Source organism: Saccostrea cucullata, unplaced genomic scaffold, assembly GCF_032062105.1.
Source record: "Saccostrea cucullata isolate Sc308-1 unplaced genomic scaffold, CSIRO_AGI_Scuc_v1 ctg57, whole genome shotgun sequence".
Taxonomy (NCBI): Eukaryota; Metazoa; Mollusca; class Bivalvia; order Ostreida; family Ostreidae; genus Saccostrea; species Saccostrea cuccullata.
The window spans coordinates 429665-551560 of record NW_026938498.1 but is presented as its reverse complement, the minus strand read 5'-3'; the positions used below and the strand labels follow the sequence as shown (position 1 = coordinate 551560).

The window sequence follows — 121896 nt, the reverse complement described above, 5'->3', positions numbered from 1 at the left end:
GACGCAACCTCAGGTTTTTGGCAGATTCAACTGGACGAAGACAGTTCCAGATTATGTACGTTTAACTCGCCACTGGGAAGATTCAGATTCTTAAGGATGCCCTTCGGTCTCAACTGTGCATCAGAAATATACCAAAGTGTGATGTCACGAATGGTGGAAGACATAGAAGGTGCTGAAGTCATTGTTGACGATATTCTTGTGTGGGGTGAAACTCTCAAAGAACATGATGAAAGATTGAAGAAAGTCTTGGAACGGGCAAGAGACTATAATTTGAAATTAAGTTCCGAGAAATGTGAATTCCGTAAACAGGAAGTGACTTATGTTGGACATGTTCTCAGTAGTGAAGGACTCAAAGCAGATCCAGAGAAGATCCGTGCCGTGACAGAAATGACACCTCCAACCAACAAGAAGGACCTAAGAAGGTTCAAGGGATTCATTCAGTATTTAGCCAAGTTCCTTCCGAATTTGTCTAAGGAATCAGCACCCTTACGACAGTTACTATCTAAGGAAATCGCATGGCACTGAAAACAAACAGAAAAATTTCCAAAAACTAAAGGAGATGGTTACAAATACTCCAGTTTTGACGTATTTTGACCCTGAGAAACCAGTATTACTTACCGTGGACAGCAGTTCAACAGGTCTTGGAGCAGCATTAATTCAGGATGGAAAACCAATAGCATTTGGATCCAGAGCATTGACTACGACTCAGCAGAAATACTCGCAGTTGGAAAAGGAAACCTTAGCTATAGTTTACGGTTGTCAGAAATTTAATCAGTACGTCTATGGCAGAAGATTTCAAGTTGAAACTGACCACAAACATCTGCAATCTATATTCCGTAAACTCTTACATGACATTCCTGCTCGTCTGCAGAAAATGGTTTTTACATTACAATGTTACGACTTGGATGTAACATACAAACCAGGAAGAACTCTTGTCGTAGCTGACCACTTGTCCAGACACTATCTGAACGAGACAACAGAGAAGTTAGTGGATGAATTTTCTGTCAACGCTTTGTCATACTTACCTTTATCACCTGGGAAATATGCAGAATTACAGAAATCAGCTTCTGCAGATCTTGAGATGATGCTACTCAGCAAAGCTATTCTAGAAGGATGGCCATAAAGTCGTGATCAACTTCCAGTGGAAATACGCACTTACTGGAATTACAGAGATGAACTTGCATGCATAGATGGCTTGATCTACAAAGGTCTAAGACTAGTGATACCACAAGCTTGTCGCAAAGAAATGTTAGAGAGGATACACGAATCTCATTTAGGCATTGTAAAATGCAAAGCGATGGCTCGTGAAGTAATGTTTTGGCCGTCTATGGGAAGTCACATTGAAGATGTCATTTCCAAATGCAGCATTTGTGCCACTCATCAGCGTCAAAACCCAAGAGAAAGTCTTATTCCTCAGAAAATACCAGACAGACCTTGGTCTAAAATAGCCATGGATTTGTTTGAATTCAATGGACACCAGTATCTCATATCAGTGGACTTTTATTCTAAATGGCCAGAGATAGCAAAACTGGATCAGCCGAACTCAAGCTGTGTGATTCATCATCTGAAGAGCCAATTCTCTAGATACGGCATACCAGACGAAGCCATCTCAGATAATGGACCCCAAAAATTTGCTAGTGCAGAGTTTAGAAAATTTGCACAGGATTATGAATTTCGTCATGTGACATCAAGTCCCCATTATCCACAATCTAACGGACAAGTGGAGCGGATGGTTCAAACAATTAAACACCTGCTCGAAAAAGCGAAGGATCCGTACATGGCAGTATTAGACTATAGGAACACACCTATGGAAGAAATAGGATTATCACCAGCTCAATTATTCCTAGCCAGACGACTCAGAACAAAGTTACCTGTATCAGCAACTCTTTTGAAACCACAGTACGCTGAATTTGTCAAGGAGAGCCTAAAGACTCGTCAAGCCAAACAGAAAAGACAATTTGATAAACATGTTCCAAAATCTGACTTGAAACCCTTGATTCCTGGAGAGAAGATAATGATAAAGCACAATGATCAATGGATACATGGATCCGTGGCAGAGAAACATGATTCACCACGTTCGTATATCGTGCAAGCAACCAACGGTAGGAAATACAGAAGAAACAGACGTGGCTTGAAGCCGACAAACTCGACTCCTGCAGAAGTGAGAGAGGATGAGGATCTGGAAATTCAGCCGTTTCTCGATCTCAAACGTACAGTACAGCATGGATGTTTAGATGATGGTAAAGTGGAACCAGAGCAGAAATCACCTATTCCGAAAACAGAGAAGATCCAGAAAACGGACGCGCATCAGAAAACTTCTACTCAGAGTCCAATGAAGACCAGATCCGGACGTGAAATAAAGCTTCCATCGAGATTCCATGTTATCAGTGAAAATGTGTTCAAAATTTGTTTTGTGAAAGTTGTAGTGGCTCAGATAGAGCAATAGTGCAACTTGTGTTTTCATTTCTAAGGATATTGATTCAGCGATGGAACCGTGATTGAACTATATGATCTGCATAACTATTTACACATAAGCAAAATTTCATTTATTAGACATTTTCATCAATATTCAAAATTCATTATCATGTACTTGTAATCAGGCTAATTTAAAAGTTAAATTCTTGAAAGAAAGGGAGATGTGACATATCTAAAGTACAACTTATCTAATATTGTTTAATCATTGTCAATCAATTGTTTGATTACCTCATTGTCTTTATCTATTATGTTAAGCATTTGATTGAAGCTGAATAAATCATAGTACCAAGACACATGCGTTGTATATGATATTACCTGTGAGAAGACCTTTCTAAATACAATATAATATTTGACCCCGTGACCTTGACCTTGAAGTTTGACCAACTTTTAAAAAATTAGAGACTTAAAATTGGCCATTACTTTTGAATGAGAAGAGATAGAGCTGTTATGTTTAAAATGTGTATTATCTGAGTTAAGATCATTCTAAATACACTATAATTTTGACTTCGTGACCTTGAGCTTGAAGTTTGACCTACTTTTCAAAAAATTTAACCTTGTAATAACTTTTGAATGAGAAACATAGGGCTTTCATATTAAACTTGTGTATTGCTTTTGACAAGCCCTTTTTTAATACACTAAGATTTTTAATATTGTTTCCTTATCCTTGAAGGTTGACCTATTTTTCAAAAATATTAAATTTCCTTATAATTTTGATTGAGAAGAGATAGGGCTTTCATATTTGACATGTGCATTTGCTGTGACAAGATATTTTTGAATTTTCGACCTAATTTGCAAAAACAAAAAAAAAATCAACTTCGGTGATAACTTCTGAATGGCATATGAAAGGGAGTTAGTTTTTGACAAAAATGACAAAAATGATAAAAATGACATCTCACCCACAAAGACACCGAAAGCGGGGCACCGCCATTCTTTGAATTTGCGTGTTATATGTAAAATATTTAAAAATCTAAGAATCAGCTTAAAATGCTTTTTTTTTCTTTTTGGATTTTTTTTTTTTTGGAAGGGGGTCCTTTGGATGAGACCTTCAAAACCGAGGCCCCGTGTCGGCGGCAGGCGTTGGCACGATAAAGATCCCTCACTGCTCAATGGCCCTGAGTGCCGAGTAAAGGTCAAAATTTGAAGCCCTTCACCGGCATACGGTGACGTCTCCATATGAGTGAAAAATTCTCGAGAGGGACGTTAAACAATATACAATCAATCAATCAATCAATCTTTTTTGAAGGCCTGATTCCCTTCACAGTAAATTCTCCCATTTTTTGTATGTTTTGTTTTTTCGATTTTAAAGTCTTTTATTGAATTAACTTGGTTGAGATTAATATAAATTGTACATGATAAAATTATCATATTTTAAACTTTTGTATTTATCTGCCCCAATACATTCAAAATTACCAAACAAAAAAAAAATAAGGGAAATAATAAGAAAACAAACTACAATAAAACACGCTTATAATGAATTGATGCTTATAGACAAGTGATTTTCATTCCCCGTGGGTTTTTTAAAAATATATTGTAACGTTTATGGATATATAACGAACTACATGTACGTTTGTAACGAAGCAAAATCTCTCGTCCCTTGCACTTCATTATAAGCGTGTTTACGTATTCGCCCAAATCGCCCGCGCCACGCAGTTTTGGAGTGTCTTGCTCTAGAGTCGCAAAGCAAGAAGTTGATCCTAACATTGCGGATTCTAATCTTACTGTTTGACGTGGAGAAGTTAGTTTTTTTTTCGGATGAGACCGTATAAACCGACGTCCTGTATCGCAGTAAGTGCTGGCAAGAAAAAAAGATACCTCACTGCTCAATGGCTGTAAGTGCCGAGGATAGGACAAAATTTGGAGCTCTCCATAGGCAAGTGTTGGCGTCTTCACATGAGTGCAAAATTCTCTAATGGGACTTAAAACGACATAAAAAGCAACAGACGTATGATTCTATTTCTTTTTTTTTTTAGGAAACCCTGATGCAAACTCATTTAAAGATGGGTCTTTCTTTAAATTTCACTATCTGTTTAATGCGATACTTACAGTTATTTTGTCTACATGTAATATCTAATGATTTCCTCTCAGTACTTGTTCCATGCATTCATAAAAGTAGTATATCCTTTACTTTAAGATGAACTGTGAAAAGATAATTATATATACTGGCTCAAAAAACGCTTTAAATGTAAACCATCACTTTCGGGATTCTCTTGCATATATACACGGAGGATGCTGACAAGGAACAGTCAGTCAACGTTTATTTAAAATTCTACTACGATTATTTATAGCTACTTCAAAGAAAAGCCGCAGATATTATTCTCCAATAAATCACGAACGTCATCAAAAAATTATCAGATCAGAAACACGTATAAAACCTGTGCAGCTAAAATGTACATTTGACTTTAGAATGAAATACGTATTTAAAACACATTGATGTGTCGTCTTTTGCAAATTAAACATTGTATATTGCAGAAAGTAGCTGATGAATGTAGGTTTCTAAAGCCAAAGCGGGGCTGTTTCCCGAACCTCCCTCCGCCTTATATAAACTCCGTGATCTTGGTAATTAAGTGATAAAATAAGAAACTGATTTTATATTGTTATTGTATATTCAAAAAGATTAATCTTTTTAAGCTACAAACAATAAAAGGTAATTTTAATGCAGCTAAAGCTCAAATTGTTTGCACTCTATTCACATGTAAACAAACAAATTTACACTCTGCTGTTAAATGGAACAGCGTTAACGCAGCATGGTGACCTAATTCGTTTCTCTATAGAGAAACGATCAGTCGTATTTTAGGGCTGCTAGTACATGTAGCAGAATAGAAATAAAGTCCTTGTTTTCGTGAATGATGCAGAATAACCTCCGCTTTTATCTTTCGAACAACATGTTGACCTCGGAAGATTCTGAAAGCCTCAAGCTTTATTTCTTTCAAAAAAAGATGACGACGACACGAGATGTTTAGAGACAAAGGTCTTTTCATTTAAGAGGTGTAAATATCTTTTCATACCTCGAAAACAACGAAAATTGAACTCCGAAGAAAATTTGTGATTCCACAGTAATTTATCTCAATCAAAAGAATGACGACGACACAAGATGTTTTGAAATGAACACAAGGTCTTTTCATTTAAGACTGTGACAAAGCTTTTATGCTTTTTAGATACGAGTAATTTTACGAAAATGATCATGATTTGAACAATTTCTTAACATTTCATTGTACGTGTAGAGGTGTGTTCTTGTTTATCTCCCTAAGAGACTTATGCAAAAGAATTCCACTTAAAGTAGCATACAAAAAATAGCTTGACTTTTAAGTCTATTTTCTCTCTTTCATTTTAGAAAACAAGTTTGCACTGTTTTAAGACAGAAAGGTGAAGAACTCTGATGTGTTAAATAAACCCTCAGATAAACAATAAGAAACATAACTAGGGTTAAAACATGGATCTTTGGAAACACAAGTGATTGGATCAGGCCTAAAATGAGGCATTTTGAGGCCTTTTTCTGTTTAATACCTAGACATATACCATGTTAATGACGTCATATTTCCAGACTGGTCCTCCTTCATGCCATATTCTTTCATGAATTATCACATCCAACTCATAATTAAATCAAATTCTTAACTTTTTAAAAACTTTTAAAAATTTTAAGGACACAATAGGACACAAACTGTACCTCCATCTTTCATGCCAATATTTATCAATAAAGCCAGCTTTGACCTTGAAAGAGAATGAAGAAAAATTTTATCATGAAAGTAAGTACTTTTGTACCTATCATCTGAGGTGGTCAGTCATGAATGGCGCCACCTGCGGAGCTGGACAACCTTATCGGTGATCCCTGAGTGATTCTTCAATGCTCGTATGATCGTGATGAGAACTTTCCCAGATGTACATATTTGATATTTAAACTCCGAAGTTATCGGAATTTTTGTAGATTCGTCTCATATCTCAGGATTTACAGTAATGTAAGTTTAGTTTCATGTACGCTTAAAGATATAGTGCAACAATTTCACGGATGATGGGTACTGGATAAACTTAGTTTGATTAATAATTTAACCATTTTAAAAAAGGATAAAGGTTTCTGGAAAAAAAAAGAATTCATAAATGTATTTTCAAAACAATTGATATATCTTCAAACAAACTTCATGTAACCCCCGATAAAAATCTCTTACCTAGCATTCCACAGGTTCGAACAGCTATGTTTGTCTCAAACGTTTAGTATCACAGCATATACATGGATATAATATAACCTTCAGAAGGATTTCATATACACGAATTTACAAGTTGAAGGATAAGCAACAAAGACAAAGTGTTGCAAAGTACAGAAAATATGTTATTCGTGAAGATATTCGACTGTTCTTTAGAACAGTAAGGACAGTTTTTGTCCTCTTGTTGAGGAAGCAGACGTTGATGATCTGAGGAGTGCATTAAAAATGCTGAAATGACTCTAAAAACACTTTAAATACTTCTGTAAATCGGGATAAAGCCGAAGTACAGAATCTTCTACGTGTTGCCATGGAACAGAGGAAACGACTTGCTGCTCAAGTTTTTCAAAGTGAGCACATCTTGAATATATTAGATGCTGCTTTTTGTGGGGCTTTTTAGTGATCTCCTTCGTTGTAACCATGGGAGTCAAACAATCCCTCGCTTCCTGAAATGCACTTAACGTACATCCAGCTTTGCAAAGAAGCTTTGCTTGATATGGGTGCTCTTATAAAGATTTTATCAGTCATGTTTGAATAGCACTATTTATAACATGGAGATTACTAGAAATTTATTAGATTGCTTTTGTTTTTACAGAAAGATGAAGGTTGCTTTCGTTTTACTGTTGTGCTTAGCGGCTGGTAGTCAGGCCAGCTTTTTAGATGATTTGAAGAATGCTTTCTCAAACGTTGGCTCCGCCCTAACAACCACAGTCCACGCTGTTGGAGATCAAGCCAAAGTAGTTGGACAGAACCTTCTCTCTGCAGCAAAAGAACAAGGATCACAGCTGGCCTCACAAGCTCTTCAAAGTGAGCATTTAAAAATAATTCTTGTCTTTGCTGTAATTTCATTGAGCACAGAATATCATAGAATATTTCTCTCACCATTGAAAAGGTTTTCTACAGATAATTATCAAAAATTAAAAAAAAAGATTATTTCAGTTTTTTTAGGTTTGGAGGTAATTTATTTATACAAAACAATAAAAATACAAATTTTCAGTTTTGCATTTCTATAGTCAAGAACATATGATTAATCTTTTTTTTTTTTTGATGCTGTAAAATTAATGCCAAAAGAGTTGAATATCATTTATCCAATTTGATAAAGAATCATGAATCCTAATATTTTATTTTCCATTCTTTGAAATTCCATAAACTTTTCACTATCAACTGTCCCTAAAAAGACCTTTTGATAAATCCAATGTTTTGTAAAATTAAAAAAAAATTTGAATTACCAATATTGATTCGCAAAGAATTATACATTCACTGCCTTCATCATTACATAATTTTATGTGAGAGAGAGAATGAGAGAGAGAGAGAGAGATTGTATTTCCTCTCTGATTTCTTTTACTTCAAAATATCTTCAAAAACACATGGGGAAAATAACTAAAACTTAAGTCATTAAGTCATTCAATAACTACTTGTTATTTGTTTTAAAAAGTAACTGGACCTTAAAATTCTTATTACCTGTCATTGAAGGTTTTAAAAATAATGCATTTAGCAACACTGTAGCCCACTGATCTATATCGCTTGTAAAACAAAACATATTTCAACTAGATAAACACCTTGTTTGGTTTTTCCTTTTAGTTGTTTTTCTAATATACACATCGAACACAATGACGATCTGAAATGGGATTATACATTTTTATTTTTAAATGAAGGAAGCTATTATTCAAAATATTCAGAAACTGTGTAATGTGTAAAATGTAACAAATGAAATTTTGTAACATTTCTAAAATTAAAGGTTTGTTGATGGGAACAATGAACGCCCTCAGCAGCAGTGGTACCGACACCTCTGGAACCAAACGCTCCCTGTCGTATGTATTATCAACAATTTATAGCAAATAAGATTTAGTTATACAAATTAACCTTAGTATAAACAAATATGGTACCTCATCAGTAATTCTGCAAAAAAAAGAGATTGTTTCATACATTTCAAGATCAAAGAATAAGTCGATTGATATCAAGTTTTAAGGAATGAAGTTATCATCTGCTTGAACAATAAAAATAAAGAAATTTATAGTTCACCTATTAGAAAAACCAATGACTGTTTCTAGCTCCATGTTTGTATTTCACAGTGAACTTCTCCAGCAGGCCAAACCCTTGACTGACGCCGCTAAACAGCTCGTGCAGCAGAAGATGGACAACATGAACGGAGTTTACACTGAGGCTCTGAACCAAATCAAAGCTCTGGCCTCTCAGCTCACACACATGCCCGCCTCCGAAATTACCCAGAAGGTCGATCAGATCGTTGGTAGGTATTTGGATGTTTAGTACATCTATACAAACATTTATTAACCATTAATTAAAACAATTAATGCAAAAATATAGCCTAATTTATATCGCATTATTTGAATGGCTTGAAACATCATCAAAATTATTTGAGTTTCATTGTTACAGAGAAAGTGAATATAGATATCTTTAGTATTTGATTATTTGAAATCTTGATTAGATCTCCTCCTAATAACGTGTACATTTATGAATTTTGTCGGAAATCAAATGTTTATGTCTTTACATAGCTGCCCATACCGCTGTCAGTGACAAACTCCAATCTGAGCTCGTCTCCGATCTGACCCAGATGTTCGGAAATGTCCTTTCTCTCCACCCTGGAAACAAGAGAAGCACCTTCACTGATGCTCTCAGTTCAGTCGGACAGGGTCTTGCCAGCTTCTTCCAGCCACATGTTCAGGCTCTTCAACAGGTAAACCAACCTGATACAAAACACGTCTTTCTGAATAAATGAAATCCTTGCTCTGAGTTTTGTGGCATTTTTGTTTTATTTTTCAGTTGGTCGGTGGAGTTGGTGAATCTCTGAAGCAAACCGCCAATGCTTTCCAGACCAGCTTGTCTACTGGTGCTCATGGAGATGCTATTTCTCAATCATCAGCTCAAATCGCTCAACATGGACAAAATGCTCTTAGTGCTCTCAAGGATGCCGTAACAGATATCCTCCGTAAGTCTTTATCTATTTGATTAATTCATACATGAAGGGCTCCCGGTGGATATGACTGGCCAACAGGGGATGCTTATCTCTTCGAGTCTCCTGATCCCACTTCTGGAATTTCCAGGGGCCCATGAATTATGTCAATTTCGCATATTTGTATTATCTATGGGGGTTTTTTTGAGATTGCTAACTTTTTCTTACCTTTACTTTCTTTTCATTCAAATAAATCCAAATATATATTTTCACTATTTTAAAATGATGTTTAGTCTGATTGTTCTATTGACTATTTTCAGAACAAACTCTTACCAACATGCAGCCACACATTGCTAACGTTCTTTCAAATGGCGCCCAGGCTCTTCAGGAAACCCTTTCTAACACTAATCCACAGTGAAGTGTAACAAATTGAATATATTTTATTGTACACTTATACGCATTTTTATAAACCATATTTAAAAACAATAAAAGGATGGTGGAAAACAATTTTTAATTTTTTTATCAATATGTACAATTTTGCCATAAATGAATGTGTCTGAAATAGAGGATTACAGGTTGCAAGGTTACGTCTTTCCTAACACAAAAATATGTTACTGACGTCTTTATAACCTTAATTTTGAAACACACTTTTCGCTCGTCATAATTTCTGTACATGTCAATAATCTTTATTGCTATGGTGCAAAGAAGACTCTTATTCTCATTTGAATTTCTTTGTGCGTCGACCTTACTTTCTTGCGTTATTTTACAATTACAAAACCAGAGCGTCAAATTCAAGAGTAAATTATTTTTAAGCTTTTCTGCTCGTCTCTTACTTTTTTCTCCCGTTAAATGTTGAAAAGGGTTGATACCTGATCAAAGACGAAGATTTAACTCCGACACTTTTTTTAACAAATTAGGGGGGGGGGGGAATTGTATAGATAAAAACGTAACAAATAAATTTTACAAATGGAATTTAAAAGATAGATAATTGCCAGGAAGATTGGACGAATATGCAGTCAATTTTCACTGAATGCATCGCGATATACACACTTGGGACCCTAATAGTTGAATTTGTTTCCATGTTTTTGATAATTCTCACTTGCTCCAAGACATGGATTGGTCTGTTAAAAAGGTTAAAAAGTGGTGAAACGTGCCAATCAAAGATATTTGGTGGAAAGTTGACAGTGAGGATTATCAAAAAGGATGGAAATAAAATTTTCATAGATTTGTGAATAAACTAAAATTGATTTCAATACTGTATCGTCATGACAATACTGATAACTCTATTTTGATGAGAGGACATAATCTTTCTTCTTGTGGATCTTTGTGTCTTATAAACATTGATACGTATATTATCAATAAATATGTGAATGAAATTTTTAGGCAACAAACAAGATTATTGGAGATGTTAGTATTTCTTAATAAAATAATTTAAAATTTAATGAGATTGAGCCTAGACTTATTTATATAACTTGTTACATTTTAGTATCGTCAATGATGGGTGCCTTTGGCACTGCCATAATTAAAACATGAAATGAAAAATGGTTTATGCTTTGAAAGAATCGCCATCGTATTGACCATCCTTAATTTCAGTATTTCATCATGGCAATGCAAAGACGTCCATCGTTTACTGTACTTGAATATAATATAACTTTATAAAGATAAATCTAGACCAAATCTCATTGCCATATAACTACTTACGGTGCAGTAAGTCAGGACTGTTTTCTTCCTTTTTTTATCCTTTATGAAATAAAGCACCCTAATCAAAATCCGCTGTGAAGGTATCTGAATGACTTAACACGGTGCCGTTTTATATGCACCTAAGGATACACTATTCTTATCTTTGCGTGATATAATTCAGATGACTTTTGCACACAGTATATATAACAGCAGACTTTTTCCAGTCTTGTTAACAGTAACGTGTCGTTGGATATTAGTCGACGTAAGTATAATATTTTTCCACGTTTTTACTTTATCCTTTTGCTCTATGTGGAAGAAAGCATTTAAAGGTAAACAACCCCGATATGGCCGAACTCTAAGAAAAAGTTTTTTTCTTCCATATGTTGGCGTTCTCACCCGAGAGAGAAAATCATAGAAAATACTTTGTTTTATTTTTTTATAGAAAATATATTGTTTTATTTTTTAAAACATTTTTCTACACTAAAAGCCCATTGTAGATATCAAAATTCTACATGTACATGTATAAGGTTCTTCTTTTACTAATCCTCGGTATAAGAGCATGTAATAAGTACTAGAGACCAAATTACAACCAAACTCCCGACAAACATAAAGGAAGCACTTACATATGCTCACTGCACCATCATACAATAGCTTTTATCAAATTGAATCATTTCATATATAGAAATAAAATGAATACGATTTAGAAAAAATATGATTCAGAATCAGAATCTTGTTTTAAAGACAGACGTTCATACTTGTAGCATATTCATATGAAAGTAATGAGCCTTGAGTTTTGTTATTGTAAAACAAAACTCATCACACAAAATTGTTACTGACGGTAAAAGGAATTTAAAATATTTTTACATGTAACATACTAATGTTTATTTTTTGCTCCAGGTGGTGATGATGTAAAAAAAACATTGTTTCTTCGAGTTTCTTTTTTACTTGCAGTTAAATCATGAAGGTGGCCTGTCTTCTCCTCTTGTGTCTGGCTGCTGGAAGTCAAGCCAATTTTCTTGATGACCTGAAGAATGCCTTTACAAACGTTGGACATGCGCTAACAACTACAGTCCACGCTGTTGGAGATCAAGCCAAAGTAGTTGGACAGAATCTTCTCACTGCGGCGAAAGAACAAGGCACACAGCTGGCCTCACAAGCTCTTCAAAGTTGGTTTCTTTTCACGACTTCCTCGTTTTTTATTTCAGTCTGGTATATTTTTTGCCCTTTATTGTTCATCGTCGCAAACCAAGGCCAAAATATACGATCCTCTTCAACTCTGTAGGAGAGATAATTATATAAGCGGACTGGGGACTGGGGTTCGAGAGGATAATTGTTCGGATTTAACAAATATGGATATATTATTTTCTTCGTCAATAATTTTACCTTATCTTGGACTCCATAAACTATGCACATAAACCGAAGATGCCGAAAGCGAGAGTGATTTTGATTTCATATAACTGTGAGCTTTCATTTTCCAGGTCTGTTGATGGGAACCATGAATGCTCTCAGTACGCCTACCGGAACAGACACAACTGGTACCAAGAGATCTCTGTCGTACGTATCATGTCCTTTCTACCTAGCCTATATATATTAAAAACATATAAGACAAGTATAAGGGAAGAAATATTTTCAGTTGATGCAGAACATATATTTACACCAGAAGATCTCGAGATAAACCTTTACTAGTGGCAAAGCAATATTTTCTTATTTAACAAACGCGGAGCATTCAGATCAACAGTTTTCTCACATTGTCGATACATTTTCCCTACACATACGGTTAAAACCGAGAAATTTAATCAGACAAGTATTAAGAATTGACAAAAAAATAAAAAATGCCAGTACATGTGTGCAATTTTGATCATTTTCAACAGTGAACTTCTTCAGCAGTCCAAGCCTTTGACTGATGCCGCTGAGAAGATCGTTCAGCAGAAGATGGACAAACTGAAGGGAGTCTATACAGAGGCTGTGGACAAACTTAAAAATCTCGCCTCTCAGCTGACCGACCTCCCAGCTCCTGAACTCATTAACAAAGTTGACCAGGTCGTTGGTAAGCAACTGGATTAAGTTTCAAAAATTGTTTTGATGCAAACGATACTAAGCAATGTGTGATTAGATTGTTTGCAAGTTTATCATTAAAAACTGTTTTAGTTGCCCACCACGTTGTTGCTGATAATATCCAAACCGAACTCGTCACTGAACTGACCGCACTTTTCGGAAAGGTCCTAGCTTTACACCCAGGACACAAGAGAAGCACCTTCACGGATGCTCTTGCTACAGTTGGACAAGGCCTTGCCAGCTTCTTCCAGCCCCATGTTCAAGCTGTTCAGCAGGTTCTTTTGATAAACTTAATACTAAGAACATGGATATAATATTAAATACAACGTTCAGAGCATATCAAATATCAAAAATGCAATATCAAAAATGTTGCCATGTATGTTTTTATAGATGGTGAGTGGTGTAGGTGAATCTCTAAAGCAGACAGCCACTGCATTCCACACAAGTTTGACCACTGGCGCTCACGGAGATGCTGTCCACCAGTCTGTATCAGCTCTGGCACAACATGGACAAAACGCTCTCTCTGCTCTTAAAGACGCTGTTTCAGACATCCTCCGTAAATTTTACTTTACATTAAACCAAACTGATTCACAACAAAGTCAGAGAAATATAAATGTTGTTATTAAACATCTTAAAAAAGGAAAGGCGTTAGTTAATTTATTGTTCTCAATATTTCAGAACAAACTTTGACCAACATGCAGCCACACCTTGTTAACCTCCTCAATCACGGTTCTCAGGCTCTTCAAGAAACCCTCGCCAAACAAAACACAGGCACACCATCCGAGTAGATTACATATATAGACTGTAGAAAATAAAATTGTATAATGAAATGTGCCTTCTTTTCTCTTTTTTTCTTTCTATCAGACGTCAAATCGTTCGGAATGTGTGTTGTTTCAAAATTCCATAAACTGTATCCATAGAAACTATACCATTGCGAAAATAGGTCCAAAAGAATACATAGATTGTGATTGTACGAATACTCAATTTTGCTTTAGGGGAAAAAGAACACTTTAAAAATGGATATTTTCACATGGTATGAAAAGCATACATAAATGTGACGTTACGTATCGGGAATGGTTTTCTTCGCAATATATATAATTGAAAGTGCATGAGATCGCTCGAGTATGTGGTAACTTCTGATTGGACAGTATTTAAAAGGTCAAACTTTTATATCCTTCTAGATGTCCCTGTACAAATGAAAAGATATCAAGGTTGTTTTTCATGGATACGAGGAAAAAAGCGATGTTAGGTCATGTGAGAACAAAATACTCAAACATTGAATAAAGACTTTCAGTCTTAATCAATTTTTAGACTAAGGTTTATATAATTCAAAAACTTTTAGTATTGGAAATGTTCAGTGAAAGGCTGAAAACAATTTAGACGCCGTAATAGGATCATGATAATTATTCAAAACGAAAATTCTGATGAATGAAATAACCTAGAAAGGTTTTCAAAGGAATTCAATTTTATCTCTCAATATACCAGTGTGGACATACGTGTATTTTGTTCTTTTTTTTTCTTTTAAAGTGTAACATATTATAAGTTCATTTTGCTTATGTGGACTTTGCTTCTATAGCACAAGAAATTTGGATTCTAGACTTAAACTGATACCCAGTGCTTTACAGTGTCTTTTTATCTTTAAGATTGAAATGGCCTCATCCAAAATTTCCGAGCAAGGAATTGAAATATAGAATGACGTAACATGGTGCCATTTTATGCACCTTAACATACTTTTCTTATCTTTGCGTGATAGTATTCAAGAGACTATTGCAAACAGTATATAACAGCAGATCTTTGTTAGTCTTTCTAACAGTTACGTGGATTACAGTCTATGTAAGTACACCAAAACACAGTTTAACCATGCTAAATTTATTAGATATACTGGATTTCATTAGTGTGGTTAATAGAATGTTGTTTTATAATACAACAGCTTCATATAGTAATCATATGAAGTTTGCTTCGAGATGAGTCAGCTTGAAGTGTTGTTTCTGAGGAAAATTCAAAAAAATAATAAAAACAAAATAATTAATTTATCGGGCTTTATCTAATAATCTAGAGTCATTCTTTTTCTTCTTTTTAGGACTTTATAAAACTTTATAAAATTGCTCTTTTTTGCTTTACTTTCTTTTAATCTTATTTAGCTTGTATTATTTCCATATTAGATCATTAACTTGCATAATAATTAAGACAAAAGAAATTTGTACATTGTTAAATCTTGCTCGCCAATACGAGATGTCTGGTTTTCTGTTTTTGGTAATTTTCTGATTAAGGAAATTATTTATTATAGATATCAATGCCAAAAATATATATTTCTCTCTATCAATATACCTTTGACATTGATTTTTGCCAAGTATTAAAAATGTCATTAACCCTCTTGTTCGCTCATAGATACATGTTTCTTTACACTAATGTTTTAATCTTATTTTGACTGAAATGAACATATTTTCGGCAGGCATTGCAATCAACACTTTCATTTGATAAAAACGGGTGAACTCTCTATTCCAACAGGTGTTGAATCTGCTTCACTTTGAATACCGACTTTTTTAAATTCACAATTTATAACTTGCTTTAGTGGCTTATCTTACGTTATTCGATACTCTGTCTATTTCAGACCAAAAGTCATTTCTTGCTTAGTGAAATGAACAAAATTAAGGAGTTAAATTGTAAACATTCGTCGATAAAAGATCTTCTGTTGAATGCTTATATCTTATCTACGTGCAGTTAAATCATGAAGGTGGCCTGTCTTCTCCTTTTGTGTCTGGCTGCTGGAAGTCAAGCCAATTTTCTTGATGACCTGAAGAATGCCTTTACAAACGTTGGACATGCGCTAACAACTACAGTCCACGCTGTTGGAGATCAAGCCAAAGTAGTTGGACAGAATCTTCTAAATACAGCTGCCGAGCAAGGAAAACAGCTCGCCTCTCAAGCTCTTCAGAGTAAGTATCTTCCACAAACTGCTCCTTTTACATTAGTTTGGTCTGATAACTAACATTCTTCGTATCAAAAATGGAACATGGAAAACTTGCAAGAAAATACAAGAAGTACTTACTCCCCAATGGCACCTGATCCAAGCTCTGATTGTTTTGTTTTTTTTATATCCCTGTGTTTACTGTGCTCCAAATTTGTCTTGTGTCAATGAACGCTTGAGCTTGATTTATCTTCCTTTTCTTCATATAACATAAAATGAACTAAATCATGTCAAACGTTTATCAAAAAAAAAGAAAAAAAAACAGAAAAAAGAAAGAATCCACTTTTAGCATAATCAAATTCTCTGAACACAAAGGACATTCCCTGAAAGCAAGTATGCAAATAAAAAAAAGAAAATACGTGTTTTCATTGTCCAGGTCTGTTGATGGGAACCATGAATGCCCTCAGTACGCCTACCGGAACAGACACAACTGGTACCAAAAGATCTCTGTCGTACGTAGCATGTATCTAACAAATTATTATTATCATAATTATGAAAAGGAAATTCTTTAGTATTATCAAAATGTGAATGAATATCCAGTTTGTCATCAACACAGCTTTATCCAAATACATGTATCAATACAGGAAAACAAATGGTTAAGATCGCTACGCAGCAATATCACTGTATTCCATTTAGTGTATCTAGTTTTCCAGAAATTCATTCACATTGTGAAGCATTAGTCAATACTTGGAAACGAAACATAACATGTTTTGATAACCTGAAGAATCGGTTACTGTTATCCATGTGTTGACGTTTATCAGTACTGCAATATGTATTTATCAATCTTTCTCCTGACAGTGAACTCCTTCAGCAATCTAAGCCTTTGACTGATGCCGCTGAGAAGATCGTGCAGGAGAAGATGGACAAAATGAAGGGTGCCTACACAGAGGCTGTAGACAAGCTTAAAAATCTCGCCTCTCAGCTCACCGTTCTCCCTACATCTGAACTTGTCCGCAAAGTAGACCAGGTCGTAGGTCAGTATTTAAATTCAATTCATCAAAATCTGTTGCACTAGCTGTCAAGCGGTTTCCAAGAGGTCTGAGAATATCGTACGGTTTGACTGAGTTTCAAATGTTGTTTCTGATCTGGTATATACACATGTGCAAAACTTTCTTTAGCTGCCCACCACATTGTTGCTGATGATATCCAAACCGAACTCGTCTCTGAACTTACTGGACTCTTCGGAAAGGTCCTAGCTTTACACCCAGGAAACAAGAGAAGCACCTTCACAGACGCTCTGGCTACTGTTGGACAAGGTCTTGCTAACTTCTTCCAGCCCCATGTCCAAGCTGTCCAACAGGTAGCTATTAAAACTTCCAACATGTTAATCTGTTTATCCTGTGTCTCATTCCAAGAGAACCTTTTGCAGTTTCTATTTGCAATGTTTTTCTAGATGGTCAGTGGAGTTGGTGATACCTTGAAGCAGACAGCCACTTCTTTCCACACAAGTTTGACAACAGGTGCTCACGGAGATGCTGTTCACCAGTCTGTATCAGCTCTGGCACAACACGGACAAAACGCTCTCTCTGCTCTAAAGGACGCCGTCTCCGATATCCTCCGTAAGTTCAAACCAAATTCATAATACTGATTCCATAACTGCAAATTTTTACTCTCACTTTTTCTCAATAAACATTTTATTGCAGAACAAACTCTGACCAACATGCAGCCACATATTGTTAACCTTCTCAATCATGGCGCCCAAGCTCTTCAGGAAACCCTTGCCAAACAAAACACAGGCACAACATCCGAGTAGATTATAGGGGACTATATATTTCATGTATTAAGGGTCTAGAGTAATAAATTATTGATGTAAATAGATTTAAATTTATTTTACAATACACAAGTTTTCTTTTTTTGTCTTTAAAAAACTATATGCATTGTGCTTGTGAATTCAATGCTTTATACATATTCTTGTCTTCCAATATTTTTCTCACTCTCAATCTCCCTGTTTAAAAATAGCAATTTCTAAAATCTAATCAACACCTTTTAAGTAAAACAATTTACTTACTAGTGCCACTCGTTAAACAAGAATAGATATGGGTTACCCCATATCCAAAGATATTCGACTTTTAGATTTGATATGTTTAACAGTGTTTATAATGACGTTAATTAAAAAAAACTGCACTGTCTAATTATGGAACTGGTGTAAATTTCGTGAGTCCATAGCATTACGGTCACCCAGTCTCCTAACAAACAGTACACATAGGCCTACATGTACCTGTGTCCGCAAGACCAACATTAGCCTTGGTCTACACACGTGTGATGGAGCTGTCAAACGCATCCAGCGAGCTCGGAGAAACACGTTTTGTTTTGCCGAGAAGTTACGATGGCAGACAAAACTTTTCTTTTCTTAATTAGATCATATGAATACGAATTCTGATTAATAAAAATTATACAATCCCTGTTGAACTATATATAGTTTGTTCTAACATTTGCATCTGCAACAACATGAACAACTTGTGTTTAAAATGGCCGGGTTAGGAGAATTAGGACCGGGTCGGAAAATTCTAAACTGAAAACCTTTTTTGTTTTGAAAATTACTGAAATATACTAATGTATTCGTCGCAGAAATTACTTACATTATTCAAGTTCTATATAAAATGGCATGCTGAACTTCAACACGAACCCGAATCTCCGACCCAGTTCTCGTTTTGCTACACATACCCTACAGTTTACAAAGTGTACACACGAGCAGAATCCGGCCAGGGATTGAAAATTCCGTCATTTAATAATACACACACACAGAATGATTAATTTTTTCTTTAAGAAGAAATTGTATGATAATTAACGGACTATAAACATGTACTTAATACAATTGTTGATATAGTATTATCAATTCATCGGTGAAAAGATATGAATCGAAGAATGACCTAAATATTCTCTGTTATCAAACATGTAAAAAAAAAAAGGCTGAGGAGGGAGCGAGCGTAGGAATATTGATATTTTTTATTTGCATTTCGGGGGGAAAGTGACTTTCTAATAATATTTTGACGTTATTTTTGATTTCTTTAACGTATGACATACACAACTTTACTCATCATGAACAATAATGTTGTATCTACTTATCATGATGGAACTATTTTGGTCGGACCAATTTGTGTGAGCTGCCGCTGACTACAGTAATATATCTTGCATTAATAGTATGCACTGATCGAATATATTAAAAAAAAACTTGTCGCTTTCGAAATTCAAAATGTGGAAAACATAATGGTTTTTTTGAGCATAGAAAGGGAAACATTATTTGAACTTTATAAATAAAACAAAAAGTTAAATGATTTTCTTTATAAATTCCTAAACTTAACATTAATACAAGGAATTGTCAAATATTGCATGTATTCACTGTCCTTGTGAGATAGATAAGAGGTCGACCGTCTCTATTTTAAGCCATCGTTGGAACACGTTTGTATAAGAGATAAAGCAGGAGAATTTCAATAAACGGAATAATATTTGCCAATCCCAGCCAACTCTTACGTTTTATCAATAACAATGAATTTTTCGGTGTATCTTGTATATTTAGATAAACAGATGCGGACATAGTCATTCCTGAAGAGATTCACCCAATTTTAATTAAAATTATTTAATGATAATGTATTTCGTAAGTTGTAATTTTGTGTGCAAATTACATGTATTTTTTGAGAAACAAAAGATAATTATGTTTTTAAAAAATTGTCAAGGACATATTTTTTAAAAAAATGCCTAATAATTGTTAACTTTAAATTAACTTGATTTATGAAAATGTACAAGTCTCCTATGAAACTAATACGAGGGGTGATCAAAAAGTTCGCAAACTATCTCTATATCTACAAAACCACAATTCAGATTAAAATGAAATTCAGTACACACATAGCCATACACAAGGTCTATAAATAGCATATGCTGAATAAAGTTTCTCTCCTTGTTTGTGACGTCACAATGTGAAAATGACGTCACTATTTAGGACACTTGTGACGAAAAATGGTTGTCTCAGTCGAACTCGTTCAACAAACGACTGTACAATTTATTGTAATATCTTAGAAATCCCTCTACAGTATCATATAATAATTTGTACACAGTTTATTGAGATAAATGAGTTCCTATAAATTCAATTAATGATTGGATTAATCGTTTTAGTGAAGGAATGCTGATGGTTAAAAATGATACTTGTCATCTTGCCCAGTGAAAGCAAGTTTGAAAAGATATGTATTTTTAATTAAGCAATTTGCTATCAAAGACCTCCAATTAGCACTTTGAAAAATAGTTGAATATTTGAACAATGATATAAGTATTAAATACCTAAGATATCGTTTACTTTAGATTTTAAACATATCAGATATGATAAAAAAGATGCACCCATTCTCTATCCACCTTGAATAAAGGTCTCTCCTGAGACAGAAGATTTGTATTTTAATGGTCCCCATGCTTATTTTTGGAAAGGATGTTATTATCCACCCATTCTTTTACCGAGATATGACCATTTCTGACAAATTAACTGTTCTTGTCATAAAAATTAACTCACACGGTAAGAAATATAAAACTCGGAAAAATCTTTTAACTTTTGTGACCGCCAATATCACGTGATTCGCGCATGCGCAGAACGATGGTTGATGTGCATTAAAATCGGGGAGGATTAATTTAAAATATAATCAACATTAAAACCAAATATTGTTTCTTGTATGGAAGTTATTCAATTAGTTTACGAACTTTTTGATCACCCCTCGTAATTTTAGGCATACATGTACATGTATTATCAAACTCCATATTTTACATTCACGTAATATACTTCCACTACATTCAAAATTTAAACAATTTGATTCATTACGATGTCGTTCAATGTCCAGATACAAAACTATTTAAATATTCGGACGAATTTCTTCTAAACAATTATCCGATTCGTAAGATTCATCCAAAAAAATTTCGAATTCTTTCGAAAGGAACTAACTTGTCAGAAGGAATATCTCATTCGCGTGAGCGAAGAACTCATTCATGCAACCTCCCAATTATACTCTCCAAAAATAAAGCCCGCATGCAAAATATCTTTAATAGTGAATATTTTAGATGCTTAATAAACTAAAGATTACAATTTGAATAGGAAAGGTTAAGCACACGTGACTTAAAGTTAATCAATTGATCGCCAGATGTCGCTCGTTCGATGAGCGGTACACACGATGCTGAAACCAACCAAAAGGAAATACAGCTACGTATTATACATGGTCAATACCCCACATAAACACAAAACAAATCAGGTATTCGTCACTAAAACACTAAAGTACACGTCAGTTTTGCAGAAATATGAAGTTATTTGAGTTATGGATAGTAGTAGGTAGTCTTCATTTCACCATTTCCAAACCAACAAAAGGTAAGTATATACATGTATATTGTAAATGTTACATACACGTACAATGTATTAGATTTTCTTGAAATTATTAAAGATCAACCTTTCTTAATAAATTATAATAAGTAGTTTATTAACAAGAACAGTCACCCGTTATAATATATATATTCGTTTTAAAGGGTCATGGACACAGTTTCAACTGGATTAAAACAAGTTTTAATTTTTACAATGTCTACCTAACATGCCTAAGGCATCATCTAATGTTTAGCAAAAAATTGAACATCATTAAATTTTGTTATCTAAAGAGATACAGAGCTTAAAGTTCTTCATAATGTAAACAAGGCTCGTGCCTTGTTTTTGTTTACATATAGAAAATATATTTATAACAAAATGAAAGTCAGCACATCAATACAAACTGTCGAATTGTATTTAAAATTAACTTCTTTATTGAAAGTATCTACTTTGAACGAACATATTTTAGTACATTAATCTATGTAAACAAAAACATGACATGGACCTTGTTTACATAACGAAGGTTTGGAGCTCTAAATCTGTCTTGTATCTCAACAACTGACGTTCAATTTATTATGATCATTAAAAAGACCCTAGTTAAATATTTGTAAAAATGGAAATATAAATTTTGAAATTTTAGCTGAAACTGTGACCATGCCCCTTTAAGGCAATGTCTTATTCTTGTGTTCTAAATGTTTATCTTCACTTGGAAACGGATTTAGAAAAGTTTGCAAAATAAGAACAGATAAGGGTTCATAACAACGTCGAGGATTTACAAAATAAGATTGATTTTTTCTCCATTTGTGAAAGGTGCGTTAAGTGAATGATTTTTTCTCCATTTGTGAAAGGTGCGTTAAGTGAACATGTCAATGTAAATATTCCAAACACACTATACTTAGACCTCTATACATGTATTACTTTGTTCTTCTCCTCTTCTTGCCATTTCTATTGAAATTGAATAATGTGACAAAACTGGTGTTTTAGAGAAGGCCGGGCCTTGCGCAAACGCAGAAGATCCTATGGCATGTCTTCACGGGATGTTAATGCACGGTGATGACCACCAGGGGGACACACACAAAGCTGAGGACCAATACCTCCGCTTCCAGCCAGTACTAAAAACCGGAAGTCCCGAAAAAGCGGGTCCCCAGGATGCTGAGCAGACGTTTCATGCGTCCATGATGCATAATGGTGAAGACCCTGCGCATGCTCATCAAGCAGGTATTGCAAAACCACAGATAAAAGGGAAGTTAGGACCGCAAGATGCAGAGGCTGCTCTTCATGGAGTGATGATGCATGGGGACGATCAGCAAGGACACAACCATGCTAGCGAACACAAGAATTCTAAAACGACCACAAGATCAGAGGGACCAAAAAGCGGCTCCTTTGGACGCTGAACATTTAATGCATGGGGTTCTAATGCACGGGGATTCAAACGTTGAAAATCATCATGTACACGACAATCCAAATAATAAACAGGCAAAAGAAGTCCCTGGGCCCGTTGATCTTGAACAAAAAATGCATAAGATGATGCATAAGGATGGCAATGTACACCATGAAGAGAAAAACGAGGATACGAAGAAAACAATACCTGGTCCACATGACCAAGAGGACATCATTCACAGACTGATGCACAATGGTGAAAACCTCATTCACGAGATTCTCGGCGAAAATAAACCATTCAAATTCAACATCGCTGAGATTATGAAACTAGGAATAGATCCGGACATTCTGAAATCGGTAGGATTGGACAAAATCAAAAAGGAGGATGAAGCAGATTATCGGAATTGGCGGGAAGAACAAAAAACAGACGATTCTCTGGGCGAGACGATTGCTTACATATCTGACTCGATTGTGTCCGACATTGAACTCATGAAACGACGGTATATGAACCTTGGAGAAGAAGCTGAGAGAGAAATACAGCAATTTGCAGATAACAGGAACATCGAGATCTCCCCAGAAGAGTTACTAGATAACCTCAAGTTGGAGGATAGCGCTGGAGATCACGTGGGCGATGACATTCCACATGACCTTGAACTCATTGGCAGTACCGAACCAATTAATGCCCGCCATAAAGTATTTATAGACAAACGGAAGTGATGTCATGATAACGCTTCAAGTGTATCACCTAAAGAGTGGCAGTTTTTCATGTGGATATTATTAACGAGTTTATTGATTCATTGAAGATAAAAAAAAAACAAAAATATACATGGATATTAATATTTATTTATAAAATCATTTATATTTAATTACAATCCCATTCAAAGTATTTAAGATTTTTCAGAATTTTCAAAGTAACAATTAAATTTACTGTACATGCTATGGATGACAAACTACAATAAAAGAATAAGACACTTGTACAAATGTCAAAGTAATTTCTAATGGCCAATATCAAATTCTATTTATGTCTTGCAAATAAATTACAGCACTTATACTACGGGTTAATAAGTTATTTCATATATACATATAACACATTAATAAAAGTGCAAAAATAAAATTACAACAATTAATCTCTTTTAAACACAACCAAGTTTTACAATTCTAAAAATTTTTTAATAGGACGGCAAGTCAAAAAATATATATCTAAGAATTGAATATTATGATCAAAACTTGTCATTTCTTAGCTCTGAAAAATGACACATATAAAATTTCACCTATTGTCAACAATGATAAAGCAATTTTTTTCATACTTGAAAAAACATAGCTGTAAGTTGATGAATTCATGGAATTCATTTTTATAGGGTTTTTTTCTAAATCAGAACATTTTTCACTTCTGTTTGCTTATCATACATGGTTTAAGTTTTCAAAAAAAAAAAAAACAAAAAAAAAACATTTCCAATAACGATCTACTTTGTATACCTAAGGGATAAAAAAATATAGTCATGCATGACTACTTAAAATTCTGTACATACTTTAAAAAATTGAAAAAAAAAAAAAACTTGCTGGAGCACATTTTTGATGTCTGGACGGATCAGTTTATGCACTTCAGTGTAAGGGAAAAAATCTCATGGAATTATTAATATATTTCACCTTTTACAGTCATGTTTTGCAACAAAATTACATCAGGCACTTTCATTAAATCAAGTAAGTTCATCAGTTTATCAACAGTCTCTATATCAATAAATAAATTCATAAAACTGTATCTAAAAAAATGCATGAACATTCAATCTTTTCAGGTTAAAAAAAAAAGTTTTAAAAGTGTAAAGATATGAATGCAATTGGAGGGAATTGAAATGAATCTCAAAACAGTTAAGTATTTTGCATAAAATATATGATATGTACAGTAGATCAGATTAGATCAAATAAATAAACTTCACATTTTGCAAATACTTTGAACTAATTTACTACAGTATTTAGCCAGAGTGATTGAAAATGAGTTACTACATTGGCAAAAATCTAACATCAAAAGTATTGTAGCAAACCTATAGCTCATTTAATATTATTTAGTACCATATTTCCAGACTAAGTTGGAATGAGCACCAAACCAGTTGCATGTACATTCGTTCCTTGAGATGGATAACCATCCATTATCCATCTTATGGACTGTTTCAATATCAGCCAGTAGTTTGTTTCAGTAGTAAACAAGAACGCTATTAAATGTTGTCAAGATCCAGTTCCTCATCTGAGCTGACGTCCGTGACGCTGACAAAGGATCCCCTGGATGCCCGACCCCCCTGTGTCCCTGCTGCTGGGACCGTACTGGCTCCTGTGATAAAGGATACGAATACATAATTATTTTTCTTTCAATAATACAGTCAAGTCATTTTAAATGATTTTTCATTGTGAATTATACTCAATATTCTAAGTTCAAATTTTCTGAAAGCAACTTTAAGATACTCTTTCTATCATATTGAAATTTCTTATGATTGCCTGCTTTGATAACTTGTATGTTAAAAAATGAGTAAATGAGCAGAAAGTCGAGAAATAAAATGTTACCTTTAGAAGATGACCCCCAGACACTAGTGCCGTACGTATTAGTGGTGTCGGAAGCGTGGCTACCTCTGACTTGAACTGTAGCCTTCCTGTTAATCAAAAAAGGATGCATGAGAAATTACAAGTACATGTATACAGCCCTAATCATAAATATGTGTACTCCAACAAACAAAATATCTATGCATAGTACAGTATTTGAATGCCAACAAGGACTGAGACATTGACACGTACTTTGGAGCTGTGGCAGCAGGGGCCTCTTCCTCCACTGGAGAAACATCCCAGTCACTATCAGAGAAGTCATCCTGTCAACACAAAATATTGTAAGAATGTTTAAAATGAAAGACATTTCACAATCTCAAACTACAGTCTGTAGGAATTCTACATGATTAATTTACCAGGACATCTTTTTCTTTCTTGCCTCCCATTGTATCAACTGCCCCTGCCATTTTCTTCTCTTTGCGACCCTGATAAACAACAAAGTGGACATTATCATGCTGACATTTACTTCTGGAAAGATGCATATCTTTTATTGTCTTACTTTCAATACATGCAGGGTTTGAAAACATGGATAAAATCTTTTTTATGAATTCTAAAAAGAAAACTGAGGAAGAGATTTTTCAAGAGAAACGAAAGAAATAACCCTACTCCAACAACTGTTGGTTAAAAAAAAATCAAATGCAAATACTCTCAGATTCCAAAAGTATTTCAACTCTAATCACTGTGCTGCTTTCAAATCATAAATTCTAGACTCTGAGTCTGTATACAAAAACTTACAGCCAGCTGCATTTCAATGGTGCGTGAGAGTTCTGCCACCTTTTGACCCTTGGGTTGTACAACGACAGGTCCACCTCTGGCGGGTGAGGTGGCCAGTCCAGGATTTCTGGCTGGTGAAGACTGGATTCTGATTGGGGTGGGGGCTGTACTGGACTTCCCAGGTAATATCTCCTCCTCTAGGTCACTATAAAGTCATGAAAACAATGAAAACTTGTCAACAAATGTCAGCAACAGTTATGTTTGTTGTATATTCAAAATTTTTCCAAAACACTTAATGTAGGGCATACTCATAGGGAAAATAGCTAAACCGACAATTTTATTTGTATTTAATAAATTGTCGTTAAAGTCAACTGGACTCATTGCAATTTTTATTTGTATTTAATAAAATTGTCATTAAAGTCAGAGAATCACTAAAAATTGACTCAAATTACAGCATTTTAATGACTAATTATAAATAACAAGGAGAACAAATTTTGTACTTGTATGTTTAACTTTCACTTTCAGAAATACATGATTAGGTCATTCTAAAAATCTTTTACTTTCAAGGATATTTTATGTATGAGTTACCTAAAAACAAAGTTTCATTTTCACTGATTTTGATACAATTCTGTGATGTCACTGTACAGAGAAATAACATAATGATGATAACTTTTCATAAATTTTTTTGTGTGTTACAGAGAAATGACATGCACATATTAAAATACTTTCAGATCAACACTAAAAATAATCTTTACCTTATATCTGAGTCCCATTCATCATCATCCTCATCCTGAGCTTTCCCATGTACCTGTACGGGCTGTCTGGCTACTGGTGTGGGCTGTGTCCGGGGGGCAGGGATTCCCCTCCCCCTCCCCGCGGGCCCAGACTTTATCACCCTGACATGTTCAAATGCTGGGGGCTCATCCTCCTCTTCTGTTTCCTCTTCTTCGTCCCCGGACCACTGTGTGCTGGTCCACTCTAGACTAGAACTGCAAGAGATTCAAAAGTGGTGGATCTAATTATTCAAAAATATCCTGGGACTGTATGTAAAAATTAGTTTCTCAGGCAAATACCATTGCTGCATTGAACTGACTTATTAAAAAGGGGAATAACTCTGTCTAAGTATTTTGTGATGAATGAACTTGGTGATGAGTTTCATTATTTATTCAAGTGTCCTTTTTTAAGAATGAAAGACAGAGATTTATACCTAAAAATATTTACATGAACCCAAATACAATATCTTTTTATGATTTGATGAATACCTCTGACATATATGAAGTAACAGGTTTAGCTAAGTTTTGTAAAACTGTTCTTAAAACATTTAGTGCCTGAACTTCCTACGATGTAAACTTTATTTTTATATTTTTTTTTTACATCCATCAGTACTGTCCATATCAAAGATCTTTTTCTTGTTCATTATGTTAACTGTTCACATGTTTACTTGTTCAATTGTTAAATTCTTGTTGTACTAACATACCCCATGTGAGGGCTTTAGTGAAATAAAAAGTTTCAAAAGCAACATTTTTTTAAAAATTCTATTAGAAGGTTTGGAATTGTTATAGGATTATAATATGTACAAGCAGCACATACATATACCATTTTGAAAAAAAATTTATTTTTTATTTTAGAAGTTGTGGTGTCCTCTGAGGAGCTGGCTTTGGTTGCTGCTGGGGGGCTGCTGCTCTAGGTGGCTGTGCCTGTGGCTGGGGATGAGAGGCTGAATTTTATCATTTTTGCTGGGCAGCATCTAGAGGTTCCTGAGGCCATCATACTGGTGTTAGTTACAGCACGCGGAGGCATTCCTGCTCTACTGCCTATAACAATAAAAAACTAATGAGAAAAGTAGAAAGTAGGTTTTTCCATAAAAAGATATGTATCAAACAGGAATTATGAAATTTTTCTTCCAGTGACCTTGAACTTCCCCAAATGACCTTGGGTCAAGGTCAAACACACCCTTGCATGGGCATCTTTGTGTGAAATATACCACTTTATCCATAGTTATCATTTATTTTTCACCAGTGACCTTGAAACAAATGACCTTGGGTCAAATCTTACACACCCTGTGGGCAATCTTAGTGTGAAATGAAAACCTACCAAGTTTATCCATAAGAAAGATATGGAGGGGCTGGCTTTTTCTTCGTGACCTTGCTTCTCCAAATGACCTTGGGGGGTCTGCACACCCTGCTCATGGGCAATCTTTGTGTGAAATGCTGTTTATCCATAAGTATGGCTGGGGGAAATTTTTCTTCCAGTGACCTTGAACTTCCTCAAATGACCTGGAAGGTCATGACACACCCTTGGGTCATGGGCTTTGTGTGAAATGAGAACCTACCAAGTTTATCCATAAGAAAGATATGTATCAAACATGAATTATGAAATTTTTCTTCCTGACCTTGTAAATGACCTTGGGTCAAGGTCATGACACACCCTTGGGTCATGGGCAATCTTTGTGTGAAATGAGAACCTACCAAGTTTATCCATAAGAAAGATATGGACCAGACACGAATTATGAAATTTTTCTTCCAGTGACCTTGAACTTCCCCAAATGACCTTGGGTCAAGGTCATGACACACCCTTAGGTCATGAGTCTTAGTGTGGAGTAGTACATTATAATGTTTCTCGTGGAGGCATTCCTCAGACGGACAGCTGGACAGACGGACAGCTACTGCCTATATACAAACTTTGTTTGCGGGGGGTAAAAAAAGTAATGTTGCATTGAAATATATCAAAATTGGTTGTTCTGAACATACTTTATTGACAATATATGTCAATATATTATGTGGGTTAGACACAAGTTATAAAACTTAGTCCTCTGTAAGACATGCAAATACAAGTATTAAACTGCATGTAACACTACAAATCATAAGTCAAAATTTGTTGTACATGTATATTTCAATCAGGATTACTTATACCATCTTTATGCATACCTGATGAGGGAGGGGGTGACCTTTTCTGTTCCCTGAGTCTCTCTCTTGCCAACTGATCAGCATGGGCATTACACTGCTTTCTAAACTCCGTGAAGATGGGGTATTTCTACAAAATAGAATTCATGTGATAAATGTATGTACAGCTGTATAGAACTCAGCATGTCACACTATGAAACTGGTTCTGATAAATCAACCATAATGGAACTGATTTAGAAAGTCAATTTCAAAATTCATTACAGGTCAGGACAACTGTCAAAAACAAATTAAGATGATGTAGCTCAATTTCATGTAATTTATCAAACCCGGGCCTAACCTGCACTGTTGTCTGTCTCCTCTGTTTCAGTAAGGCTAGCTTACTGATCAACAAATCATCAGGGATGCCTCTGGTTTCCTTAAAAAAAATAATCAAAATGTTTTATAATGCCAGTATGTCACAAAGAATCCATAAAAAAACTAAAGGAATCAAGCATTACTTAAACTCAATATATCATAATTAGACTAGTTTAGTTTATATTTTAATTAGCCTTGTTCAGTATTTCATACCGGGGGGATTCCGATTTTATCCAGACTGTCCTGTAACAGGGAGATGAGCTCGTCCCTCATCAGTTTCAGGGTGGGGTTCTTCCTCAGCTCCTCCAGGAACTGTGTGGTCCTCAAGGTTAGTTCTCCACTCCTGAAAGAACTGTCACAAAGGGTGGGATATTAGCAATAGACAGATTAAGAACAGAAGGGGTATGGAATGAAGAATGTTAAAATGTAATGGTTACACTGAGGCTTATCTTGTCCAGTCTTGTACAGCAGTTTTTGGACATGCTTACTAAGGTTTGAATAAGCAATTTTATACTTGGGTATTTAAATTTAGAGTAGAAACACGGAACAAATTTTTTTATCACATTTTTTTTTTCAGTCAAACATGTGTATTTTGTAAGTATGTTATAACATTCCGAATGTCTATGATTTAATTAAAACCTAACTAACACTTGTATCAGTCATTACCAAAAACATTTGAAAACTTTGTGAATTAAATAATCCATCATTAACAACATAATTAGTTGATCAATTAATAAGAATCTTTATTAATCTTCTGAAAGCTATTCTACAATTTGTGAAATCTACACACTCCAGTCCCACGCTAACAACAACTACTTCCTGCCCCTTTTCTCAGACACAATCAATTTCAAATGAGGGTTTACAGAGTTAACTAAGCTTATCATGCCTCATCCTTTGTGAACCCTCACACAACACGACACCCCAATAAGACTGAAAACACCCACCCTCCCATAGTAAGAAACCTCATAGTGGGTGACAACCCATTACTTTCCTCAAACTCTTCCGTTTCTGGTATCTGTCTGGAATTAGTCATAAATATGTTTATAATGTTCAAATGGTTATATAGGCAATTTCAAGTTTTAATTGTGCCAATACAGTACAATATTGAGAGGTGCAATAGCCACTAAACCTAAAAATTTCATTCCCACAAACATCAACCGTGAAAAATAAGTCTTGAAAATACTTAAAATGTTTCCACAAAGATGATTCAATACATGTACTCTGACATTTCAGTCTGTATATGTACTGATGTCTATCCAATGATTACTTGTTCTGTGTATGGTTGACTTATGAGAGAATCATTCATATGACATTGATGTGTTACACATATTTTTTTGCAGTGTGTTCAGAAATACATTTCTACATGTACATGTACCGAAAATGTGAGAAACAAGCATACAAGTGCAACCCCATCAAGAAATGTGGCAATAAAACAACAAATATATAAACTGTTACTTGGAGATAAACAATTACAATTCATAAATCTGGCCATTACATTTATTGTTAAAAATTCTTTATACACGTTAAAATAGTCTTGACTGTGTATAAAACTTACTCCATGGTACTATGCATAGATTCCCGACCAAAGCTCCCAGTGCCTGTTCCTCGTGCTGATTTCAGCTCTGTGAATGTAAACAACATATTAAAGTACAAACATTGAGGTGTCTATAAAGATCAGTGAAATACAAAGTCTAGCATACAGATGAAAATCTGGTACCAAAAAACATGGACATATTTTTTTCCCTACTTCAACTTATATACAGGTAATTGAACTCATCTGGCAAATCATTCTTGAACCTTTTCTTCATAAGAACTGAATTATGTTTTTTTAACACATTATGAATTGGAATTTATAACTTGTTGACCAGATTACTTAAATAAATGCCGTTTATTTGCCCATACCTGTATCTTCATCATCATCATCGCTGGGTTCCATCTGTAACTTGGTGGGGACCTCCACTCCGCTGGGCTGACCACCGCGTGGTGTGGTTCTCTCAGGGGACGCTGCAGCACCCTGTAAAGTGTAAACAATCCCTTACAATATACTGCACTTCACATAATATAGTATATTCATTTAATACAAGAGTTAATACAAAGCATTTGTTTACACAGATCTCAAACATTTCATAAAGATGAAATTCAAGCTTTGATGTTATGTATATTTTCAACACAAAATTAATATTAACACACTCACAGCAAAACAGTACTGAGAAAATCATGGCTAATTGCTAGCAATGTTTTAGTTTCATGAATATCAGGTTTACCTTTGAACATAAAGCATCAAAAATGTATAAATACCATGTACCTAATACCATGTTTCCCAAATCTGAAAGTACTTACGGCATCAGCCAGCATTTCCTCGATTTCATCCTCGACAGGTTTTTGTACGAGCACTTCTTGCCTTGTGCGTGCTGGAGCTGGTTTTCGCTGTGAGGATTAGCATGAGATTAGAGAGGTCAAACAGCTGTTATATCTGAGAACTGAGCCACACTAGCCAATGCAGAATGATTTGTGTGGTAATGTTTTTTTTTTTATTTTCTGATGAGCGGTGATTTCAATATTTTTTTATGAACATGATGAATGATAATGGTGTGTCAACTTTTTCATATCGATACACACACGATATTTGAGCCACGATACGATATGTATCACGATATGTTTACTTGCTTTTAAAATCTTTTTTTTTTAAACAAACAAATTATTTCTTTGCAAATGAAAAATAATTTATTAAAATAGCTGTTTATATGTTGTAAAACACAAAATATTTTACTGAGCGGTGTTAATTATTATTTATTTCATATCTATATTTATATTTAACTTATTTATTTTATATATTAAACCCCAAATGTTAAATAAACAAAGAAAAACAGAAGTCAGATTTTTGGGGGGTGATATTTCAATATTTTTTTCAAATATATTGATATTTGTATCGTCCTCACATATATCACGATATATCATCCCAGTCCTAATGAATAAATATGAAAAATGGGGTGAAAATGGTGTGTCATATTAGCAACCACACAGCAGTTTCAAACCATAGAAAGTAAAGATTATTTCTTCATTAATTTTCTTAAAAACTCTGATTGCAAGTGTAATGTTTAAATAAAATGTGCTTGGCTAGTAGCTCTTATAAACACACATGAAAATTGAATGATTTATTGGGAATCATGTATTAATTTTGCTGGAAATCTTGCATTTATCTTATGTCATTAAGTAACCAAATGTTGTGCCTTTTGTGTTTTTAACATTTCCTTACTTTCTCAATTTCTTTCCTGGAAATGGAGGAAAATATTCTTAATAATTCTCCAACTGCTCCTTCATCATGACTTTTCCTTCTCTTGCAATAAACCTACATTTGCTTACATTGCACATGTAAGTAATTTTCATTTTCTTTATGATAACGATTTTACAAAATGAAAGCTCCCAATTGATGATTCAGAGCACAAAAATCCATTTTAAATGACAAAAGAAATGATTGTCATCTATATTTTAAAACATGATGTACTGTAGATCACTAAATTCTCTCATGAACATTTCCTTGACTTTCTCAATTTCTTTCTAAAAATGAATAAACAATTTTTTGAAATATTTTTTTTACAATCAGAAAACCATCTTGGTTATTGCTCTAAATAATCCTAAGCAGTTAATAATATGTGGTGTTTACATTGTGCATGTATGTAATTTTCACTTTCTTTATGATAACAACTTCACAAAAAGAAAAGCTCTGAGTGCAGCAATCCATTTTATATGACTAATAAAATGAAAAATGCAATTTATATTCTATAACTGTCACAATATGTACAACATTGCATGATATAGCCAGGTTTTGAGAAAGTATTCTATACTAATAACAGTACCTTATCTTCTTCTTGAACTCTAATGATCTCCATCTTTGCAGTGGTGCCAGGTGATTTGGGAGCTGAAACTTCATGAACCTATGAGGGATGCATTGTTGTTTGGTTAAAGCATGGTGATATGAATGGTTTTATTAAAAATCATGACCAAGTGCAGGTACATGACATATGAGACTTTTCTTCCCTTATTTTTGCATACGATAAAAATTCATGTAAATTAAAGTGAAGAAGTAAATTTATCACAAGTCATAATTAAATTATGATACAAGATTTCACAAACACATGATCTGGGTGCAATTTAGTGGATCCATATATAAAGTTGACTTTGAACTTACTGTCTTGGCTTGATCCTGTTGAACTTGGACTTGCTGGAACTGCTGGAATATTTCTTTGGTTTCCTTGGCAACCATTGGGACCTGCCCCGTGCTCTGCTCTGCTCCCACGGCAACAGATGCTGCTTTCCCAGAGAAATCGTTATGGCGACGGTTTATGTGCGACTGGAGAAATGAGGAGTTGAGGAAAGCTTTTGGACAAAATGGGCACTGAAACGAAAAATGCATTTTACCTATAATTGAGGATCTTCTTTGCAAAACTTTCTGGACATTAAAATTTTTTGTTTAAAGGGGTAATAATTGACTTTATTATAAAAGGTACTTTCCATTTACCTCTAAAAGAATTGATGAACAGAAATCATTCTTGCTTCTTTAGCAAAATGTACAAGCAAAATAATGTGTACTTTATAGAAGTCTTCTTAAATGTTAGAATGCTCAATTACAAATTAAGCTATACATTCATAATATTTTTAAGATGGAAGGGCAGATCAATCAAACTACATAAAAATACAAGCCTATAGCATGCAGTGTATAGAGAATTCAGAATATGAAGCAAGATCACCATACAGAATGTTTGTTTTGTTGCCAAGCATTATACAAGACAAATCTGAACATTCAAACACATACATGTAAATTATTTTTTTTTTGTGTTCTTTACCTTGTTGTAACTACCAGATCCTGCGTGGATGAGTTGTTGTTGAGCCATAAGTAGCTTCTTTCTCTTGTGACTTTCTTTCTTAGTGTCTGCCAATTCCTTCTTAACCTTCTCCAGCTGCGCTTTAGTTTCTGCATGATCCTTAATAAGAGAAAAAGTATTCTCTTAAGTCACATTCACATCAATAAATGTATACAGTTTTTCCTTGAAAATACATGTAGTGTCTTTTAATCTGTCATCAATTATGAAGTGTAATTGAAGAATATAGCAAATGAATATTGTCCCTTTTATCTTCAGATCTTGCAGAGATTATTAGTTAGTGACAAATGCAGTTTGAACTGCAAGTGGTATTTGCGGTCTTATTATAGACATAATATTTATATTGTAAGTAATACCTCTTCTTCTTTCTTGATTTTCTCCTCCATGTTGGAGACAACTCCTGTCATATATTCCTGGGAGTGCTGAAAACAGAAAGGGAAAATTAGTACCAATGCAGAAATGAACACAATGATATATAAAGAATTGCAATATTACCTCCGTAAATCAAAATCTCAGTATCAGTATGCGTAATAAATCATTTACTACATGCATATTTGAAAATAAAGTTAGACAAACTTCTTAATTTCAATGCTATTTCTGAAAACTTAAGCTATATCGTATAAAATAAAAAAAATCACTTGTGTTGCTAATTTATATTTAACATGAAAGTATGTATTACTGATAGTTTGTTTCATATCATGCATATTTGAAAACAAAGTTATACAAACTTCTTAATTTTAATGCTTTTTAATATATAATTATACTTTTTAATATATAATTACACACTACACCAAACCAGAGATACTTACCAGTAAATATTCAATTGTTAACTGGGCCAATTTGAAGAGCTTGATGAAATTTGGGTCTACCATTCTCACATCCTATGTACAAATGCAACCATTTGATTAAGAATAAACAAAATAATGCATTGCATATTGTTTATTCCATCTTACCATTAATAAAATTGCATTATCTTTATGTAAAGAGGAACAATCATGTCAACACTAATTTATAAAATCATGTATAAAACTAATTATTCAATGCAAATTTGAATTGTAGAGATGTTTAATTTATTTCTGACATGGAAAAGAATAGTAGTTGATAGTAGTTGATCAACATTTGCATTTATAAAATTTTACAATTAAAGAAAAATCATTTATTAAGACTAATCAATACCAGTTCAGCTTCTATGTTGCAAAATGTTAAATTCATAATGTTGTCTTGAAGAGCATTAAAATCCAGTGTTCTCGCGACTTGGTCCACATCGACTGATGCTATCCTCCTCCAGTCTATCCTCTCGTATCTCTTACGAAATGCAAAACTGCGGCCATTTGTATTTCTTTGAGAGAAAGCCGCTTGATGACCCATTTTGTAGCCGGACTGCGGTCCTGCAGCAGCGTGGGCATCATAGTGAGGCATGAACTGTGTAGCCATCTAAAAAATCATAAAAATCATGTAAATAGTGTGACAACAACATCTACATGTACATGTATACTCCCCAAGGTTATATCTTATAACTATGCATTATTTATGTTGTTGTTTAAGGTTTTAAATATTTCATAATTTGAAAAGAATGAAAAAAAGAATAGCAAAATATTTCAATTTCAATATTTCAATCTATGCCAGAATGAATGGATAACGAATCACATTATCATGATTTGCAGTTCAAAATTTTTAGTGATTAAAAGTAAAGAGCATAATTTTAAACTAAAAAATTATCAATGCTTCTCATTTGTTAAGAATAGTCACTAAAATATTGTAAAACAAGGTTTTTAAAAGGTTATAATGGCATGTACACAAAAAACATATACTGTAAACCAAGTATTATACGAGTGCGATAAATATCCGCGAGTTCCGCGAGTAACCTCTGCAGTTGTTTGTTATAATATTCCCATGTTATGATTAGAGTTATTAATTTGTAATCACATAACAATCGAATTGATCATGGAAGAATTTTATTGCACTAGAAGCAGTTAAAATTTTATTACAAACATTCAGTAAAAAAATAATAACGAATGGCAAATTTAAAACTATTTTTATCTTAAAATGATTGAAAATGTCTAAAATTATATATGCTTGTGTTATAATTGTTCATTTTTCGTCACAGGGAAGTCAGAGGTAGCGTGGGTAATTAGCACTAATTATGGCCAAGTCCAGCTCGGTCCCAACCGTTGACAATAACTGCCCTTTGGCCATGTAAATCTGTGAAAGCATCAATTATCCAATTTGCATGGGGCACTTTTACACTCGACAGTTTTAGATCAACTTTTATCTCCTCGATTTTTTTCCCGGCTTTCATCTGAGATTTCACTTGCCTGGCGTACCAAGTTGTGAACTGCTGTTTCACAAGATCTTCAAGTTGAGCATTTCCTGAGATGTCTAAGGGTTGAAGCTCCCCAGTACGTCCCCCAGGAATAAATTTCACAATGATACCCGCTTTCTTCAGCTTTTGAAGGAAGGAATCGGTTCTATTGACAGCAAAAAGATCAAAAATACATAGAGCGGGATGTTTCAACGGTAAATTTATATCGTCCCTGGTTTTCGTGATATAAGGCACTAAGATCGTGTCAACAAATCTGCACATTGTCGTCTCGTTCTGGTTTTTTCATCCCAGCCACTTGGAAATTTCACAGAAGTCGGTGTACAATTCTCGGTCTTTCCTTGGTAAAGCAACTGCGGGGGTAGTATTTCGCCGGCCATCGTACAAGACAAAAGAGCCGTTATCTGCGTTTTGTCCTCCAAACCAACAATTTCAATCTGCTTGGCACCTACAATGAAAACATAATAGATCAATTAATATTCTTTCAACAGGGAAAATGGGCAGCTCCAATTAAAATAAGTTGAATAACAAACAGTACATACCTTCTTGGTGCAGGGTCCAATTGCCACACGGTATAATGGATAAGTTGGTCTGATCAAAATTAATAACTAGTTCTGGGGGGATCTCATGGTCTGCCCTAATTTTCTTCACAGTCTCTATAAACTCAAGCCTCTGGTTTTCAAAATCGAACGGAAGCTTTCTTGCTGCTTTCGTCCCTTTTTTCTGACAAAGCCTATCCTTTTTAAAAAGGATTCTGCCCAAAAATTTTAACTGTCCACCATTTTCTACCAAAAGTGATCTATTTTTGAATTCAATTATGCCTTTCGCTCCTGCAATTAAAATTGGTCTATTTACAACAGATCCAGCTTCACGTAATTTGCGAATATATTCAATTACTTCGGGTTTAAACTTTCCCAAAAGTGTCGGTCTCCCCTGAGAATCTTTGGGTAAAACTGTTAAGTCTTTTTCACTTGACTTTACTTCCCGCAAGTTGTGTTGCTTCATTGTCTGTACTGAAGATTCGTTTATATTTTTTCCAAGAATTTTTGAGAAATGTCTTGCAGCACTGGTGTTACCATTTTCACAGGCCCATTTGACAATTTTTGCTCTATCCTCGGGTGTGTAATTGGCATATATTTCTTGTTAAAACGTTTAAAACATGTTCGTTAGCACTTTGTATGCACTTTACTTTTTCTGGTGTCTTCTCGACGGCAGGATCGGGAAGTAAAGTTGAAATATCTGATATACGTAACATTGGCCATGGGCAACCCTCTTTGGGATAAGATATTTTCGTAACAACATGGTCAGTCCGTGTCAGTACAGCCAGTGACAATGTGAAGCAAAGATCGTCGTGAATAATGCGTAAGAAGTGCTCATGGTAACATTTTACCCACTTTAGGGGCGGAAAGAAGAGTTTAAATGGACACAATGCATAGAATGTCTTGAATAATGTGTAAGCAGTACTCACGGTAGCATTTGACCTAATTTAGGGGCGGATTTAAGATTTTAATTTGATATAAAAAATACTTGTGGAAATAAAAAAAAATGACAACTTGATTGCGGAAATAAATCGTCGCGGATCAGTTCTGTAGCGGTCAGTCGCGAATAAAAAATGACACGTATAATAACTGGTTTACAGTATCGAACATATAGCAATGCAATTTGATTTAAACATTAATTTGCAGAACTAAGAAAAAAAAGTAATAAACTGCTCTTAATTATAGATGCAACAGTATTTACCTCTTTTTAATTTCTTTTCCCTTAATAAATAAATAACAGACGTTACACTACATTGTTCTCATGTTTGTATTTTGAGCGCACGTCTTTTCACACGAACGTGTACATGTCCAAGCATGCATTCCAAACTGTTATTTGGAAAAGTTTTATTAAAGCTTTCGAAGTTTATAGTAAAAATTTTAGCACATGTCTCCAGTACTTTATATGCCCTAAAACTACGAACATCTGACTGTCATCGCATTCTTTGTTTTCAAACAATTGCAAATAAACAATCAATAATATTGACAGGTGTGTTAGGTGAGCCGAACGCCTACCTACATAGCATTTTATTATTAATGGACGCATGGCAAAAGCTGAATCACTTACCTTGGGTAGAGTTTATTAAAAAAGCATATTCCTAGCATAAATTTCTGTCATGAATTGCTGTTTGAGTCATGCTTTGTCTCTCAACTCGTTTAAAAATTTATCACCTGGAGCAGTGGAGGTTTTCCCCAACCGCCATCATGAAATGCAAAGTAACTCGTAAATGAACTTATTCGTATTTCAGGTTGAGTCTTGTTGGGAAGGGGGGGGGGGTGTCGTTTTCCTTGAAATAACATCTTATTATATATTTTTAAAAGAATTTTGTAAATTATTTTATTTCTGACCAGGATCTAACTTCATTTGTTTGCCTATGGAAAGTCAAACATTTTGTAATACTAATAAAATGTCGGGATTCGGGAAAACTGCATTGGTATGTATAGTGTGCATCATCAAATCATTTAGAATATCCAATAGTATATTCCGCTTACATTAATATTTTGAATATAGCATAGAATAATGAAATAATTCAAATATGCCTACCTTAAGATAGAAATTTCCATGAACTTTCTGAGACAAGGAAAACATTACCTCAATGCTTATAACATACGTTATACTTTTTACTGTACTATGAAGTCACAAAGGTCTGACGTCACGGACGTTGCTATACGACTTTATGGGGTTTTTTTTTAAAAATTCATTTCCCCCCCCCCCCCCTCCCCCGTGGCCCAGTTTATTCCACCGAGCCTTGTTTAAATATCTATAGCTAGTTTGAAGGTGTAGATATTGTTTTCCAATCGCAATTTAAGCGTTGATTAATCCTTTTTTTAAAGATGGAACTGAAAACCAAGTTTAATTGCCATTCTGACAATACACAGTTGTATAATTACAAATTTTTAAAAATAAATAATAAACTGTCACAAATAAATTAATTATTTCACGCTCTCCTTTCATGTAAATTACAAATTTTAAATTAATTGTCACAATTAAACATAGAATTTTAAAAGAATAAACTATATAGAAACTTTTACAAATCGATACATTTTGTAGATATATAGATAAATGTAATATTATTTAACAATTTTTTTGTAATGTTTTATAATTATATGATAATTATATGAAATTAACAATGTACATGTATTTGATACGAGAAAAGTAAGTACATGTAAATAATTATATCATCTTTTTTTGAATGATTGCGAAAAAAAATACTGCAGCTTATGTTATTATTACGCCGCACAACTTCATGGTGCTGTCGCGCTATCTTGCATTAAAGTTGCATTTATTTAACAGTTTAAGTTTCAGTCGTATTTTATCATGCAGCTCAGATAAAGTTATTCCCGTGTGTAACTCAATATGTGCAGGTATTTGTTTTCTATAACCTTTAAACACAGACTCCTGTTTCTGTGATAAATTTTAACCCATAGTATAAAACTATACATGTACTATTATACTTAAAAAAAAAAATAAATGAAACAAGTGTCTTTGCACTTCAAATAAGTTTAACACCCTTTGATTTTTCTTTCTTTATATATCTGTGACGACCGCATTGAAAGCCATATACCACTGTATACTGTTTTTAATATTATGTTCGATCATGTACATGCATTTTAAATACCATGTTTAAAAAATGAAATAATTCAAGTATGCCTACCTTAAGATGGTAATCTCCGTGGACTTTCTGAGATGAGGAAAACATTTCCTCAATACTCATATATACGTTAATACTTTTTATTGTACTATGAAGTCACAAAGGTCTGACGTCACGGCGTTGCTATATACGTTTTTCTTTATTTTTAATTTTTGATTTTAAAAATAGCTAGATTATAAAAATAGTAAAAAAAATAATTTTTTTTAAAATATAGGTAAAAATAGCTAGATTGATATAAATATGGTTTTCCAGTCGAAATTAAAGCGATGCTTATACCCGCTTTCTCTATTTTTTTTAAAAGATGGAACTATAGGAAAATCAAGTTTAATACACCATTCCTGATCGTCTACTACATGTATGTAAGTTTTGAAGTATATTTGTTTTGAACATATTTTATTGTTATAAAGGGATTGTGCACACTATTAATTTATAGTTATTACACCCTCTCCCTACATCGATGTAAATTACAAATTCAAATTGCCCCAGTTAAACATATAGAATTTTAAAGAATAAACTATTTGCAAACTTTTACAAATCGATACACTTTGTCGATATATAAATAGATCTACATATAATATAAAAAATTAAAGTATATTTTAAAAATGTTTTATAATTATTTGAATTAAGTTAACAATTCAATTGATACGAGAAAAGTAAGCAAAAAATTATATAATCCATTCCGAATTCGAATTATTGCGAAAAAAAAAAAATATAACATTGTATATTAATTAAATTTGCTAAATTCAATTAATGTCCCCGCTAATTGAATCTCATGTACTGGTTTCTTAATAAATAATTGATTTAACTTACAAGTATGCGCCGCCGCGCAATTTGGGACATAAACTTGGAAGGGGGCTTTCCGTGTAATTCGGAGTTAGATACGTGTGTTATTATTACACTATGGGTTAAAAAATTATTATTGAAACAAGTGCCTGTGACCTGGCATTACGAGGATGAAATTAAATAACATTAAATACGAATTTTCTATCATTTCTTGAAAAGGAAGGGGGTAGACAAATTAAATTTAAACAAACTTTCGCGATCAAAATAAAAAGTACCAAACTCAAAAAAGAAGGGGGGTTCAACTTTTAAAGTTTTAAAGTTTTTAAAGTACATAAACATAGGAGAAGAATGATGGGGGGGGGGGGGGCTTCTAAGTGAATAATACTTTTCTTTATTTAGTCATACTTCCTCGCAAAGATAGTGAGCATTTTTCAAATATTAATTGATGAGTTTTTTGGTAGAATGTATTATAGCTATTATTAAAATAATAAAATTGCATTTTTCTATTTGTCGTGACTGAAGTAAACTATATCAGGTCTGGAATTAATTTAGAGAAAAATTCCACTTTAATTATGTTTCTGATTTAATTTAATGTACACATGATAATCCCTTGAACAGGTTAAAAAAAAAATAACAATCCTTTTGACGTGTTTTTCAACCATTGGTCCATTTACATTTTACGAACGAGCTATTTAAGTTGATGACCTATGACCTGGAAGTTTATTTTTTGACCAATCAAAGTAGACCACGAGTTACAATTTTGATTTTCTGCAAAGAAGAGTCGAGAAAAGTTGACAGATCAGTGTAACCTGCATTTAATAATTTTACGCGATGTCCCTCTGAATTTTCATCATGATTGAGGAAAAAATAACAGATATGAACATGGGAGGAGTTGTAATTTTCACCAAATCCTTATTTATATTTCTACTACTTGACGTTTACCTCAAAGGTTTGTCTTGAATTTCCTCTGTTTTATATTAGTTCGAGTTTTCTCGAATACTTGTGAATTTAGCTTTCAAATCTTTTGATTTATAATTTAAATTTTGTTTTGATCAGGATCATATGCCATTAATAGCAAGGAGGTGGAGCAGCACTTAGAGATGGGGAAGAAACTGCTGGCTGCTGGACAGTTGGCAGAAGCCCTCCAACATTACCACTCTGCAGTTGGTTAGTGTCCCATCCCTCGTTTCATCTCTCTCTCTCTCTCTCTCTCTCTCTCTCTCTCTCTCTCTCTCTCTCTCTCTCTCTCTCTCTCTCTCTCTCTCTCAGCAAAACCTTGAGAGAAAAAACACAATAATGAATCATCATATTCAAAATTGACAAACAACATCATGAACAATTCAACATATATCAATATATCAATACATATAACTTACATAGGATAGGGCAATTGGTAACAAATGTTTACTTTGTGATAATGTATAAAACACATTCATAGACTGATAAAAGAGAGAAAGGAAAAGAGATAATCTAAATTGATATATACAACATTATGTACATTATCCATGGAATTGGTATAATTTTGTTTTTAATGGCAATTCAAATCATTGGTTTCACTTGTTTTAATTGAACAACTGTAGATAGATATACAGAGTTTTTGATGAATTATTGGATAATAAAAAAAAGAATTGTTTTATATGCCTATAATTCTATGACTCACTAATGTAAAAAAAAAAATTAAGTTGACATAATATTTTTCAATTGGGTAATGAAAACTTCCAAGGAAAAATATTTAGATGTATTCATGACTGCATGATGTGAAGAAAAAGTTTCAGATGAAATAATATGTTTTAATTGGATAATGAAAATTTCAGCAAAAAATATTATTTTAGTATTATAACAATCATTGTGTGACTGCATATTTTTTTTAATGAATAATAGAAATTACAAGGAGAAAAAATTACAAGGAGAAAAAAACATTGACAAATGTTTAATATTATTTACTTTACATTCATGACTGGAGTAAAAAACAAAATAAAAAAAAACAATTTGTAATATGTTTGATTTTAGTTGTTTTCCATGTTTTTAATATGTATAGTTGACAAAAATTAATGAAAATATTTCTCAAATTAGGCCTATTTTAATGGAAAGTAAAAAAAAAAAAGTCGATGACAGTGTTTTATTAAATTAGCAACCCTTACTATTTTTAGATGATACAAGGAGAAAGATTATACAACTTTTGTGATAAAGCACACACATTCCCAGACCTGACCAAAAGCAAAAAAGGTACCTTTTTTCCCAAAAGAAAGGTGTATATTTTCCAATTTCCATAGCAAATATTAATTAAAAATTAAAAGTCCAAGAAACTTAATTAAAAATAAACCAAACAAAACACACTTGCAAATAAAGTGAAACTGATATATTTTATTCTTGTCCATTCGATATTGATGAAATATTTAATTTATTGTGTAACCAACTATGAGTGCAGAGTATCTTGTCTTTATGAAAAAAACATCATTTTGGTTTCAAAAATAGATATTTCTTTTAAACATTAGTAAGCTGCACCTAGAAACATACCCACGCTTGCATGTTCAATTCAATTCATGGTATTGGTAGAAAGTTGTCCATTGTGACAAGAAATTTTAGGACAATGTGACTAGCACTGTCACTCGGCAAAACAAATAACCGCAATATTCAAAGATAGTAATGACAAAGCTAATGTACTTTTTAAATAGCCTATGTACCCATGTTTGTCCTGTTTAACTGTTTATTCAAAACCAGATTTAAATTGATGACAAAATGCATGAAAAGCAAAATTTGAGGACATTCCCTGAATTTTGGTTATCCAACTTTTAAAATGACGATAATTTTCCCAATTTGAATCACATTTTAAACAATGCAATTCCTTTTTTATTTTCTTAGGATTTAGTGCACTTTACATGGCTCAAAAGTGATTAAATAACTAATCACTAAACATAGTTTATATCAGCTGTATTGCATTTATTTTCATAGCTCAATGATACGAGAGAGGTCCTAATTTAGGAGGTTCCTGCAAGGAAACAATTTAAACAAATATTTTATTTCTTTCTGAACTCTCAATTTTTTTTTTTCATGGATGCATAATTGGGAAAAAAAGATTCAAAACTGGGAAAATATGGCTGATTTTTAAGCGGTTAGCTTCGCTAGCCGCTTTATGGCATGTGTCCGATTACCTCACCTGTTGAAACTTCCATAAGGCGCTACCTATCGACAACGGAAACTTCAACAAAGCCTCTACCTAGTACCTATGATTTGTTTCTAACACATATAACATATGCTAAATAAAATCAAGATTATCAAAACAACATAATTTTTCGGTTTTTAATTTTTTTCTGATTTTGTTTGTCAATGAAATAAATTTATAATTGTTGTATTAAAAAATGTTGATGTAGGAGCATTTGGTTTCCTAGACATCAGCTGATGGCGATCGGGCCCTGTGACGAAATTCGAAGTCAGCATGAAGTTTAGCTGATAACATTATCAATGCGTTAGATTTGAAATTTAGGAAGAAATGTATAGCGAGAAATATCATATTTGAACCTAATGCTACACGAAAACCAGTAGGCATATCCGATTTATGTGTTAAATTGAAGCCTGAATCGAACAGGTGGTCAAACTTTGCACACCTTGTGTATTTATATATAGAGGGGGTAGAATGTTTCGATATTTGGCTAATTTTTACATAAAAATTCAGGTGCCTGTGATTAATTATAAGGCACTCAGAACAAAATTTTGCAAGTGGTTTACTGGGCACAGGTAAATTTTACTAAAGGGGTTGAAGGTTATTACACTGCAAAACATAGGAGAATCTCTCCAAACATTTTCAAATTTCATCCCTTTAATTATATAAACATTTTACACGAAGAAAGCCTTTATATAGAAATACTGAATACATCTGTAAGTTGTACAGTTATGAAAAAATGATTCGTTTTTTTTTTTTCTAAATTGAAATTATTTAAAAGATGATAAAAGCTTTGTTTTTCCAACATAAATTCCTGTACTCAGTCTAATTATTACAAACGATTTTAAACGATCACATTTTTATTAAAAAAAAAAAATAATGGGAGCCTGAAAATATTAAAATTAATTTTAAAAAAAATGGAAAAAATTTAATCGGCATTCGATCCTTTTCTAAAAATCAGCCGATATAAAATATGCAGCGTTTTATAAGAGGCATGAAAAATCTTGACAATTAGCACAAATTGAAAATTATATCTAATGAATGATTATTTTTGAAAGTTTGCTAAATTCCTATGCAAGGTATAAGTTGTAAAAATACTTTTTAAATTTGAATTTGTCCATATTGTTAATTATCATTTTGAGCCTTCGAGAAGTAATAAAAATTTTAAATACAGATGCTTACAGGCATATTGATAGAAATTCGCATACTTGATTTTTAGTAAAAAAAAAAAAACAAAAAAAAACAATGTATTGCTTATGCAACATATTGAAGAAAGTGACAATGATACCTAGGTAATTCTTGCAATGGACAATTAAATTGTTTGTTATACACTGACTTTTAGTGAACCTTTGAATTTTTAAAATACTAGTATTGATGGATTAAACAACAACTTCCCTTTTTATACAATATTTCATGAAAAATATTTACCAAATACTCAGTATATGTTCGTTTATACATATCGTGCAAGACTCTTTTTTAAATAATTGTCATATACCATTTACTTATTCGAACATTTAATTGTATGAAAAGTCAATAATGTACATTTCTTAAAACTTTATTATCTTGTTTACTTTTTCTTCCTGTGAGAGAAATAGTTCATAATATTAAAAAACAGATGTACTTTAAATCTGTATCAAAATACAGAATGAACAGTGATCAGTCAAATAAGAACGAGTCCTTGAAAGTTCCGGTGCCTAGGAGAAGTAGCATCCCAATGACAGGTCACACCTGCTACCCGCAGTGAGCCTATGAAACTGATGCTCTCTGAAATTAATTAATTCTCTGCTCGTCCATCCGTTATTCTCAGCCTAGCCAGCTAAAGATCTATGTACAAAGCAAACCAATTAATCTAAAGAATTTGAATTATCATTTTATTTTCTTTTTGAGTTGTTTGCTATAGTAGCCTTTACAGTTACCTAATTTCAGAATCAATAGAGCATGAAAGCCAATTAAATTTGCAACATCGACATAATTATTTTTTTGTTCTGAGCACTTTTGGACGCCACCAATGGAGACAATTAGGGAGAAATTTTTGGAAATTGAACTTCCTGTCTTTCAAACTGAAAATCTCATTGATATTTTGAAACAAACATTTGTGACATTTGTGTTATTGGTTTTACCATTTAGTTTCCTACAAAATTCAGCTTGTTAAGATTCATTTTTTATCGCTGATGACATTGGAAAAAGATATTCTTACTTTTTCATCATTCAATGCATTTTTTGTTATTGTACACTGTACATATTCGATGAAAGCATGCTAACCGCTTTTTAACTTTCAGTACTTTGATTTTTTTTTAATGTTCTAATTAGCTTCAAAACCCCTGAGAGAAAGGAAAAGAGATAATCTAAATTAATATATACAACAACATTATGTACATTATCCATGGAATCGATATAATTTTGTTTTCCATGGCGATTCAAACCATTGGTTTCACTTGTTTTAATTGACAGACTCAATATTTTCAGTTGTAACTTCTAATTAAACATTTCTTAATTTTAGATGGGGACCCAAACAACTACATGACTTACTTTAGAAGAGCAACAGTTTTTCTAGCCATGGGAAAATCTAAATCTGCTTTACCTGACCTGACAAAAGTCATTGAACTAAAGCCAGATTTTACTGCTGTAAGCCTTGAAATGACATTTCAAATAATATTTAAGAAAGACTTAAATTCATTTTAAACTGTATAAGGTAGAGACATCTATAGGCTATCAGAATTTGTTTGTTAGATTTTATTTAATTTCCATGAGTTAATGTAGTTGACTAATTTAACTCACTTCTCAAATTAGGCAAGGATGCAGCGAGCCAGTGTTTTATTAAAGCAAGGAAAACTTGATGATGCAGAGAAAGATTATAAAGCAGTGGTGAGAAAGCACACACATTCCCACACCTGACCAAAAGCAACAGTAGAGTTGCATAAGAAGTATAAAATTGAATGTTAATTTTACTTCAATGAATGAAGTCAGAATTTTAATCTAGAGCAATATAGGATATGATATGTCTTATTCTTGTCAGGGATATTGATGAAATATTTATTCATTTGAAACCAACGTGCGCTTGTCGTTATGAATAAATTGTATACTTGCATGAAATCCATCCTAGCATCAGTACAAAAGAAACTGCTTGCATGTAAAATCAGTTGGTGGGAGGTAGGATAAAAAGCAGTTGACTAGCACAATGCATGTGAATTAAAGTGACATTCCCTAACTTCTTTCTTTTTAAAAAAAAAAACAAACATGGATCACATTTAAAAAAAATGCCAAATTCCTCTTTTATAACTTTTGTGCACATATGGATTTGTGAATGGCTTGTTTATATCAGCTGTTGTTTAATTTAGTTGGAGAGAGGTCCTAATGAGGAGGCTTCCTCTCAGCTTACTTCTATGGCTGAACTGCGACGAGACATCGAGGAGGCTTACATGCTAGTGGAACACGGTCAATTACCTGGTGCTGTTGAACTTCTAGGGAGGGCCATTGAGGTATATTTCTGTCTTCTTTTTGATATCTCTACAATAAACAAAGGAACAAACTACGTTTTTTCATATATATAAGTGTGCATTGAATTTTCACTTGCTGTATATACCAGGATTGAATTGTAGTTCAGGGAGGGCCATCAAACTTAGATGAGCCGCTTTTGATCTCAGTATCATTTTTCTACCATTAATTCCTTTAGTAAAAGTGACAGAGATCAAAAGTGAGCTCAACTAAGTTTTATGGCCCCAAGGCCAGTTCTAGAAAACATGTACATGTGATTTGGCATTTTTATATGGAAAAAAATCCAACTGTTACACTAGAATAAAATTTTGCAAATGGTTTAAATACCAGTAAATTTTAATAAATCTAGCTTATAGAATGACACAGCAAAATATTGTTATTTTTAAAAATTATAGAGAATTTCAAAAAAGTTCAAATTTCTGTAGATTATATAAACATTTTTTTCATGTCTTTCTAAAATGCTAGCATAAGTAAGAAACAAAGATTAGATATTTTTTCTTCTAAACTGAAAAGTCATTAAACTGTCTTTGTAATTTTCCAACAGAAATGTCCTTGGGATCCAAGCTTACACGAGACAAGAGCAGAGTGCTACATACAAATAAAAAAGCTATAAGTGACATACGCCCCACAACGTCCTTACGGAGCGACAACAGACCAGCGTTTTATAAGATGAGCGATCTCTACTACAAGCTGGGGGAGGCAGAGGAATCACTAAAGTAAGCGTTTAATCTGAAAACTTTCAACGTTGAATCCAACTCTCTGTTTGCATGTGTGTTTTTGTTTGGCACACCTTCATTCAACCATAAAATATAGAATACTGTGAAAACTCTGATTTATGGTTAATTTTCAATGTTTTCATGATAGGAAGAGACTTATAAATTCATGTCCTTTATAAAACATTAAAATTTCAAACTACAAGTCCTACACTCGACAACTGCAAAATTAAATCCAAATAGGCCTTCAAACCACAAAAATTTTATAGATTTTGATTTTACTGTAAATATCTTGAAGGTAGATTTCTTTGGTGCATAAATGTTTAGCATAGATGTGTATGAATTCTTTTCCAGAGATTTGTAAAAACATACATCTTGGCTATAAATTAATCCTTCATATTCCCTCTCTTCCCTCACAGTCAAATCAGAGAGTGTTTGAAGCTAGACCCAGATGACAAGCAGTGCCAACCCCACTATAAAAAGGTCAAGAAACTCGTCAAACAACTGAACGCAGCTCAGGAGGCCAAGGTCGCCGGCCAGTATGATGAGTGTCTGAACAAAGCAAAGCAGTTCATGAAGGGGACCCAACGTAGACTACCAGCTCAAGGGACAATCATATCTCTGTCATTGTTATGGAAAGGTAAATTTTGGCAGGTCCACCCAGAACGGAAAAAAATGTCTTTGATATTCATATTTGAAATATTTTTTTGTTTTCTGTATCATATTTCCTAGGGAAATGAATTGGTAAATAAATTTTTTATACGAAGAAAAATCTCTCATTTTTATAGAGAAGGATGTGTAAACTTTTAACACAATGTGCACTTTCATGTATTTAATTTCAAATTGTAAATTTAAAATTTCATTATAACCATATATTCTAAATTCCAAATGTTTTACTATTTTGTTACTTTCTATATTCCCAATATGTTTTATTTTCAGAAACATATTGAAATCAGTATCTTAATATGAATATACACTTGAATCGTTGTAGGGAGGCAATCTTCAGGACGCTTTGATGCATTGTAACAGATTATTGAGCAGAGAAGATATATATGTATTTAGCCAGTGAAAAATGGGACGAAGGTACAGCAACAGCTTAGCTAATGATTAGAATGATATACCCGGTAGTTATATAAACTTTTATTATATACACTTGTTAGTTAGTAGATGTTCACTTTGAATTCATGTGTGTATATCTTTTTATTTTTGTTTGGAGAGAGCTGTGGACATAACTTTATTTTTGAGATGAAAAACTTCAACTCTGCACAAGAGCAATTATGAACTGCCAAAAAATATGTTTATGATAAAAATCATGGGAAGTGGAGACTGGAGAATTTTATGTCTTATATGTTTGTTTGGTAATCATGTAAACTTTTTATTTCAGCAATTAATGATTTCCAAAAAGCAACCAATATAGACGAACATAACCGCAGGGCTCAGGATGGATTGAACCGTGCACAGAAACTGTTAAAACAATCAAAGAAGAGAGACTATTACAAAATTTTAGGAGTTAAAAGGTTTGATATCCTTTGCATTCATTAGAAACAATCAATTTTTTTCAAATATGTTCAACTTTGCTTCTAATGCATTCTGGTAGCATGTAAAGGGAAGTAACTTTTACCCAAACATAGCTAACATGGAGTTTCTGTTACATTTTCATTAAAGTATAATCAAGTTGTGCGTTTTCTTTTTAGAACTGCAAGGAAAAAAGAAATCTTAAAAGCCTACAGAAAACTGGCAGCTAAATGGCATCCTGATAAATATGAAGGAGACAATAAACCCATGGCCGAGAAGAAATTTATAGACATCGCTGCTGCCAAAGAAGTTCTTACAGATAAAGGTTTGGCTATATTCAGAGTATCAGTTTTCATATGAAGGAAAATCTCTCATGTGTACATGTGCATGTATATTCATGTATATATGTACAATGGATAATAATCTTTGAATGAACTTGAATGTTGTTCAAAAGATATATATATTTTTTTTTTAATGAAGAAAATCATCTCTTAATAGTATTAACTAATGTTTAAAAGCTCGGTATAAATTTGTTATTAAGGTGTCTGTGAGTTTGTGTGTACTACATGTTTCATGCTATCATTGTCTATTATTATGCCCCCCTTCGAAGAAAAATTCCATATTGCTTTGCTGCTGTCTGTCGGTCCACTTAGTTTACGTCCATTTTCTTCACAACAGTTGCACATACTGAAATGAAATTTGGTATACAGATATATCAGATGAATATGTAGATCAAGTTCTGGTTTGGATATGATTGTGCTTTTCTTGACAGAATTATGCCCCTTGGACTTAGAAACATTCCAATTATTTACAGTTTCCGTTCATTTTCTTCACAGAGGTTGCTTATACTGAAATGAAATTTAGTATACAGATTTATCAGATAAATATCTAGGTCAAGTTCTGTTTTGGATACGATCGCACCATTTTTGACAGAGCTATGCCCTTTTGGACTTGGAAAAATTCCAATTTGGGGGGAAGGGGGGCATTAGTGTTTTACAAACATCTCTTGTTATGCTATCTTATCTATTATAATGCTGTCATTGTCTACTATTATGCTGTCATTGTCTACTATTATGCTGTCATTGTCTACTATTATGCTGTCATTGTCCACTATTATGCTGTCATTGTCTACTATTATGCTGTCATTGTCTAATATTATGCTGTCATATCTAATATTATGTTGTCATTGTATAATATTATGCTATCATTTCAGAAAAGAGACAGAAATTTGATAATGGTGAGGATCCATTAGACCCTGAGCAGCAACAACAGGGAGGAGGGGGTCCATTCTGGCACGAGGGCTTTAACCCATTCGGAGGGGGCGGATTTAAATTTAAATTCAACTTTAATTAACGAGGTGCCTCATATTAGGAAAACTAGACAATTTACTAAAAAAAATACATTGTATTTATTGATATCAAGTTACATGTGTGTACATGTGTTAATGTGTATGTGAGGGTGCTATCATTTTGTTGAGGATAATGTTGGATCTCACGTATGGCAAATAAGTCAGTCTCAGCACCTGCCTTTACACCATGAATGAATTTTTTTATCTTCGAGGGAAAATATTGTATCATGTAAGAAAAAAATATTATCTGTGATCTTAATGTTAATGTTGTGTGGTGCATGTTGCTGATTGGGTTAATGTGTCTAGAAGTGGTAAAATGTCTGGTGTATGAATGCCTGTGTATGATAAAGAAAATTTGTGATTTAATATGTTGGCTGTAGGTAAGAGTATTTTTATCATACAAAGACAGCAAGTGTGACAGTGTAAAATAATATATTGCTTTAGTTATTGAACTCTGCAAAGCAAATTTAAAGATTTAATGCAAGTTTAAACCCAAAAAATGACATGTTTTTGAATACATGTACATGTACTTTCTATTCAATGGAGAAATTTCTGTAATATTTATATGGGTCTGAGTTATAGTGCTAAATCATTTTAGAAGAAAATCTCAATCAAATAAATGAAAATTATTTTATATATACATGTACATCTATTAAATATTTATGTTTTCAGATGAATTTATTTTTAAAGAAATGTATACGAAAAAAAGAAATGAAAACGTTTGATGAGTGAATAATATGGATGTGATTATATAAGTTTTTCTTTCCATTTGTTCTTTTTATATTATTACATATGTATGCAATGCATGTACATAATGTACTTGTATGTGAATGTTTATTCTTAATGAAATCCAAAGAAGAAAAAACCTGCAAAGGGAGTTCTCCAGAACATCAAAGTGAATGTTTGTAATACTGTAAATAGAGTAAATGGTCTTCAATCTTGATGTAAATTCTACTCAGGGGGACAGTGAAACTTCTAGCCAACATTTTACATTTCATGATTCATGACTTGCTAGTGTTAGTGATTTGTCAGTCAAAAGAGTGAAGAAATTTGTAAAGAGTAGCAGTAAATATTTTACAAGTTACTATCAGTAATTTATTCTGAATTTGTACATGGAAAATAATTTGTCAAAGCAAGGAAAAACTGTTTATGAGATTTTTTTTGCTTGTTTTTTTTGTTTGTTTGAATTCATGTGAATTCACTTTTTTATGGTACCTATCATCCATTGAAATTAATAAGTTTCAAAACTTGAAAAAATTCAGGAAAACAATGGAAAAGTGAAACAGAAGTTAAAAATGTCTTTAATTGTCAATTATATACATTCAAAATTGTAATAAGTCTGCACTGTCAGACATTGTGTAGGTGTATAATGTGATACAGGGCCTTTAGAAGGAATAATGCATTGATCACAGTGGCTTCATTTATCATTTCACTGTACGGTCTCACTGAGACAATTTTTTGTTAACGATGAAGATGTTGAAAACAAATAACATTGTGTAGGTGTATAATGTGATACAGGGCCTTTAGAAGGAATAATGCATTGATCACAGTGGCTTCATTTATCATTTCACTGTACGGTCTCACTGAGACAATTTTTTGTTAACGATGAAGATGTTGAAAACAAATAAAATGCAAAATCCTATGATCCTGCTTTCTTTCTATATAAGGTCTCGGTACCATTCATAAACTGAGAATAGATATAATGAATAACAGATAAAATATGAGATTTAATGTTTAGTTTTAATTAATCAAACATTTTTTTTAAAGTTTATTAAATGAAGTATATAAACATAATGCTGTCCTTGATTTTAGTGCATTTACTGGAAACTTTCTAACAGCATTAATAAGCAGTGAAAAATCCTCACTGTTATACTATAAACTGAAAATAGTATATAAGTGCTAATTTTGAAGTTATTTTCTAAATTAAACAATTTTCATGTGTTTCTTTCTGAATATTCTACAATGTACATGTACATGAATGCAGTTTCGGAAATAGCTACGAATAGGTTTGATTTTCACCATTATAGGTATGGAAATCTTTGACAATTTGGACCTGGGATCAAGAGGTCATCCTCTGGGGTACCATGAATCTAGCAATTTAAATCTAAGACCCTGTGACATCTTCAGTCTGTATATAGTGTATTCTCATCTTTGTTCACACTAGAACTGGGTTTTGCCTAAAGAGTATTTAAATTTGCTTTTGAAGGACCATGTCCCCTTCCAGTGGGTTATAATCAAGAAAAGACAACAACTGCAATAAAATATATCATTCAAGTATTTAATTTATTTTGACTAAACCAATATAAAGATCTTTTCAATACAAAAATATTGCACATCATGTTTATCACAGTCTTTCACAAGGAATGTATCATTGGCAATGGCTCTGCAGACACATTCAGTCATAAATTCACCGGTATGTTCAAAAGTTAGAACAAGAAAGACAGAATGTAAAGCAGACATATTCCCAATAACACCAGCACAATAACTCCTGTATACTGCCACATTTCCGGGACTGGGACTTTCAGCACTGCATCCTTGGCACCTTTCCAAGAGTTAGGTCCCTGGAGTCGCCACTGGTATGTGCCGCAGGATCCAAGCAATAATCTGAAACAGGTTAGAGAATAAAAATAGGAGCTCAGAAACCTTTTACCTATATAGTGTACTGTGCAATAAAATCTGTGAATACTTCTTTTTAAATTTTTCAAATAAAAGAAAATTTGAAACAAGTTCACAGCATTTCATAACAAAAAAAATTTATAAATGCCCTCAGTCTGTTATCCAAAACACATTGAAATCAAAGATTCCAAAATTCTTAATTACAGTGTAATGCACTTATCATTGTATAAAGATTAGTGTTGCATGTATTGGACTGTTTTACAGTGAGAACAGGCTTTCATATCAGAAGAGTACTGGTACCTCCATGCCAGAGATGGATTCTTCAGGAGCTCAGGTTTGGCTCCAAACATGGCGGCTATTTCATCATTGTACAGTATGGGGTCCCTCTGTATCGTGTGTCTGTTGGAATGATAGTACCTGGACTTCACCGTCTCCTACAAGTACAATAACAAAATATTATATACATTTTTTTTTTCAAATACCCATGAACATGTTCTAAAAACTGGTTTACAATAACCTACATGTAGCTGAGTGCATGAAAATAATTTGTTTTATATTCAATGGATTATTTTGTTCATACATGTATGTGTATGCCCGTATAATAAACTGCCACTGAATGACAGTTTTAATGACAATCACACCTAGAAATGTTTTTGACTTAAAACTTTAAATTATTTTTATGGGAACACACATAACCATTGATTCCATGTCCTAGTGTGTATTTATATTTACCTCCTCTTCCTTTATGTTTTCGTTCATAGTGAGTTTTGTGGGTAGACTACAGCGCCCCCTACATAGCTCCGTGAACCACCTGGCCTGGATTTCGGACATTGAAAGAAGTCCCCCTGAAGCTGGCTGTGTAAAACCAATAAAGGCCAGAGAATGGCCAATCTCTGGATGGAAGACATTTTTGTACAACTGGAAAGTAAAAGAGTTAATTATAATTATACATTTATAATCCTATATAAAATTTTCAAATAATTATAACTGTTTCAATATATTCAATAAACATATAAATTCTTTGAACATTAAAATTTATATACAGAAATAAAAGTATAAATACCTTGATGATTTTTGTTTATAGTACAAATATTTAGCATCATGTTTTCTAAAAAAGGATATATATATATATTTTTAAATATTAACATCAATTCTGAAGTGGCCATTTTTTCAAGGTGACCTTTTCTTTCTATAATTCTTTTTAAGGATATATATTAATTTCTGTGCTGGCTGTAATAACATATGTATAACATATGTATAAATAATTTTAAAAAGCTGATTTCAAAGTGATTAATGTCCCGACCATGTATTAATATAACTGAAACATCATAAAAGTTAAAAACTTCAGTAGGCTCTTAAATTTTTCTTGCTATATACATCTTTCAAGATAACAATTTTTTTATACTGAATATCATTCCTTCAACAAATATATCCATATACAGCTCACAGCTTACTTTGATTAGGCATGTGTTTTGGCATCCAAGTTAAAGTTTTAGGAGCAGATCCATTCCAAAGTAATTTAAGCCCTATCCTGTACCAAACTTGCATGGATGATGCATTCTAGCAGTGGACACTACACGATTGTTCGGATGCTGGATCTTCTATTTTCCAGAGAATGACCAGAAAAATTTTGGGTACAACAACTGTAATAAAATATTATAACATAAATATGGATGATACAGTGGATATGTCAAAGTGAGATGCTGAAAGTCCCTACATTTTCATGTAAGGTTAAAGTTTTTGGAGTGTATTTTAACCTAAATATCTTAAAAACTTCATTATCATGAAGATTTTTCTAAGAAAATAATGTTCAGATGCTGGATCTGCATATATTTTTAGCATGAAAATGTATGATAAGTTCAAGTTTTTGGAGCTTTACAAAATCATGCAGTAACTAAAAGCCCTGCCTGGACCAAACTTTCACGGATGATGCATGTAGGGATGGACACTACCAGACTTGCTTTGGATGCTGGATCTGACTACATTTTCCAGATGAGTGACCAGGTTAAAGTTTTTGGAACAGGTCCATTCACAAGAAACTATAAGCCTAACTTGAACCAAACTTGTATGGATGATGCATCTAAGGATGGACAATACCAGATTTGCTTTGGATGCTGGATCTCACCTACATTTTCCAGATGATTGACCATGTTAAAATTTTTGGAGCAGGTCCATTCCAAAGTAACTATTATCCCTATCTGGACCAAACTTGCATGGATGATTCATCTAGGGATGGACACTATCAGACTTGCTCTAGATGCTGGATCTGGCTTACATTTTCCAGATGAGTGATATTTAAGTTTTATATACAATAATAATAATTTAATAAAACTTTCATGATGATGCATAGGGATGGACAATACCAGACTTGCTTCAGTTGCTGGATCTTAAATTTAAAAATACCAGGTTAAAGTTTTTAGAGCAGGTCCATTCCTAAGGAACTACAGTGTGTTATAAGCCCTACATGGACCAAACTTTCATGGATGATGCATGTAGGGATGGACAATACCAGACTTGCTTTGGATGCTGGATCTGACCTACGGTACATTTTCCAGATGTGTAACCAGCTTAAAGTTTTTGGAGCAGATCTATTCCCAAAGTAACTATAAGCCCTACCCGAACCAAACTTGCTTGGATGATGCATCTAGGGATGGAGACTACCAGACTTGCTCCAGATGCTCGATTTGACCTACATTTTCCAGATGAGTGACCAGGCTCATGTTTTTGGAGTATGTCTGTAATTTTATGGCCTGTTATATTTTAACTTGCATGGATGATGCATCTAGGTATTGAAAAATGCAGACTTGCTTTGGGTTTAGGAAAAAAAAGACATTTTCTTGATTAGTGATTTTGGAACAGGTCAACTCCCAATGACTAAGAGACTTCTTAAACAAAACTTGCATGAATATTGTCATATTAATACATGAAGGATGTATACTAACTATAAAGAAAATATATTTAAACTGATAACATTTGTCGAGGTGAGCTTCATAATCTTTGATTATACCTATGTTTTTAAGTTTGAAAATATATGAGACACTTGAAATACATTCTAAAGCTTCAAAAAATCATGGAAATGAAATTTTAAACTACCAACTACCTGACTGAAGATGCTTTCATACAATAAATGTTTTTGTTTTTGAACTGATGATTTTTTTTCCTATTTATTCTTGTGAAGAAGATTTTCAAAGATTTTCCCTATATATTTCTATGTAAATCTATGAACGGCAATTGGGCCCCACCCTACCCCAGGGGAACATGATTTGAACAAACTTGAATCTACACTACCTAAAGATGCTTCCACATAAGTTTCATCTTTCCTGGCTCAGTGGTTCTGGAGAAGAAGATTTTTAAAAGATTTTTCCGATATATTCCTATGTAAAACTTTGATCAGCCATTGTGGCCCCGCCCTTCCCCCGGGGGTCATGATTTGAACAAACTTGAATCTACACTACCTGAGGATGCTTCCACATGAGTTTCATATTTCCTGCCCAATGGTTCTGGAGAAGAAGATTTTTAAAAGATGCCATTAATTTTTCATTAATTCATAATTATCTCCCCTTGGAAGAGGGCTTGGCCCTTCATTTGAACAAACTTGAATCCCCTTCACCCAAGGATACTTTGTGGCAAGTGGTTCTTGAGAAGAAGATGAAAATGTGAAAAGTTTACAACGACAACGACGACAGACAACGGACAAATTTTGATCAGAAAAGCTCACTTGAGCCTTCGGCTCAGGTGAGCTAAAAGGGGATTAGTTCATGCATTTACATGTTTAACAACAATAAATTAGTTCAATAAATAAAAAAAAATTAATTTAACTAGAAATAATAGTAAAACTGTAACAACCCCACACTGTAAACGAATTGTGCATCTTAATTAGCGATTCATACAATTCATATAGAATAACTTGTACAACTTGTATACATACAGTATGTACAAAGCTATATTGCTAAAAAGCATGCACTTTTAAAATCCTACTACAGGTTAAAATGGACATGAACAAAAATTAATTACAGTTTCAGAAATAATAATAAAGCATGCATATACTAATGCATATATATAATAATAATATCAGATTGATTATAGTTTTTGTGCACATACTCTCCTGAAAATCCGATTTTATTGCAGTCCTAGGAATTAATCCAAAGAAATGTTAAAACTGTATATTTATATTTAAAAATACAGACTGCATTACAAAATTATTATAGTATCACCATGATAAACAGAAAATAAAAGAAAAAAAAACAAGTATAATTCATGTTCAGAGTATATATTTCCTTATTTTGTTCTTCAGTATAATAAAAAGAATAGTAAATGTTTTCCATTGTCATAGATTTTTGTCCCCGCTTTGGCAAAAACGAGGGAACATTAAATCTCATTTATCTGTCAGTGTGTAGGTCTGTCATAGATTTTTAAATTAGAAGTATAACTACCAGAACATTGGGGGCCACCCTGATGTCGTGGCGCTGGATGTGGTGTATCAGGGTGGGGCTCACTGTGGGCTGGGTCTGTAGAAGTCTCATCTTAGGGTTCAGATTCCACCTGGCATTTAATTAACAAATTTTATTTATTACAGTCAATTCTCGTTATCTCAAACTCAATGAAACCAGCCAAGAAAATACCCAATACTTCAAATTCATATTTTAAAATATGCTTTACAACTACTAGTAGCTGGGAATCTGGGATTGAAAATCCCTATATTAAAAGTGTGTATACATTTACCTTCTTGGATTTCCAGAGACTAATTTCAAAATCGTCTCAAAAATGGTTGATGCTATTTGCCAGGGAATATAGAAAAAGGCTCTGTTGGCGTAAAGGTCAGTGGGGTGGCCGAACAAGTAATTGGGAACAACCCAGGCTCCAGATCTTGTACTTAGATACACTGATTTACACCTGTAAGGAACATCAATGCTTAATTTATAAATTTGAATAAATCAACATGAATGAAGAGGTAATTAAGTGAAAGAAAGACATAACCTGCTCACAGAAGCTTAGTTGTAATAGTTAGACTAACCTGCCCACAAAAGCCTCATATTAGACCGATTTACTGGCCCACAAAAGCTTCAGCTGTTAAATAGGACTAATTAACCTGCCCACAGAAGCCCAGTTGTTATATTAGACTATCTGCCCACAGAAGCCCAGTTGTTATATTAGACTATCTGCCCACAGAAGCCCAGTTGTTATATTAGACTATCTGCCCACAGAAGCCCAGTTGTTATATTAGACTGACCGGCCCACAGAAGCCCAGTTGTTATATAAGACTAACCTTCCCACAGAAGCACAGTTGACAGCGACATCCACAGCACTGTTACCAATGCCAACAACCAGTACCCTCTTACCCACCACGCCATTAGTGAGGGCATCCTTGAACTTGACACTGTGAATTATCTCTCCTTCAATAAAAAAATGAGTACATATTAATAAATGTTCCTGAATTCCTCTGAAATTCTTGACATGTAATACGGAGTAGACATTTTCTTATGGCTAGAAAGCTATTAGCATTAATATACTGTTTGTATGTGGGTTGTTTTTGGAATAGAATTTCATTATGGTCTAACATCTTGCAATGTGCATTGATCCTCTCTATAATGGACTACAATGCAGGAGTGCTTATGTCAGAACAGCTGACTTACATGTACCAATGTCCTATAGCGAAGCAGTAAAGCTTAATCTAGGAAGTGTATTGCTGAAATTCTTATTACATGAATGTGCTTTTAGATTACAAATATTTTTACAGCCCATAAGATAGTTAGACACAATTGACTGAATTTTGAGGAATATTCATTTGATAATAAACGAAAAATTTAGTCATTTTTAACAATACTTCTCTGACTCTGACAGACAATTCACACTACCTGGGAAAGTCTCTTGACCTTGGAACTTTGGCATAACTGGACTGGCATGATGTCCTGTTGCTATGGCAACATATCTGGCAGTGATGACTTCTTCACTGGAGTCCAGGGACTTCACTGTCTGCCCATCTTCCTCCACTTTCTGACAAGTCACTCTCCATTTATCATCAGCTGGGAAATGAAACAGCAAATAGCACTTGTTTTTAAACCATATACTTACATACATGTATACATAACCACAATAATAGTATGAAATGCAAAAAATTATTTTGTTTACTTGTATTTTGAGAGACACAACTGTAAGCTGATTTTGAAATGTGTATACAGTGTATATCCCGGTATTCATTTTGTCCTCTTCAAAATGTTTACCTGTCTTTTCTAATTTTGTCACTTTGGTGAAGAACTTGATATGTTTTCCTAGATCAAAGTGGGCAGCATAGTCCTTAATGTATTTTGCCATATCTGTATTATGGGGGTAATCTGGCACATCATCAGGGAAGGGAAAGTCTGAGAAACAGTAGTTGTACTTTGAGACATTGCTGAAAAGAAGAAAAAATATGTTTCCAATTATCATGTACCTCAAACTTTACTCAACTTGTGAGGCTTAAATGTACTGTTCAGTTAACATTCCAGTTTTATGAAATTGGGTGTTTGGTCCAAAAGTAGGATTAAAAGCATAATTTACTTTATTTCATATACATAATTAATAATGACTGAGAATGCCATTGCTGGGCTATAGATTACAAAAAAATATACAAAAAGAAAGTCTTTGATTGAGATATGACTAAATTTCTGAACTATACAGTTACAATTATATTCAATCTCACATATGAGTAAATCGCATAACTCCATAGTCATTTTCTCTGAAAGTCCATAGTCCACCAATGTCGCCCGATCTCTCTATAACTGCCACTTGAAATCCATCATCTAACAGACATTTGGCAGTGACAAGCCCTGAAATCCCTGTGCCAATAACGACAACATCGACATTCTTTCCGGTGGAACTTGACATCCTGATATTTATTCAGCGTCAGCTTCTAAATAACGACATACCAGAGCTGGTAAGGTGACAGCTCATACCACGTGTATTTGTTGCCCTTTGATATCGACTTCCGTCTCTGCGCAGTGCTTGTGTGTATGACGTCACTTCTTGTGTTCATCAAGTTACTGGTAGAGTTGACATCCATTCGGGTAGGTGCCTGTTTTGGGCGTGTACACGTGAACAAGACAAATGAGAAGCGTTATTCTTTAATGCATATCTGGCCATTATCTCAAGTATTCGATTAAATGGCATATTTTCTTCTTATAGAAAGGAAAATTGAGTGAAATCCGTTTCATTTCCACGCACCCTATTCGTGATGGGTTAACCATGTAAATTCTCCGAATTCCTCAAGTAAACTACAGTTTTTAATGAAACCAATCACAGACAATTTTTGACTGCCCCTGTGATTTTAATAACTCTGATATATTCAAGAAATTTACTCTAGCTCACTAAATTCGTCCTCTGACAAGTTGAAGTGTAAATAATCCAAATTTTCTCTGAACACTGCATCCCGGAATACAAAAAGATATTTCTTTTGCTATTCACCTATAACCACCAGGTAGCTCATTTACTTCAACTAAAATTGTATATCTTTTATTTGATTCCAAGAAATGCTTTGTATTCTAAACATATAATTTATAAATCGTGAATTGATTATTATGATTATCTTACTAAATACTGTGAAACAGTGAATACAATGATCTAAGTAGGGCAAGTATAAAAGTCAAATACTTTGAATACAAAAATGTTTTTGGATGACTCACTATTTGTACTTTCAATACATATATTGCATAAACTATAAATCGAACAGCTTTGCAAAGTATCAACGAAACGCCCTGACGTGACCCGGAATTGGGAACTTCACTCTATCAGGTGGTTACTCTATAGGATTTATACTTTTATACTTGCCCTACTTAGATCATTGTATGTAGCTACATGGGAAAAATATTTATGATGATATTTCTGCAAAGCCTATCTTCCCCAGTTGCGAATCATTTTCTCCATTTCCGGGTCATATGACCTCGCAGTCTTTTAATATTCATGGATCGTTTTGGAACACGATTTTTATGATGTTGAAACATAAAAAAAATTCATTTACCGCACTTTCAAGCTCTTATTATTTATCTACAACTTTTATATCAGCCTTGCTGCAGCGAACAAAAATGAAAGTAGCTCGTCACCGAAGCAGAAACATTCCCGTCTTCAATGGCAATCAATGCATGCGTTTTAGAATTTCAGTTGTCGGATGCTCTCTTACAGTTGATATTTAAAATTGTGTAATTAATCACAGACAGAAAGACCATATTCTTCATGACCTGTGTATCTATTAAATTTTCTGCACTTAAGGTAGGATTCTTCTCTGGTTTCTGACTAGATGAAACATTCAAAGTATATTTGCTTAAATGTCTTATATATTGAGGTGTAAGGAATTTAAAAGACCATATTTTTCTTTCCTCATCACAATTGTACAACTTTAAATAGAAATGGTAAACTGCGTTTGAAAACTAGCAAGGACTATATTTTTGGCGGAATGGTTGCGTATGAAAATATCTTCTTTTCTGCCTCTCAAAATTATCATAGAACAATGAATTTAGTTATAATTTTTACACAATCGAAGACTTCGAGAAATTTTCAAATGCAAGTTAAATTAATAATGAGGGACTAAACTTTCAAAATATATCAAATAAATATGATTTTTCAAACAAACTAGAACTTTGTTAGCTTTTAAACGCTTCCTATCAAAGTGCAGATTTTGATCCAATAATCCATAAAAAGTATTTTTTCTCTCTTATTAAACGATCAAAACTTTTTGTTTTTGTATCATTTTGTACATTTATAAGACTACTTTATTATTTGTGAAAATAAGAAAAAGTTAAATATAGGAAGTATATGAAGATAACTAATATATCCTAAAAAATTAGGAAAAACAGAGAAAATTCGGATTAGCCAAAATCTACTTAAGTTAAATTATTTATGTAAATTTGGTAATATCATGCTATAGACCCGATATAGTAATATGTTTTTATGAAAAAAGAACAATCATTAAACTTTTGAAATAGAAGTAGGTATCACATGATTGGCAACAGTTATTTTTTATTCTTAATATTAAGGAAAAAGATAATGACCTTGACCTGACCTTGCCTGTAATATAAAACGGTCAAATTTAATTTCACTGATACTATCACTTACTGATATTGTCTTCTTGATTCTGTGAAAATTTCATTAATTTTTAAATATTATAAATATGAGAAGAATCCTACCTTAAATATTAACAATATGGCATAAAATACACACGAGTGACTCGGAATTGGAGTGAAACCCGGAATTGGCGACTGTACACTTTATATTCAATAGCGCAGATATGTTCCATAAATATGCTTACACAAGCATGATAAGAGGAACTTTCATTTTAATTTTTTGTATTAGGATTGTTCTATGAGTATGAGGTATTTGAAATTAAATGATATCCAACTTTTAGTTGTTCATGATTTTGCCAAATAAAAAAAACGGAATTTGAGGTCCCTTGAATTAATTACATGTATAATGTCAGAAAATTGTAAAATAGATTAAATAGTATCTCTGTTTAAGATGAACATGACTTTTAAATAGGCATACACCATTTTCGATATTATCTAGTACGATACATCAACACTTGGGTATGCTCTTTGCACTTGTTACATCTAACTGACTGCTTTATTGTTACAATTCTGTCAGGAATCACTTTTATTGGCATATGATTTAAATGTGAATATGTCCAAAAATCTATTAACTCAGGTAAAATTGATTTTTTTTAATTTAGGTTACAAGCAAACAGTCTCTACCCTACCCTTAAAGAAAAGGACATGCCCCTTTTTGGGAAATCCCAGAAGAGTCCCCAGGAATTAGTAAGGTCCCTGAAGGAGGCTCTAGGGGCAGTTGTCAAGGGCCAGGCTGGGGAAAAGAAAGCTGATAAGGTATAAAAGTGAAAGTAGACAAATCACTGGTGATCATAAAGAGATATGCAGACAACACTCCCAAATTTGATGCAATTATATTTTTTCACAAAGTGGTGATTATGTTTTATGTATTTAAGGTACGTGTAGTTTAAAAAATGTTTGTGATTGCACTCAGTCTTGCAGGATGGTACCTAGGACCAACAAAGACTGGGGAAATTCCTCTCCTTACCTATATAAAAAAAATATGTTTGTTTCCTTACCTATATAGTGACATAATCTTTTGTCAACAGTTGCTGTTTTCAAGGAAAGAAGTTTGGGTCACCCTTCTATTATAAGTTAAGTCACAGTAATGCTTGAAAACACCATTTCTTTTGTCATTAATCTTTTCTATTGTTAAAGTTTTTTTCCATTGACAGCTGTAAGGGAGACACCCCAACTCCCTCCTACTTTATTTTAAAGTCCATTTCTGTTTAAATTCTTAGGGACAACTTTGACTATACAAATCATCTTAGATTAAATTTTCAACAGCCTGGAGTGTTTCCCTGTATACAGTATACAAATCATCTTAGATTAAATTTTCAACAGCCTGGAGTTTACTCAAGTTTTTAGTTATTTTTCCAGGCTACGGAAGATGTCTCAAAGAACCTGTCGGCTATAAAGACCATTCTGTATGGCGCTGGAGATCAGGAGCCCCAGACCGAGCTGGTGGCTCAGCTCTCACAGGAAATTTACAACACGCACATTTTACTGACTCTAGTACAACAACTGCCCCGCATTGATTTTGAGGTATTTAAAATCAGTCACAAACAATGAAGGATCACTCTTCATTCAGTGCTATTTGTCATCTGCAAGCACTTAGTTTTGATATTGATTTGTGGTATAATTGCAGTGTAAAAATGAATATCATATTTCTTTGCAGCAGGATGTATTAATCCAGGAAAAAGATTTGATGATGGAATCAATTTTAATCTAGTTTTCTTTTTATTCAATAGGGCAGGAAAGATGTTGTTGCTATTTTCAACAACCTTCTGCGACGGCAGATTGGTTCTCGCACCCCTACTGTGGAATACATTGTCACCAAACAAGAAATTCTTTTTGATCTTATGAAGGGGTATGTACACCTGTAATCTGCTGTTACCAAAAGATTTTTTTTATGAAATTTAATTACTGATTTTAATTAAAAGTATTTCTAAAGTAAAGTTAATTAACAACAGATGCCAACCCATGATATTTTTTTTTATCCATAGATCCTATATTTATAGCTAAGGATTTGTAAATCAATGTTTGAATCTATTGAATAGAAATGTTTGAAAACAGAATGAAATGAAAGAAAAGGAATAGATGAGGGAATACTGTAGATCAAAATGAACCACATTTTTGTGAGATAAAAGAAACTGGAAATTTTAAGTGATACAAACTTTTTGCAAGCAGACATTATGAATAATTAGACAAAATTATAACTGTTGCAAGTAGCAAGTAGTAAATTTGCTGAAGATAAATTTCTTTTACATTCTGTGTATGTTACATGCATGTGTATGTGAACTTGTTATTTTGTAGATATGAAAACCAAGAAATCGCCTTAAACTGTGGCATGATGCTGAGGGAGTGTTGTCGGTATGAGGCTCTGGCTAAAATCATGCTCTTCTCCCCAGAATTCTACAGCTTCTTTGATTATGTGGAAGTGTCAACATTTGATATAGCCTCTGATGCATTTTCAACATTCAAGGTTTGTATTTCCTGCCCACAGACCAGCATTTTCACTAGGCAAGTGTTTCACAAATTCTCTTCCATCTTCTCAAACCCTTGGCCTAGCAATTCTATTACGAAAATTTGGGATTTGATTGTAAGATACTAGTATTAATGAAAAATATTAATTGGCATCCAGTATATACTATATACATTAATTATATCACGAAGTTTGCTTTCTTATTGAAAATGGTCCCATACTGTATTTAAATTTATCTAGTGTTAAAATATAAAGTCTGCATTAAACCACTTTAACTATGTTTTTAACTATGATAATCCATTTATTGATTTAATAGTTTTAGATATATATATATTCATTGAAAATTCATATTATTCCTACAGGAGTTGCTTGTGAAGCACAAAATGCTGTCGGCGGAATTCCTGGAGAATAACTATGAGAAAGTTTTTACGTCCTACCAGAGATTGCTCAACTCTGAAAACTACGTCACGAGGCGTCAAGCACTCAAGGTCTGTATTCAGGGCAATTTTCTTAAACATGCTTAATGTTTGAGGGAATTGCCTTCGCTGCAATAATGTAGCCCTCTCCGATTTTTTTATCTGTTATTTTCTGGAGAGGGCTACAATTCCACAGCATCTCCGTAATGGTGCAAAAATATTTTGTAAATACTGGTGACTGCAGGCAGAATAAATTGTTTTCAAAATCAACTTACTTCTAATAAGACGAATTTTTTATTCACTGTCGACATCAAAGCTCGTTAAACGCGAAAACCGTGTAAAATAAATCTGTGCATTTACTTCTGCAGCCATGACAGTTCACGCGTGACGTAGTGAGACTTGCGCTTGAAATTTAGAACAAATCAGTAAAGCAAATGTCAATGTTTATAAATAATTGTGATGAATAGTAACACTAAACATTGATAAATAAAATAATTCCATGTGTTATTTTTTCATAAACAGTGACATTTAGGCTTAAAATAAGGTAATTCCAAAGAAATCCGCTCCCTGTAGATCCTTAATCTCATTGGCTGTCCCAAAATAAAATCTGTCAAGGTCAGTAAAAATGGCGGATAAATTTAAGTTGTGATGTTGACATACACAAAAAATACTGATATATGGATTGTTCTGTATATTTTTGGATCGATTTATGTCTGGGATAACTACATTTTGGAAGTCCAGGTAAACATATAAGTAAAATAGTCACTTACTGACAATTTGAGCCGAAATCCGTGCCCATTGAAATTTGCTGCCCTCTGCACCATTACATTCATATAGCAGAGATTGTATTCTCCAACAAAAAAAAAGTTTTTATATTAACTATAAGGAGAGAGTTACATTTTGCAAAAATTGCCTATATTACAGTTGAATTGAAAATAATTTAATTCATGATTGTTCACAAAAACTTAAATTTTCTTGGTTTGAAATATACATTTATATTCAAATCAATGAAGTGGTTTGAACAACAGGCAGTATTGCCTTTAATCGTTCTCTCCATTAAAATTTTGTGTAATGACATGAGAGCACCTGCTCAAGAAAATTGCATTCTTGCATTCGGTATAACTTGGACAAGTAATGTAGTGTGTTTTTTCGTTGCCTTTAAGTCCTTGTTTTGTTACAGCTACTAGGAGAGCTCCTGTTAGATCGACACAATTTCACCACCATGACGAGATATATCAGCAATCCCGACAATCTGAAGCTGATGATGACCATGTTACGAGAAAAGAGTCGCAATATACAGTTCGAAGCCTTCCATGTATTTAAGGTAAAAGTTAAAAGGGAAAATCTCTTCACAATAAATTAGAAAATTTTAGAGATTATAATGCAACTTTTGCAGTAAGTATTATAAATTATTTTTATGTTTTAGAAAAATGCAGACTGCAGTTAATGTGCTTTGACCTAATTTGATTATGATAATTTTATTTCTCTGCAAGTATAAAAGACACTTCATTTCTGACAAGATCATTAATATGTTGCTCATCTTCAATTTACAGGTGTTTGTAGCAAACCCAAACAAACCAAAGCCCATTCTCGACATTTTGTTACGGAACAAAGAAAAACTTGTGGACTTTTTAACCAAATTTCACACAGAGAGATCGGATGATGAACAGTTTAACGATGAGAAAGCATATCTTATAAAACAAATAAAAGAACTGAAATCACCCGACGAAGCGTCATAGTAATGATGGGATCTAGTTGTCATGGTTTCCAGCTCTAGATTATACATCAGTCACAAAGAAGTCTCTTCCTGTGTCCTTTGACCTTGACCTTTGATCGAGTGACCTAAAAAGCATCAGCCGAGGTCTTGCACTTAAACAATTCTCTGTTCATTTAGGATTTGATGAAAAATTCAAAAAATGATTTGCTTTGCTGTATATACGAATAGTATGCATACGAAAAAGGGAATGTGATTTGTTTCTTAACCCCCTAAAGAAGTGTTCTGTTGTAAGGACCTGATTTTGGAGTGCTACTAGATCTTTGGTGCCAAGGTGTTCTACTGTATTTTTTCTTTTTAAGTTACCATATTGCTTGATTTCTGCATATGATATATTTTGTCTTGGCTAAATTTTCATTTTTAATTAATTATATTTTTTAATATAAAAAATTTCAATGATTGATTCTTGAAGGAACATGTTGGTGAAAAAAATGCCAGCATTTGAAAACGGAAATATTCATGGTTCAAATGCCTCTGGTACTTGAATTTTCACTGTTTGTTAAAGAATTAGATTGATTTTCAGTATGTTCAGAAGTGCTTTAAATTAAACTGTACAAAAATATTCTATTTATGAAAAAAATACATTGTGTTGTGAGTAATTTAAGGCAAGTTTAACCTTTGTTAAAGAAATAAATAGTACATCTATATTGTATAGTGATTTTTATGTTGTATGATTTTTTTTTCCTCAGAAAAGCTTGATCTATTTAATTGTGAAAGATTCACATGTACATGTATATGACCTCAGAAATGGACAGGAAACACAGGCACTTGCTGATTTGAATTTTTTTAATTACAAAAAATATTACCTTATAAAATGGGATTATAATTTTTATTATAAGGAAAAATATATAACATTAAGTAGCTGTGATAAGAAGTGCAAAAAAATGTTCTTCAAAATTTTTGCCCATGTATCCAACATATTTCATTAGCCTATATATATATATATGCAGGAAATTCATTAAATATGTGTTACTTTATTTAACTTCTGTTCGCTGTATGATTATTTTTCTTTGGTTTTTGCTAAAAGGACATTCAATATTGATCATAAAAATGACAAAATCAAGTGCTACGTATTATTACACCATTTGATTGTCTATTATTGTACAATTTTCAGTAGGGTAAAATAAAAGTAAAACCTTTAAGGATTTATTTCGTAGGCCTATAAAACTTGTGAATTTCTGTGTAAACTGTCTTCTAACCACCTTGCCATGGCATACCTGGTATCAGTAAGGTCAGAATTTGTCTCCCCAACTATTCTTTTATTGTTATAAAGATGACACTGGTGAGAAATGTTAAGGTCTGCGTATAAGACCAGATATGTAACTTTTTTTATGAGTAGCTAGTTTAACATTTAACAATGTATTTAATTTCATGTATTACTCATTTGTATTCATAATAGTGCTAATTTTTTGAAATATATTTATGACTTTTATTTTGGGGGTAGGGTTGGGTTTAAGAGATTGAAGAGAAGCAGATAAATTTGTAACTTATTAATTAAGGATTTTTTTGTTTAATGAAATTCACACTAAAACTTCCTCAACAATAATTGGGACAGTCACATACCCCTTATTGCAAACACCTCTCCTCAAAGGTAAAAATCAATACCTTTATATACAAGATTAGCTTAGTTCTGTGTAGAATATTTGTATTTAATCACATATCCAAAAGACTTCTTCATTTTTTTGTGTCATCAGATAAAGTGTCATGGGAATAAAGGCTTTCAGTTCTGGTTTTAAGATGTTCATTTTTGCATGGGATATTTTGTCAGCTTTAATCATTTTTCTTTTTATCCGCCAATTTATTTTCACTTATTTTTCCAGTATATATACAATTTTTTTCTTTGTTTAGATTTTTTTTCCTGGGTTAAATTTTCATACAAATGTATTTTCCGATATTCCAACATTCATTTCCATGTATTTGAATTAGTTATACACATTTTGTTGTGCATGTATGTGGGTATAATGATTGGGAGCTAAGTGCATAATGTGATTTTTGTCATATTTGGTATTTAAACTGTGTGAAAAATAAATTTAAGCATGTAATAGACAGCTTTATAGCTTAAATTATAAAAAAAATTCAAGCTTTGGTGCAATTCATATGGTTGCCAGTTAAAAATCTTTTGATTGAGATTAATGATACACACATGGTATTTTTGAACAAATTGTTAAATAATTAGAATTTGATTGTTTTTACATCACATATTAACCTAGATGTTTTGAACACAAACTTTTTAATTTTTAAAAAGCAAAGTCTTTAGCTCACTCATTTCTCTTGCAATATAAACTTAAATCAATTGATGAGTACATGTTACCAGTATATACATGTATGTATACTATGTTAAAAAAAAAGTCTGTTATAAATATTTTAAGTAACAATCTATTGTTTGTTTTTTGTTAATAATATTTGTGGAAGCCTTCATTCTAAAGTGAAGGGATCATTTTGGAGCAGCTTGAGTGAAAGCCATATTCAGAATATTATTATTATTATTATTATTATTATGTTTATTCAGGCAAAGAGTCAAATTCATTACAAATCATATCACAAATTACATTCAAAAATTAATCAGGGATCGCTTAAAAGTTCTAGCACATACATGTAGCTATCACATTAAAACAATATCACTCCAGGTATTAACAGTTATCATTATCACAGGAATTCTCAGAACCATGTCACATACAACACAAATAAACATCTTTTTAATATCTTTGCCTATGAAAGCAATATATAAAACATGCTTATTTCCAATGGGGTCCTAATACTAAGACAGCATGTAAAAAATAAAATTGAGGATTACATAATTTTCCTAGCCTGAATAAAATAATTTGACAAATATATACATATTCACATTTTCAGGTTAATACAATTTATTTTAAAAAAGTTTCATTCCCTTGTAAAAATATTATATATAAATACTTTCTTCCATCCTTCGAGCTTCTTGTGTAAGATGCAACTTGACAGCAGATTTAAAACTAGCTCTATTGGCTATAGTTTTTACTTCCAATGGAAGAGAATTCCAGTTTAAAATGGCTTGGTAATAAAAATTTGAATCATTGTATGCTCCATGATAATTAAAACTGGACGCTCCCCTCATTATTATTCCTATTAAAATTCTCATTTAGATAATTTGGTGCTAGGCTATGATTGATGTTAAAAACATGATCTTAACTGTTTTACACGATCAGATACACGTAGTGTATTTATTGAATCTAAAATATCGCAATTGATCCTGGCTCTAGGATTTAGATTTAAAATAAATCTTACTGTTTGTTTTGAAGAACTTGTAACTTATTTTTCAAAGATTTGGACAGACTTTCGTACCATGCTGATGAACAGTAATCAAAATAGCACTGAATTAGTGCAGATGCTAATGTTAATCTGGATCTTTTATTTAACCATTTTCCATTCCTGTATAAGAACTTAAGTCTAGAATTGACCTTGGCCACGAACTCATCTACTATTAGGTTACATTTTAGAAATTTATCAATTGTGATTCCTTGATACTTAACAGAGTCACTGGATTTGATAATATGATCGTAACATTTAACCTCAAATTGACCTTCATTTTTTAATTTGCGACTTGGGCCAAAAAGGACATTAAAAGACGGCAAGTACCTGCATATATATATATATATATATATATATATATATATATATTAATACAAATTATAAATTTAAAAAACATATGAGTTCAAAATTACTGAGTGTTTTCAAAGCCATTATAATGTTCGAATGTCTTCTTTTACACTCGTATTTCTCTATCCCAGTACTTGCTGTCTTTTACACATCTCTTCTCTGACAATGATATTCACCTGCCCCTTGTTAATTTCATCAAGTATTATTTTACTTCTCTGAATTGTGAAAGCATAGGGTTTTCAAGTTTGCCAAACTAGCTAGTTTAAATAACTTCATTTCTCTTCTTTTCTTCTCCTTAGGGAATGCCAAGTTGGACCTTTGTCATACAAAGCCTTAATTATGAGTGGATACATGTCTAGAGTAGTTTTACCTTTGACTTTGTAACCTTGATATCAAAAGGACTTCTTTAAGGAGTAATAATGTACCAAGTTTGATGTCTTCCAAGGATCCCCTAAATATTGAACAATCAGTACCTACTTATGTTAAATCTTTGATAGAGTGGTCTCAAAATCAAGAGGTCATCTTATACTGAGGGGGTACCAGTATACAAAACCTGATGTCAAGCATAGGGTTCTCAAGATATTGATTGAAGAGCACCTAGTCTAACAATTGACTAACAGGTGAAAAGATTCATGTATATGTTCCCTTTTTTCAAAGGGGGCTCAGAAATACAGTTGATATCTGCCAGGTATTTTCCTCTATTGAAAGAAAGTGTAATCTACAACTTTACATAAAGGGGTAGCTAATACTTTTAAAAGTAAATGTACAGAAGAAATATCTCTTTAAAATATTCCACTATGTGCTTATGCCTTCACATATACATGTATTTTATTCATTGATTCTTGACAAATTATTATACTGGTCTGAAGGAAATGTAATCAATTCACATGCACACGAGTAATGGATTGATATTCTTTTTTAGGTAAATGAAAACAACACATGTATATATTAGTAATCTATGTTTATTCAACACACACAGTTACAGGTATATTCTCATATCATCCAGATACTTTTAGCTGGAGCAATTGCATTTGGCCTTCCAGCTTCTTTTGAGCACCTTGTCTTGGTATTGTCAAGGCATAAAACATACTGTAATATCTTCTAATGGCACGTGAGTTAAAATTATTGTACCAGCTTGAAAACTCCTCTACCTATTTTCTTTGGAGCTAAAAGATATATAATATTATCATATCTACTCCCCTCTGCCATAGGTATACATGTGTAACAGAAAAGGAGAAAATGCATGGCTGGACCGGGAATCGAACCCGGGACCCCTGTATCTCTAGTCAGGTGCTCTACCAACTGAGCTATCCATGCCGATATCCACGGCCCTAACCATTACATTCCTCCCTCCTTAAATGGTCTTCGCCCTCGAAGACACAACCCAAGTTCTTATTGCCCCTGGCAGGACTTTCACCTGCAATTCCAGGGGTGGTCAACGGCACCAAATCTGTAACAGAAAAGGAGAAAATGTATGGCTGGACCGGGAATCGAACCCGGGACCCCTGTATCTCTAGTCAGGTGCTCTACCAACTGAGCTATCCATGCCGATATCCACGGCCCTAACCATTACACATGCATCATATTCATCTACATGTACATATGACAGGAAATGATCATAAAGTAAATCATACATTTTCAATTACATGTATTGTATAATGTCATATCTATCACTCTTTTTTTTTTTTCAAAAATCTACAATCAACCACTCAAATTTCACAACTTAAACAAGGGAATATCAAGAAAACTTTGGTAATTCTCAGGCTGCCACATTTTCCTGCCTAGATTTAAAACTTAAATATCAAATTTTAATACTAAAATTATAAAATAGATGCAGTAGTACCCCGGTATTAATTAAAATTTCTTTTAGTTAATTTAAAAGTTTACATGGGTATCTTATATATGTACATGTATTTTATTTTGAAAATATGTACAGTGCTACACAAACATTTCAACTGTATTTTCTTTAGCACTATTTTGTATACATTGCGTAGTCCAATTCTAAAAAGAAAATATTCCCCTGCAGTTAAAATATTACTTAATCCTCAAAGGTTTTGAACCGGATACAACATTGGATGACAATGAAACGAGTTTGTCAATGAAAAGTTTGTGTAGATTATGCAGTTGGTGTATAAAAAAAAGAAATAATATGATTTCTATGCATTTCTTACAATCTGCAATAAAGATAAAGAGTACTAGTATTTGACAACATTACCCAGAATGCAGTGTTGTAGAGTTGAATAATTTTTCCACCCAAAGAGTTGAGTACCAATAACTTAATGTTGACACATGTACATACTCTTGAAACTGTATAACAGCTTACAAGATTAGTACTGAAGAGTAATATTCAAAACATAGATAATTTTTTCAACAATCTAAATACAGTGTACATATAATGTATTTAAATACATTTCTTACAACATTGTATGACATTCACTTTTTCACATAACTCAAGTTGAACTGAAAAAAATATAAGACTTAAATTGATCTAAAAAGAAAATACTGTATAGGGGGAAAATAACTCGCGGTGTTAATATTCGCTATATTCACGGTGTTGATAAATCCGTGAATTCAAGAAACAGTGAATAAATTTTCAATAATCTCCATGTTTTATTTGGAAATTTGAGAACATATTGACTATGGTATGTTTATATACAAGTACATGCAGTTCATAACCATTTAATAGTATTTACGAGTAGTACTTGTCATTCAATTATATTAATTATCACCCTTTACTTTAATTCCAATCAGCAGATGATAACCTGTATTTGTCAAAAAGCTGTTTTAATAGCCACCGCTACATGTTTCCTCAATCAAAACACGTGGGCCATGGGTTTTGATTACCCGTGCGAAACTGATTATGTTACCACGTGTACTTGTTACCTGCATTATCATTCATATTAATTTTTATCGACAATTTGGTTTTTAAAATCATTCAAATGAATATTGAACTTTCTGAAGATGTGGAAGGATATTATGTCGATCGTCTGACTACATTACTGTCCAGTGGTTTTTCGCCGCGTTGTATTAAAGATCTTAGGGTGTACATGAACTCATCGTAATAGCATATAATATAGGAAAGTCATTTGCGTCTACAGTCAAGGACGTTTGAAAACTGTACTTGTTTTAATTAATTGTCAATTGCATGTATTATTTATTTTATATCTAACAATTTTATATTAACCTACCCTGTTGTTCGTGAAATAAAGACATTACGTTGATTAATGTCTTTTACATGTAGCTATGGTACGGATTAAATGTATGAAGACAAAGGAGGTAACTTTTATTATAAACCGATTCCGCGAATTCAAGAAACCGCGATCGTGTCAGATGAGAGAAAAACGTGAAAATTACAATCCGTGAAATTAATCCCCTGTACAGTAAGCAAAGAAAAAAAAGACATGACATACATTTATGTCAAAGTTTACATATCAGATCACATAACAATATACACCATACACATATCAGCACCTATTCATACATAATATCTATATAACAATATGGCACATACTTAACAAAGAGCTTTAAGCTACAAGGAAAAAAACTCAACACAAAAAGTGTACATGAGTGTTTAAAAAAATAAAAGAAAGTAAAACAAAACAGAAGAAAAATTCGAGTATAAGGTCTAACTCTCTCAAACATGGATCACTGACAACATATTCAAATTTCTTAAGGTAAAACAAAATAAGGTTTTAACAAAGGATTAGTCAGTTTTTCACTCCTATTAACTTAAAGGTATATTATGACAAACATAAATCCAAGTCTTTTAACATTTTTTGAATCAGGGATTTCAAAAAGTATCTTTCAATTTATGGCGAGAATATCCCCAGTGCCTTAAAGCCTACTCAAAACGCACTTTGTCATCCGTCGACGACTCCACTTCTATTCTGGCGTAGGGCACAGGAAGTGACACGGTGGGACAGGTCACGATGCGGAGGGTGTTGGTGGACCCTGCCCCCGAGGTCCAGCCCGTCACCAGGACGACGATGTCCCCCCCTCTGATGTAACCCAGCTGACGGGACAGCATTATTCCGTAATTCAATCTGGCGTCCACATCATCTACCCACACCTCGTCTCTATCATCTATCAAAGCAATCGACATCGACGAGTTATGACACAGTCAAACCTCGTTATCTCAAACACTATGGGACTGTGAAAATGATTCCAGATATCCAAGGATTATAGATACAGATTGAAATTCAATCATCTCATTATCTCAAACTTGATGGAACTGGGAAAGTACTTTGAGATATTCAAGAATTTCGGTTATCCAGGTAAAATACCTATACCAATAACTCTTGGATATCTCAAAGTTTTCTTTCTCAACCCCATTCACTTTGAGATATTGAGGTTTGACTTTTATAATGCTTACGAAGTTACATATTACTCAAACATGGATTTCTATTCAAGCCAATGATTGTTCATTTAACTTTTGCAAATCTAGTCTTAGGAGTCCTTTTTATGTACTGGTACTTATTGTCAGCTTTAGTAATCATTTATAAAAAGAAAATATGTCATGAAACAAATAAACTCTTTACCTTCAAATAAGACTGGGAACACCCCTCTATGTAGCTGCAGATTGTTGGCAGTTTTCTTGGATCTAGTTATGGCTACAATCACACAGTTGGGTCTGTACTTTGATATCAAAGCAGGTGACCTGAAATCATTCAATAATACAGTATAAATTACAATAGTTGTATATGGTCTAAATTTCAGTAATAAATCCTCACTAACAGTCTCTTATATTGCCAATTACATACAATTTATCACTGTAAGGAATGTTGTGAAAGACATATTGCCATTAGATTATTTATTCATCTTGAAAAGTTCTTCATACATGACATACCCAAGAACCAATAAAAATTCATTGTTTCAATAGGTGCTGGTATATTACAGGTGATTCCTATAGTCACTTGATCACTGACCCGAACAATTTTAATGTCAAAATAAATTTTTAAAATCACTTATAAATTGACTTCAGATTAAAATGTGATATACAGTGCTGGCTGGGGTCAATTCATACAGTTAACTTATCTAGAAATCAAGCAATACATGTCCAAACTACGACTTATAACTATTAGTCAGACTATGAGCAAATTATCACATCAATAAGTAACTACATGTACTGTAAAATCAAATATTTTCATGGGGTAAAATTTTCGAGATTTGAGGAAAAATATTGGTTTGTGGGAATCTGATTTCATAGTTGGAGAATGTTTACCCCAGTAGTAGTAATGCATAAGAAATTTTACATTTTTGGTGGACATTCGTGGGTCTCTCAATACCTTGAAAATAATGAAAATTAAACCCCCACGAAAATGAGTAATTTCACAATAATATCAAAACGAATAGCTACCTTCCTGTGACGGTGACCACCATGATGGCCTTGGCGTGACATTTAGTGGAGGCCTCGACCGCAGCAATGGCAGTGGTGTGTGTGTTCCCGGTTTTCCCTAATCTCTGTTTCAGATCGAAAAACAATTCCTCGTTAAAAATAGCTGCCTCTGCCTGAGTACACACCTAGGAAAAAATATCACATTACATATAATATATGTGTCAAATAGCTGTATGTAATATGAGCTGAAAAAAAGTTCAAAATAAATGATATGTCAGGTAGATAAAAATAGATAGCAACAGGCCACCTGACTCAGGTGTCCTAAAAAAATTGAAAAAAGGCATCAAATGATCAATTATCACAAGATTTCCAGCTGTTATTTGATCTTTGTCATGTTTTTCCAACATTCTTTGTTCTCTAAGCAATGATAAATCAAAATAACCTTAACAAGCAAGAAATTAATTTGGCTTTTAGTTCTAATATGACACCTGATCATTTTCAGCTTTAGAATTTTTTTAATAAAGACTGGCAATTTTTATCATCATTCAGTCCTACCGCACTCATGGTTTGCATGCTCTTCAGAGGGTGCTTTCCCCTGGCTGTTTCCCTTGACAACATGACACAGTCTGCTCCATCCAAAATGGCGTTGGCAACATCGGCAACTTCTGCTCGTGTAGGACGTGGATTCATCATCATACTTCCCAACATCTGAAAAAGAAGAAGACCAAAATAATCATCTGAAAAGAGAAATCCCAACATCATTAATCTGAAAAGAGGAAACTCAAAATCACCCCTGAAAGTAGTTATACTAAATTAACAGTTAAAAAGAAAAATCAAAAAATTCGACATGCCTTAACAGAGAGAGTGCTTAAATTTCAAGCATCTGTCTGGAGTAGTAGCTGAGAAAACTGTTGAGACAGAAAATTTTTTATGGATAGACTGACAGCTAGACAGACAGACACAAATAAACACAAAGGTAAAACAGCAAACCACTGACTTAAAGTTAAATAAGGAAGATCTTGATTGATTTGGTAAATAAAAAAAAATCTTTAAGTTATAAATTGATATAATTTTTAAAGATATTTTTTTATTTACCAACAATCAAGATCTTCCTTATAGCAGTCTTTAATATTTCAAAAGTGCAGGTCTTTCATTACAATAAGACAACATACTAGAAAAGAGCCAGATTACAGAACTAACCGACATTATCTATGATTTATATGCTAGAAGTTAGTCATCTGTCTGATCTATTTCACTGAAACTCTTCATTGAACTAAAAATGGCAAACACCACCACCCCCTCCCACCCCCCCCCCCCCCCCTTCATAAACTTTCTAGGCCATAGGGTTGATACAGGTCACCTTAAACACTTTCGCTTCAGGAAAAAAAAGTTGAAGGAGTGACAATTCATTACCTAGCTAGTAGCAAATATATATATGAAGAAGGAATTTTCCTGCTATCTCTATTGATTCACTACTGAGTACCTTTGTCACTGTGTTTGATACATGCATGTACTAATTCCAAGACTACTCTATATGTCAATGTAGAATCTTAAAGTTATCAATTGTATCGCAATCCAATATGTCATAAATCAACCTCAAATCTTTGTTAGGTGTACTTTAATTCATGACCTATATTTTATTCTGAAATTATTTCAGAATAAAATAGGTCATGAATTAAAGTACACTTCAAATATGATACATTTTCCTTTGTCTAGAGCATGTTTTCAAGTCATGCAAAGCTTAGATAAAGATACTGTGTAATGAGTGTGTATCAATATTTCTTTTATTAAATCCAGGACTTGATGAAAATTAAAGTTTTTTTTTCCCTATGTAGCTTGTAACACAACCTTTGATTGGTTAAAAAATTGGTGTAAATTTCCATGCTCATAAAAAGTTATGCATCACCATAATAAGTGCATATAACACATTCTTGGAATTCTGCAGAGTTAAAAAAATTGATTAGGGCTTGTACAAAAAAGTCAAACCCTAGAGATCCAAAAAGTCGAGGCATCATACATACCTGAGTGGCACAAATAACAGGTTTCCCAGCTTTGTTACACTTTCCAATTATCATTTTTTGGGCCAGGAAGACTTTTTCTGGTGAAATATTGATGCCAAGATTTCCTCTGGCAATATAAAGGCCATCTGCTACCTCCAAAATCTCATCAACTCTGAAAGAATCCAAAACACTTCTAGCAAACATTGTAAAATATTCATCAGATTTACCATATTAATACATATAGTGCTACAGTTTTGCTGAATTATTATTCATCAAAGAACGAGGGCGCTTTTGATTGGCATTCTGCAGGAATCGGAGCGTACTTGAAAAGTGAACAAAAAAATTCAACATGTCACATGAAATTTTAACATTTTTTATTTATCAGGTTCCTGTGCAATAGGAAGGGAAAATATTTTCCCGAAAGTGAATTTTGATTTGCTAAAAAATAACTTGAAAATTGGCTAGATCAGACATTTCGTACAAAATGGTACGATTTTAAACACGTTTCTCTAGATTTTTTTCTATCTCTGGGTCTTCTCTCCATGAATTTGAAACGTTATATGTGTGCATTTTAATTCAAAGAAATAAATATACATTTGTAAAAAATGGAGAGAAGACCCAGAGACCATAAAAAATGAACTTTTTCCCAAAAAATCAAACTGTGTAAATGTGATGCTTCTTTGTCTTTTTAAAACCGTTCTGTGTGTGAAGCTGTGATAGCTCAGTAATATGGCCACTTGTTCAGTGCACTAGATGTCCAAAGTTTTTGGTTCGAGTCTCGCATGGGGCGTTAATTATTTTTTTATTTAAAATACAAACAATCAATTATTTTGTCAGTTTCATTTTATGTACAGATGTATTAAAATTCTGAATTAGATATATATTCTGGTTCAGTTTGGTTCCAGAGCGAAATCAATTCCAATCTTCTACATGTTCTATTTTGTGATGTACAAGTACACTTATCATCTATGCCTCTAGTCTTATACGTGTTTATTTTTTCTGTGAACCATTACTATGAATTGTTGTACCTCCTAGGAAAAAATGGTCATAAACGTTACAATCTGACAAGGTATTTCAAACTAAAAGAAAAAACAATTCTATGACTGTGTTTGTAAAATCTGACCACCTATGTTCAGCCAACCAAATCATGGACATTTAAATCATAAATGTTTCGTACAAATGATTCCTGCAGATTACATGCCAAATACGCCCATCTTCTTTCATTGAAAGAAAATCAGGATAAATATCATACAGTTATTTAGATTGAACAATATCTTGAAGTTCTCAATTCAATACATATAAAAGACAGGGGATAAAAAAATGAGAAAAAAAAAATATTCAAAATATGATCTTTAAAATTTTGATATAGTTGCAAACATTAAAAACATTGTCTTTCAGCTTGTATGGAAATTTACTAAAATGAAATGACCATGCAATTAATTACTGTAATCATACTCAAAGTAAACTAAATAAACAATTAACATAATTAATAAACACTGAGAATAGAGAAAATGCAGACTCCTGAAAAAATTAGCAGATTATAGGTGAGATCAGGTGCCAAGATGGAGTAAGCATCTCCTTGAATCATCAACTTTTGTATCAGTAGCCTGTCTTAGTTAAGAAATTGTTTGCACTTGGTGACAAATATGCTCTTTTGTATTCAATCGAATGGGGCAAGTAAAGTAAATACAATTCTAGTAACAATTCAGTCTCGGACACTGATATTTTTCTTTTGAACATAAATGGATTATTTTCAGTACGTGTAAACTTCAAGGTTTATAAGTTGGGCATAGGAAGCTAGCTACAATTATTTAAACACGAAAGTACATGACCTAGAAAAATAACCCCTGTCTAAATCTTGAAAGATGCACTCTAATCATTAAATCTCTATCGAAACAATATTATTTAAGAAACAGTATATCTTTCACATCCTGCTTAGACTGCAGAAAATTGATGTACTATCACATACCACCAGTATTATCATCTAATCCTATCATTAATTTGAACACAGGGATATTTTTGTCTCATATTCCTTCCTAAAGAAGGCTTAATTCCTATTTTATCAATCCTAAATTTGAAAAATTTTCTGATTTTTGTTCTTTAATTATGATTTACAAATTAGGATCATGCATACACCTTTTAAAAATTATTGCAATACTACTACTACTGCCAATATTCTGAATGTCAACTACCATGGAAATGTCAAAGCCCATAATCAATGCTGACCTTAACATTGATTCCATTATTAAATTCGATTTATTATAAATAAAGTGCCGCGCCACAGCATGATACGCCCGTCAAAAAATTACAATTTTCTTGAACAGTTTAGCTTCCAATCTCGTCAACCCTGATTCTAAGATTTCCATGATTTTTCCATTCCTAAAAATATTTATCCATCCCCTGTGATGTAGGCATTAATTATAATAAATATTACATCATTGATGGATTTCTATGCTGGTTGTGTTAGACCTTGTCAAATGCCCATCATATTAAACAATATCAAATTAGTCTTAACAACTTAATCTATACCAAATTAATTTTGAAAAGAAAAGGCTGGCCATCAAATGACATATGCTATAAACTAACCAACAGTTCTTCTGTCTAATTCCCAAAGGTCATCATACAGCTTGATCAGAGTGATTGAGACAGCTAGCCTGAACTCATTAATTAATCTTTAACTGGATGCTTGTCTACTCATTAATAACAATAGATGAATGGGTCTGCACTATCTACCATAATTTTTTTTAAAACATATCAAATACTCAAAGATTTTTTTTGGTTGAGATTTAATGTCCAACAGGTTTTAACATAAAATTCATATGGGTATGGTGATTCCACCCTATCCCATAAAATTATTTTTTATAGATTAACAATTTTATATAATATAAGATTAGTCTACAATGCAATATCAAATTAGTTTTAATTACTTTTCATCAAATTCATTTTAAATCTTAGGCCAGCCAGAAAGAGCTATTTTTAATCCAACAGGCTCATCCATTTGCTCAATACTTAAGGGATATAGATAACACCATGCTCTAGCTATCAGCGAACTCCTCACACTCAAAACTCATTAATTTCTCTCTAATTTGACATGCAATTTTCTGTTATCAAAATTCTTCTTGAGTCTTGACCAGTGCTTGATAATTACACTCATGGGAGAGGTAGGATTTCTAACATACATAATATTTGTTATAGATTGCTGTCAAGTATATGCTTTAAAATAATAAGTATTTTCTTTATTTAACACTTTTTTTATAAGGACAGTGCAATACTCTTACATTATTTGGGATATGTAAATGAATAGTAAAAAGACACATCTTTTTTTAAAATTTCATTTAAATCAAAGGTCACAGTGACCTTGAAATAGGTCGCGACACACTTTCTACCTAAGATGCATAAACTGGCCAAGTTTGATGATTGTAAGTCTTACAGTTTTCTAGATATGGGCCGGAAAGGATTTTTCCATATTTGGCTATATCTTCTTAATTAAAGGTCAAAGTGACCTACTTTTTGTGCGCGACACACCTTCTACCCAAGATGCATCAGATGACAAAGTTTGATAATCCTAGGCCTAATAGTATTAAAGTTATGAGCCGGAAACGAAAAAGCTAACAGACAGACGGACACGAAGCCTATAACATAATACGTCCCATCTTAAGACGGGCGTATAAAAATGATTCAGTATTATTTTAAAGTTCTTTGACAGTTCTGTCAATAACTTTGACATGAATTGCCATTCAACTAAAACGTATAAATTTAAAGTTAAACAGTACAACAAATCATGCACAAGGAGACAGCTTGTGCCCTACCTCTTCACAGCTGTTTTGGTCTCAATTTTAGCCAAGATTTTCATATTTTTGCCCTTCTCTCCCAAAAATTTTCTGACTTCTGCTACCATTTCAGGACATGAAATCCAAGAGGCAAAAACCATATCCAACTACAAAGCAAATGATTCACTTAATGCATGTATTGGATGAAACTGGTAGACATACATGGTAGATGATGGTGTTAACTTTTAAAACTAGAGGTACTGTGAGCAATTAGCTCACTAAATGATACCCCCGCTTCCCATATGGTTATAACTGATGACAGAGTCCATGTTTTGCCACGACCGGGAAACCCAAAATATGTGTGAGATCAAAAAGTAAAATAGGAGGTGCACAATGGCAAGTTATAGTTACACTATAGATATTAATTGGTTAATGGTAAATACACTCACAGTTTTTAATTCACGAGGGGCGGAGCCCCGAGTGAATTAAAAACTGTGAGTGTATTTACCATTAACCAATTAATATCTATTGTGTAAGTTACTTGTACCAGAGGACCAATGAGAGAAAAGCTGGTTGACAGTTAGCATCGCCCACTTCATCCTGTCAAGCCATGGTCCAGAGTCTATATAAATACCTTTCTCCAACTGAACGGATTGCATTTTGAATGCTGAGTCTGGGGTATCGTCGATCAAAAAAAAAATCGGAATGATTTGTCATTATTTGGTACATTTGAAGATGTTGCAGCTTAGACACAGGGCTTGATTTTTGCCAAGAACAGAGGTAGCGTCGTAAACTATTTTATTTTGGGCTGTTATTCCTGTCTAAGATTGATTTTAATTTTTTTTTTGGGGGGGGGGGGGGGGGGGGGGGGCTGTTCAATGGAAAACATCGCCTATTGAACTTTTCATTTATAGTGATCAATGTACAAAAAGCGCTATACGATTCATGATATTTTAAAGAAAGTTTAAATAGTACTGCAAGCATAGGCGTCGGAAGTAAATTGAAATAGGGGGGGCTAAACCAACAAGAAAAGGTAGACCTCAATTTTAAATGCTTATATATTATGTCTATCTTTGCAAAGAAGTGGGGGGGGGGGGGTTCCAACGCCTATGTCAAGTAAAAAAGTTGGGGACCTTTAACATGTTTAATGTGAAATTACTATTTTGAGACAAGAATAAGAATTAAGACAATTCGATACAGAACGTATAACAGGATACGCTTAGTAAAATACGAAGCGAATGTCGACAAATTAATGTTAGTATTCTTGAAGTTTAGAATGTTGATTAAACTCATTTATCAGCTAATTGCCAAGGTTTTGAAATTAACATCATTCATTCATCAGTCAAGGTCTTGTTACATTATGGCTTGATGCCAAATTGTGGGCGTGACTTAAAAATTGTGGTTCTTCTGGCAAATACACCACAGCAACATCAAATTAAAATCTGAATCGCCAGTCCTATGGTACAATATGCAATAAAGTTTCAGTGAAAGTTTCATTAAATTTCACTCAGTGGTACATGTATAAGAGAAGTTGCGGATAAGAGATGGGTACCCTAAAGCGTAACAGACGGACGGACGGATGGAGAGACAGACGGACGGACGGAAATAACGATTACTATATACCCTCCCGCTTTTCAAGCGGGGGGTATAATAAGTGTTGGATGTTAACTTTAGAGTGATTTTGAAGTGAAATTTCAAGACATTAGTGTTGGCTGGATGATAAGGATAACTTTAAAAGGACATTTTAATCCCATAAGCATTCAAAAATATTTGATTGGTTTAAACAAACTGTGCTCTGTGTTTTCAGCTCTTATCTGTAAAAATAAGTTATCTAAGTTACAAAAAAATGTTTACATTTACTTCTGTAAATAGAAATTTGAAATTCACAAACAAGTCTTTATAAGTAGAAATACTTTACATTAAAGTCCCTGGAACTTAAGTTTATTCATAAGTATTTCAAGTCCTACAAACTACTAGACAATTACAATATGACAGACTTGTGGAAATAACTCTACCATAGCCTTTCAATTTACTCCATAATAATCTGATATCTTTGTACTAGCTGCTTTCAGATTGATATCTTCATCATTAACAGGTCCAATGGCAGACTAAAATTATTTATAAAAAATAAACAATGATTACATTGTACTCAGATCTCTACACTCACATCATTGTCAAGAGCAAACTGCAGATCTGCCTTGTCCTTCTCAGATAGCTCTGCCTCCCTCATTTCCATATTAGGAATTGTCCACATCATGTGACTTCCAAGTTCACCTGGCTCCTCCACTTCACAATCCACATAATCTTCTCCTATTCACAAAAAAAGAGACAATGGACCACATCGCTCACATAAGTATCTTTGGCTAAAATAGATATGTCTAATGAAGACTTTGCTGTTCTCTTGAAGAACATTTTTAAACTAACTTGAGCGAACACTACCTAAGAATGTTTTCATATAAATGTGACCTATCATGACCTTGCTACTCTTGAAAGGAAGAATTTTTAAGATTTTCTCCAGTTTATTCCCATGTCGAAAGTTGATGTTTATACTCTGTGGGACTTGATTTGAACAAGTTTAAATCAAAACTATGTAATAAAACTTTTCAAAAAATTTATAAATTTTTCTGGTTCAGTGGTTCTTAGAAGGATTTTAAAAGATGCCATTAAATTTTCAAAAATTCTTAATTATCCCCCTTTTAAAGAGGGTCTGACCATTCTTTGAACTTTACACATATGAAAGCCAAACAAAATGTGATCAGAAAAGTTTACTTCAACCTTCAGCTCTGATGAGGTTAAACTTTGAAAAGACAATTTTTTTTAATGTTACCATCAAAGACTGAAAAACAATTAATTCTTATGTAACCTGACTCACCCTTTTCTTTGATGGTGAACAAAAGAGGCCCATCCTCAATGATCACGTTACTGCCTGTAGAAATCTGGGAGAATACCTCGGCTGCCTCAAAAAACATGATACTCTCGTTTCCATTATCCTTGTACTTCTCATCAATGGAAAATCTCATTACGTCGCCTTTTTTCATTTTCAGTTCTTGACCGAGTCCTACTTCCTAGTAAGAGGAATAGAAACAATGATCTAATGCACCAATTGAAAACCTCAGACTTTCTGAAATTTATGATGAAAGAATCAGCACAATGATTGCAAAGCCAGATAATGCTTATGAACATGATGAAAGGATAATCATTGATGCAACAGACCTGTGTGCTAAATTTACTTAGATTCATAATAAAAAGTAAATCTTAATAAATTAGATTTTAAAAAATCAAACAGTTTCGAATTCTATAAAATTTTTATTAAAATATTACAAAGCATTGATTTTTGCACTATAAAAAAGGTTTTCATTGATACAAATTCCCTACAAACAAACAGACTGACCCCCTTTGTTATACATTACCTTAGCTAGCGCTCCTACTCTAATCCCCGTGCCTGTTATGTCTATCCCTATACCCACTTGAATGGGAATATCCAACGATGCCTGGGCCTCACGAATCCGTTTGACAACTCCTTTGAAATACTAAATAAAAAGGAGAGTAATCAAAAATAAATTAAAGAAATTATTTCTGTGTATGTTAAAAAGTTTCTGCAGTTTTTTTTCTTTACCATAAAACATAAAGAATTATCTTCCATTTTTGCTACTATAGCAATGTATTTTCATCACAATGACTTAATTAATAGTACATTGATTTTTAAAATAACACCCCACTCCAATAAAAAGAAAATTGGATTTATATGAAAAGTAAAACAAAAATACACTAAAGTTCATAATTATAATTATAGCATTAAATTTTCATTGATATCAGCACTCTTCTAAAATGTTTAAAATTTACAAGTTTAATACTTACATCATGAGTCCTATAAGCAAGATTCAATCGGCAAATTGTCATGCCGGTCATCATCATTTTTCTAAGAACTTCCACAGAATCACATGCTAGACCTGTTACAATCAAAAGCTTAAATATTCAAAGTACTGAAATAGCACAAAAATACAATGTATTTATATGGTTTTGATACTAATCTAAAATAAAAAAAATTTCATTGTCAAGGAACATTTAAGCATTGATTGAATTAACAAGGTTTGAATAAATCTGACATTTCTGCTCTATATGTAAAGTTTAAAAGGTTAAACTGTCTAAAATTACGCATCTGATTTTGTTTTCATTACTATCTTTTGTTTGTTTCTGCAACTGTGTCTTTTAACCAAATGACCATGCAGAGATTTCTGCACTTCATTCTTTAATTTTAGACTTTGACTGACAGTCACCCAAGAAAAGGTACCAAGGGAACCTCTCTAAAAACTCAGAGCAGCACACAGACAAACCTGTACATGTATTTATAATAAAACATGTCTAAAAAACTAAATAAAGAACACCTCCACAGACCTATAGTCCCAATAATACTGGTCAATCTGGCCTTAGCGACGGGTGCGTCGATTTCCAGGTTACAGATCTGCTCCAGTCGGGTGTTTGACTGGTGTCTTCTGGACAGCATTGTTACAGGTATAAATTATCAAAGTTAATAAAATGTATTCATAATCTGAAAAACAAAAACAAAATGGATATGTATGTATATTTTAAAAGAGATTTTTATATAATTATGTACAAAGATTGTTAAAGAACCAGTTTCCTGTATTAGGGGATGACACAATTTTTACCACTAATTATGTGATGTAATTCACTATTTTCCCTTTTCTGAAAGCCATAAAACACATAACTATAATTAGATTGCTGAAATTATGAGCAATACTTGTGCCAGAGTATATTTCACTTGTGTTTTCTTTAATAAAAACAAGCATGCAATTTGTGTGTGTTAAAATTCTAAAGTCTACACCAATTTAAGAAATACTTGTTTCCCACTCCACATGTTCCACGGAGTAATAGCAGTGCTTCTCATAAAGCAATACATACCTGTGAGCAGTAAATCAGACTTTACATAATTTATTAATGATCACATAGTGTTGTAATCTTGAATATTTATGTCTCTGTGATGTGATGTCATATTTAGCCAATGACAGTATGTCTTTCCTCAATTGAAATCAACAATTGACTCAACAGTCAACAAAAAATGTTTGGTAACCTGCAATTGGGTATTGAAAGGTCACATAAAGGTTTATTTTCTGACTATGCTTTACTTGCGTTGGTCAATATTTTAATGAGCTATGAAGTATTCTCTTCTAATTCAACCTTGAGAAGAATAGAAGAGGATTGTAAATTTTTGCACTGAATTTGTGAAAATGCCAATTACTAACTGTGTTTGCCCCAACAGGCAACCATAAACATATTACAGCTAAAAAAGTATCTGTTTGTACTGTTATCATGGTTATATTCACTCTTTTTTTTTTTTTAAAAATGTACACAGTCATACTAGTTATGTCATATTTGTGTGAAAATGAATTGAAAAGGGTGAAGACAAAATAAGTCTACACACATAAAATCTACTGCCCCCCAAAATCATGTACATGTAAGATAAATAATTTTAACAATTACTTAAATATCTGGCTTATTTATCTATATGCAAGATAATTATGTTGACATCCAAGTTACCAATTTCTTAGGAGAATTTAATTTCAAAGTAAAGTTGGGCATCATTTTAGTGGTTCTTCGAATTTATTTTTTTTTCAAAAGATTTTTTGAAGTTGAAATATATTAAATATTAGAGAGAGAATACCTATACAACACCCCTTTTCACAATTTTATAAGCACCAGAGGCGGTTAATAGGGATTATACAGTATAGATATGAAATAAATAACAAGAACACACCACTTGAGTAAAATACCTGAGCACATCATATAAAAACTATATTGAATCAGAACTGAGTTTACTTGCAAAGAAATATTTTGTTTATTTTAATGCACCAAAAAATTTGAATGAACCAATTACATATATCTGAGGATGATTTCATATAAATATTACTAATCCTGGCTTTGAAGTACTTGAAAAAGAAGATTTAAAAAGGTTTCCCTATATATTTCTATGTAAAACTGTGGTCGGCCATTTTTGCCACATCCTTACCCCGTGAACATGTGACTTATTTGAATCTACATACCTAAGGATAATTTCACATGAGTTTCATCTTTCCTGTTTCAATGGTTCTTAGAAGAAGATTTTTTAAAGATTTTTCCTATATATTCCTATGTAAAACTTTGACAATCGGCCATTTCTGCCCCGCCTACCACACGGGGGTCATGGGTAACAAACTTGAATCTACACTACCTGAGGATGATTCCACTTGAGTTTCATCTTTCCTGGCCCAGTGGTTCTTGAGAAGAAGATTTTTAAAGATTTTTCCTATATATTCCTATGTAAAACTTTGATCGGCCATTTTGGTTTGTACTTACCCCCGGGGGAAATGAACAGTTGATACAAATTCAAATCTACACTACCTGAGGAGGATTCCACATGAGTTTCATCTTTCCTGGCCCATTGGTTCTTGAGAAGAAGATTTTTTAAAAATGCCAATAATTTTTCTCTAATTCATGATTATCTCCCCTAGGAAAAGGGCGTGGCCCTTCATTTGAACAAACTTGAATCCCCTTCACACAAGGATACTTTGTGCCACGTTTGGTTGAAATTGGTCCAGTGGTTCTTGAGGAGAAGATGAAAATGTGAAAAGTTAACGACGACGACGACAACGACAACAACAACGACGACAGACAAATTTTGATCAGAAAAGCTCACTTGAGCCTTCGGCTCAGGTGAGCTAATAATTAACACACCACTTGAGTAAAATATTCTTGTTTTACAACATATAAACAACTATTTTGAATAAATTATTCTTATTTGCAAAGAAATATTTTGTTTATTTTAATGCAAAAAAGATTTTATAACCAATTAAACATATTGTGATACATTTGGTATCATGGTTCAAATATTGTGATACATGTTGATATAGAAAAAGTTGTATCGTCCCAGCCCTACAAGTTAAGTACATGTATGTTAACATGCAATTTATGTGAACATGTGACTTATTTATGTTAACATGCAAGTATCATTATGTGAACATGTGACTTATTTATGTCAACATGTAAGTTTATAATTATGTTAACTTGCAAGTAAATTATGTCAACATGCGAGAAATGAATGAATATAGACATGCAAATAATTATCTTGCATGTTGACATCGATAAGTTTCATGTTGACATAAATAAGTTGCATCAGCATGTAAATATAATTTTCTTGCACGTAAACATGATTATGATTTATCTTGCATGTTAACATAAATAAGTTGCATGTTAACTAGTTGCATGTCAAGTTGCCAACATAAATTAGTTGCATGTCAACATAATTATGCTACATCCAGCATCTAAGATGTCAAATACTGGCATTGGTAAAGACATTTACCCATTTTAAAATTATAATCTTTGATGACTGGTAAACTGCATAATATTAATAACATGTACTGTGGACATATTAGTTATCTTCATAATCTTGCATGCTGATATTTTTTCATGCACGTTGACATAATTTATCTTGCATGTAGGAGGCAGAAAAATTGACTTTCAAAGTCTTTCCTAGACTCACAAACACTATAATAAGATATACTATTGTACATATTATATAAACAAATATCTATTGGAACGCAGATTGATATAGCATGAGCCTCATGATGAGGCACTGTTTTACACTGCGTAATGGCAGGTGTCCTTAGACTTAGTTTGACTTTGTGTCATTCACTGATTTAATTACATAGGCAACATTTAAAATTTTTCAAATAACTTGCATGCCAATTGTGCAACTTAAATTTCTCCTTATTTGTTATATAAAGCAGTATTTAGATTAGACAAACCTGAAACTGAAAGGCTGACTAAACTTCCGAATCGGCGAATGACCGAACGTTGTATTTTGTATATCAAACCCGATGTTAATTAAATGTTGGAATAGACACCACCATTCTTTTTCTTCAGATTATTGAAACTAAGAATTAATTTTATTTGATTTAGTCCTCATTATTTGCAGAGTTCTTGTTGTTTCTCAATATTGATGTTCGTAAAAAAAATATTGAAATGAATTTATGTTAATTAAGCAGAACAATATTTGTACCAAATACCCCCCCCCCCCCCGTTTTTAATTAATTCCTTTTTTATTACATCTGTATTGATTTTCTGTACCCTTAAGTACAAATCATTTGCATACTTAATTTACAAAAATGCATAACTTTTGATATAAGAAAAAAAACTTTACTGTTGACAATATATAAACTGTCCAAAGTGAGTGCACCAGAGATTGTCAAATGCTTGCAGAGTTCATTCAACTGGTTTTATTGTATTAAGGCCACAAAATGGAATGCGATTTTCGCGGATTTTTTGCTATGTGCTGTTGCACTCGCTTTAATATCCAGGACAGTTATATTGACAACAGTAAAATTTTCTAATTTTTTTCTTGTATCAATTATTCAGTTTTTGCACACTGCTATGCTACAGTACTATATTTTCATCCCTTTGTCATTAAACACGTTAAATGCAATGGCACAATGACATTATTTGCTGGCTATAAAACTTTACTAATTAATAATGTTCATATTAACGCCCACCATGTAATCCAAGGTATCTGTAGAATTCCTTTATATATCCACAAGAAAAAAGAAATCGAAGTTCACATGAACTAAGTAATTTATATTGCTGTCTGTCATAAAAACCGTGATTTAATAGTTCTTCAAAATGATTCAATAATGAGGAAAATTTTGAATCTCTTATTATGGTCTCACCGTTTCACTATTGAACGGAATCATTTTATCAAATCACTGTTGTGAAACATAAACTTCGTATGCAGGTAATGATTGGGTATTGCTACCTAGAGAAGAAAAGTTGAAGTCATCACGTTAAGCATCAAGTTTTGTTGTTAGTTGGCCATTGATTTACCTTTTTAGTGAAATATCCCAATATGAAACAGATGTGCCAGACTCAAGATCTGTAATGTCTTATTTGAGTTCAATAAGTTTCATAAAAATACTCATAGGTTGTCGGAAAACTTGGTCTCCAAATATGGAAAGAAACTCAAGCATCTATTTAATACTCATCTATCAACTTAGTATCAACTTCAGAGTATTGTATGCACAATCAGAAATTTCTTTAACAAAATAATTTTGCAGATGATTAATCACAAGCTACACAGTGTATGTAAATTAATGAGTTCCATATTTATTGAAAATTGCAACTGTCTATGATGTCAAAAAGTCTAGACTCTAATTTATGGTGCAGAATGGTTGTAGAAAGTGTTTAAAAGTCGTTCTTTTTGACACTATTGATTTTGGTCTAATTTTATTACTTAGTATTTGAAATTTGCAAAGATTCCTTGAAAATATACTGGAAGTTTGTTTGTAAAGATTTTTATACAGTTAAGTATTCCACTCTAGGTATGGCAATTCAAAAGCACACTGATTTTTGGGAATAATATATTATTACAATTATTTAAAACTGGCATCTGATTTTGAAGAATGTGTGCGTTAGAAAGGAAACTAAATATAAGTTGGATTACCACTTTCAGAATTATATCCAAGTTCTTCTAGAACAAAACATTATATTTGTTTGTAAGGCTCATTATATAAATTGTACTTTAGAAGAATTAACTTGGATTTAATTACAAGTGGTAATCCAACTTAAACTCATAGTTCCCTTTCTAAGGAAGAAATTCTTCAAAATCATTTATCAGTTTTGAATATTTTTGATATCCTAAAGAAACAAAATGAATTTTAACTACCACATATATATTGGATTCCGAAACTCCATAAGAATCCTTACAAACAAAGATACATAGCGGGTTCCAGTAAATGTTCAACCAAGTCTCTTTCTTTACTTCTCACTAAGATATTAACAATAGTGAAGGAGAAACTTCAAGAGTACTGTGCAACAATATATTCAAGAAGTTGTGTAAATCAGATGTGGATACTTAAAAATTCCAAGGAACTTTTGAAAAATCTGAAATCACAAGATTTTACCAATAACAACAGCTTAATAACTTACGACTTTTCAACTTCATACGCAACCATTCCCCACGATAAATTGAAGTCCAGGCTTTTTGATATCATTGACAGCTGCTATTTCAATAAAAATGGAACTCATAAATTAATATTAACTTACCTTGTCATTGGTCATTTGCAAAACAATTTTGTTCAAAAACATTCTGACTGTAAAACAAGTACTCTGAAGTTGACATAAAAAAAATGCTTGAGTTTCTTATTGAAAATTTCTATGTTGTTTTTGGAGACCAGGTCTTGCAACTGGTGTCTTCTAGCTATTCCCACTTTTTAAAAATCTCAATTCCACCTATTCCCACTTGCAAATAACAATAGATGTTTAGATTTACCTGTATTTTGTACATTTTAAGACAGAAAATAACGAATACATCTATGAGAAAATATGATTTATTTCGGATTTTTGAAATAATAAAAAGATCTTAATAAACAAAAGCAACTTAATACGTTAATTTAAGAATATAGTTAATTATTTGTTTACACAAAATTCCACCTATTCCCACAAAAAATCTTACTTTTTCTACATGATTTTCAAAAAGTGGGAATAGGTAGAATAAACCCTTGCAACTATCTTGCAACAATCTATTGGAATTTCCATGGGTACCATGCAATTGGCCCCGTTATTAGGAGACCTATTTTTGTATTCATTTGAAGCAGAATTTGTTCAAAATCTTATACATGAAAAGAAGAAAACACTTGCTGTGGCCTTCAACTTGACATTTAGATATATCTATGACGTATTGTCAGTTAACGATGGTAATTTCCATTCTTATGTCAATACGATACATCCTGGTGAGCTTGAGATAAAATTAAAGATACCACAGAGTCTGACACATCTGTTTCATATTGGGATATTTTACCTGAAAAAGACGTTAATGGTAATCTAACAACCAAGCTCTATGGAAAACTTGATGACATTAACTTTTCTATCGTCAAATTCCCTTACTTATGCATCAATATACCTTCATCACCTGCATACGGAGTTTACATATCTTATTTGATTCGATACACAAGATCAAAAGTCCATAAACAATACAAAATAGGAGCAGAGCAAACACGGACCCCCAAAACAGCAAAGGTGGGATCAGGTGCCATTTAGAAGTGAGCATCCCCTGCCGACCGGCCACACCCGCCGTATGCACCTTGTCATGTTCGGGAAATAACGGAAAAATCCGTCGTCAATTCAGTGTTTAAATAATGGACTAACAATTAGTATGAAAAACGTCAATCAGCATTTGACTCAATGATAAATTGTATTTGCTGACAGGGTCATTGAATCGACCATAGAACTTATGATATGATGCCTTTAAACGCGACTGCTGATATTATTGTTTCATCAACTTGTTTGTCAATAATTTACCTCGTTTAAGAAAATGTTCATACGTAGAACACGCTCTTGCGTATCGAATCAACTGAGATATATAAACTCCGTATGCAGCTGATGAAGGTATATTGATGGATAAGTAAGGAAAGTTAATGATCGAAAAGTTAAAGTCATCACGTGTAACATATAGAGCTTGGTTGTTAGATTACAATAAACGTCTTTTTCAAGTAAAATATCCCAATATGAAACAGATGTGTCAGACTCTGTGATATCTTTTATTTCAAGCTCATGCACTGGGATATATCGTATCGAAATAAGAATGGAAATGACCATGGTGGAAATAACCATGATTGTTAATTGAAAATGCAGCAGTATGTTTGGGGCAACTTACCTATTATTGTAAAAACTTTATAATACAGTTGGTCGACACATAAAAAAGAATGCCCCATTTCTTTACAAAACTTTATTTTCTATAAATACTATAAAAAGTTCCAGTTATATACCTTGTAGCATAAAAAGATAGCATTTCTACAGCGAATAATAATAATAAAAGGCGCGTGTTTCGCTTTTTCATTCGATGATGAAGAGGAGTCTATTTATAGAAGTAAAATCTTCTAAATCCAGATCTTTCTCGGCCACGCCCACCTCTTTTGTGCTGCTGGACATGAGTCTGATCTGTAAAAAAATAGAATAAATTTCAAAGTTTACATTATTTCATTTATTTTTAAAATAACGTCCTCTAAATCGCTGGAACAAATATCCAACACTCGTAGACAGTCGTTTTAGCCATCTTCTTTTCTACTGATTATTCAAGTGTTACTTCTATGGTTTGCTTAGAGAAAACACAAGTTGGACTTGAGATAAACAGAGTTTTAATCTATTAAAGTCAAATGAATTTTAATTTTTAAAAATAAGTTTAATAATAAAGTTAAAATTATTCATAGCAATATACCCTTATTACCTGCATATGGGGGTTTATCTCTCAGTTGATTCGATACACAAGCGCATGCTCTAATACAAACAATTTCTTAAACGAGGTAATTTTTTGACAAACAAGTGGAAGAAAAAAGAATATCAAAAACCTTACTTAAAGTCAAAGTTCTCTGATAGATACAATGGGTATGTCAGAAAAACAATTTATGCCTATGAAGGTTTTTCATACAAATTGTTAGGCTATGAAATGTCTACGGAAATGTTCGTAAATAAAAGATATTCTTGTGTATCGATGTGATTTTCTATGATATACAATTTATTTAACCTACCTGCACATTCAAATTCAAACACCGAGTCGGCCCTTGGGTCATCTCTTCGGGTTTTAGTCCAGACGGTTGTAGGAACCATTCCTATCTGACCATCTCCTGGGCACAGACAATTTATCTTAAAGAAAATGCCTCAATTCACTTTTTATTTGTAATTCATGGTTCATTCTTTAACGAAAAAAAAATGAATTTGACATAAAAATAATTTTGATTGCTGTAATTTCTTGCATGATTTGCACATCTGCAGGTGATTTTAAGCTATCAGAAAACCTCAATCTAGTAAGAAATAAAGAAATATTTAATCTTCTCTTTTGGGCTTATTTTATATTTTTATTTTTAGATTATTCCATAAAAACAAATGTTCTTAATTATCTAATTCAAGGACATTTTCATTAACAAAAAACAACACACAACAAAAAGGACTATTTTCATAAAATAGGATGAAAATAAATTTTTCACTTCCATTTTGTAAATTTTGTAAGCTCTAATGCACAGAATACAAGACACTGTGCTAATTAAATGTACATTGGATGTTTCAGCCCACCACAATCGTCAGTTATCTCCGAAAAAAAAAATCATTCTCAGATCTTTATAACAAAACTTGGTATCATTTTTCAAGTTGCTAATTGTTTTCCTTTTTTTCATTTTTTGGAAAATAAAGACATTTTTAGGCTCCATGCGACATAGATCATACTAGTAGTTTCATAGAAACCTTTATTGACATTTCTATATAAGATTACTGAATAGGATTAATTTACTCTAATCCATTCGATGAGAAATAGGAAATAAGAAGATGAACTGAAGTGTGAAGCTGCTATAATTACTCAGGGCTATCTTACCATTCAGTTTACTCAACATTTATAATCATTGTTTAAAGAGTTGATTAATTATTTAATTATGATTTTTATATTGTATATATTATCAGAGTTTATATATTTATTTCTGAAGTGGGAACTCTACTTTGTCTTTATTTAATTTGATTAGTTGTTCAAACATAACTGTGAAATTCACACTTCAAATTTATTTAAATAATTGAAAATATAGGACAACTATTTAAGTTTTGATAATTAGACAGTTATTTTTTTGTATAAATCAACTCGTATCCAGCATGTAACAATCAAATTCAGAAAATGTAGAAAACGTACGTTCTATGGTTTTGTTAGAATTTTTATCAATTTCAAACACGCTTATCATACGATACATATAAAAAATGTAAGAAATACCAGTCGTCTGGGAAAGTAAGGTAAAGAATATGACTCGAATGTGTTGTCTATAGGATGACAAAGTACATAGACAAAAAGTATTTATAATCGCCCACAATATTTCAGAAAAGATCACAGTTGCTCTTATAATACAGCTACTTGGTCACAGCCCCCCACAAGCCAGACAATAATTCCTTTTTTGAAGCAAACATTTTATCTCTTAGTTTAACTTTAGTCATATTTTATCAATGCTTATTTTCATGAAAAATATTTTAAAGTATTACCATCTAAAATGACATAAAACATTTACAATTCTGTGACCGACTTCTTACTTAAGGCAAACACGCGACTGACTTTGAAAAAAATCTGATAAATCATGTAACTCGTTATCGGTCTATGACAGAACGTTTCTTCAACTTAAAAGATTATAAAAGGAGAAAAAATAGCATATTAGACACATACAAAAATATTTGAAAAGCTTTTTTAGACCAAAGATGATAAACTATGCTAATACTTGTGTATAGTTGAGGTAAACCTTTTTTTTTTATACATAAGTTGATGCGTTAAAAATACCTAAGTATATTTGAGGTCTGCTTTTTTAAAAACCTAAGTTGATGAGTTAAAATAATACCTGCGTATATTTTAGACAAGCCTTTTTAGGCCTAAGTTAATTATAAATTAATACCTGTGCATATTTAAAGAAGGCTTTTTAAAGACCTAAATGAAATAAGAAATTTAATTAATACCTGTGTATATTTGAGGTAGCCGACATCACGAACACCATTGTACTGCTTTCTTGCCACTTGTCCTGGACGGCATTGTGGGATATCAGAGACAGGTCGACACAGACCATACCTAAATGTTAAAAGCCACCTTAATGATTGTAAATATGTAAAAAAAAAAAATAAAATAAAGTAAATTTCAATCAACTGTATCAAATGAAAGGATTCGAAGTGTGAATTTTTTTTTACTTGTAGCAAAGTTGCTAGAGCATTAAGTGTCTGGTTTATTGAAATAACATTTCGGAAAAAAGCCAGGTTTAAAATAGTCCAATAACTAATAGTTGTTAAAGTCACTGTAACCTTTTAAATGGATGCATTTCATGAAAACACAAATTTACGAATTAGATTTGTGAAACATTAAGAAGTCTCAATTTTTTCATGTCCTATAAAAAAATATGTGGCATTTTGGTCTACGAAGAATCATTTCGAAATATAATAGAATTCTTTTAGTCAATATGACAATATCTCTTATGATAATTTTAAGGAAATCACACATTGATCGTTAATTATTTTAGTCGATTTCAGAATTGCAAATTCTTGACACCCCCGTTCGAACTTGTCACTTTAATAAGAAAAACAATTTACTACATTAATTTGATGAATTGCCTTTTTTCATGACTTTATCTGAAGTTTTGAAATATATACCCTCAAGAGATTTATAATCCCATAATTGTTTAAACATATATTAAGATTTAACCAAAAGAAAATAAAAAATGACACATCATATCATTTGTTCATTTTCTTAATTTAACACTTGGACAATAATGTTTAAAAAAGAAAAGAAAAACTAAACATGATATTCTCATTTTTAAGAAGGTCAATAAAAAGGGTCATTTAAAGAGCACTGATACGACAGCAAATAGGCTAAAAAGGTATTTGAAAAAAATACGATTAAATATCAGATCTTGTACTGTATACAATTGGGGGATCGCTGAAAATCGAAAATTTCTGAAAAAATCAACGGATTTGTTAAAGCGTACATTTTTTCAGAAATTTCGATTTTCATGTAGAATGGGTTCAGGTTCCATTTTTGGACAAAAGAAATAGTTTTTTTATTTAAGTTTCCATCATTTAAGCGTTAACAAAGAATGGAGACTTGACCCATTCATGTTCAAAATTCATTTTTTATAGCTCTAGTAAACTCATTTTCCCACTAAATATGCTTAACTGTCAACTTTGAAATAAAGAATATCAAATAATAAGTCGTTCAGTAAAAAAAAATGATAAAATGTTTTGAAGATGACATTACTGAGAACATGATTTTAGAAAAGTATAACTTTTCTGTGAATTTTGAAAATTGAGAAACATTTTGTCTCAGAGCGGGGGATTGTCCTCGCCTTATACGCCATCTTTCTTTCAAAGGCAATGTGAAATAATCTTTAAATCAAAGAGATTACAGTTTTCTCAAGCTTATTGGTCAGCATCTTAAGGTTGCGTATATTAAGATATCAAGATAGGTAAGTATCTTGTTTTACATGCGAATCTCTAATATATATGAAGCTTTTTTAAAGAACAACCCAATAAGTAGTCTATTGCTATTGCGCATTATACCTTATTGTGCTGTTCGGTTTCGGTCAAGGGAAGTTTATGTTTCAAATTGTCAGTAAAAATTGTTTCAGACTTTGTTGAGCATTTTGGCTTATATTATATCATTGTCTTATTTTATCATTTTAATTCTTAAAACATTCTCGTTTTACATCTCTGAAATCTATTTTCTTATTGATATGTACATATATTGTATTGGCCATTTTATCTGCATTTTAAATTTGAGAAAAAGATAAATTCCAGGTCCACATTGCAGAACAAATATCGAGTGTTAGCGATATACATTGTACCTTGCTCTTAAATTTCTTAAGGACTACTTGTTATCATTCTAATAAAACATGCAGTGATTTCTCCCGAAATATGGCTGAAATATTGCCGACTCGGCGTAAAATAAGAACAATCAATCAATTAAATCAGTTATATTCTGAAGCAATTGGTGGGGGCGATATTATACGAAAAGCACACCATTGATATATTATCCTCGAAAATTGGAACTAAATCATCATTTTTTTGCTGTTGACATAATCAACTAAGTTGTAGTAAGCACGCTAGAAGGTATCTTGGTATTTTTATTTTTACAAACCGACTATTGTAATTTAAGTAAAAACTTTGACGACGAGGAAACATTAACGAAAGCCTAAAACGTCAACGTTCTTCAGCTTCCACATTCTTTTGAATGAGCGCTGTTAAATACAAGCAGATCATCAAAGATTTAAGTTGCTTGATGGCGCAGTGGTTAGAGCGTCTGCTCTAAAGTCGCGAAGTTAAGAGTTGTTTTTTGCGTATACGGGTTAATAACTGTTGGAATGTGAAAACCGGTCCTTTCATGACCAATTGTTTGTGCTGCAGTAGGTGCTGGCACAAAAAAGATCCTTCCCAGCTCAATGGCCGTAAGTGCCGAGTGAAGGACAAAAATTCCAGCTATCTCCACCGGCAAGTGGTGGCGTCTACATATGAGTGAAAAATTCTCAAAAGGGACGTTAAACAATATACAATGATTTTTTTTATCAATCAATCAAATATTTAACTCGCAATTATTTTAATAGATCGAAATTTTCAACCTTCCAATCCTTTAATATACTAGTAACCACGTTTTATGCTACGTATTTTAAGCAATGATGAATATCACAAATAGTGTAACATTATATGAAAGGTTTAAATGTTCTGTTAAAGCGCAATTTCCAAGATATTTTGGAGATATCTCCCATTTAACTGCTGAAAAATCTAGTTCAATCAAAAAATAATCACGAATCTTGACTTAATTAATACGAATATACTCGAGAATGATATTTTTTGCAAGGCCACTTTCTGTCGCGTTATAAGGCGAAAATAAAGTTCTTGCGAATTAAAAATGATTTACGGTATTCGTGAAACAAAACATTATCCTACATATTTCCAGCAAAGCAATCCAGAAGTCAACATACCGTGGAATCATTTTAATTTGTGGGGGCCAATATTCGCGGGTAAGCAAAATTTTCGAGTGTTCGTGGGGACGTAATTTCGCGAATAACTCATATACCCAGAAAGTCGCCCACATGGCACAGTGGTTAAAGCGTCTCCTCTAGAGTCGCGAAGTAAGGAGTTGATCCTTACGTCGCGGGTTCGAATCCCACTCTGGGACGTGGAGACCGGTTCTTCGGATGAGATCGTATAAACCGACGTCCCGTGTTGCAGAAGGTACTGGCACGAAAAAGATCCCATGCTCAATGGCCCTGAGTGCTGAGTATAGGACAAAATTTGCAGCTCTCCACCGGCAAGTGGTGGCGTCTCCATATGAGTAAAAAATTCTCGTGAGGGACGTTAAACAATATACAATCAATCAATCATATACCCAGAAGATTCAATGTATAAAATATGTTGACAAAAAATATTTGTGGGGATGTAAAATAGTGGATAAAGGTGACCTTCAAATTCACGAACATGGGCGCGCCACAAACAATGTTGATTCAAAAGTACAATTTATATCTCTTGATATTACAAGCTATGAATGTTGTTTTTTCAGTTTCTCACCATCGACCCCTTCCAAATGGTAGAGTGGAATCTCCTGGCCTGTTCGGACATGTGTAACCATTCGGACACGAGCAGCTCATTAAGCTGAAATAGTTGTCTCTTGGCAGTTCCATAAGCTCTGTACAGACAGCATTCTCTTCGCATACAGCTGATTCTAATTGTTCCTGCTAAATCATTAGAATGTTTGAAAATAGAAATACTCACTTCAACACTGAAATTCTAAACAATATCATGCAATAAAATTACAAAATATCTGTGTTGCATTGTACGAATATTAAATTTTTTGCTCTCTCTCTCTCTCTCTCTCTCTCTCTCTCTGGGATGGAATTTCACGCTAGAGCTGATTATTAAAATTCAGCATTTGGAAATCGCAACCCAAGCAGGTAATGTTTCAAAAGAAATCAAAATTTTCGCAATCAAAAATACGGTATTTTCATGAGGAATGTGTCAAATTACATGTCTGTAATGTTCTATGAACTTCTGTAAAATGTGTTGTTGAAAGTTATTAAGGATAAGACGTTTATTGACATTTCAACTGACGAAATAAATTTCATTGATATGATACATGTTAGATGAATATTTATACCATGGATTTTACATGGATTGTTTGCCAGATCATGGCAAGGAGCACACTACGGGTCTGACAGGGGATGCATACTCCTCTATGGCACCTGATCCCGCTTCTGATGGTTTCAGAGGTCCGTGTTTGCTCTGCTCCTAATATGTATTGTTTTCAATGGACTTTTGAGATTGATTATTATTCATTATTTCCATATTTTATTTTATTTTATGAAGTATTTCGTTTTGATTTATTAAGTTAACTTCAGCAAAGTTTACTTAATTATCCATTGAGAAATTCAATAGCAGTCTTAAACACTTCAAAAGATATTTATATGTTAATTTCAGTTTGTTATTAAATGAATCATGTAGAAATTAATACGAAATATGAAATATGTCAAGAGAGATATTAATTTATGTCCATTTTAATATTTCTCCTCCCTTCACTTTATTGTGAAATATATGTTTATTAATATTCTTTTTTGAAGTTACAGCACTTTTTCCCCTTCAAAAGACCTATGTATAATTCCAAAACATAATAAACATGCTTTCTGAAAATTCTGTCTATACATTGCTTGTTTTTCACAATTGTTTGTGTTTCTCTCGAAAATTTCACTACATTTTTTTAAAATCACAATTTTGTTTATTTTGTTGAACAAATTTCATCTATTGTCTCATTGAAATTTGTTCCTTCAATGTAAAAGGTAAAGGTTACTAAGAGCGATCAATCTAATAAATTCCACAATCAATATAGATATGTGAATAGAGCATAAAACACGAATTCCAGGAAATTCCAGAAGTGGGATCAGGTGCCTATATAAGGAGTAAGCATCCCCTGTTGACCGGTCAAACCTTGTGTATTGATTAGGTAAGCGGAATTATTCGTAGTCAATGCAGTGTAAAAACAAAAGCCTTACAATTAGTAGGAAACAAGTAAGCTAAAATGCGAGTCAATGATAGGTTATAGTTGCTAACAAGATCATCATAAGGACCAGAAATTTGACAAAATGTTTACTTTAAACCAGACTGTTGAAATCCCTGTAACTTCAACCTGTCCGCGAGAAGACTAACTCGATTCAAAAAATTGAACTTACAGCTCTGAGTAGCGAATAAAATGGAAGACATAAACACTATTAGCAGGTGATAGTGGACTATTACTACATAAATAAGGGAAGTTGACGATGAAAAACTGAAGTCATGTCGTTTGTCATACAATTTAGCTGATAACTGGACCCTAACGTCTATGGCCATGTCTTTGTTTGTTGTTACTGGAGTATATCTTCGATTTGTTCACTGATTTTCCCTAACTGTATTTGCTCATAACATATTAAAAAAATCAGGCTATTTTTTTTTCAAAGCAATGCTTTGAATGAACCACTGACGTTTTCGAATTTTTTAATGATTTTTTTTATGATTTTTTAAAAATTATCAGTAAGGATGGATGATTAATTTCTTCAACATTTTGCTTTTTTGTAACAATATATTTATAACAGTACATAGACTGTTGAATGTGTCGTATAATTTACATTACACTTGAATTCTCCTCTAGAAGCAGATTAGAGAGCTTTAAAATAAAATATTGTTAACTCATTAACTTGACAATGTCTTCATTTATGGTCTTTTATACATTTACAAGCATAAGCATTCAGAATATCTTGCAGAAAAACCAATGTCCACCAACTTTTGTACACGCATTTGCAGTGTCAGTTGTAATTGATTGCATTGTATGGCAAAAGATTCGTACAAAAGCTTTGTAGTTCTTTATGGTTTATATTTACGCTGTATATATGTACTTATTTCTAGGGTTTTTTTTGGTACCATTTTAGTCATTTTATAAACAATTCAAAGAATCAATTTCCATCTTTCTTTTTACTTATACTAAAACTGTTCTCCACTAAATATGCATGGTGTTTTGTTTAAAAGAGATTCTTGTTTTAATTTCTATTGATAGTTGACAAATTTTAAAATGTCTTCAAATGATCACAAAATGAATTCACCATTCATTTTAATTTTTGCTAGTTTTGTAAGTATTAGTTTATGCCGTTGAAATTTCAAATTTTTGAATATTCATCAAAATTTCATAGCACCGTCAAACTACTTCAAAAAATTACTAGCACCGTTTTCAGTAAAAGAAAGACAGGTCAAATTCACAATTAAGCAATAACATTTAAATTTTATTAAAAAACAGAAAATTAAAAAATAATATGTATTTTTGCAAATGAAATAAAAACGGTATTAAACAACATTTTTTCAATAATCCTCCAACCCCATTAAAATGTTTCCAGGTCTCATTTTCAATCGGATAACTTGAAAGCATCTAACATGTCTAAAGCTGAAAATGCTTAGTAATATATTTTTTGAAGAGTACTGTAAGCAGGAAAAGAGTTTATATACCCATTTGCCCATCGAGATTAAAAATCTTGCTACTATATTTGGCAGTTACTCTCTTTTAGTTTTAAATTTCGGTGTTTATTAAACACATAAAGGAAAGAAATACTCAAAAAGTAAATCAATGGAACTCAACTTGATAAACAATTGTATAACTTATAGTTATCTAGTATACATCGCTTGGCAAACATAGTAGAATACGCTCTTGATCAACAGAGACAGATAAAGGTGAACAAAAGTCTGGAAAAATTAGTGGTAAAATAACAATTACAAAAAGGTCAGAAACACTAATTAACAAAGGAACTAACATAGAAAAGTGGGAGTATATTGGGATCTATAATTTTCTATCAATCATTAGTATAATCCAATTCATTTATCAAGTCTTATACTTAAGCCCTGGGTTGTATTAACAACTGAAAGCACTATTAACTCAGACGCCAAAACCAAAAAAAAAGTAACCGTGAAGCACATATAACGGATTTAAAATATTTATAATATACATGGCAGACTAATTCCATGGCCGTTGGGAAGAAATTATTTGCAGAAAGTATGACTTTTATGTCAACATTTATTGAATACTAGCATTATTCAATGGGTAGTGCAATCCATGAAGCAAAATAAAAAGAGCCATCAGCATTATTTGAAGACAAGGTCAAAAGAATGGCATTGAAGAAAATCCAAAATAGCAATGAACTTCTGGAAATTGATTTTTTGAATGACTTGTATAACTTCTTGTGTCATTTCAGTCCTGGAGTGATTTCCTTATGCATATTACTTCCTGACTTATGGTTTACAAAGTAAGGGTACATTAATTGTTCTCGAAAAAATACAATGCCACTGGTCAACCAAATGTTTCTGTTATTGAATTGCGTTACCTTAAAAAATATAATTAATCAATTGATTTTTGTTCTTTGCATTTTTCGTATTTTTTGCACTTATTCAATTTCTATAGAAATAACACACATACTTCTGAAAGAAGACAGACCTTGATTCGATACACAAGAGCATGCTCTACGTATGTACATTTTCTAAAACGAGGTAAATTATTGACAAACAAGTTAATGAAACAAGGATATCAGCAGTGTCATTTATAATGATCATTTCATAAGTTCTATGGTCGATACAATGGCCCTGTCTTCAAATACAATTTATCATTGAGTCAAATGCTGACCGACGTTTTTCATACTAATTGTTAGGCCATTATTTACACACTGAATTGACGACGGATTTTTCCGTTGTTTCCCGATCATGACAAGGAGCACTCGGCGGGTGTAACCGGTCGGCAGGGGATGCTCACTCCTCCATGGCACCTGCTCCCACCTATGATATTTTGGAGGTCCGTGTTTGCTCTGCTCTTATTTTGCATTGTTTAAATAAACTTTTGAGCTTGAATACTGTTTGTTATGTCTATTTATTTTTTTCAAAGGAGGTAGGGATTTCATGCAATTATCGATAATAGACACAAACACTAGTGAGCCATTTATTATCATTGTTTACATATTTTAGATATTATTAATATTTAGATTATTCATCTTCTTTTTAAATATAGGATAAGGGCACAGATCATTGAAACATTACACAAGAACATGCACATGCATGTTTATATGAAAAAAAAAAATAAAAAAAATAAAAATAAAAAAGGACCATTTTTTTTAGTATTCAATTTTGAAATAGTATTCACGATTTTGTTAATAACAAAGTTCACATTTCATTCAAAATCATGTTCTGGGCTAATTCTTAAAAAAAAAAATAAGGATTTATTTTTTTTCACCTAGGTAGTTAAGTTATTTTAAATTAAAATCCTCCGGCATTTTTTATTTTCACTATATGTAAATATAACACTTTTTATGTATCTAATGATATCGCTTTATCGTTAATTGTAATTGCAATATAATTTCTTTATATTCTTTTTTTACTACACCAATATGATCTTTCAGTAAAAACTGATATTCAAAAAATACTAGCAAATCATATTTTGTTCTTTTATAAATGCAGAGATAATATCTTTGAATGATAAGACAATTACCTGATATCTAATGATTGTCTCTGAGCGCACCTGTCGCTGGAAGCCAAATACGACAATAACACAGAAGCTGAGTGTCCACATACTTATACACATCCCTGGTCTAGACTCATGTAAGATATCAAAGACACGGCACGTCTCTTATAAACTTCTCACGTCACTAAATCGCCAACACCGTGCCTCCTTTTATATCGATTGAAAAATGACATTATTCAAAATAAACACCTCCTGGTTTTTAGAAAATTAAATTGAGACGTTGCGTATCCAATTTTGTAAGTATAGTAATCATATATGCATTATATTTTCTACTCTTACCTAACGGCATATTGTTTTTATGTTTTAGTCCGAAGCAATGATGATGCTGGACGAGATATTTATTTACGGATCTTTTTGTTCTCTAGATCTGTCCATGAAAAAGTCGATTTAATTCTTTTAATCAAATCTCAATTTATTTTGATATAATATCTTTCCATAGAAAGAGAAATGATATTTGAAAGGGGGTATTTAATATGTATCATACCAGTTGTACTACCTGGAAGTTTTCATTAAAAATCTTTTTATTCTTAGAAATCTTACTCGAAATTTCTTCATCTAAAAATGATAATAAGAAAATAAATTAAGCATTCTTGCGGAAAAAAAGAAATATTGCCGATTATTTCTGTTTATTAAGTAGTCAGTTTTACAGGAAATACATAATAATTATATTATAATTTTCTTTTCTAAATATAGTTAAATAAATTGTCAATTTACTGAATTGACATAACTTGCTTAAGGCTTCCCGTTCACAATAATTTGATATAATTAAAAAAAAAAATTTCGTTTAAATCTTCGGATGTAGAGTCACAATACATAAATGTTTGGAAGCCTTTTAAAATTTAAACAGTCAAGATGTTCCAAAATAAATAATTATCAAAATCAATTTTTTCCAATTAATGTGTGAAATGTTATGCAGTGTAAAATGAGAATTTTTAAAAATAAATACGACTTCTTTAAAAATTTTATGAAAGTTACCGTACATGGAATTTTTAGCGACCCGCAAATTTAGCAAGTTGTCCTTAATTCAAGGTAGAACCTATGTCGGAAAAGTCTCAGGATTTTCATACTTTTCGGAATGATAATTAAGCACTTGCTTTTAATCAGTAAAAAGAATTAGGTATGTTTCGTTGTTATATATGTTGTGCAGCCTGTGCAACTTGGAATCCACTGTGACTTCATATTTTGGTCATTTTTAGGATACTGGTCATAAAGACAATATAGAAAAACTCAAAATACTTCAAACATCGTGGATTAAAAATTTTATAAACTAAACAGTATTAAGGAATAAAATTCAAGAAGCATTTCTTTTTCTTATTCAACTGAAATAAAAGATTAAGTCCATCTTTTAACGAATGTAGGCAAATGCACTCAATATTTTTTAGTCAATGTAACCCCCCCCCCCCCAAATTTGAAAATATATTTCAAAAGTCTTTGTCAGAATATTTTCAATCTTAGAAATGATGAAGAACATCCCCAAAAGATTACAAAAAGAGATTTAGATATAAACGAGGGGTGATCAAAAAGTTTGCGAACTAATTGAATAACTTTCATAAAAGAAATAATATTTGGTTTCAATGTTGATTATATTTTAAATTAATTCTCTCCAAATTTAATGCACATCAACCACCTTTCTGCGCATGCGCGAATCACGTGATATTGGCGGTCACGCGACCCCCTCCGTAGCGTTCTGTCACAAAAGTTGAAAGATTTTTCTGAGTTTTATATTTCTTTCCATGTGAGTTAATTTTTATGACAAGAACAGTTCATTTGCCAGAAATGGTCAAATCTCGGCAACAGAATGGGTGGAAAAGAATATCCTTTACAAAAATATGCATGACGACCATTAAAACACAAATCTTCTGTCTCGGGAGAGACCTTTATTCAAGGTGGATAGAGAATGGGTACCTCCTTTTTATCATATCTAATATGTTTAAAATCTAAAGTAAACGATATCTTAGGTATTTAATAATTATATTATTGTTCAAATATTCAACTATTTTTCAAAGTGTAAATTGGAGGTATTTGATAGCAAATTGCTTAATTAAAAACACATATCTTTTCAAACTTGCTTTCACTGGGCAAGATGACAAGTATCATTTTTAACCATCTGCCTTCCTTCACTAAAACGATCAATCCAATCATTAATTGAATTTATAGGAACTCATTTATCTTAATAAACTGTGTACAAATTATTATATGATACTGCAGAGGGATTTCTAAGATATACAATAAATTGTACAGTCGTTTGTTGAACGAGTTCGACTGAGACAACCATTTTTCACCTAAATAGTGACGTCACTTTCACATTGTGACGTCACAAACAAGGAGAAAAACTTTATTCAGCATATGCTATTTATAGACCTTGTGTATGGCTATGTGTGTACCGAATTTCATTCTAACCTGAATTGTGGTTTTGTAGATATAGAGATAGTTCGCGAACTTTTTGATCACCCCTATACGAAAGCCCAGAAGGCTCATTCGAGATTCAAGTTTCGAAATACGAGATTCAAAATTCGAGATTCGAAATTCGAGTTTCGAGATTCAAGATCCAGATTAACCAATTAAAAGGCTCATTCGAGATTCGAGGTTCTATGATAATACGAGATTTTATGAAATTCGAGTTTCGAGATTCAAAATCCAGATTAACCAATCAAATGCAGGTTCAACATTTGATTACTCCCCTTTATTATGTTTTATCTATCAATAAATCGTTTAATATATTTATAACAAATGAGTCATTTGATTAAATTACAATGCAAGAAAGAGTGTCATATATATTAGAAGGAAAGTTAAATAATCATTGGATTTTTGATCAGCAAGATATACTTCCATTTATATTATGACTTCTGAAATATTAAATAGAATACATATATCAGGAATATATATATTTTTGCATTGTCTACTTTATATAAAGGGTTGCTGACATAATAATACAGTTATAAATGGTGTCTAAAGATTAACAAAATCCCCACCCCTACCCTCAACACCTGCCAACTTTTCCCGAAACTGAAAATGTTACTTTAAAAACTTGAAAGGCAATGTAGCCTTGATAAATAAAAATCACTTAAAAGCCAAGTCAACAAAGAGCCAAACAGCTAGATTAAAGGACCTTATCAGGCATTATTTCAGTGTCGGGAAAAATTGGCAGGTGTTGAGGGTAGGGGTGGGGATTTTGTTAATCTTTAGACACTATTTATAACTGTATTATTATGTCAGCAACCCTTTATATAATGTAGACAATGCAAATATATATATATTCCTGATATTTGTATTTTATTTAATATTTAAGAAGTCATAATATAAATTGAAGTATATCTTGCTGATCAAAAACCAAATGATTATTTAACTTTCCTTCTAATATATATATCTGACACTCTTTCTTGCATTGTAATTTAATCAAATGACTCATTTGTTATAAATATATTAAACGATTTATTGATAGATAAAACATAAAAATAAAGGGGAGTAATCAAATGTTGAACCTGCATTTGATTGGTTAATCTGGATTTTGAATCTTGAAATTCGAATTTCGAATCTCGTATTTCGAACCTCGAATCTCGAATGAGCCTTTTGATTGGTTAATCTGGATCTTGAATTTCGAAATCAAAGAATTTCGAATCTCGAATTTTGAATCTCGTATTTCGAAACTTGAATCTCGAATGAGCCTTCTGGGCTTTCGTACCCCTAGTACTAAGGGGAGATTATTTATCAATGTTTCTTTTGTTGACCTTTTTGCCCTTACACAGGATTTAATCACTAAATGACTGGTTGGGGTTATGTTCAGATTTACAATGTGAAAATCTATAAATATGTAAATTTTTATCTAAAAAGATAATATTTTAGGGAAACATACACCAACCATTCAAAATGAACATGAATAATTAGCAAATAATGATGAAAATATAATAAACTTCATTTAGGACAGGATATATAAAATCTTTCACAGATCTTTGACTCAGATATATTTCATCAAGATATTGTCCTAAGATTTGATTTTTTTTTCTGTCGTTGTTTGTTTTCATTTTGGGTTTTTAAATCAAATATATATATAAAAAAATTACATGATTTTCAATAGATTTACTGTTTATTATGTACAAGATGTTTACAGATGTTTGCGTCTACGCTTATTATGTATAAGATTTTTACAGTTTGGAATTTTTCTAAATTTAAAACTATGTATGATGTAAAAAACTATTTTAAACAATGTATTGGTGTATTGAATGATATTTAAATAAATAAATGAAAAAAAGATATTGTAGTCTATTTAGTTGTCAAGGATTTCTTGTTAAACTTTTCATTCCTTCAAAATAGTTGTATGCCACGCACAATTATCACAGTAAGTTGTGTAATTTCATTACACGAGACGTCTTGGATTTGTCAACTTAATATATGATCTAGTAAATGAAAGGTGCCTACAGGTTTCTCTAACTTGAGGAATAAATTCCTTTAATGAAGTTTAATAACTATACATTATTAAAATAAGGCGTATAAGGACTTAATTTTCGGGCAAATATCTATTTCAAACTGTCATTTTTTTGAGTTAATGAAAGAATAAGATTTAAATATGGGAGTATTTTCCATAACTGACAAAAGAAAACTATCCAGATTGCAAACTGTAATTTATATATGTTTGACCTTTTATTTACAATGAAATTCAATTGAATATAAAAGTATCGGATTACTTTTGACATGATTTGAAATTGAATTTCAAGAAAATGCATTATGTTCTACATAACTTTATAAATTAAAGCCGTAAAGTATGGGAAAAAGTAATCCTGAATTAATTATGACGTCATAATGGATCTAGACTAAAAATACTCAACTTATATACTAGACATGATGTCATACGTCATAGGTTCTACGTTAAGCAAAAAGTAATATTCACGATTTTATCATAAAAAAGACAAATTCATCCTCTAATGAGGAATAAACTGTCTGTGATTATTACCTTTAGCGATCTCAACATCTTCGCAAAAATGCCAAATTTGAATACTTCCTTAAAAATTATGCTTATATGGCATTCTAATTCTTTAAGCCAAATCACTTTTTGGGTTAGGAGTTGATTTCCTCAAATTGGATATTCTCATGGTTTGTAAATAAAAGGTGACTCTCGTAAAGCATTTATGAATCAGAAGTACAGTTGCTGATTATTTCCCAGATCTGCAGTCGTGTTCCTATCTATTTATGAGAATAAAATGAAAAAACACAAGGACGCTTTTAAAAGTAATTTTTTCAACTTAGCTTCAATAAAACAAAGTGTACGGTCTTTTACATTTGTAATTTCACAATTCAAATTTGATTTCGTTTCAATTTTTCCTAAAATTGATGAAACCAAAATTTCTCGTTCAGATATTAATTTATATGTATCCAGAAGACATTTATATGTGTATCCAAACATCACATAAATAGTGTCAATGAGAAATTTAATATTTTATTGATATAAGCCCCTTAGCATTTGTTAGTAGAATCAGTATTTTACCAATGTAAGTGTACAATATGACAAATAACAAGGCATGCAATTTACTAGTTTCATTTTTATCGATTGATTATTGTTCAATTTATCACTGGGCATGGTTATGTAAAGTGTTTAAAAACCTACGTTGATGTTATTACAAATGAATTTTCGTAGAATTAGATTTTCTAAACGTTCCTTGAAGTTTTTAAGTATCCACATCAGATTTACTTTTCAAATAAGTGGCTGGAGAGAATTCCTTGGATTTCACCTTCTTTGCAGGTAATATTTTCCTGAAGACTTAAGAAAAAAACATCGTAGTACATCTACTAGAACCCACCATGTATCTTTGTTTGGAGGGTTTTTATGAATCCAGTATATGTAGAGTAATTCAAATTAAATTTGGACATTGGACTTTGGCGAGGTGCGCTGACTTTTACAATCGACGGCTTACTATTGCACTGGGCCAGTATACAGAAGCTCTTTTAAGATATAAAATTTAGCTCAACATTTGTACCCTGATACAGGTTTAAATGTCAACCTTTGTGCCTGACACAGGTTTAAATGTCAAAGTAAAGCGTCAACTGTGAAAAGTTAGTGCATCTCGCTGAAGTCCATTAGGACTAAAAAAAGTTAAAAGTACTAAATAAAACGCATCAAATTTCAAAGAATATTTATGCATAGAAAAACCTAGGAGGTAACTTTTACAAAATTTCTGGTTTTAGCTTTAAAAATGCAATGATTAGAAGAAATAAACTATTCTAGAAAACTTTAAAGTTGTAAGACAGAGCTTATAGAAAAGAGAAAATGCAATAAGTATGCAAATTATTTTCGTAAATTCTAAAGTTTGTGTTTACTAGTAATTCAAGAGTAGTGATGTGCATAATATTTCTTTTCTCTTTGTACAGACCTAAATATGTAAGAATATTAAACAATTTCCGTGTCTTCTTTTCTTTTTTGCGTCTTACAATTTGATATATAAATTATTTCCTTTTTTTGTTAAAATGCTGATAATTTTTCCGGAAGATTTTTTTCAGGAAACTCATTGTACCTCTGTATAAGCATGTTTCAATTAGTTCTATCTATTATTAATCAAACAAAATTAATTAATCTTTCAAAAGAATATGATTTATTCTAGTTTTGGAAATGATATACATGTATTTACCATTATGTATGCATTGTAAAGCTATACTAATCATTTGTGGATTGATTAACTTTGACAAACATTTTTAATGTGTTTCCTCTTATTTATTTTAGTCTTGATTATGTGAATTAACACGGCATGAATGTAAACGAATAAATGATATTTAACCTTAATTTCGTGGCTAGATTTTTAGAAAATCTTACTTCTAAAAAAAATGACTATATTTAAGACGATTATTATCACGTTGTTATAATTTTTTTCAACTTAATGTCATATTTTCGATTCGACGAATTTCAACTTTATCAAATTATTATAGTGTTTACTTTTCTTTTAATAATATTATTTTCAATTCTTACAGAAAAAATGCATCCTTTTAAAATTAGATATTGATAATATTTATAATAACTTTTTGTATTTTCCAATAAAACGTTTTGTTAATGTTTTTCACATATTGGAATTTTAAAATTTTTATTCATGAATACAGAATTGTGCTTGCCTATTTTAAGATTCCAGTCAATCAATTGCTTGAAACTTTTAAAATGCAAGATAATTGACTTTCGGCATACATAATAAGAAGAAGTTCATTCTGAATGTATTCTCATTTCTCTACAATTCGAGATTATTCCAGATTACATTTTGATAATGCATATACTTTTAATTTTATGTGCCTGATAAAAACGACTTTAAATTTGAGAATAATTTTTTTTTTCAAAATATTTAATATTTTATTGTTTACATGAAGCTAAAATGATATTATTTTTTTTCAAATGCAGGATTTTCTTTTCTTTGTGCTATACAGAACAATTCATATTTGAAAATGAAAACTGTACTTATTTTTCTTTTACTCTTTTATTTTACTTTCCCAATTGAAAAGCTTTTTCAAAGAGATGGAAAACGTTTTGCAAACATTTTGATTTAATGAATAGACAACAAAGATCTGTAAGTTGATATTCAATCGTATCTTCCAAAAAGATTAATCGATTAATGTCCAAATATTATGTGAATTTTTGAGTTTTTGTATTTATTTTGAAATTACTATAACGCAGGTGTTTGCCATTACATGGTAGACGTAGTTTGCTAATTTTCTTTTCAATATCAAACTTATTTACTGAAGACACAGATTGTATCAGAAACTTATATATGCCTGAAATATTACAATATTTAGCTCTTTCTTTCTGGTAATATCATCAATTATTTTGAGGAATGCCTTTATGATCATTCGTTATTATAAAATGCTAGCTACTATGTACTTGTCCCAAATACAAAAAATGAAAAGCTGTACTTGAAATTTTTTGATTGTCTTTATTGTCCGTAAGCATGTTTTGATAATTGCTACTCGGTTGCACAAAAGTTTTTTCTGATTCTTTGTTTATTAATGAGGTCCCTCTAGAGAATTTTTACTCAAATGGAGAGATTTTTTTTGTACCAAGGCCAAACTTACATCATTGAATACCAGAAATATAGTACAGTACATATTCACCACTTAATGGGGTTAAGTGCATTAATACATTTTAAATATTTTTTTTTATCATTCCAGTTAGAAAATGTTCAGAATTTGATTACTATGTTTTTAAACGATCAGGGAAAAAAGAATGCAAATTTGTGATGATGAGATAAGTGAATTTAGACGAAGTACGAGTTTTTTTTTTTAAATTTGCGTTGACGTTACTTTTGATATGTGATTATGAATACTCATCAATTCTTGACTTTGACTTATTTGTCCATTTAATTGTGTAAATTTGTAGATATATTAAAACATGACTGTGGTTATGTATGTTACAGTTTCTGTTCGTAGTAACATATCTTTTTTGATTTGTACTTATAGTTGAGTTAATTAAATGGTGTTACGATGACAATTTTGCAAATATAACCAATCACCGACAGTCAAATTTTGGCTAACGTTTTTCATATTAATCCAAATTTCTTATAAAACAAATTGAGTGATGGAATATACCACCTACGCTTTTAATACGTAAGGGTCATGGCGGATCTTATAAGTCCTCGGGGGATGAATACTTCTCCTTGGCATCTGATCCTTCCTCAGAAATTCCAGGGGGGGTCTGTGTTATATGCCCTGTCACAGATTCGTATGTTTTGCATGTTTTTAGATCAGTTACTGTTCGCTATCTATATTATACCCCCGCTTCGAAGGAGAGGAGGTATACTGTTTTACCCTTGTCTGTCCGTCTGTCTCTCTGTCTGTCAGTAACAAATTTTTGGTCGCAGTTTTCTCAACAACTACTCATCACAGATGCTTGAAATATAAGCTTATTCTTTGCAGAGGCATGTCATATGGTGGGATTTATATTTGTTCCAATCAACTTCCTATTTACCTGCGTGTCTGTCCGTACCATACATAACAAATTTTCGTCAGTTTTCTCAGCAAATACTCACTGCAGATGTTTCAAATTTTAGTACACTCTTTGTTGAGTCATGCCGTATGGTGAGATTCATTTTTGTATGAATCTGATCTCAACTTCCTGTTTATCCGTGCATCTGCCCATAAGTGATGATACACCTGAAGGTGTATATTCACATCAGAGCTTGGGTATTACTATTGAGCATTGGCTCACAGACTTCTTGTTTTTCATGTTAAACGTAGTTCTAATGTTTTAATTTGTATATATCTTATACTAGTACATTTTTAGATTCCATTTTAATTATAATTCGTTTGTTATTTATTCCTTATATTTCTTTACTTTTTGATATTCTCAGACTGAAAACTAAATTCTTTATATGAAATAACGAAGAAATTCTTTAATCCACTTATGAAACCTTAATGGAATATCTAAGAAGATTATATCAAAGTACTTTTTGTGAACAACACATTTCTCAACCATTATCTTTAAAAGTTTCTTTCAAAAGGATAGAAAATAGAAATAGACGAAGTAAACACTCATGTTTCTTAATCCGCATAAAGGAATGAGTAGTCGAATGGAATAAAATTTACATAAATTACCTATACATCAAAAGGATGAATAAAATATGAAGATGTTTTATATCAATTAATTAATGCATATCCCTGTTCTTTGAAGCATCATTAGATATGGGATTATTAAAAAAAAACAAGAAAAAAGGAGAAAACTGTTGAAATACGTCTAAAATCTGAACGGATCCGGGAAACAGAGGAGAAAAAACAAGAAAATACCAGATAAGCTACAGAGACGCCGTCACATGCTGATAAAGCTGGAAATTTTGATCTTGAGAATCAAGTAAAATCGAGAAAAAACAAAAGAAAACTATTAAGTGAAACAGTTTCAAAACACTAATGTAAAGGACCCAAATGAAGCTAAAAGGACAGAAAACGGACTGTTTAATACGAAATAATATCAAAATAAATATGAGGCGTAGACAAAGTACCGAATTAGAAGAGTCAATGAAGTGAAGAAAAAATACAAGATACTACTTAATGGAATATCAACTTCATATCAGTATCAAAGTTATAGACGAGGGATCAGTAATTTGTTTGTTTTAAGTCCCTTCGAGGATTTTCCTTTCATATTGAGAGTCCATAGAACTTGCATGTAGAGAGTTGAAAAATTAGACTTGTACTGGGCACTTACTGCAGTTGAACAGTTGAACAGTGAATGATATTTTTCGTGCTATTATCTAGCACGAAACGAGAAATCGGTTTATGAATAAAGTGTAGTGGGAAACGAACTTGCGACATAAAAATCGACTCCTTACTTCGCGACTCTAGTGCAAACTCTCAAACAGTTCACCAGGCGGGCAACTAGGATCAATTGAAGAAAACGAAAAACTAATAATTACTAGAGTGTGGTAAATCAGAAATAAGCATAATCGAAATAAGAAACATCTAAATTTAATCAGTCATATAATTGGGGAAATGCATAGAGTATGTAAACAAATGCAATTACTTTATATACAATCTTTTTTCTCCCGATTTTTGCCCTCTTGTTAAAAAATAAACTAAAAGAACTACTGCAGATACGCTACGTCAAACCTGATACAGAACAGATCCATTTATGATGTAGAAAAAGAAATGAAGGAAAATGCTGTAAAATCACAAACATAAAGAAGTCAATTACGTAAAAAAGAAGAGAGACATCACTAGGCACCAGAAAAATGTAAATCATTTAGGAATAGGAAGGACAAAGACGGAAATAGATCATATGGTAAAGCACCCACGCCTAATCGTCGACATATAAAATTTATATAAGGTTTCCCCTGTAAAACATCCATTAGGAATCAAGATTTCCATGTTATATAAGCGAAATATGATAATAGAAAGTCCTTTTCTGTCTTTAAATTACAGATGTTTCAAGGACAGTTTTCCTTGGCAAAAAAGCATATTCTATTCAGAAGAAAAAGAAATATGGAAAATGAAAGAAATATCTGAAAATAAAATGTGTTCTGTACCAAAAAAAAAGTTTGAAAATGTCATAACAGTAAATATTTTTTATCTGCATTTCTCAAAAAAAAAAAAAAAAAAAAAAAAAAAGAAAGAAAGAAAAATTAGCATTTCTATACTGTAATCATCTGTTCTTATTTACTTGCAAGAACAACTTTTTCTTTTTTGTCATTTCTGTTTTAAAGGTGCTTGGACACGGATTTGAAGTTAATATTTTCTCAAATTTTAGGTAAATTTGAGAAAATATCAACTTCATATCTTTGTCCAAGCACCTTAAAGTTTTGATTGTACATGTGTTTTATCATATTTCATTGCACTATAAAAGTTCTTTAGGATTGTGCACAATAGTTCTGAACTCTGATTACGCAATCCCCCCCCCCCCCCCCCCAAGAAGTATCTTACACACTTATATTACGTCAACCTTTTTTCCCCTGGTGTCTGTTGACGCTGATAGATACATGTTAATAATAGAACGACAAGAACCCAGTTCAGTTCAACAGAGTCACTCTGAATTTATGATTCAATTATGTCTATTTCAGGTGGATTGGCACAGTGAACATTGTCTTTTTCTGTGTCGTAAATTGCTATTTTTCTCTTAAAGAGAAAATTCCTCGCGAGAACTCAACTTGAATGTTTTTTTCCTGGACATAAATAGAAGATTTGTGGAATTTAGAAGCAATAAATTTGTGAATGGAATAATTTTTGGATAGAGTAATATGAAGTATTTCCCAAAAGAAAATTTGTGAAAAAAATTTTCATTGTGATTCATGGGGAGGGGCTCCAAATACAGAATAAGACGTCCAAAGAGGGGACTCTTTACAGATAGAATTTTTCTTTAGAGAGAGAAATTTTCTTAACGGAGTTCATGTCTAGATGCTTAAATATAAAATGTGTGTCTTACCTGCTCTATAAAAAACTTTTAACAGAAAATAACCATGATATTTTAGAAAAAATAAACTTAATTTTCGGTATCGAGTACTATACATCAAGTCAGCATTCATTCTGTATGCTTGCAAATGTATACACTCGGGTGAAAATATTGTTTACTCCAAAAACTATAATACCTTTCGAGTTTCGATATGACCTAGCCTGAATCAATGTCCTTTTGATTGCATTTCATCATCCTTCCTTGATTACGTTTAAATCCTGATCTCTGGATAAAGAAAGAAGGTATCTTGCGTATGTATATAAGACGTTCATTCATATGTGACTAATTCTTAATTAAACATGCTTATAGCTAGGAACTTATTAATCATGGAGTATTATTGAAAAATATGATCTAAATACGGGGGATGGAGCAGATGTCTAATATAGAATACACGATCTTTCTTAATAACCAATCATGAGATTAAGCTGACCATAGTTGTATATTAGGGTCCTAAAAGGTTGTAATGTATAGATTGGTTATTGATGACGCAAATCTGCACCTTTGCTTTAATAAAGTAATGCACTCTTGTTTTTTTATGACAGAAAATTAAAACTAAATCAAAGATGAAACATTCAATAATTATTTAAATAAAAAAATGAAAATGATACTTTTGAAAACATTTAAGAATTTTCAGCTCCACAAAGAAAAATGATACTATTCAAAATTGATGCAATACCATCATGCAATCTTTAAAAATAGATTTCCCTCAAAATTATTTTGACAGATAAAATCATTTATCATATCGATAGGTTTTAAATGAAACATAAACATTTATAATATTTCTATTTTTCCATAAAATGAAAAAAAGTCATTTATGGTCGAAAATGATAGGAGAGACAAATGGTATATATCATTTGAGAAGAGTATCGATCTGACTAGGGTCACCTATCTTGTACTAATTGAATTCCAATTCAATTTTCTATAAAAGTAAAATCCTTAGTTTCTTTTTTCTCTACAACTATTAAGACAGTGGTTAAGCTGATATGAAAAAATAGAAAATATGGCCAAATTATTTTTTCTAACAATGGTGAAAACAGTTGTTATGAAGATTTGATCCAAATATACATCTGCTTCTTTTTTGAGATCCATTACATTGTACTACAATGTAATTTCTCATCCACAAATGAAATTTTGATAACAATGCTACAGAGTGGTAAAATCTAAATGTTTAAAAACTGTATAGATAATATTGCATTATTTAGGTTGAGCAGGATGAATGACTGCTATTTTTTTCTCCCTACAGACAAAAGAAAAATGTTGATTCGCATTGCAATCTTCAGACTCTATATGATCTATGGATGATAATACTCTCACTGAGAATTTTATAAATCAGCTGTTCTCAGTATAACACGTTTTCGACTGAACACTGTATGAAACTTGTATGAAACTTCGAGTTTCGCCATCATTGAATTATTTATCATTTGCCTTGTAGGCATCCATGAGAGGGATCAACTGAGTAGAAAAAAAGGAAACAATATTTATTAAGAATATTGATTAAAAAAAATAAATTCAGAAGAAGAATTGTCAAATGGAAGGGTAGGACGAATAAATTGACTGAAATACAGTGCATCGAGGTACATAAATTATTTACGTTAGAGAATGCATGGAATGAAGTTCTCAGTGGAAAAAAAATATGCCTACATGTATGTGCAATATTATATTTGTGTCTATGTCAATTCTATGCATTTTAACTTGTCCTCTACCGTAATTTTTTCCCCTACACTCGCGTCATTGTAATGTCACAATTACATCTTTTTTCATGTATGTATCTACAAATGACATTACATAAAAATGGCATCCAATTCAATTTTTAGTTGGCTTTGTAAATTAAAAGGATAACAAAGAAAATGTATATAAGATCCGTTCAAATTTTTTTTTCGACATATGTTTCTTTCTTTTTTAGTCTTTGCCTGTTTTGCTTTTTATAGAAAATATGCCTGTCTGTTTAACAAATACCAATAATAATAAAAGCAAGGTATATTTCTGAAAAAAAAAACCTATTAATTTTGTGATATCCATGCAGGAATTACAATATAAGATGTTTTGTGGATTTTCCCATTGATTCCCGGCCATGACAAGGAGCACATATGTGGCCGATCGGCAGGGGATGCTCATTCCTCTATGGCACCTGATCCCACCTCTGATGTTTCAAATGTTTGTGTTCTCTCTGTTTCTGATTCGTATTGTTTAATGAACTTTTGAGCTTAAATACTCTTCATTATCTGCATTTATTATATAGTTAGTAATGTAATAATTAATCTATAATTATAAAAAAAGCTACTAAAAGTCTAGAGAATGTTTGCGTTCATTATCTTGGCGTAATTATGAGTTTGCATTACGTAGATCTGAGTATGCTCGAAACAGTCAAAATACGAACGTTCAATATCGAATGCCTCGTTGTAAGCAAAAAATGTGGTCTAGTCGGCACCTCAAGGGCAAACTTATGTAGTGGCAACTAGGTAAATTAAAATTATTAATCAATAATTTAGTACATGTCCTAAATAAAAGCCAAATTAGCAAACCATAACGTTTGGTAGTTTAGTTCAAATGATGCGATATTGAACGCAAATTAGGACAGGACAGACGTTAATTTTAATTTATTCACAATGAATAGTTAAGGTCTTCCGTTTCCATTTCCAAGATTAAGATTATTCTTATTATTCTTTTTTTTGTTTTCTTCCTAAAACTTTGAGGCCTCAATGGATTTTGCTCAATTTTCATAATCATCAGAATGCTGGATATTTCAAAAAGTCACTTCCGGTTTTGAGTTATTTCCCTTTAAACAAAAATTATATTTCATAATACAAAGGCTCAGAGACCACTAGAGCTGGAGCAGAAATTTTACTGTTTTTAGATAACAGAAGGATTGAAGTTGTGCACATCGGTTTTTGTTTTTCGATTTCTCTATTCAAAATGGCGCTATACAGGGGTCAAAAAATAGAACGCCTAAAAGAGCGAAAATTTATACATGTTTTCCTTTTTATCTTGAAAACTAAAAATATTTTGTTAAGACATGTTGAACAAAAGTTGTGCATAATTGCAAGGGCTTTCATATAATACTATTCAAAAGGGGCTGTTCCCTATGATTAGGGATTTAGGGAGCTTGAAAGTTTTTGCTTTATAACTCAAAAACGGTAAGTATTTCGCTATTATACATTTTTCTTTGTTTTTAATCTGATGAAAATGTTTTGTGTTCGATTATACCGGGGGTATTGCGTAATACGTAGTTGAAAGCAGGCCAGGTAAACAGGTAGCGTTTTTCATTTGGAAAGGAAATCAGACCTCTTCATGTGTATAATTTACACAAACTTCCTATCAGTAATAAACCCTAAGGTATTTAATGTTAATTTTTTTCTAAATAGGGCTTTATCATGCTTTACACTATTAAATTATTTATAACGATTAGTCTTCTTTTTTATTTATTTTAATTAGTTTTATAAACACGTTTATAAACGGAATATATTAAATCTATCTTTCTACATTGATTATTATAACAATTATAAGTTATTTTAACTTTATGCATCGAATACTTCACGATCATAAGTTGTACACATTTGGCGATCTACAGTTATGTAATCCAACGCGCGAGGTCACTAGTGTACCAGCCACCTGTTGTAAACAAAAGTGTCTGTGATCGTGTTTAAAATCCATTGTGTACAAAGAATCAATTTATAAAAATCATGTTTTTAATTTATCGATTAAGAATACTTCACCGATTTTCATTTAATCGTAATTCGTTTAAATCATTTTGAATTGTGATCGCTTTCTTCGGCCTGTTCACGCAAAATTATTTCTCTATTCCATGTTAATGTATTTTATTTAAATTGTAATTGAAAAGGGGCAAATAATTATAATTAGTGATGGAAGTCTTGTGATACGTAATATACTATTATGGACGTTTTATTTTTACCATCACTCTTTTGTTTTTCCATTATTTTTTTTTAATATTTATAAACATTGAACGTTAAAAAAATACTTTAAAATATACTATTATTCACGTATTTGTAATAAACAGTTTACATCCAGCTTTGTCGCTTTGTGTCTAAAATTTTGTAGCCCAATTTTTACAAGCATGGCATGTCGATTTGAAAATCCGTTGTGTACTCTGATAGTTATAAATGGAAAATTGATTAAAATCAGTTTTTCACATCATTCGATTTCAATTTCAGCTTGTTTTAATCAATCGTAATCGCTTGTGCATTTATTCATTTCAAGTTTTAACACACGAGCTGAACAATTTTTTCCTGTATTTATCGAAGTGGTAATTGTTTTATTAATATTAAACTAAATGTAAGCATGCATAATAATTGTAAGTGGAGCTAACGTTTCTAATTCACAGGGGG

The 121896-nt window shown here is 32.4% G+C and overlaps 8 protein-coding genes and 2 pseudogenes across 9 annotated transcripts; 6 read left to right on the top strand and 4 right to left on the bottom strand.

Annotated features, from left to right (window-relative positions):
* The first annotated feature begins 6191 nt into the window (after nt 1-6191).
* LOC134250505 (uncharacterized) lies at nt 6192-9997 on the top strand. Its single transcript, XM_062732870.1, has 7 exons — nt 6192-6428; nt 7264-7475; nt 8407-8479; nt 8741-8916; nt 9182-9363; nt 9450-9615; nt 9900-9997. Exons 2-7 carry the CDS (start codon nt 7268-7270, stop codon nt 9995-9997), a joined length of 903 nt encoding a protein of 300 aa, XP_062588854.1. The 5' UTR covers nt 6192-6428; nt 7264-7267.
* Nucleotides 9998-11416: 1419 nt separating this feature from the next.
* Nucleotides 11417-14148, top strand: LOC134250481 (uncharacterized). Its single transcript, XM_062732845.1, has 7 exons — nt 11417-11521; nt 12211-12425; nt 12738-12813; nt 13131-13306; nt 13408-13589; nt 13705-13870; nt 13993-14148. Exons 2-7 carry the CDS (start codon nt 12218-12220, stop codon nt 14100-14102), a joined length of 918 nt encoding a protein of 305 aa, XP_062588829.1. The 5' UTR covers nt 11417-11521; nt 12211-12217; the 3' UTR covers nt 14103-14148.
* A 935-nt stretch (nt 14149-15083) lies between these two features.
* LOC134250480 (uncharacterized) lies at nt 15084-18125 on the top strand. Its single transcript, XM_062732844.1, has 7 exons — nt 15084-15147; nt 16036-16250; nt 16659-16734; nt 17081-17256; nt 17401-17582; nt 17676-17841; nt 17926-18125. The coding sequence occupies exons 2-7, from the start codon at nt 16043-16045 to the stop codon at nt 18033-18035; spliced, it is 918 nt and encodes a 305-aa protein (XP_062588828.1). The 5' UTR covers nt 15084-15147; nt 16036-16042; the 3' UTR covers nt 18036-18125.
* Nucleotides 18126-21476: 3351 nt separating this feature from the next.
* On the top strand, nt 21477-23825 carry LOC134250452 (uncharacterized; annotated as a pseudogene).
* Nucleotides 23826-24805: 980 nt separating this feature from the next.
* On the bottom strand, nt 24806-38998 carry LOC134250504 (cilium assembly protein DZIP1-like). The gene is given in 22 exon segments (XM_062732869.1): nt 24806-25308; nt 25539-25624; nt 25767-25837; nt 25931-25999; nt 26310-26493; nt 27044-27286; nt 27921-28010; nt 28012-28102; nt 29216-29321; nt 29529-29606; nt 29759-29897; nt 31101-31167; nt 31448-31559; nt 31886-31982; nt 33051-33103; nt 33403-33480; nt 33735-33941; nt 34390-34527; nt 34782-34847; nt 35235-35306; nt 35602-35859; nt 38849-38998. Coding segments are annotated over 21 exon segments (2418 nt in total). The 5' UTR covers nt 38849-38998; the 3' UTR covers nt 24806-25195.
* A 2970-nt stretch (nt 38999-41968) lies between these two features.
* Nucleotides 41969-52934, top strand: LOC134250482 (dnaJ homolog subfamily C member 3-like; annotated as a pseudogene).
* A 774-nt stretch (nt 52935-53708) lies between these two features.
* On the bottom strand, nt 53709-61016 carry LOC134250503 (flavin-containing monooxygenase 5-like). The gene is made up of 11 exons (XM_062732868.1): nt 60743-61016; nt 60285-60454; nt 59919-60086; nt 59330-59456; nt 58786-58956; nt 58497-58605; nt 58117-58193; nt 56573-56630; nt 54796-54981; nt 54364-54497; nt 53709-54051 (listed from the first exon to the last, which is right to left on the bottom strand). Exons 1-11 carry the CDS (start codon nt 60925-60927, stop codon nt 53874-53876), a joined length of 1563 nt encoding a protein of 520 aa, XP_062588852.1. The 5' UTR covers nt 60928-61016; the 3' UTR covers nt 53709-53873.
* Nucleotides 61017-61043: 27 nt separating this feature from the next.
* LOC134250478 (protein Mo25-like) lies at nt 61044-70184 on the top strand. The gene is made up of 8 exons (XM_062732843.1): nt 61044-61106; nt 63758-63911; nt 64515-64679; nt 64886-65004; nt 65451-65619; nt 65982-66107; nt 67216-67359; nt 67589-70184. The coding sequence occupies exons 2-8, from the start codon at nt 63801-63803 to the stop codon at nt 67772-67774; spliced, it is 1020 nt and encodes a 339-aa protein (XP_062588827.1). The 5' UTR covers nt 61044-61106; nt 63758-63800; the 3' UTR covers nt 67775-70184.
* Nucleotides 70185-73505: 3321 nt separating this feature from the next.
* On the bottom strand, nt 73506-90400 carry LOC134250477 (pyruvate kinase-like). The gene is made up of 12 exons (XM_062732842.1): nt 90347-90400; nt 86943-87096; nt 86406-86497; nt 85958-86077; nt 85420-85612; nt 84715-84857; nt 82587-82714; nt 78799-78949; nt 77333-77485; nt 76799-76962; nt 75981-76099; nt 73506-75525 (listed from the first exon to the last, which is right to left on the bottom strand). Exons 2-12 carry the CDS (start codon nt 87049-87051, stop codon nt 75284-75286), a joined length of 1614 nt encoding a protein of 537 aa, XP_062588826.1. The 5' UTR covers nt 87052-87096; nt 90347-90400; the 3' UTR covers nt 73506-75283.
* Nucleotides 90401-94302: 3902 nt separating this feature from the next.
* Nucleotides 94303-105764, bottom strand: LOC134250471 (uncharacterized). 2 transcript variants are annotated; one of them, XM_062732831.1, is made up of 5 exons: nt 105625-105764; nt 100653-100819; nt 97062-97170; nt 95117-95231; nt 94303-94529 (listed from the first exon to the last, which is right to left on the bottom strand). In XM_062732831.1, the coding sequence occupies exons 1-5, from the start codon at nt 105715-105717 to the stop codon at nt 94447-94449; spliced, it is 567 nt and encodes a 188-aa protein (XP_062588815.1). In that variant the 5' UTR covers nt 105718-105764; the 3' UTR covers nt 94303-94446. The 2 variants fall into 2 exon arrangements, with proteins under 2 accessions (XP_062588815.1, XP_062588816.1); XM_062732832.1 differs by having other exon boundaries at nt 100653-100816.
* Between the last annotated feature and the right edge of the window lie 16132 nt (nt 105765-121896).

Coding starts and splice junctions, on each gene's coding strand:
- LOC134250505 (XM_062732870.1), top strand. CDS start 7,268: ATGAAGGTTGCTTTCGTTTTACTGTTGTGCTTAGCGGCTGGTAGTCAG. Junction 8,480..8,740: donor GGAACCAAACGCTCCCTGTC/GTATGTATTATC, acceptor TGTATTTCACAG/TGAACTTCTCCAGCAGGCCA. Junction 8,917..9,181: donor GAAGGTCGATCAGATCGTTG/GTAGGTATTTGG, acceptor GTCTTTACATAG/CTGCCCATACCGCTGTCAGT.
- LOC134250481 (XM_062732845.1), top strand. CDS start 12,218: ATGAAGGTGGCCTGTCTTCTCCTCTTGTGTCTGGCTGCTGGAAGTCAA. Junction 12,426..12,737: donor GGCCTCACAAGCTCTTCAAA/GTTGGTTTCTTT, acceptor TTCATTTTCCAG/GTCTGTTGATGGGAACCATG. Junction 13,590..13,704: donor ATGTTCAAGCTGTTCAGCAG/GTTCTTTTGATA, acceptor ATGTTTTTATAG/ATGGTGAGTGGTGTAGGTGA.
- LOC134250480 (XM_062732844.1), top strand. CDS start 16,043: ATGAAGGTGGCCTGTCTTCTCCTTTTGTGTCTGGCTGCTGGAAGTCAA. Junction 17,583..17,675: donor ATGTCCAAGCTGTCCAACAG/GTAGCTATTAAA, acceptor ATGTTTTTCTAG/ATGGTCAGTGGAGTTGGTGA. Junction 17,842..17,925: donor CGCCGTCTCCGATATCCTCC/GTAAGTTCAAAC, acceptor ATTTTATTGCAG/AACAAACTCTGACCAACATG.
- LOC134250503 (XM_062732868.1), bottom strand. CDS start 60,927: ATGTCAAGTTCCACCGGAAAGAATGTCGATGTTGTCGTTATTGGCACA. Junction 60,455..60,742: donor GTTATGCGATTTACTCATAT/GTGAGATTGAAT, acceptor TCTTCTTTTCAG/CAATGTCTCAAAGTACAACT. Junction 58,957..59,329: donor AACTGTGCTTCTGTGGGAAG/GTTAGTCTTATA, acceptor TGTTCCTTACAG/GTGTAAATCAGTGTATCTAA.
- LOC134250478 (XM_062732843.1), top strand. CDS start 63,801: ATGCCCCTTTTTGGGAAATCCCAGAAGAGTCCCCAGGAATTAGTAAGG. Junction 63,912..64,514: donor GGGAAAAGAAAGCTGATAAG/GTATAAAAGTGA, acceptor TTATTTTTCCAG/GCTACGGAAGATGTCTCAAA. Junction 64,680..64,885: donor TGCCCCGCATTGATTTTGAG/GTATTTAAAATC, acceptor TTTATTCAATAG/GGCAGGAAAGATGTTGTTGC.
- LOC134250477 (XM_062732842.1), bottom strand. CDS start 87,051: ATGCTGTCCAGAAGACACCAGTCAAACACCCGACTGGAGCAGATCTGT. Junction 85,613..85,957: donor GAGTAGGAGCGCTAGCTAAG/GTAATGTATAAC, acceptor TCCTCTTACTAG/GAAGTAGGACTCGGTCAAGA. Junction 77,486..78,798: donor CTGTTATTTGTGCCACTCAG/GTATGTATGATG, acceptor CTTCTTTTTCAG/ATGTTGGGAAGTATGATGAT.
- LOC134250471 (XM_062732831.1), bottom strand. CDS start 105,717: ATGTGTATAAGTATGTGGACACTCAGCTTCTGTGTTATTGTCGTATTT. Junction 100,820..105,624: donor AGACAATCATTAGATATCAG/GTAATTGTCTTA, acceptor CTAATGATTTAG/CAGGAACAATTAGAATCAGC. Junction 97,171..100,652: donor CCATTTGGAAGGGGTCGATG/GTGAGAAACTGA, acceptor TTTAACATTTAG/GTATGGTCTGTGTCGACCTG.